The 144,179-nt window shown below is 37.2% G+C and overlaps 7 protein-coding genes and 2 long non-coding RNA genes across 15 annotated transcripts in view; 2 read left to right on the top strand and 7 right to left on the bottom strand.

The window, feature by feature from the left end:
- Positions 1 to 1,638, bottom strand: part of LOC308696478 (uncharacterized protein) — a 17,547-nt gene extending 15,909 nt beyond the window's left edge. The window contains exon 1 of the mRNA XM_081375227.1: positions 1,279 to 1,638. The gene's annotated coding sequence lies outside the window, so the exon portion shown is untranslated. The remainder of the gene's footprint in view (positions 1 to 1,278) is intronic.
- Positions 1,639 to 8,023: 6,385 nt separating this feature from the next.
- On the bottom strand, positions 8,024 to 10,968 carry LOC308696475. The gene is made up of 3 exons (XR_014030824.1): positions 10,895 to 10,968; positions 9,161 to 10,159; positions 8,024 to 9,076 (listed from the first exon to the last, which is right to left on the bottom strand). It is a non-coding gene; the product is annotated as an uncharacterized lncRNA (long non-coding RNA).
- A 4,907-nt stretch (positions 10,969 to 15,875) lies between these two features.
- Positions 15,876 to 24,855, bottom strand: LOC308696474 (uncharacterized protein). The gene is made up of 4 exons (XM_081375224.1): positions 24,786 to 24,855; positions 24,598 to 24,652; positions 20,216 to 20,313; positions 15,876 to 19,950 (listed from the first exon to the last, which is right to left on the bottom strand). Exons 3-4 carry the CDS (start codon positions 20,307 to 20,309, stop codon positions 16,277 to 16,279), a joined length of 3,768 nt encoding a protein of 1,255 aa, XP_081231350.1. The 5' UTR covers positions 20,310 to 20,313; positions 24,598 to 24,652; positions 24,786 to 24,855; the 3' UTR covers positions 15,876 to 16,276.
- A 6,720-nt stretch (positions 24,856 to 31,575) lies between these two features.
- LOC308695370 lies at positions 31,576 to 33,627 on the bottom strand. The gene is made up of 3 exons (XR_014030699.1): positions 33,463 to 33,627; positions 33,075 to 33,131; positions 31,576 to 32,731 (listed from the first exon to the last, which is right to left on the bottom strand). It is a non-coding gene; the product is annotated as an uncharacterized lncRNA (long non-coding RNA).
- Positions 33,628 to 41,503: 7,876 nt separating this feature from the next.
- Positions 41,504 to 76,259, top strand: pitrm1 (pitrilysin metallopeptidase 1). 2 transcript variants are annotated; one of them, XM_081373508.1, is made up of 27 exons: positions 41,504 to 41,808; positions 61,039 to 61,135; positions 62,422 to 62,528; positions 62,629 to 62,780; positions 62,860 to 62,974; positions 63,055 to 63,151; positions 64,085 to 64,245; positions 64,333 to 64,459; positions 64,554 to 64,642; positions 65,036 to 65,164; positions 65,248 to 65,361; positions 65,542 to 65,638; positions 67,170 to 67,304; positions 67,932 to 68,070; positions 68,149 to 68,265; positions 68,383 to 68,512; positions 69,213 to 69,333; positions 69,549 to 69,625; positions 69,718 to 69,883; positions 69,980 to 70,080; positions 70,542 to 70,662; positions 71,215 to 71,265; positions 71,350 to 71,462; positions 72,074 to 72,199; positions 73,561 to 73,706; positions 73,941 to 74,043; positions 75,766 to 76,259. In XM_081373508.1, the coding sequence occupies exons 1-27, from the start codon at positions 41,666 to 41,668 to the stop codon at positions 75,857 to 75,859; spliced, it is 3,168 nt and encodes a 1,055-aa protein (XP_081229634.1). In that variant the 5' UTR covers positions 41,504 to 41,665; the 3' UTR covers positions 75,860 to 76,259. The 2 variants fall into 2 exon arrangements, with proteins under 2 accessions (XP_081229634.1, XP_081229635.1); XM_081373509.1 differs by lacking the exon at positions 41,504 to 41,808 and adding an exon at positions 60,593 to 60,801.
- Positions 49,010 to 54,520, top strand: klf6b (Kruppel like factor 6b). The gene is made up of 4 exons (XM_081373513.1): positions 49,010 to 49,324; positions 50,395 to 50,851; positions 53,912 to 54,035; positions 54,123 to 54,520. Exons 1-4 carry the CDS (start codon positions 49,223 to 49,225, stop codon positions 54,172 to 54,174), a joined length of 735 nt encoding a protein of 244 aa, XP_081229639.1. The 5' UTR covers positions 49,010 to 49,222; the 3' UTR covers positions 54,175 to 54,520.
- Positions 76,260 to 76,711: 452 nt separating the features above from the next.
- pfkpb (phosphofructokinase, platelet b) lies at positions 76,712 to 103,112 on the bottom strand. 3 transcript variants are annotated; one of them, XM_081373512.1, is made up of 23 exons: positions 102,856 to 103,112; positions 101,425 to 101,498; positions 98,159 to 98,236; positions 97,451 to 97,640; positions 97,176 to 97,341; positions 96,171 to 96,215; positions 95,983 to 96,091; positions 94,559 to 94,654; positions 93,415 to 93,507; positions 93,185 to 93,310; positions 92,765 to 92,829; positions 92,555 to 92,624; positions 90,943 to 91,089; positions 89,946 to 90,016; positions 89,755 to 89,842; positions 88,602 to 88,754; positions 83,897 to 84,049; positions 81,381 to 81,545; positions 81,044 to 81,105; positions 80,809 to 80,920; positions 80,596 to 80,695; positions 78,894 to 78,999; positions 76,712 to 77,442 (listed from the first exon to the last, which is right to left on the bottom strand). In XM_081373512.1, exons 1-23 carry the CDS (start codon positions 102,938 to 102,940, stop codon positions 77,295 to 77,297), a joined length of 2,502 nt encoding a protein of 833 aa, XP_081229638.1. In that variant the 5' UTR covers positions 102,941 to 103,112; the 3' UTR covers positions 76,712 to 77,294. The 3 variants fall into 3 exon arrangements, with proteins under 3 accessions (XP_081229638.1, XP_081229636.1, XP_081229637.1); XM_081373510.1 differs by lacking the exon at positions 83,897 to 84,049; XM_081373511.1 differs by lacking the exon at positions 88,602 to 88,754.
- A 3,785-nt stretch (positions 103,113 to 106,897) lies between these two features.
- On the bottom strand, positions 106,898 to 113,490 carry snorc (secondary ossification center associated regulator of chondrocyte maturation). Its single transcript, XM_081373527.1, has 3 exons — positions 113,361 to 113,490; positions 108,121 to 108,282; positions 106,898 to 107,939 (listed from the first exon to the last, which is right to left on the bottom strand). The coding sequence occupies exons 1-3, from the start codon at positions 113,446 to 113,448 to the stop codon at positions 107,830 to 107,832; spliced, it is 360 nt and encodes a 119-aa protein (XP_081229653.1). The 5' UTR covers positions 113,449 to 113,490; the 3' UTR covers positions 106,898 to 107,829.
- A 2,542-nt stretch (positions 113,491 to 116,032) lies between these two features.
- On the bottom strand, positions 116,033 to 143,830 carry gigyf2 (GRB10 interacting GYF protein 2). Of its 4 annotated transcripts, none has more exons than XM_081373523.1 (29): positions 143,683 to 143,830; positions 139,528 to 139,578; positions 137,361 to 137,499; positions 137,147 to 137,242; positions 136,741 to 136,849; positions 136,382 to 136,490; positions 136,094 to 136,134; positions 135,407 to 135,439; positions 134,617 to 134,793; positions 134,311 to 134,540; positions 134,053 to 134,203; positions 133,307 to 133,546; positions 132,993 to 133,189; positions 132,447 to 132,597; positions 130,422 to 130,588; positions 130,220 to 130,314; positions 129,589 to 129,687; positions 129,280 to 129,419; positions 128,429 to 128,526; positions 128,156 to 128,296; positions 126,934 to 127,092; positions 124,842 to 125,075; positions 123,742 to 123,870; positions 123,329 to 123,598; positions 119,607 to 119,794; positions 119,327 to 119,475; positions 118,502 to 118,683; positions 117,551 to 117,701; positions 116,033 to 116,844 (listed from the first exon to the last, which is right to left on the bottom strand). In XM_081373523.1, the coding sequence occupies exons 2-29, from the start codon at positions 139,563 to 139,565 to the stop codon at positions 116,777 to 116,779; spliced, it is 3,981 nt and encodes a 1,326-aa protein (XP_081229649.1). In that variant the 5' UTR covers positions 139,566 to 139,578; positions 143,683 to 143,830; the 3' UTR covers positions 116,033 to 116,776. The 4 variants fall into 4 exon arrangements, with proteins under 4 accessions (XP_081229649.1, XP_081229650.1, XP_081229651.1 ...); XM_081373524.1 differs by having other exon boundaries at positions 124,842 to 125,072; XM_081373525.1 differs by having other exon boundaries at positions 134,326 to 134,540.
- Between the last annotated feature and the right edge of the window lie 349 nt (positions 143,831 to 144,179).

The following is a 144,179-nucleotide window of genomic DNA, read 5'->3' as shown; positions in this document are numbered from 1 at the left end:
TAGAAAATTCATCCCATCCCCACCAAACTCGGTGTGCATGAAGTCAAGACATTGAGGATGCTAAATTGCGGACGGATTTTTGATATCTCGAACGGTTTGGCCGTGGCGAGGAAACAAATTTATGGCGAGAAAAGAGAGACACGAAGTTTTATAACTTCTGCACACATTAACTGATCTTGATGAAACTTCAGCAGAGTGTTTGTGGTAAGAGGCCGGTCAGATGGATGCAACTATTGTGAGTCAAAGTTATAGCGCCACCAACTGGCAACAAGAACTGTGTCACTTTCAAAATGCTTTTGGCAAAATGGGGGGGGGGTTACTTTTACCCACAGTTACAAAAATCAGTATATATATTGGTCTCATCGAGCCGGACAAGTTTCTAATTTACAGTCATTAGCTCTGACCAACAGGAAGTCAGATATTTTGGTTTGAATGTGGATTTATTTGCAAAATCGGCCTCTGAATTTTATATATATATATATATATATTTTAAAGTGACAAGACAGAGAATATTACTTGTCCGATATATATATATATATATATATATATATATATATATATATATATATATATATATATATATATTACATTTATATATATAAATATAAATATATATATATATATATATATAAATATAGCTGCGAGCAGCGATGGAGGGCCCAAGCTGGTGACACCGCCACGACGGTGCCCTGACGATGCACCAGGGTGGCGGTGCCACCGGCTTGGGCCCGCAATCGCTGCTCGCAGCTATATTTAAAATTATATCTTTATCGTTATCTTTATAGTTATCGTCCTTGGTGTGAACGGGCCTTTTATACTCCAACACCTGCGTGACATCATTAACAAACGTGGTTGAACGACCACTTTGCGACAATATGGTTTCGGGAAACAGTCGTGACTTGTGACTAGCTAGATTATTTCTTCAACGATATATCGTACTATGGTAGTGAAGCAGCGAGTTACGTCATTACAGGAAACGCACCCCAGTTGAATTGAAGCAATAGTGAAGATTAAAAAGCATTTGGTTAACAGAAAATACATTGTTATTTTCCAAAATCCTACATATTTTTTATGTTCTTTGTAGCCTACTGTATTGACCTGTCCACCTAAAACACATTTTGGGAGAAAAGGGTGAGGATGAAAGAGATGGCTGGATAACAGGTTTTTGATTGAATAATAAATCCAAATTGTATATATTGTTGTATTTCTATACCGCTGTAACCTCCAAATCATTCTAACACATTACCATAATCTGCTGCAATCAAATATTGCCCTTACCTGTAGATTAAAGATGTCGGATGTTGATTCAGGGTCCTCGGCGGTGCCTCTAACCAGCTCAGTCTTGGATTCTAATGTACTGGGTGTTTGCCAATATTAATATTTCATTATGAAAATTATGAAATATTAATAGGGAAAAAATGCTCTGAGACTTGTTTAAAAAGGTTTACGAATCACTCAGAATCACTCAGAATAATTCAAAGACAAAAATTCCAAAGGCAAAAATAGCAAACTTGTTATAAGTCTTCACCCGATTTGTGGCCCCGAGAAAAAACACACACAAAGCTTTTTATACTATCCTCGTTATAGGCCGCCTTTAAAGGGTCATGAAACCCCCCTCTTTCAGGTCAAGTCTAGCTCACAATCTTTTTGAAAAATGCAACTTAAATGGACGTGGATGGCTGTGATAAGAAGGGAGGGGATTGGGTGTGGTATGGCACAGCAGAGGAGAGGAGGGAGAGGAGGGGGAGGAGGGGGAGGAGGGGGAGGGGAGGGGGTAAATGTCATCGCCACTGGCTCATGCATATCGACTGTCACTAAAAATCAGTGGTAAAACATGAGGAAATGCTATTTTTTTATAGCTGGCAAAGCTAAAGTCTAATGAAATACACTGACACCTTATTTTTGTCCTTTCAGAAGTAACTGAATGCACTGCTACATATATATTAGCCTACAGTAATCATAATTGAATTTAAAACATATAACTGTACATGTATGTATAATTATGTCATTATAAAATATATATTTGTTTATATACAAACTATAAATGCATATATTTGAAAATAATACATTTTCCGCTTAAAACAAAAAAAAACTTTCCGTACACAGCCTAGATCTATTACGCGACCCCTAAACCCACATAATAAACATGCACAGTGACAAATTTGCACACATTAAGCATACGATACAATTGAGGTATTATCGAAATATCTAAAAGATGTTCACAGTTTCTTTCAAAAATGCATATGGCCTCAACAACATTCAAAGCATTCAAGCATTGTGAAACCACACACACTCACACTCATAACACTTGTAACAATGACCCTAAATGTTTTCGTAACATTCTTTACATTGTTCTATAGGTTTTCTCATCTTATCCCATTTATGCATAAGAACCAAAATTCCTAATAGAATTACATTTTCACTAGATACAATAATACCCCAAATAAAAACACTTAGGGCCATTGTTACAAGTGTTATGTGTGTGGGTGTGTGTGTGTGATTTCACAGTGCTTAGGTTGTTGAGGTCATATGCATTTTTGAAAGAAACTGTGAACATCTTTTGCTTCAGACAGAGAAAGCACGGGTTTGAGGTCTCAACAACTCTGAGGGGAAAAATGTACCAAATAAGCTATTATGTATCTGCTGCATAAAATAGGTGTGAAAAAGAAAATAGATATTTGAATATGTGCTTTTTGCAAGCGCATGGTAAGTAAGGACTAGGTAAAGTCCAAAGTTTTACCTTATAAGGGAAAGGCTGTACTATAATGACAGCCTATAGCTTAAAGGCGGCCTATAAGGAGGATATCTGCTACCCGACCCGAGCCCATACGGGTCCCGAAAAACTCATGGGTTTTGGGTCGGGTTTAATGTTTACTGAATAGCCTCAGGTCAGGTTGGTGTTTTTTAACTAAGAAAAACTTACTCGGTTACTAACGTAACCTCGGTTCTCTTTAGAAGAAGGAACGAGTATTGCGTAAGTTGCTTACGCTACAGGTAAAGTCATCTTTTCTCGAGATATTGAAGCCAAAAATTATCCTTAATTTTGTATTTATTGTCAACGCGTTGCAGCAGCTAGCAGACCTAGAGCGGGCTTACTAGCGCAGACAAACGCATGTGAACGTGACGTGAAAATTGGCCCGAAGCCCGGCCCTAGGGGCGTAAAAAAGTCGGGGCCCATCGGGCTCGGGCTGAAATGCAGGGCTTTACAATGGGGGCGCTTCACACCCCCACGCGTCATAGCCCGCCAGAATGGGTGTGGCTTAGCGTATATAAGGACGGGCTCAGGGGCTGCTTACCTGGTTTTCATCGACTGAAGCAATACCAGCTCGAGGCGGGCACGGCAGGTTACGCAATACTCGTTCCCTCTTCTAGAGAGAACCGAGGTTATGTTAGTAACCCAGTACGTTCTCTTACGAGAGGTTCTCTCGTATTGCGTAAGTTGCTTACGCTACGGGATAACCCTTGTAAACGCCGTGCGCGCCAGCATCAACCACATATAGTCCCAAGGGCACACCCGGGGGACACAGATTAGTGGGAATAAGACGGCCAACCTGGGTGGGCCAGTACATGTACATAAGCAAACAGTATCATGTGGCAAGGAATACAGAGTGGCACAGCCGGTCCATACTGACACGTGGATATCTATCCTCACAGTGTAGTTTTGCCAGGGGAGCTATGATTAGCGTGAGAGTAGCCTGCGCGTGAACGAACCTGAGCAGAACATACTTGGCATGGAATCAGTCTCATAGACTGCAGTACAACCGGGACTTCCTCATCCAATACAATGGTTCAGCCCTGCGGACTATTTGCGATGAAATTCCACCAGAGATTCGCAGATGTGGGTCTGCTTGCCTCGATCGACAAACGGAGCTGGGGGTGAGGATCCGCGGACGAGGCAGTGGAGCATGCGGAAGACACCGTGGGTCTGTCGCCGGATTGCGGGGGAAGGCAGCGGGTCGGGTGAGAAAGCGTGGCCGGAGGGGAGGAGTGCGATGGAGGCTACGCAGAGCTGGATTGCACCGCCTGCCACTTCCCTCGGTCGTCCTTGGAAACGTGCAATCATTAAGGAACAAAGTGGACGAACTGCAGGCAAATGTTAAATTCATACCGGAGTTTAAGAATGCTTGTGTTATAGCTTTGACTGAGACTTGGTTAAAAGAACATGATTTGGACCAGGATCTTGAAATTGATGGCTTTGGCCAGCCTATTCGGTTGGATAGAGACGCACAGCTGACTGGTAAAACACAAGGAGGGGGCATGTGTCTATACGTTAACCCCCGCTGGTGCAAAACTGTCATAGTAAGGGAATCTATCTGTAGCCCACATATCGAACTTTTATCTATCTCATTGCGTCCGTTTTATCTGCCACGAGAAATTCCTCAAATTTTCATTACACTGGTTTATATCCACCCAAGAGCTAATTTGACAGATGCAGCAGCTGAAATTACCAAACTTGTTCACCGTTTACAAAATATTTCCCCCGATGCCCCGCATTTTATACTTGGTAATTTTAATACGTGTAGTCTTAAGAAACATCTCGGGCACTTTTATCAATATGTAAGCTGTCCTACTAGACATGGAAAAATTTTAGATATGTGCTATGGTACAGTTAAAGATGCCTATAAATCTTACGCAATGTCACCCCTGGGTTCTTCTGACCATAGCTGTGTCTTTCTGGCCCCGATCTATCAATCAGCCCTTAAGAGAGGCAAAGTTGAGCGTAAAGAGGTCTCTGTATGGACAGATGGCGCAATTAAAGAATTGAATGGATGCTTTTATAGTACTAATTGGGATGTTTTTAAGGACTCAAAAGTTGGTTAAGAATTAAATAAAATTGGCCAGAAGTCAGTTTAAGAATAAGGTGGAAGATCAACTGAAGAATGGCAATGCTTACTGTGCTTGGAAATGGATTAAGGCCATGGTGGGAATGAGTGATAAGAGAAAAGGGATAGTTACATCTGACAAACCTGACTCTGATTTGGTGGAGGAGCTGAATCAGTTTTATTTAAGATTTGACTCCCATGAACTTAATGACGATCTGGCTGAATTTAGAATTGAGTCTGAGGGAAGTAAGATTTTGATTGATGAGATAGATGTCTGGAAGACTCTTGAGCAGACGAGCATAAGGAAGAGCCAGGGGCCTGACCACATCAGCGGCCGATTGCTTAAAAATTGTGCTCTGTTTCTGAACAGTATTTTTGCATTTATTTTTCAACTTTCACTATCACAAAGAAAAGTCCCTGGGATATGGAAAGAGTCAGTAGTGGTTCCAGTGGCAAAAGTTCCCTCTCCAAAGGTGTTGAATGACTATCGTCCTGTGGCCCTGACATCTCTAGTGATGAAGGGTTTTGAGCACATTGTAAGGAGGAGTTTACTTTGCATGACTCAGAGCATGATTGACCCATTACAATTTGCATATTTACCAAGTAAGGGGGTTGAGGATGCCACAGCAACACTGTTGGACTTTGTTACTGGACATTTAGAGGGCAAGAAGACACATGCACGCTTGTGTTTTGTTGATTTTACATCAGCGTTCAACTGTATGTAGCCCCATATTCTTGCTCATAGACTTGCAATTTCCTGATATTGACTTTGGTACAATTTGCTGGCTGGTGGATTTTTTAATCTTGAGGCCACAGAGGACCAGGGTAAATAACACTTTATCTAAGGTCCTCATGTGTTCAACAGGGTCACCTCAAGGGTGTGTTTTGTCACCACTTTTATTTGTGCTTTACACCAATGACTGTCAGAGTATGTTTGAATCAAGGCATATCATTAAGTATGCTGATGATACTGTAATAATTAGTCTTCTGCAGGATCACGAGGAGGGTCATGGACCAGTTTTGGACAATTTTATCTCATGGTGCAAGGACTCATACCTCCACCTCAATGTCTCTAAAACTAAAGATATGTGTATTGACTTTCGCCGTAATCCTTCAACCACAGCTTCAACTTTGATTGATGGCATAGCGGTATATGTGGTGAGCCAATACAAGTATTTGGGTGTCATTTTAGATGACAAATTGAACTTTGACACCAATACAGACTATATATGTAAAAAAGCTAATCAGAGACTTTTTTTCTTAAGAAAGTTGAATGGGTTTAATGTTGATAGATCACTTCTGAAAGCTTTTTATTCGTCCTTTGTTGAATCAATTTTAACCTTTGCTATGATCTGCTGGTTTGGCAATTTGAGCGTACAGTAACTAACAAAAATAGATTGGGGAGAAATGTAAGCATATGTCGGAAAATAATTGGCATTGATCTTAACAGCATTGAGCATATATATGAGGCCAGAGCTACACAGAGGGCAATGGCCATTTTGGTCAACATCACTCACCCACTACACTCTGAATTTTGCCTCCTACCATCAGGAAGGAGGTATACCTACCGAAAACGTGCCAGGTCCAACAGATATATGAAATCATTTGTACCATTAGCTGTTGGGTTTCTCAACAAACTATAGGTACATGTGTATTTATGTTTTTATCTACCTATTATCTTATGGTTTTATGTGTTTTGTGCGAATGTGTATGTGTTGGCTACTTGTTGTGAACCAAGTTGCCCCTTGGGGACATTAAAGATATTTCAACTTCAACTTCATCTATCTATCTATCTATCTATCTATCTATCTATCTATCTATCTATATATATATATATATATATATATATATATCATGTATACACAAGTGAAATTTTGAACACTGAGTGCTTTTCCAGTCCTATTATGGTATGTGGTAATATTATTTATGTGGGTAAAGGAAACTGCTGTAAAGCGCCACAGCAAGTTTATTACCGTGTTAATTAACTTAACTAAATGCATCTTATATGTGATAAATCAGGTATATAGTATACTATACAAGTCAAGTCACCTTTATTTATATAGCACTTTTTACAATACAGATTGTTTCAAAGCAACTTTACAGTGATAACAGGAAAATAATGCAACAGTTTGTCTCGGTAGATCTAGAAGAGAATAGTGTCATAGTCCAGCTGTCACAGATCAGCCTTGTCACCTCCTCTGCACTACATCTCCCATCAGACTCCTTGGCTCTCACCTGGTCATCATTTATGATCACACACACCTGCACCTCATCATCATCACCATCATCACCTCCACTACTTGTACACTCACTTCACCCCAGCTCATTGTCCAGTCTCGTTTATAAAGTGGACTTATCTCCCTGTCTCCAGCAATATGTCTGTCTCCAGTGTCTCGTCCTTCCACGGTGTCTCCATTCCCACCTTTGTTCATCTGCCTCGTCATCCACCGTATCCTACCATCATCCTCTCCCTTTGTTGTTATCAATAAACTTCCTGTTAACCTTCCATCTTTCTCTGCTGTGTCTGCGTTCCCTAACACCAGCTTAAGTAAGTTCAGTGATAGTTCATTTCTGTAGTAAAAACATTTTTAGTTAATTTATCTAAACAGCCGCTCTGGAGAAAACTGTGATGTCATCGTTCAGCTCAGTTCAGCTCTCATGTAATGGTGTCAATGCAGGCAGATCAATAATATTGCTGAATATTTAATAATAATATTGTACAAAATATTTTAACCATAATTGTGTGAGGTAAAAGAAGTTAAAAGTTGAAGGATAATGAAGGATAAACTGAAAAGCATTTCAACACAACTTATGTTGTGTTGAAACATATTTAAAGGCTGCTATTGGATCATTGAGGGTGAACGTCATATTACATCATATTATGCAACTACGCATTACTTTATAGAGAGCTTACAACCTACTACGGTGCAACCAAATAAAGTACAGAATTAGTTACAAACTAGCTAGTAGTTTCTAAGCTTCTAATGGGGACTTATTTTCTTCACAACAACAATCATTTTCAATGCTAAAGACTCATTTTAGTATTTAATACCAAGTGCAGAAGTGCATACTATACTTCCAGTGTTCTCCGGTGTAATGACGTAAGAGGTTGTGGAAAAGACAATCTGAAAGGGATTGTATTGTCATTGAATAGCAACAAATAAATTCACCACCTATATAATAAAACGTGACTGTCTTTTATGATTTATGTAAAACTTTATTTATATAGCATCTTTTAAAACATTTTGTTTACAAAGTGCTTTACAGTAGATGTATAGAAAAAGAAAAAGAAAATCTTCACAAAATGTTTTAGGTGATGTGCATCTAGATGATCTTTCTGTATGATGAATAGAGATTACAAAAAAATTGCTTTTGTCCAATCTATAGTCGCATTTGCAAAACTCTAAACACAATTAGTGACATCCGTCTGTTGTAACCATAGTAACACAATTCATGTTGTTTTCACACAATACAGTCAATTAACATGTTTCTAAAATACTTACATTTTCTTTTTATGCCAGATACCAAAATCATGGAGCTTTCTGGTCTTATTTACAAATGCTTAAATACAACATGACAGAAATGAAGACCTAATGTTCCAAACTTTAAATATATTTTAAAACCTCTACTTCTGCAACAGCATCAGCTCAAAAGTACTGAAAAAAAAAATATATATAAAAAAATTAAACAACTGATAAGAATTTTTAGGTAAGAGATTATTGAAATATTGAGAAATAGCTGATTCCTATCTCAGCTGGCATAGTCAGGTGTTGGACATACACAGTGAAATAGGACTCTTTGAGTTGGTTTTGTTCAGTGTGGATGCGGAACAACACAGAGGAGCAGAGAGAGAGACAAATAATGTTTGGGTGAGGGAGAGAAATAATTGATGGAGGGAGAGGAGTAGTTGGATCAGGACAAGGGAGAAGAAGAGATAGAGGAGAGGAGGAAGAGGGTGTGCTGGAAGGTGCATCTTTGTTTTCCCCATGTGGAACCCATAAAAGCTTATTTCTGTCATGAATAGAAAATACAAAAGGTAATTGTGATTTTTTTTTTTATCTCACAATTCTGACCTCTCTCTCTCTCTCTCAATTAAGATAACATTTACATTAATGCATTTGGCAGATGCTTTTATCCAAAGCGACTTAAATTGCATTTCATGGTACACATTAACATTCTTATCAGTTCTTGCTTTCCCTGGGAGTCAAACTCATGACCTTGATGGTGCAAGCGCCATCGCTCTACCGTTTGAGCTACAGGAAAGCACATTAGTTAGAAAGTAGAAATACTAACATGTTAGAAATTTAGTATTTTGACAGATAAAAATTCACAATTACCTTTTACACTTTTTTTTTTATTCTGTTGGGGGAAAAAAATTCCATAGTAACCAAATGGCAGCAGTTTCATGTTTTAATTTCAGTAAAACACACCTCCCCCAGAAAGAGATTTCAACTGAACTTCTGGGTAGGGGACGCATTTAACCAGTGGCTGCCCTAAGCAGATCTGTTATTTTCTTCTTTCTTTCTTTCTTTCTTTTTTTACTGTACACTCTATAAAGTAATGCTCATTTACTTTTAGATTTCACACATTCAACACTCAACCAACAATATAGAATGGCTTACAGTAAAAGGAAACAATGGATAACAATGGTTAAAAAAAAAAAACAATGGATTACATATTGTCTGCAGGTAGAACTTAAACATGACAAGTAATGCAGTTTTCACAATGCCATCAATTGTTAGTATTTTGACAGTTGTTCTGCAATGATTGACGATATGTTCATGTTGGATAGAAAACCTGTGCTAGAGTTTTGACAGAATGATTCAATTTTGAGTCGGGTTTGCTGTGATTTGATAGAGTTTGAAAGAGAAAAAGGTTTTTAGCATTTTGAAATGTAGAGTTTGTATTTATTTAACAAAATGTGGTTTTGGCCAGAAAACTATTTGGCCAATTGTGATGTAGCTGTGTTAAGAGTTTAGAAATCGCTTGTTAGCAATTGGAAAAAGAAAAAGAAAATAAAAATTAATAAACCCTAGCCATCAGATCTTTTTATTGTCGTCTTTTTGTGCATTTTTTATTCTTTTCCTTTCTTCTTCCTCTTTACATCTGTTCTCATTGTCGATTTTCTTCTTCTCTTCTTTTTTCAATATCTCCAAGTTTCTATCATATTCAATTTTTTGATATAGTTTCTGCAGTGCTTGTTCACTTTCTTGTCTTACTCTTTGAAGTTCTGCCGCCATTCTCCATTTTTCCTCTTCAGCTCTGATGCGTTGATGCTCTGCTGCTTCAGCTCTACTACGTTCCCTAACTTCACCAGAGTTATCATTTCCCATTTTCTAAGTTTTGAAGAGAGAGAGAGAGAGAGAGAGAGAGAGAGAGAGAGAGAGAGAGAGAGAGAGAGAGAGAGAGAGAGAGAGAGAGAGAGAGAGAGAGAGAGAGAGAGAGAGAGAGAGAGAGAGAGAGAGAGAGAGAGAGAGAGAGAAATCTACTAAATAAATTCATCATAAATGTTCTCTTAATATGCTGAATGTAAGGGGTGTAAACTATTACAATGATTCAGTAACGATTATGAAATTTGGTCATGCAAACTAACTGCATAGATTTTCTTAATTTAAAAATTCCACTTAAATGAAAATTGTATTTGTTTTTTGTAGAAATATTGAATGCATTTAAAACTTTCAGTTTTTATCTTGCTCTCACAGGCGTACATTTTATTGTGGTCAATAGAATTGTTATACGTCAAGACAAGAAACAAAACTGCATTTAAGACATTTAATTTGTGCACATTTTACTGTTCCACGTCTCGTGAAAGTGAGCATATAATCTTATATCATACATATAATCCCTATTTTTTTTTTTTTTTTGCATTGCAAAATCTATTCATTGTCAGATTGATGCATATGAACCTTTTTGTGCACCCCTAAGGTTTTCATATTTTCAGAACAGAGAAAGTGTATAAAATAGCATGTTGGGCTTCTTTGTATTATAAGATGCAAATCGTATAATAAAATCTTTTATGAAAAAAAAAACTATTAGATCATAAGTTCTAAATGTGAAAAAAAAACACATACCTATATTTGTTCTAGATTCTTCAGTAGTTTTTGTGTCTTAGCCCATCCAGTTCTCAGGTACAGCTGCTGTGTGTAAACTATACTAGAGTACTACAGTTTTATAGAGGGCTGAGGTGGGTGTGGCAATGCTGTGATTGGACAGATCTGTCACAGATCAGCCAATGAGTCTGCAGTGTTATGAAGAACATGACAGGTGTGTTATTTTAGCATTTTCATTAAGATCAACAATATAATCTTATGTAGTCTTTATTTTGGGTCTGTTGACCCCCAGTTTTAGTATTCCCTAAAGATTGCCTAAAACTTTCACTTTAACTTGTGTTATGTCAAGCACTCATATTTTGTTGTTTCAGATTCACAATAATAAGTTAACTCAAGTCAAGTACCGTTTTTTTTATGTCAGATACCCTTTTTAATATAGTGCTTTATACAATGCAGTTTGTTTCGAAGCATCTTTATAGGGATAAACAGGAAAATGATGATCAGTGATGCAAACAGAGTCTTTAAAGGGTCATGAAACCCCCCTCTTTCAGCTCAAGTCTAGCTCACAATCTTTTTGAAAAATGCAACTTAAATGGGCATGGATGGCTGCGATAAGAAGGGAGGGGATTGGGTGTGGTATGTCACGGGAGAGGAGAGGGAGAGGGAGAGGAGGGGGGGGGGGGGGTATGTCGAGTAGATAATGCCTTTTCTAAGACTACCCTGAAGAAGGATAAGGAGCAGTCTACCCTTCCGTCGCCATCAGTCCGTGTCTATTTTTGAATGGGATTAATAGAGACGGCAGACGACAGACCAGAGGCGACGTTACGGCGACGTCTCAGTAGGAATGTAACTGACGGCAACGGCGTATGTGAGAAATGTTTTAAAAAATCATGACGTCTTAACTTGGTACGTCGCCTAATAAGACGCCTGATACACACGTCGTCCCTCTGTACGTCGCCTAATAAGACGCCTGATACACACGTCGTCCCTCTGTACGTCGCCTAATAAGACGCCTGATACACACGTCGTCCCTCTGTATTTCGCCTTTAAAACATTTCAAAGTTTGCATTAGTAGATGTACTTGTTATAGGCTATTGCTTTTACAGTAATTAGTACTCATTTCTCAAAAAGGGCCACTGGTGCTTAATAACTAAGTTTATTCAATGTTTGATACACCATACAGTCAAAAAAAATTTAACGGTAAGATATTTTAAACAGTAATATTGTGAAATAGGCTATTTATACAACTTAAAATAACTGTTTTCTATTTGAATATATTTTAAAATGTCATTTATTCCTGCGATCAAAGCTGAATTTTCAGCATCATTACTCCAGTCTTTAATGTCACATGATCTTCAGGAATCATTGTAATATGATCATTTTATGCTCAAGAAACATTTATGATTATTATCAATGTTAAAACAATTGTGTACAATTTTGTTTTTACGATTATTTGATTAATAGAAAGTTCAAAACAACAGCAACTATCTGAAATTTGCCAGCACAGAAATAAATTGCATTTTAAAATATATTAAAATAGAAAAGTTTAAATTGTATAAATTATAAATTGTGAAACAGTTTAAATTGAATAAATATTTCACAATATTAGTGTTTTTGCTGTATTTTGAATCAAATAAATGAAGCCTTGGTGAGCAGAAGAGACTTAAAAGAAAAATCTTACCGTTCAAAAACCGATGTAGCCTAACTATATTGGCTGTTACGTTAGTGTGTAAAAGTTTTTTAACATGTTTTCATTAAGTCCTTATTTCAACATAATATCTCGTTATTTCGACATAAGTCGTTATTTTCGACATAATATCTCGTTATTTCGACATAATATGTTGTTATTTCGATATAATATCTGTTATTTAGACATAAGTCGTTATTCCGATATAATATCTGTTATTTAGATATAATAAGTCATTATTTCGACATAATATGGGGACATTCTAATCTGCATTAAGCCACATTAAGCGTTAATGGTTTTCTATGGGAGGAAAATTCTTAACGTGTAATTAAACATCTGATTTTTTGTACATATAGTAGGCTAGCCTACTTTATTATGATTTTAGTATCATAATGATTTATAAATGCAGGCACAATTATCCGTGAACTTGATAAATGTCATATATTGTCATATAAATGTCAAAAAAGAAACATTCTCGGTCTGCTACTTAAATGACTGAGAAGAAACTATATTAGTCAAAATTACAATTCACAAACAACAGTATATGACATTATTATTAGTAGCAGTAATAGGAATATGGAAGTTAATTAATGATAAATGTTTTTGAAACAAAAAAGCTTGACTCGTACTACTTAAAAAAAAATATGCATTGTATTAATCCAAATATTCCAATTCAAAACATTCCACACACACATTTTCATTGTTAAAGATTCAATAATTCACTTCTCAAATTTTACTTCCAAAATATTTATTGTTTATAGCAGCACTAGGTAAGAATTCCGTTTTGGTCAAACAACGACCCCTAGAGTCGCTGTGGACTACTTGTATTTAACGTTACTGTCGTAAATACCACTCACGCAGAGCAGTCTCTTCACTCACGGCCTTTATACCGGTCCCTGTTCAGTCGGATGGAAGCTGTACGAGTGGAAATAAGGTGTGGCCCCTTTAAGAGCTGCGCACGCCCTGTTGAACTGTCGCAGTCTGTATTGTATGTGCGCCTCGAACACCCCGTAAGCGGGTTGTTTCTGTTTGATGCTCATTCTTGTGTTTGATGCTCATTCGATTGGGGAATGAACACAACGCGTTACAAATCGTCGGACATCGAACAAGCACAGCTAGCCTCCCAAGATGTCTACTAATCCATCAACAAGAACGGCAGGTGCTTTTTAGCTCACACTAACGAGTGAAAGCTTGTCCGAGTGATATACAATATAAGCAATATAACGTTACTTACAAGTCCAACAGCATGTGAGGACATGTTGAGGGAAGTGAGGTAGCCTATGCCGTAAAGCAGTCGAATTTTGTAGTTTTTTTTGTTCTCGGGTTACTACCCGAAACCCGAAGTTTAAAAGTACGATTAAAAACGATACAGACCCCGTCAGGCTATGGCAGACGTGTCATTCAACCTATTGTAAGTCGATGTACCATCACAAGAGTCTTGGAAATATATTATGAAGGTTGAAAAGTTACCTAGTGCTGCTTTAAAAATACAACCTATAATATTCAACCAGCAATTTTCAGTCCATTTTATTTTGCTTTACAAATTTCCTTCCACAAATTCAGTGGTTCAAATTCGACAGAAAATTCGACATTTCACATCTGGAAACTGCAGGAATAGCAGTAGATTACTGATCCATAATCTCCATCTATCCTGTCCTTTCTACCCCTGGACCATAAAAGTGGACATTGTTTGACCAAGGAACAGTGCAGTGACTTTCATCGCACGGAGAGCGAATACCTGCATCACGCCTTGGTCAAAACTATCCTTGTGCAGCCCTTTAAGCGCCCTGACCTGGTAGACCTGCATGAGCGCCATGACATGCAGGGCAGGATCGGCCTGTCCAGCAGTGTTGTAAGCCTTGGCCACGAGAGCAGCCCAGAACTTGGAGAAAGTGCTGTGGTCAGATGAGACCAAAATTGAGCTCTTTTGGCATCAACTCAACTCACTGTGTTGGGAGGGAGAGAAATGCTGACTATGACCCCAAGAACACTCTCCCTACAGTCAAGCACTTAAGGTGGAAACATCATGCTTTTGGGCTGTTTTTCTGCTAAGGGTACAGGACGACTTACTGTATTGAGGGGCTGATGGACGGTGCCATCTACTGTCAATTCTTGGACAAGAACTTCCTTCCTTCGGCCAGAACACTGAAGATGGGTCTTCCAGCATGACAATGACCCAAAATACAACACCCAGGCAACAAAGGAGAAGCATATTAAAGTAGAGTGGCTTAGCCAGCCTCCAGACCTTAATCCTATAGAAAATCTGTGGAGGGAGCTGAAACTTTGAGTTGCCAAGCGACACCCAAAGAAACCTTAAGGATTTAGAGAGTATCTGTAAAAAGGAGTGGACCAAAATTAAATGCCCAAACCAGGTGACCAACTACAAGAAACGTCTTACCTGTGCTTGCCAACAAAGGTTTCGCCACCAAGTACTAAGTCATGTTTTGCTTGGGGATCAAATACTTATTTCACTTATCACTTTATAACCTTTATATAATGTGTTTTTGCTGGGTTTTTTGGTTGATATTCTGTCTATATCCGTTAAAATAAACCTACCATAAAATTATAGTCCCTTAATTTCTTTGTAAATGGGCAAACTTACAAAATCAGCATTGTATCAAATAATTATTTTCCCCACTGTAATCATTCTAATAAAAATAATTAGTTTCTTATTTTTATATTGCATCATTTTTAACATACAAATTGAAATTATGCTTGCTTAATTAATTTACACATTTGGTTCAAATTAATGTTTAGAATCAAATGTTCTGAAACAGTCTCAGAATATAGTGTTACGTCCCACACGAGTTGAGGGGTTTAAGTGCATGCAACAGTATTAAAGTAATTAAAGAGTGCTACAGCTAGAGCCCTGCCACAGCATCACAAACAACCAAATCACGTTCAAAGTCTTTATTTACAGCCCATAAAACAGAAGCAAGGTATTCCAAAATTACAACTTGAAAAGGAAGCATTAGCTTCAGAAGGGTGCAAGGACAAAATAACAAACAAAAGAATTCTGTCTTGGGAGTAAAAACCTTTAAACTGCTGAAATAAAAATAAATCAACGACAGAAATATACACTAACTCCCTGCCTGGCCACAAAACAGGAGAAGAACAGAATACAACAAAAATGGCACACACCTCCATCAATGAGTCAATGACCCACCTATAACAATAATAAGAGAATACGTCTTTGGGCGTAACAATAGACACTTCACTCTTGCTTGATCTGATCAGAGAAGAATGATGAATCTGTTTTATTTACTATTCATACTTTAAGAATAAAACTTTTTTTTTTCTTTTTTTTATATTTTTGAATGAATTTTAATAACAACATGCTTGAATATTTTACATTTTAAAAACACCTGAAGGTTTAGATATTTCATTTAATCTTGTTGTACTATTTTTTCCTGCATTTCAGAAAGTGTAAACAAGTAATACTAAGCAGCGAACTCAAAGGAAGTGCGTGAACTCATACACTGTTTGAGAGTACTTTACAGTATAGAATTTTTTGCATGATTTTGACAAGAAAACAGTTTAGATTAGATGCTGAAGAATTATCAAAAGTATGCAATTAGATTTTAAATCATTTCATTAATTATTTTTTAGTAATCAGACTTCATTGTATCAGGGAATCCTCTCCTTGTATTCCAGGCAAGATTTTGTGACTTAAAAGCTTTCTTTTCATTTTTTTTTTTCTGCAAAACAGCCTCCATTCACTTTTCTCTCTGCTCCATGATGTGGCTCGTTGTTTTAAGCAGATCTTTTCCTTTTTCAATGTTTTCCAGAACAAGAGCGTCACTTTTCATTTTCTTAAGTCCAGCAATGCGGTCCTCAAAGCCATGACTTTTATCCTCCTCCTCTGTTTTGATCAGGATTTCGAGATATTCGGCTGTGGAGAGAGATTTTGGCTTCAGTGCAATGTCATCTAGTCTTCTCAAGCAATCAGACGACATTTTGATCAGCATTTTTAGTTTGTCCTCAATTCCACGGAGTTCCTTTTCAAGCTCATCAACCATTTGCTTTGTGTCCATAAACTTTCCTTTAGCCTTCATGAAGTTGTCTTTCAGCTCTTTAATGGTTTTAGTCTCTATTATTGATTCATATGTCCACATGAAATTTTCCTTTGAATGAGCTGTATAATGACAGTTTTGAGGGCAGACAATACAGTATCCAGCCTTCATCACAGCACAAGTTTGCACAGAATCTTCTGCAGGGAGGAAACAATTGGAATGACATGTGAAGAAGCAGGTGTTGCAATTCATGGTAAAACAGTTTACAGGGGATCTGTTTGCTTTCATCACCTCTACCTCTTTATCAAAATTCTCATTTTGCTCCATGTTTTCATTGACGCTTTTCAACATTTGCTTGAATTTTTCAATCTCATTCATTTTTGACAGACCAGCTGTTATTTGAGGGGTCAGATTTGTCATGGCTTTCTCAAGGCGCTCTCGTTCCTCCAAGACTTTTCTAGTCTGTGTCAGATCTGTACTTTCAATGGCCCCCAGTGTCTTGAAGAAAGCCTTCATCTGTTTGAAGGTTGTTGTCCAGACTATCTTGTTCATGTCCTGATCATTTTCTTCATCATCATCTTCATCTGAATCATTGTCAGTTGTTCTCGGTTCTTGTACATTTTTGTCTGCATACACAGCTGAGTTGTTGAACTTGAAATGGGTGGGTTGTCCTTTTTTATTCTTTTGACAGGGCAGGTCTGCTGCTTTGATGGCTTCTAGAACTGGAGTGTTTTTACCATCTGCAAATGTCACCAAAATGATGATGTTCTCTGCAATGTCTTTGCCAAAAATGGACAGGATTGAGTCAAAGATGTATCTCTGATTGGCACTCAGGCGGGCAAGAGAGGCCTGGACAACAAAGCAGACGGCATCAATGTGATCGATTCCCAAAGGGCTACAAAGAAAGCTTTTGACCTGCTGTGTAATCAGTTTATCATGTGCGATCCCTCTTGTATCCCCAAATCCGGGTGTATCAACGATTGTGAGGGAATAAGGAATTTGAAAGCCAGGCTGATTGTACAGCTCATAAGATGAGACATTATATGTCTGACTCTCAGCCTGTGAGCGATTGGTCACTTCATTGATCAGTTTGAAGCGATATGAATCCTGCCACTTTATGCCCAGTATGTAATTGACCATCACATTAACCAGCGTGGTTTTTCCTGCACCAGTTGATCCCAAAAGAAGAATTACTTTGTTTTTCACATCCTCAACCTTTCTTCCAAATACATACTGGTTAAAATCTGCGTTCTCTGTAGTTTTTGGATATAGTGTCAGTTTATGTAGTGCAGGATTCCCCTTCTGTATACGTGAAGATTGATTCAAGAAATGCCCACTTCCACCTTCATCTGACTGTTTACTCTTCAAATGTGCAGAAAACACAGTTTCAGGGCTGGAGAGACTCACTTCATAATTTCCACAGTTTGCAAAAACTCTGATTGTGTAATCTGTGTCTTCTTTCAGTCCCTGAAGAGTGCACTCCTTGTTTGTAGATTTCACTGACTTCCATGGCTTTTCATTTTCCTGATCCTTCGTGGATTCCCTGGATTCCAACACATATCCAGTGACCAGAACATCTTCTCCCACAGAAGTAGGAACATCCCAGGCTACAGTTACAGACTCTGATTCTACTCGTTTCACTATCGGTGCTCCAGGAGGAGCACATGGACGAGTCCTGAAGAATGATGTTGTGTCACTAGTCAGACTTACTCCTGGACGACACACTGCCTTACAGTTGAAACGATATTCTTTATGTGGTTGTAACTGCTTTACTGTGACTTGATCAGAAACCCCATCAGTAAACACATCTGTCCATTCAGTGCTCTGCGCAGACTGATATGAAATGCAGTACGAGTTCACACAACTAACACCGTGGTCAGGAGGTTTGATTTGCAGATGTATGCAGTCATGCTCCGCACTCAAGAAGACTGGTTTTGGGGGTTTTGAGGGGAGGTCGTACTTTGAGCTTATGAGTCTCCCCCTTTCATAAACATGAATTGAAGAGGCAGTTATGAGTTCATCCGGGATTGATGCAATGCAGAATTCAATGTTCTTCCTTTCTTTATTGGCTTCTTTAAAATCTAGGAAGGCCTGTATGTTTTCCCTGGTCAATGTAGTTACATTTCCTGAGGAAAACCATTTCTCTGTCTTCTTTGAAGACAAAGTTACATTGTTACATGGTTGTTTTTTTAGGTAATTCTCTAAGTCTAAAAGGTATGGGTCGTTTTCATTTAAGGAGGTGAGTGCAAAAGCTATAACATAGTCATTGGATGCTTTCAAGACAACCTTGTCCAAGTCATTGCTGGATGAAAGAACAGGGACTTCTTTCATGATTTCGAGGTAAGATCTAATGACATTCATCTCTCGCTCTCGCTCATTGAGATACTTGTGTACCAGAGCACCCTGAAACGGGGATCTTTCTTTGTCATTAAGAGCATCAGCAAGTTCTTCTTCTTCTTTTCCTCCACCCCTTATGGATGGAAGAAGCCTGCAGAGATGTTTTTGAAAAACTATTTTGTACTCTGAACAGAGGTCTTTACATTTTATGATCTTAGCTTTGATTTCAGGGAACTGAATGGCAACATTGTCCCTCATCAGGTCTTGACATTGAATGTCACAATTATCCAGTTCATCCATGATCCGTTGGGCACGTCGTACTAGGCTTACACTGATCTCCCTGACTAACTGAGCAGCTGTTGAATCTAGGTTTTTCAGAGGGTAAAGCCATACGGTCATTGGCACAGCATTCTCTCCATGTTCTCCCAACAGTTTTGGCAGCTCTGAATACACCTTGATGGCATCTACATAGGAAACTGGATTGTTTTCCAGAGCAAAATCTCCATGAAAAGTGCAACTGAACTTGTTTATTTTCCCTTGTTCTGAATCATTCATTTTCAAAGATGCCTGACCCTCAACTGATATTACAGGAATCTTTTTGATTGTTGCATGCAGGTCTCCTTGTATCTCTTGATGATTTTCATTGGATGAAACTTCACGGTCAAAAATAAAGAACGCTTGAGCTCCATACAATAGAGCCGTAACAACATGTGTGGCCGAGCCCTCCTGAAATACATTGGAATGCTTTACATTCCCTGTTCCAAGATGCTCCATAGTTAACTGCTCAAAACGTGAAGTTGTCCGATACTGTAAGGTGACTCGAGATTGATGTTTGGACTTCTTCTTGTCATTTATATAGTCAGCTGACCCTTTCACACTAACTAAACCACCCAGAAAACTGGCTTCAAGAGATGCAGAAATATTCAAAGCTTCTACTTTGTCTTCACTTGAATCTGAGGCAATGATTTTGAAGTCAGTGTTTGGCTGTGGCCGTACATTAATATTCTTCTGCAGCATCTGAGCGTCCCAGAGAGTTATTCCTTAAAAATAATACATAAATAAGCCACCTGAGACCAATTAATTCATTTTTGTTTGCTTTCATGGACATATGTTCTGGTGTACCTTTAGGAAAATATGTTTCTGTTTTCTCTTTACTATAATATGGTAATTAATATTTAAAGTAATAATAATAATAATAATGTTACAATATTAATATAAATGCTGAATCACACAAAAAAAATGTATCTTCTGATTATGTATGCTAACTGAAATGATCTCTGAAATCTTTATTTTTTAGTTTTTTACCTGGAATAAGGAGATCCCTTCGGCAGTCATAAAGCATTCCTAATTGAAAAGGCCGGCCAAGACAAGCCAGTTCGATGGTCTCAGAGTCAGACATCTTTCTAAAAGTTGAAAAAAAAATAAGCTTTTAGTGAGTGATTTAAAAAAAAAAGAAAGAATGGAAATGACAATCAAGCCTGTATGTGTCACATGCCTGTCCTGTCTTGTGCTGCACATGGGTGTTTTGTTATTTTGGGCCATGTGCTCGTGTCTATTGTCTAGCCCCTCCCATCTTGTTATCTGATTATTGGTTAATTTGTCCCACCTGTCTGTCTCGTTACCCTCCTTGTTTGTTCCCCTATTTAGCCTCCCTGTGTTTGTAGTCCTGTGCTGGTTCGTTGTCCGAGTTTCTCGTTCCTGGAGTTTCCTGAGTTTTTGTTTTGTACCTTGTCTGAATGTCACTAATAAATTTCCTCTGCATTTGTATCCTTGTCTCATGATCATCTATTCCGTGACAGAACGAACCAGCCAGAATGTGGATACAGCGGAGTGAGATTTTTCCTCAGGGAGAGGATAAAGGATCTTCAATTTCCTTGTTGGAATATTTCGCTAGGTGCGTTCAAAGGACTATGGAGGAGGAGGCGGCCACGGCAGATGGCGGTCAGCTGAAAGGAGAGCCTTCACCGCTGGTCCCGAAACGGAGGAGGAGAAGGAAGAATCCCTCCGTGACTGTTCCAGTGGACCCAGTTCCGGTGGTCCCGAGTCCGGTGGTCCCGAGTCCGGTGGTCCCGAGTCCGGTGGTCCTAGTTCCGGTGGTCCTAGTTCCGGTGATCCCGAGTCCGGTGGTCCCAGTTCCGGTGGTCTCGAGTCCGGTGGTCCGGAGGCGGAGGAGGAGGAAGACTTCCTGCCTCCCCAATGGCCCGAAGGCCGTCCCCTCCGAGCAGCCCGCTGTCGTCCCGGAGGCCGTCCCCTCCGAGCAGCCCGCTGTCATCCCTGAGATCGTCTCGGAGCCGCCCACCATCAGTCCTGCCACGGCCAAGAGAGTGGTCTTCCTTTTTTATGCAGTGGCGGTACTGCAGGCATTGAGGAAGCACAGGACGTCTGCCGATCCAGAGACTGTTCCTGAGCCTGTGTCTACGGACAAGATGGCCGCCGCCGAGCCTGTTCACGTCACGCCTGCCTGCCGAGTCTGTGTCTTTGGACAAGATGGCCGCCGCCGAGCCTGTTCACGTCACGCCTGCCGAGCCTGTGTCTTTGGACAAGATGGCCGCCGCCGAGCCTGGGCCTACGGACAAGATGGCCGCCGCCGAGCCTGGGCCTTCGGACAAGATGGCCGCCGCCGAGAGTGTTCACGTCACGTCTGCCGAGCCTGTGTCTTCCGACAAGACGGTCGCTGCCGAGCCTGTTCACGTCACGCCTGCCGAGCCAGTGTCTTCGGACAAGATGGCCGCCGCCGAGCCTATTCACGTCACGCCTGCCGAGCCTGGATCTTCGGACAAGATGGCCGCCGCCGAGAGTGTTCACGTCACGTCTGCCGGGCCTGTGTCTTCGGACAAGATGGCCGCCACAGAGACTGTTCACGTCAAGTCTGCCGAGCCTGTGTCTTCGGACAAGATGGCCGCCGCCGAGCCGGTGGTGTCTGTTCCTGAGCCGGTGGTGTCTGTTCCTGAGCCTGAGCCGGTGGTGTCTGTTCCTGTCCCTGAGCCGGTGGTGCCTGTTCCAGTTCCTGAGCCGATGGTGCCTGTTCCAGTTCCTGAGCCGGTGGTGCCTGTTCCAGTTCCTGAGCCGGTGGTGCCTGTTCCAGTTCCTGAGCCGGTGGTGCCTGTTCCAGTTCCTGAGCCGGTGGTGCCTGTTCCAGTTCCTGAGCCGGTGGTGCCTGTTCCAGTTCCTGAGCCGGTGGTGCCTGTTCCAGTTCCTGAGCCGGTGGTGCCTGTTCCAGTTCCTGAGCCGGTGGTGCCTGTTCCAGTTCCTGAGCCGGTGGTGCCTGTTCCAGTTCCTGAGCCGGTGGTGTCTGTTCCAGTTCCTGAGCCGGTGGTGTCTGTTCCAGCACCGTGGCCGCCCGAGGGGTCGTGGCCGCCCGAGGGGTCGTCTCCGCCGTGGCCGCCCGAGGGGTCGTCTCCGCCGTGGCCGCCCGAGGGGTCGTCTCCGCCGTGGCCGCCCGAGGGGTCGTCTCCGCCGTGGCCGCCCGAGGGGTCGTCTCCGCCGTGGCCGCCCGAGGGGTCGTCTCCGCCGTGGTCGCCCGGAGGGTCGTCTCCGCCGTGGCCGCCCGAAGGGCCTTTCCACCCTGGTCGCCAGATGGACGGTCTGTCCCTCCCGTCCCGCCCTGGTCTGTCCGTCCCGCCCTGGTCTTATGGAGCGTCTGGTAGCCGCTCCGTAGGGAGGGGGTAATGTCACATGCCTGTCCTGTCTTGTGCTGCACATGGGTGTTTTGTTATTTTGGGCCATGTGCTCGTGTCTATTGTCTAGCCCCTCCCATCTTGTTATCTGATTATTGGTTAATTTGTCCCACCTGTCTGTCTCGTTACCCTCCTTGTTTGTTCCCCTATTTAGCCTCCCTGTGTTTGTAGTCCTGTGCTGGTTCGTTGTCCGAGTTTTTTCGTTCCTGGAGTTTCCTAAGTTTTTGTTTTGTACCTTGTCTGAATGTCACTAATAAATTTCCTCTGCATTTGTATCCTTGTCTCATGATCATCTTTTCCGTGACAGTATGTAACATGAACAGCCACTTGATCATTTATTTTGCAATATGGCATGAAGAATAAAATCTTTTATTTAACCCTAACCCTAATAAAATCTTTTGTCATCTTTTACTCACCCTCATGTTGTTGCAAATATGACTTTCTTCTATTGAACATAAAAAGGTATTCTGAGAAATTTCTCAGTGCCCAAACAAATAGAATAAGATAGTATTTTTGTGAATAAATAGTCTTTATTGACACCATAATAACCAAATATATATAAATATACAGTATATCTATTAATTATATTTGAATTGGCAAATATTGTTTTCAATGGATTTGTTGTTACTGTTTTGCTTTTATATTTGATTTGTTGTTTGAGGTTTGAATATCAAAATATTTCCTATTTTTTGTAATTTCATTTGACTTTTGTTTTCTGCAGATGGAAGTCATGTAGGCTTGGAACTACATAAAGGGTGAGTGAATTATGACAGTTCTTTTATTTTTAATTTATTACTGTATTAGGGCCAGACTCTTCAGTGTGGTGGAAATGATGCCACAACTGTGGGAAAGGCGTGATTTTTAAATAAAGAAAAGCAAAAACAGCCAAAAAGCCATAAAACGCCTGCGCCAAATAGTGGAAGAGTTAGAAGATAAAAATTGCTTTGGTGCGTAATCTCAAAAACATTTAACAAGTAAAGGAGCTCTATGCTCTATTTTTTTGGTATTTTTATGTTTAAAAAAACTAATTAACGCACATTTTGACGCACAATGTAATAAATTCACATTGTATATCCAAATTAATGTAGAACCAATGTAAAGACTGTATATTTTAAATATGAGTTTAATGGCATCTTTTTCCGAAGTACTATGAATGAAGGACTGTATCACTGATAATAATAATATACTGATGTATCAAGTATTCAATTTTAGCCATTAATTATTGCCATTAAACATAAAAGTAATTAAAAAGCCATACTTTTTAGCATTTAACAGGCTTTTAAAAATATAACAACTTTTAAATTAAGTGAACTTAAAAATTTTTTAACATAAACTATAAATTGTATATGCATAAACTATAAACTGAATGAGATCAATTCTTATTAAAGCTACAAATGTTATTCAGTGAAGAGCAATGAGGGATTTTCTCTTTTTCTTTTGTTTTTTGATTGACATTAATCTCAGACTGCAGGCAGCAGGTTTATTTGGCTGTTGTCACTTCGAGAAATTCAAGTGCGTTCAAGAAATTTGAGTATCCATTCAAGAGCGAAAGAGAACTGAAACTGAACAAATTAATTTAACATGTTAATTTTGACAGCCCTAATATAAATAGAATCAGGTGCGTTATTGTCTGTAACGATACTGATGATTGTCAATCAAAAACATTTTGTCTTTGCGTTTGGCTTCTAAATAAAGTTTTTTTTTTTTGTAAGAAATAATTATTATGTGTGTGAGCTCCTCTCCTTGTTGAACTTTGTAATTTTTTAAAAAATAATTTATTTCCCTTTCCCTTTGTTTGGATAGTTTTAAACACATCTTCATATTTTAATATTGAAGGTCTGGTGAAGTGTAAGACAATAAATTATATACATAAAGAGAATTTAAAATGAGTAAATTCAATTGAGTGCATGGTTAAAAGTTTCTAGATTCAACTTCATGTAACAAAAATTTTAAGTTGCAAGTTTTCTGTTCTAAGAAATGGTGTCTGAACTTCAACAAACACCCACATACCGTAATGGATTTTTTTGTCACCTGTTCCTGTTGAACTCTGAATTTTTGTTACCACCTGCAAAAATAACAAAATGAATCAATAAAATAATGAAGTCAATGGAGAACATATATTACAGTGTGAAGCAGCAGAGAATTCCAGAGATGGCATAATTTAATAATAAATATTATATACCAATTGAGTTTCATACCTTTTCTTTTCCAGTATATTATTTCAGAATGATGTGTCTATTACTGACTGAGTTTCAGACCCTGATCATTGTGAACTGAGCACTGTGGTCTTTATAGAGTTAAGTAAGGCCACACCTTGCAACAGTGTGATTGGGCAAGTGGCAAGTACAAGCCTAGAAAATAGAACTGTGTCGATGTGGTCTTGCAAGTAATGTGTGTACTCTGACGTGTTGCTTGTTGGTGCTAATAAACAAACTTATGAACTTATATAAATGAGTGAACTAAATTAAGGTTTTTAAATCTTTTACATGCATGTATATGATATGATATGATATGATATGATATATATGTGACATGATATGTACAACGTTTTCATGAAAAAAAAGACATTAAGCCAGTTCAAATGGAGAAATATCTGTTCTGGTCAAACTTTTAATTAGCTTTAATTAAATCCATTGAACTTTTAACAGTTATTTCAGACTGGTACAACCACTTTTACAGTAAAATCCTTTAGCATTTACATCATGAAAGAATATCTGTTATTGGGGCTGACAAAGTATTTTTTTTTTGTATATTTGGTTGAAACAACAGTGTTAGATGTTCTTGCTTGCTCATAAGCGTATTTTTCAGTTGATGTTGTGATGGTCTCACTGATGTTCATGTGTTTTTAAACAGCAACCCCTTCCCATAGAACACTTTAAGAAAGAATGTAATGATCTCACAGGTATGTACAGTTGACCAAGAAACAGATCATGTGTAAATCTTGTTCGTAAATGCATGTGTGTTTGCTGAGTGCTGGTTTCTTGTCTCGTTGGTTCTGGATTTTTGTATAAGAAATTCATAAAGTTGCATTCAGACATTCTCGAGCCCATGGCCCACTACAGTTTGCTTCCTTGTTTCTTGAATTTCACGTTAGTAATTTTTTTGCATTCCTAAACTGCATTCAGATCCTCTTCCTCTTTCCTCTGGGCCAAATTTTACACATTTTAGACATTCATTTTATATCCTCTTGGCCTCAGTAAAGGACACAAAATTGCTCAACTGCAACAGTGTGTGAATTTTGCTTCCTTGTTTCTTGATTTCCGTATCACTGATTCTTTGCATTCCCAAACTTCATGAGTACAGTCATTCATAGGCATGTCCAATAAAGATCTGGTTCATGCTGATGTACGATAGAAAACAGTTTTGTTTCCTACAAGGGACTTTACTATCAGATGAAAACAAAATTTGAACATTGACACTGCTATTGAACTGAATTGAATCAACATTGAACTGACTCGAGCAGAATAATGACACAATTGTCTTTTACAGGTGCTTATAGGTGAATTGCACTCATTTGATAAATGTTGAACTTTAAACAGTTTTTAAACTGATCCAACACTGAACTGACCTGAGCTGAATAATGACACTGTTGTTTTTTTAAAGCGGTGGTTGATTATGATTTCACTTTTATAGCTTTAGTTAAGCCCCTTTCACACAGAGATTCCGGAAAATACACGGATAAAGTGACCTGGGATTTGACCCGGGTTCGTTTAATTTTGGTTCATTTACACTGCCAGTGATTTTCCGGAATCAGAGAGTGCGTTCACACACAAGCCGTAAAAATCCTGTAAAGACACGTGACATCGACGTGACTTGTAATGTCTCAGCAGCGTCTTAAGTTTGCTTATGAACTGCGATTTCTCTCGCGCGAAATCATGATTGATTGAAAAATGCTTGTGCATTTTTTTCTCTGATTCGATCAAAAACTAGAGCATTACGTACCATTTCACTAGCTGGCGAACGATCCCGGCTTCAGCGTCATCATTTCGACACGGCATTTTTACGGCTTTTGTTCACACAGCGCGCGTTCCGGGACTGAACACGGCAATGTTACTAGGTCCCCAACCCGGCATCGATCCCGGCATCAATTCCGGGTCGTGTTTGCATTCACACAGAAGGCGTTCTGGCAAATTGCCGGCAATTTGCCGGGTTCAAAGCGCTGTGTGAAGGGGGCTTTTAAGGACTACAACAAACGGCTGGTAGGGACTATACGACATTCCTCCCGGGTTAGTGACATCACTAACCCTAAAATTTACATAAACCCTGGAACACGCAGTCCATGTTGAGAAGAGGAAGAGTTGTAGTACAGCACATTTCTGAGTCTGTTCAAGCTGTCACATACGACTTTTCATATGCAATCCGTACGTAACATAAATGCAATAGCATGTCACTCTGTAGGCATCTTACAACAGTTCCCACACAAGCGATTTTACAGATTATCATGACAGAATATGCTAACTGAAGATAGTTAACTCCACATCAGCTACATACACTCACCTAAAGGATTATTAGGAACACCTGTTCAATTTCTCATTAATGCAATTATCTAATCAACCAATCACATGGCAGTTGCTTCAATGCATTTAGGGGTGTGGTCCTGGTCAAGACAATCTCCTGAACTCCAACCTGAATGTCAGAATGGGAAAGAAAGGTGATTTAAGCAATTTTGAGCGTGGCATGGTTGTTGGTGCCAGACGGGCCGGTCTTCACAATACGGGAGTATTTCACAATCTGCTCAGTTACAGGGATTTTCACGCACAACCATTTCTAGGGTTTACAAAGAATGATGTGAAAAGGGAAAAACATCCAGTATGCGGCAGTCCTGTGGGCGAAAATGCCTTGTTGATGCTAGAGGTCAGAGGAGAATGGGCCGACTGATTCAAGCTGATAGAAGAGCAACTTTGACTGAAATAACCACTCGTTACAACCGAGGTATGCAGCAAAGCATTTGTGAAGCCACAACACACACAACCTTGAGGCGGATGGGCTACAACAGCAGAAGACCCCACCGGGTACCACTCATCTCCACTACAAATAGGAAAAAGAGGCTACAATTTGCATGAGCTCACCAAAATTGGACAGCTGAAGACTGGAAAAATGTTGCCTGGTCTGATGAGTCTCGATTTCTGTTGAGACATTCAGATGGTAGAGTCAGAATTTGACAGAATGAGAACATGGATCCATCATGCCTTGTTACCACTGTGCAGGCTGGTGGTGGTGGTGTAATGGTGTGGGGGATGTTTTCTTGGCACACTTTAGGCCCCTTAGTGCCAATTGGGCATCGTTTAAATGCCACGGCCTACCTGAGCATTGTTTCTGACGATGTCCATCCCTTCATGACCACCATGTACCCATCCTCTGATGGCTACTTCCAGCAGGATAATGCACCATGTCACAAAGCTCGAATCATTTCAAATTGGTTTCTTGAACATGACAATGAGTTCACTGTACTAAAACTGTACTGTCTGGTCTGATAGGTCTGATTCTATTGAAAAGTTATCTGGTGTGTGGGGCTCATTTCTTGGACATTTTGACAAGTTAACCGCTCAGTTGTCCCCCAGTTTCCTCTCTAAGGTTTAAGCTGCACATCCCTTCTGGGCACCTCGACTGTTATGCAGCTTTTGGCTGTTTCTTGAAGCTCCGCCCTCTGTGCCAGGAGCAGCAGCTCGTTTGCATTTAAAGGGACACACACAAAACAACACTTAAACTGTCCTCTGTAAAAAAATATCTTTGGGGTATTTTGAGCTAAAACTTAACATACACAATCTGGGGACAACAGAGACTTATTTTACATATTGTAAAAAGGGGCATTATACCACCCCTTTAAAGCTGCTGTACTGCAGAATTTGATTTTTTTTCTCATTTTCCTGTTAATTACAGTGTTTTTTTATAAAGCACTTTATAAATAAAGGTAACTTGACTGTAGTTAACGTCCACCTGTTACTCTATACGCCTGGTTTCACAGACAAGGTTTAAGACTAGTCCCAGACTAAAATGCATGTTTGAGCTATTTATCTGAAAGCAACTTGCTCTGATATATCTCAAAATATGTCAGTGCCATTGCTTTGTCTGAAGATGCACACCAGTAATGTATTTTGTTTTTGTTTTTTTCAAAGGTATGTTTATAAAAGCTACTTAAATGTCCTAGTTGAACTAAGGCCTAATCCTGGCTTAATCTAAGCCTTGTCTGTGAAACCAGGCCTTTTTGTTTTTTGTCTTATAAAGTATCCGTTACTATTTTGGTGTGAGAATGAGAAATCACTGCAACTGATTCAGAATGTGAGTGAACTGTCTAAAATTGATCAAACCGAATCGCAAACAATTTCAAGGTGCTTTCCATTCAACCGTAAGTGCCCTGCGAAGTGGATTTCACAGTGTATTCCACCATTTTAAGTGCAAAGTTTAAATCCAGACAGCAGCATAGTGTCTGCCCAGATCATCTAATACATGTGGATGTGGGCCGGATCTGGGCCGACACTATGTTGCTGTCTGGGGAATTATGTTATGTCATCATACGTATATACTAAACTTTTCTAATATGCCCTATTGTATTTCATCTGTGCTGTTCTGAATGAACCAACTTGTCATGTGAAGTGAACTTCAACAGATATCTTGTGCTCAGTGAATGGGAATCAGTAAACACTGCATAGGGACCATGACGATCAGAAAGCAGCTTCAAATTTTTTGCAAGCCAATTGATCAATAGTGATTAATTTTAATATGGTATTACTAGTTCTGATTCTAAGACAGAGGATAGAAAACACACATGGCATGATTGCTGAAATATTATTAGGGTAAATCAATCTCATGTTAGTATAGGGTAATTTACATTATCATATTAGGATTTATCAGTAATATTTTAGTAATATTTTAGTAAAAAGAGTACAGCGATGTCCTGGATTTAGATCCGCTTGGATTTTTTCTGTAAGCCATAATTGAAGTTCCGGAATACATGCAATTAGAGCTCTCATTGCATGTTTATCATTAGAAAAATGAATTGCTGTTATGTTCCAGTACGTCAGGGGTGTCTAATCCTGCTCCTGGCAGACCACTTTCCTACAGAGTTCAGCTCCAACCCCAATTAAACACACCTGAACCAGCTAATCAAGCTCTTACAAAGCACACTAGAAACTTCTAGGCAGGTGTGTTGAGGCAAGTTGGAGCTAAACTCTGCAGGACAGTGGACCCCCAGGACCGGGTTTCAACACCCCTGCAGTATGTCATTTGTGGGGTTTTTTGCTTCCTTGCTTCTTGAATTTCATTTCACTGATTCTTTGCATTCCCAAACTGCATTCAGATCATCTTGTTCTGTCCCTGTGGGCCAAATTTTAGACATTCCTTTTATATCCGTTTGTCTTAGCAAAAAAAGAAAATGTATTGCTCTTATGCTCCAGTACTTTATTTGTGACTTTTGCTTCCTTGCTTCTTGTATTTATTTTCACTAATTCTTTGTATTCACAGGCTCTTGCTCTGTGCCTGTGAGCTACATTTTAGATGTTTTAGATATTTCCGACATTCAGTTAGGACATTATTATACCAATACTCTAATTTTTGGTGTTTATACGGATACAATTTTTTTTATTGTATTTATAATTTGTATAAAAAATATTGGGTAGAGAAACTAAAAGTATGAACTAAAAGAATCATAATAATTGACTTTGTTTTGTAATTAGATGTTTCTTTTAGTCATTTTCATGCTTAATTTTGTCTTTTTAAAAATGTTATGTGAGCTTCTGTTAATTTGACTATTTTATTGTTTTATCACATTTTATATTTCATTTAATGGCAGAGAGCACATTAAGAGCTACTCCAGTGCAGCAGAACAGTAATTACATGTTTTCCTGTAATGTAGGAAACCACTCTTATACATTACCACAGTGTGAATAAATTACTTTGTTGGAGGCTCATTACACATTACAACACTAATCCTAAACAGCGTGCCTCTGTCTGCATCTGTCCATGTTTGTGCATGTCAAATAATTGTCATATTCACGTTAGAACTCGTTATGTTTTGTCATCACCTGCCTTCTTCACTCATTTGTTGTCACGAACGATGTTGTTCAGCTGTGCAGTCATCAGTCACCAATCTATCATTAACATATTTATTCAGTTCTGTTTGAGTTCAGTGTCTGGTGTCTTCAATGTTAAAGCTACAATATGTCCAAAAAAATTGCCGCTAGAGGTCGCGACGCTAACATACAATAACAAAGGCATAGATTGATGACGCAGTGAATAAGCGGAATGATGGAACTTGTCGTCAGGCGATGGATCTAATGTTTATGGGAAATAATGTTTATGGATGAGTGAATAGGCTACATTCATGTTTATTAACATGACTGTGGTATGAAGCAGGTCGTGATTGCTAATGAGAGACAGATATCAGCGCCACACGCGAGTCCTGCAGATATAATGGAATGAGGACATTTCATTCTACCGAACTAAAGTTACTCGCAAGTGCTGAATTAATATTCAAACTGTTCAGTTTATGTAACAAATTAAAACTGTGAGGTAACCCAGTGCTGTTTCTCTTGGTCTACACAATCATACTAAATTGCATTTGCATGTGTTGAAAGTTATAGGTTTATTCTATGTGTTCGTTTGTTGGCTGTATGAGACAGTAAGCTAGATCAACATTAGAATAACATTCTGATCATATTATAACATTGAGCTATATAATATTAATTCGTTTTATGTATGTTTGCTCACCTGTCAAATAAAGTAGCCTACATGCAAGAGCGGCGCCAAGTCGTGACTCGTGAAAGTCAAGTCCAAGTTTGTCGCGGATGTAGAGCTCTCGGCATCTTGAAAACGCCACACTGATATTAATCCTCGTTTTATTTCTACCTTTGTCCCAAAGTTTGCTCTGTTTGCCTTTCTGTTGGATCTCTAGTAAATAAACCTTTGTATTGGATTGTATACGTCTTCCTCATCTGTCTGCCAGCAACCACCCGTGCCAATAATATCATTTCTTATGTTTTTGGTTTTTTTATCAGTATTCATTTATTGACCATTATTATTTTCAAATACAGTTTCTGGATGTTAATTACTTATAAAAGTCATATTATTTTATTCATTATTAGTATTATCTTTTTACAGAAACTTGTTTTTACTATAGTTGCATGAGGTAAAACAAGTTACAATGAAGGATAAACTGAAATGCACAACATTCAACAGAACTTCTGCTCACATATTTAAAGGCTGCTATTGGATCATTGAGGGTAAACATCCTTTTATGCCAATATGCATTACTTTACAGAGAGCTTACAACCTATGGTGCAAACAAATAAAGTACAGAATTAGTTACAGGCTAGTTACTAAGCTTCTAATGCGGACATTACTTGCTATACAACAATAATCATGTTCAATGCTAAAGAGTAAAGACTAGTAAATGAAGAAATGCATATATGCTTAGTGTTCTCCAGTGAAATAAAGTAAGAGGTTGGGGAAAAGAAAATCGTAAATGTATTGGATTGTCATTCGGCCATTAAATAGCAGCAAATAAATTGCATTCACCAAATGTAGAATAAAACGTGACTACTGTTTTTTATGATTTATGAATGTGTATGTATTAGGATCAATCCCTAAAGTCTATGGAAAAACAAATAGTTTTATGCTGGTTGCACAATTCAAAAGCTAAGAAGGATAAGCATTGTTTTTAAAAGTTATGCATACTCATGTTTGAAGGCAGTAAATAAGATGTAAAACTTTATTTATATAGCATCTTTTAAAACAAAATGTTTACAAAGTGCTTTACAGTAGACATATGGAAGAAGAAAAATAAAATCTGATGTGCATCTAGATGATCTTTCTGTATGATGAATAGAGATTTACAGTTTCCATTAATAAAACCGTTTAACAGTCACATCTTTTAAGTATTGCCTTTTTGTGCATTTTGCTTCTCTATGTGAATTCTTTTCCTTTCTTCTTCCTCTTTACATCTGTTGGCCTTGTCGATTTTGTTCTTCTCTTCTTCTCTCAATCTCTCTAATTCACTTTCTTGTCTTAGTCTTTGAAGTTCTGCAGCCATTCTCGATTTTTCCATTTCAGCTCTGTTGTGTTGCTGCTCAGCTTCTTCAGCTCTTTTACGTTCCCTATCTTCACCAGAGTTATCATTTCCCATTTTCAAAGTTTTGAAGATGGAAACCTGTTATGCAAGGGGAGAGAGAGAGAGAGAGAGAGAGAGAGAGAGAGAGAGAGAGAGAGAGAGAGAGAGAGAGAGAGAGAGAGAGAGAGAGAGAGAGAGAGAGAGAGAGAGAGAGAGAGAGAGAGAGAGAGAGAGAGAGAGAGAGAGAGAGAGAGAGAGAGAGAACGAGAACAAATGCCCTGTTATGCTGTATGTAAGTGGAGTAAAATATTTACTATGATGACAATTTGGTCATGGAAACCTAGAATTGTTTAAAAGATCTGGTCATTTATATCTGTGATCACACCATAATCAAACCACTTATTGCTAAGCATTTATCATAATGGAGAAAATTAAAGTGTACCGTTTACTGATGAGCGTTTCTTTGCTGAGGTTTTTCTCAGTTTCTGTCTTCTGTATCCTTTATGAGACATTGATGCATGCGTTATGCAAAATAAACTGGTTATATGCTTAATATTCTTTAGTATCTGACAATGAAAACGTGTGTATAATTCACACTCACACAATTAATTTATATTTAAATGGAAATGTCAACTTTAATGTATTTTCATAACCTGTCATATATTTTCATATTTGGATTACTGTCCTGTAAGATAAGATTGTTGTTGATGACTTACTGATTATATTACACTGTTACCACATTCTGTGGAAGTTGCAATAGAAATTTGGAAAAAGTGTGTGAGAAAAAAAAAAATAAATTTTGCAGAACTCTGTAAATGTAAAAAACATACCTATTTCTTCTAGAGTCTTCAGTAGTGTTTGTGTCTTAGCTCGTCCAGTTCTAGGTACAGCTGCTGTGTGTAAACTATACTAGAGTACTACAGTTTTATAGAGGGCTGAGGTGGGTGTGGCAATGCTGTGATTGGACAGATCTGTCACGGATCAGCCAATGAGACCTCAGTGTTGTGAAGAACATGACAGGTGTGTTATTTTAGCATTTCCATCCAATAATGTCAGTACAGTCAAATACTGCTGAATATCAAGTTTCCCAATTAAGCAAGACAAATGCTACCTTGGTAAAAAAAAAAAAAAAAAAAAAAAAAAAAAACTCCATCAGGGGGCAGAAATGCCTTGCCTTGGAAAAAAACAGCACAAAACATTGGAAAAACGTTCTTGTAGCAACATTTTAGCAAAACGCAAAATACGTACCAATACGTACATATCACTACAGTTTCTAAAAGAAATGAACACTAGAGGCAGTAAAACAGCCATCATTTTAAATCATTTTCAAACACAATTATGATTGCTGCAGGGGCAGTTTATGGAAAGGCTTGTTTTAACGCGGCTCCTTGAACAATTATGTTCTGACCTCAAAACACTTTTTTTACCATAGTGTATGATTTGTAAACAAATATATTTGAATACCTTAAATATTCACCCATAAAATCAGCTCCATATTGTCGTGTTGGGTTCTCAAGATGTCGAATAAAGATGCAGCAGGGTAGATTTACATGACTTCACTCCGAACCACCACACCACCTCGTGAACCCCCTCTACTGCCCCCTGGTGCCCAGACAATATAACAATATTATAGATAACACCACATCTCCTTTCCGAAAAGCAATAGACTGTGACCTACATCATTTATCCCCAGGTTGCATCAAACTCAAAATCTCACTGTTGTATCACTGTGAACATTTGGTCTGCTATAACACATTTCTTAACAGTGCTTATTTTTAACATTCTTCCTTCCTGAGAACTCCTATTGAAACCAGATTACACTAAAGAATATGAACTCAATGAGGCATCTTTCAGCTACGAAAGAACACATAATAACCACCATAGACCGTTAACACACAACAAGATTTAACCTCCCATTAACCCCTTATAGGACTACATTAACAAACCACCTTATATATAATACATTTTATATTTCTCTTTTTTTCACATTTCCATTTCTTTCTTTTTTTTTCATTTCAGTTCTCACAGGTCCAGTCTATCCGGCTTTGTGATACACCTGCCAGACCTGGTTCTCACCGTTTTGGGAGTGCACTGATGCCCCTCCGGAGACACCTGACCAGTGTCTGTCGCAGTATCCTACAGGTCAACCCCTGCAGCGTGCTCCTGTGTTTTATTGCTGTTGCCTTCCGACATGGGCACAAGATGACGATGATTCCTCCTTAAAGTGCCCTGTGGTCCACTGACCAAGTAAGATCTAGGTGTTTCATGTGTAGATGTCACAGTACCTGTAGATCTTGTATCTGTGATCCACACTTGATCTCCAGGTCAGAGAGATTTCTCACTCTGTGTCTGCGGTCATAGTTGCTTGCGTCCATCCATCTCTTCTCCCTTTCTTTACGCTGCACCGACCGGAGGTCTGGGATGGCTGGCTTCAACACCGCCGGGAACGCTGGCACAGTGGTGCGCAGGCGGCGCCAATGAGCAGTTTGGCTGGACTGAAGCCATTGCTCAAAGGAGTGCTCCTGTAAGCCAGCAGCACAGGGGTCTGTTGCTTTCTTCAGCAGGTTTTTGATGGTTTGGACAGCATGCTCGGCCTCCCCGTTGCTTTGAGGGTACCTTGGGCTGCTCGTTGCATGCTCAAATTAATACTCAGTGGCGAAAGCTGTCATGTGAGCCCCCGCAAACTGAGGCCCGTTGTCTGTGACCAGAATCTCCGGTATGCCGTGCCTGGCGAAAAAATTAACTTGAGGTGTTTTACCACATCCACACTTCTTGTCAGGCTCAGATGGGCCACCTCCACATACCTGGAAAAATAGTCTACAACGAGCAAATAGTCTTTGTTTTTCAATGTGAACAAATCAGCCCCTAGCTTCTGCCATGGCCTATTGGGTAGTTTGGAAGGCATAAGAGGCTCAGTCACATTGACAAGTTCTTGAACGCATCCATGCATTTCAACACCAGCTCATCTATAGGCCACCAGACTGATTGCTTGACTCGTTCACGGCACTTGACTATTCCCTGGTGTCCTTTATGAATTTTCTCTAGCACTCTATTCCTCGTTACTGAAGGGATAACTAGCCTAGTACCCCACAATAATAATCCATTGTGAGTGCTGAGAACAGCCCTTTGAGTCCAGTAGGGTCTTACTAGCGCATCCAGTCTGCTGCGATCTGGCCAGCCCTCGATGCAGTACTTCATTACTTCAGCGCACACACTGCACTCAGCTGTATCCGTAGCTCAGACAGGTAAGCCTTGTTTGCCGATAAGTTTGCAATTACAGAGTCCACGTAGATGTTTGTTTCTTCCATCAAGCCATCTCCATCTGTCTCGCCATTCTTCGGCGGCGCCCGTGACAGCGTGTCTGCTGTAGTGAGGCTTTTCCCTGGGATGTGCATGATTGTGTATCTGTACCTCATGAGTCTAGTTCTAAATCTTTGTATTCTAGGTGGGAGGGAATCCAGCGCTTGTCCACCCAGCAGACTCACGAGGGGTTTGTGGTCTGTTTCTAGCTCAAAATGGAGACCAATGATGAAGTCACTGAATCTTTCAGATGCCCAGGTCAGGGCCAGTGCTTCTTTCTCCACTTGAGCATAGCGCTGCTCATATGACGCATATGCCACCGGCGCCCAGGTTTCCTGGCGTTTCTGCAGAAGTACGCTACCAAGCCCATACGACAAGGAATCGGCTGAGATTTTAAGTTCTTTGTTTGGGTCATACAACTGCAGAACTGGAGTAGACTGAAGTTGTTGTTTTTTCCCTTTCTGCTATCCTTTCACTCACTGTATCACCACTTCTGACATCATGTTGTGTTGGGTTCTTAAGATGTCGAATTAAGATGCAACAGGGTAGATTTACTTGACCTTTCTTTTTTATTCACTTAATTCCAAACCACCACACCACCTTTTTAACCCCCTCTACTGCCCCCTGGTGCCCAGACAATGTAACAATATTATAGATCACACCACACATATGTTCAGTTTTACTAACTTATTAAGCTTGCTCAGTAGCTCAGCTGGTTCAGAATTGTAGGCCTACTTGTGATGCGGAGATCTCAGGTAGCCTATAAACCCTGTAAAAGACGAGTCAATGTAAAAGAGGTCAAAGACAAGCTAAAATGCTGTGGTTACGATTACTTTTTTTGTCGCATTGGCTTATATTAACACTATCGGGTAGGTTTAGGGTATAGTGTAGGTGTACGTTATTTTAAAACGTGATGGAGCATAATCTTTTAGCGCCACTCACGGGTAATAAAACGTTGCCATATTCACGTTCATCTGTTCTGGAAAAGAACTTAACACGCTTTTAGCGCCACTTTGAAACCGTATTTTGCGTTTTGAGAAAATGTTACCACAGATACGTTTTACAAATGAGCCTAGCCTGAAAAAAAAAACACCTTGAGAGAAAGCATGCTCATGTAGTGCATTTTTCGAAGATACATTGAATAAAGGTGGTCGTTTTTTGTGAGAAGATAAGGTCCTCTGATATTAATGTTAAAAGTTAGTATTAGTAAATAATGTACATTTGCAGTATTTTGCACGTAGTTCATTTGGGCTAATTAGTAGTGCTCATTCTCCATCCACTACTATAGGGTCATGCTTAAAAAAAAAAGGTTGAAGCGTTGATAGACTTTGGCCCACTAGAGGGCGCCAGTTCCACTAAAATAGACCTGAAAACTACATATGAAATGCATGCAATTAATCCATTGTAAAACACTGATACTCAAACATTGATAATGAAACATTCTCGATCTGTAAATATAAATGACTGAGAGAGAGAAAAACAATCAAAATTACAATTGATAAACAACAAGGTATAGAATCATAAGTTTATGACAAATTATTATTAGTGGAGCAACAGTAATAACAATTATAAATTAATACATTGTATATTAAATAATAAATATATGAACAATAAAAAACAAGCCCCAAACGCTAGAGTCCTGAAAAGCCACCAATCAGACTCGGAAATGCTGGGGGGGGGGGAAACATTAATCAAAATAATAAAAAAAAATAAGCTAATTTATATTTTTATATAATTCAATTACATTATTAATTAAATACATTTATTAACATATTTAAAGTGAGAAATATTAATATTAAGTAAAGACATTAATTTACTATAGTTATGTTAGAGCTTTAGTTTCTCATTTTGTTGATGATTCATGCACTGAAAAAAACTCAATTTTCACTCAGAAATTTCAGAAAGAAACAGCAAGTGACATATAATTAAGTATAAGGAAATAGGAGTGAAAAATGAAATAGTATTTTGTGTTTTGAAATTGTGTGTGTGTGTGTGTGTGTGTGTGTGTGTGTGTGTGTGTGTGTGTGTGTGTGTGTGTGTGTGTGTGTGTGTGTGTGTGTGTGTGTGTGTGTGTGTGTGTGTGTGTGCGCGCACACATACAGTATGTTTACAGGGTGTGTCTCCATGCTGTCAGTAGCAGATTTACAAATATAAATATTACACATCTCTGTCAGACAGAAAGCCCAGACTGTGTGTGTCTTATGAATTATAGTGAGGATACACCCTTGTGATTCGTTCTCCCTCTCCCTCTCAAACACACACTCACAGGCTGCATTATAGCCCATATTGCTTCCATTAGGGTAATGTGTGATGTGTCTGAGCTAGAACATGCTGTCCTCTCTTTCTGCTTACTCAACAAACACTGATGAAATATGAAATGGATGTGAGGGCAGACATATCAACATGATAGTGTTCTCTGGCCTAATGTTTCTGAGTGGCACAGTGACTGCAGGGCCAATTCTATAAATCATTTTAGAGAACTAGTTTGTTTACAATATAACACAAACTAGATGGTCTACAGATATATAGATAGATAGACAGACAGACAGACATATCTGAGAAACACGTGTGTGTGGGATTGGGAGTCCTGTTAAATCTGTTGTGCACCCATTTTATGTGTATCCCATGCCTGTGAACGAGTCAGCGCAGGTTAATTGTACAAAGTGATGCAGATATGGCCTATTCTTGGAATTTCAGGACGTTAACGGAAAACATTGTCATTGTCACAACAGCATGTGTTTCGAAGTGATTCTTGGTAATGGTTTAGCTTTCCTGCGAAAATAAAACAAGTCTCGTTCATAAAGGCAGAACGTTTGAATTGAATGACAGAACATCAAAGCACCAAGCATATCATAAAGGATCTCATAAAAAAACAACATGGTGTTTTGTATGATGGCGAGCCCAGACTGGAACCACATTTATTATCACAGTGGATGGTCTAGAATAATAACAGAACAAGAGAATGTCTCAAGCTTTAGGTATGTACAGTATGCTTGCTTAAATCTACTTCTAGGAACAGCCAAATTACCAACAAAACAAAGCAGTTTCTAAAAAAAAGGAATGTTTCTAAGAACAAAAACGCCCCTTTAAACAAGTCTGATCAAGTGTGTGTGGCTGTATGTGTGTGTATAACCGACTGGTTGGATTCAAGGATGTATCCAAACACTCAAGAAGGTTATTGCTTAAACACAATTATCTTAAGATTGTGCAGAATTGTGCTCAGTGTCCATAATGGATGTACAAACCTGGAGGGATTCTCACACTTCTGTTAGACTCATTTAAAGACTGTTGGCTTTCTGTCTGTCTATCTATCGTTCTGTCTATCTTTCAATCTCTATCATTCTATTGGTCAATCTATTGTTCCGTCTGTCGATCACTCTATTTATATGTCTGTTCGCCTATTCAGTGCTTGAGTTCATGTGAAGAGCCCCTGGTGATACTTCGAGCAAAGTTTCATGTTGTGTCGAGCCTTCTTAGTGTTTTAAAACGAGTGATTTTTGATGCTATCATAGAAGTGGCCCAAGCACTCGCATTTAAAAGGCAATTTGACCGAAAATGAAAATACGGTCAAACTTAAAAATGGCGTTTCCATTCTAATTATGCTTTTAAACGAAAGTTCGCCTTGGGTAGATTTACAAAAAGACTCTAGTTTGCATTTTGGCGAGAGTTACCCTTTAAGTTTGAACAAAATGTATAGCAATTGTGTTGCTTAAGCTCATTTTAATGAAGCAATTTGAACAAGCAGACAAAATATATATCTTTTTCAGTGTACATTAGGGCATTGCATGTTTAATTTAGTGCGATTGTCATCCAAGTATGACATGCAGGCAAATATGGACAGAAGGAACCTGTGAATATCAGTGATGCAGTACTTTCCAGTTTGCTTTGACCCTCTCTCCCTTTGAATGATTAATGTTTACTTCTACTATTACTAATAAATGTGTCTTTGAATAGAAAATAAAACTAACAATATGATATGACACATTGGGCCCTATTTTAACGATCTGAAACGCAAGTGTCAAAGCGCAAAGTGCAAGTAACTTTGTGGGCGGGTCTTGGCGCTGTTGCTATTTTCCCGGCGGGATAAATGACTCTTGCGCCAGGCGCAAATCTAAAATGGGTTGGTCTGAAGTAGCTTCATTATTCATAGGTGTGGTTTGGGCGTAACGTGAAATAAACCAATCAGAGAGTCATCTCACATTCCCTTTAAGAGCAGACGCGCTTTTTCTAAAGCGGATTCCTATTATAACGGCGGCTTTGCCAGGCGCGCGCCAGGAGCGGTTCACAGCCGAGGAGAGCAACGCTCTCGTCAGGGACATTGGGGATGGAGAAACCCACCCAAATTAACTTCGGTTAAAAAGGCGTATGTTAATTTGGGTAAATGTGTAAGCTAGATGTATGCTTTTATAATAAATTGTCTATCTATCTATCTATCTGTCTGTCTGTCTGTCTATCTGTCTGTCTATCTATCTATCTATCTATCTATCTATCTATCTATCTATCTATCTATCTATCTATCTATCTATCTATCTATCTATCTATCTATCTATCTATCTATCTATCATAATAATGTATGATTTGCAAAAATGAAAACTGCTGCTTCTGTGTAGATGAGAGAATCAAAGTGTGTGTATGCGCGTTGTGCACACGCTACATTGATAATGTCCAAGCATGCGCCCTTAAAATAGCATATGAATAACATGCGCAACGCGCCACTGACTTTAAACAATTTTTTCCTGGTTAGTTGCGCAATTGTTTTCTAAACCTGCAAAATAGCATGAAGGAACGTTTGCGCTGGAACACGCCTCCTCTTTGCGCTGAACCGCCCAGGGAGCGCAAGTTCATTCCCTAGTTTAGCGACGTGCTTCTGTGGAGGGAAAAGCGCGCTTTGCGCGGGTGCAAAAGAGGAATGATACATGCGTCGGTGTACAAAGTCAATTGCGCTGGGTGCAAGATAGGGCCCATTGAGACTTAAAGGGTTAGTTTACCCAAAAATGAAAATTCTGTCAGTAATTATTAACCCTCATGTTGTTCCAACCATGTAAGTCTTTCGTTCATCTTCGGAACACAAATTAAGATATATTTGATGAAATCTGACGGCTGCATCACTCCTATAGGCTTTCAGAGGGACCGAAACTCGTCGGCCCAGAAAAGTTATTAAAAACATCGTTAAAATAGTCCAAGTGACTACAGTGGCTCTACATTACGTTTATCATGCGACGACAATACTTTTTGTGCGGAAAAACAACAAAAATAACGACTTTATCCAACTATTAGTGTTCTTCAATGTGGGCCTCTGACGAGAGTTCACGGGAGCGCCACGACGCATGCGCGAGAACTGAGATTACGGCGTTCTTCTTCTACTACTACTTGTTACTGGCTGCTCACTCCTTAGGAGTATTACCGCCATTTACTGTACAAGATCATAGATATCATATAATAATATGATATCTATGTACAAGATGACGTCCCGACATTGCCGGAAGCGCAACACGGTCTGTTTATAAGCAGAGGAAGACGCACGCTGTAGAACGAAAGAAGAAGAAGAAGAACGCCGTAATCTCAGTTCTCGCGCATGCGTCGTGGCGCTCCCGTGAACTCTCGTCAGAGGCCCACATTGAAGAACACTAATAGTTGGATAAAGTCGTTATTTTTGTTTGTTTTTCCGCACAAAAAGTATTGTCGTCGCATGATAAACGTAATGTAGAGCCCGTCACTTGGACTATTTGAACGATGTTTTTAATAACTTTTCTGGGCCGGCGAGTTTCGGTCCCTCTGAAAGCCTATGGAGGAGTGATGCAGCCGTCAGATTTCATATATCTTAATTTGTGTTCCGAAGATGAACGAAAGTCTTACGGGGTTGGAACAACAGGAGGGTGAGTAATTACTGACAGAATTTTCATTTTTGGGTGAACTAACCCTTTAATAAGATTCCAGGTATATGTGAACACTGTGCAGGTATATGTGTCCTGGTTTATGCATGTAAAAATAGTATTACATTAGCAAGCTAGAAACAGAGCTGACACACACACACACTCATACATGTACATAAACACATTCATGGTAATAATCCCTCTGACTATACAGAAACACAGCCCCAATCTGCTGAACCTCACCTTATAGGAACAGAACTACAAAAGTACAGAAGAAATATAATACCAGCTCAATACATCAAGATACAATAAAGTTGCAAAATCCATGTCATCAATTTTACAATGTCAGTCCTTTATAAAGAACATTTCCCAATCAGTCTCGTAACAGAACAATGTGCTCTCACGTTCAGGCACACACACACCTTGGCTGAGCATTCAAACTTGTGTAGTCTTGTATGTCTTTTTTTAAATTCCATTAAATTCCATCTTATTAGCCATGTGTTTTGTCAGGGATCATGGGAAATTAGCACACAAACACGACTACATTTTCCAAAGTTTCTGAGGAGACTTCTTGTTAAAGACACAATATGTACGATTTTTGCATTAAAATATCAAAAACTACTAGAACAGTTATATATTTTGTCGACTTATTTAGGCTATACATTATCCCAAATGTTTCCAACAATGTTTAAATCCAGAGAAATCAGTCATTTTAACCAGTGTAACGGCCCGTGTCATTGCGTCGCCTGTCAATGACATCATATGCGGGACCCTCGATTTCTGTAGAATCCATGAAAACACCACAGATGCTTTAATATATAATGTGTTTTATTAGACAGGTGAGCAACTGTGTGGATACCTTTGTCAACAGAAAATTAATCATTGTTATATATATATTATTGTTATATATTATATATTATGTAATGTTACAACATAACTTTCAACACTCAAATGTAATTTAGGATGATTGTTTTGACCAAGTAAAATTGCACTGCGTTTCCCCACTATTTTAAAGGGGTGGAATAATGCCCTTTTCAAAAGATGTAAAATAAATCACTGATGTCCCCAGAGTGTGTATGTGAAGTTTTAGCTCAAAATACCCCACAGATATTTTTATATAGCACGTTAAAGTTGTCACTTTTGAGGGTGAGCAAAAAAATGCACCGTTTTGTGTCTGTCCCTTTAAATGCAAATGAGCCGCTGCTCCCGGCACAGGGGGCGGAGCTATAACAGCTTGAGTCATTTTACCTCACACAGACATGCACTGAAAATTTCAAAAACTTTTAGTCTTTAAGTTCAAACCGGAGTCAGAAAGATGGAGAGACTCGAGAAGAAGTGACAACTTGTAGACAACATTTCTGAATGGTTAGTTGATGAATGTATGTAGCTGATGTGTAGTTATCTTCTAGTCATTTATTAGCATATTCTGTCTTGATAATCTATAATTCGTGTTCCGGGGGCGGGGTTTATGTAAATTCTAGGGTTAGTGATGTCACTAACCCGGGAGGAATGTTGTGTAGTCCCTACCAGCCGTTTGTTGTAGTCCTTAAAAAGCTATTTCTTTAAAAGCAAATATCTTCCTTTGCTTTGAACTTTGAGCATTGTAACTTTGCTGATGTTTTTTATGCTCAAACAGCAACATTACACACTAACTAAAGTTTAAAAAGTGAAATCATAATCAACCACCCCTTTAATTTGTCAAATAAAGTGACCTGTATAATTCAGCACTTTTAAAGTGAATTTAAAGCTGCAGTCTGTAACTTTTTTGGGTTAAAAATTATCCCCAAAAATTTTTTTGCGCAAGTACATAACCAGCCAGTGTTCAAAACTATCTGCTTGTCGTGGCTCGATTCAAAACGGTAAGCTTGTAATAATGTTTTTAATTCCAGTGTTACTGGTGGATTTCTGCAGGAAATTCGAGCATGTCTTTGCGTCATTACGTCACATCTGTACACATAAAGAAGGTGTTAAATGTAGTCATGCAATGCTGATGTTGTTAACATTAACAATTTGAGAAAGTATAATTTGCATGGTTTGACGTGATATGATAAGCATCGTTAGATTTAATCGGTGCGATTTACTGCAATGCTTTTTTGGTCAGAACAAAAGTGGATGTTACTTACTTGTTCAGTCGACATTTTCCGGTGAAAATTCTTATGTTGGTCATACTTCCAAAAACGTAGAATCTGTGATTCCGAATGACAGTATCCACACCGGCGCGGTGACTGACAGCCGCACATTCTCTTCAAAACATTGGATTCATCCGCGCTGTGCCATGCCGAGGCACAACCCATGTAAAGTTGATAATTTTCAGATTTTAGACTTTACTGTTAAAAGTTCAAGTTCAGGGAAGGAGGAGGTGCGAACCGTCAAACGTTAAACATAACTTTATTCATAAAATAAACATAAACAGCGAAACAAAAGTAGGCTTAGGCTGTGTCCGAAATCGCCCCCTATAACCTTAAATAAGGCACAATTTGAGGGGACAGCCATTTGTAGTGGTATCCGAAACCATAGTGGACATTATCCAGTGCACTCATTCAATCCCACAATGTAACGCAATAACGAGTGTACAACCGATGTACGCGCAACTCTAGAGAATACCCATAATGCACTGTGTGAGTCGCGTGCCAAATGTTTTCCCACGTCTGACCAGCTAAATCAACCATTTTCCATACTGCTGGTCCAATGTGGGTACAGTGTAATATCATACAGGTATATAAATTCCTTTTTAATTGATTAATAAGTTATGGTTTATACATAATTTCCATGACAGAGTTCAATGTAAATCATTTCATCTTACTACTGGAGCTGCCAGTTTGATACATTTCAAATAATGCAAACTATGCAAAAGCAGCAGCTCTTCCGTCGCACACTGTTGTTTTGTATAGTGCAATTTGTGTGAATAACTCATTGATTTGTTTTGAAATTTTATATCAAGCTTACAAGTTATATGGTTTAAATTTAAATATTTTTTTGTCAATGTTGTTGATTTTGCATTTTATTTTGCAATTATTTGTTTATATAGTGCATTTATTGTGTTGTGGGTATGTCTACTTATTGAGATATTGGATGTCTTCCTGTTACTAGTCATGATTTACCATAAAAACAATCTCTGTGAATTTTGAGTATGCTGTAAATGACTATAGCCTATCTCTGAAAGCGTGTGTGTGTGTGTGTGTGTGTGTGTGTGTGTGTGTGTGTGTGTCTGTACACAAACAGTGTGAGTGTAATCACAGAAAATATGAGTCACCACAACTGTAAACACTCCCTTCCCATGTGTTTCTGCATGTTGGTGCATGTGTGTGTAAATGGTGCATTATCCATTCAAAGAGCTTTGATAAGGTGGGAAAAAAGGATTGTAAACAGACTGACAAGCCTCAGTGGTTTTATGAGGTAAGAAATATATGGGTTCAGGTTTGCTTTCAGTTATTTACTTTCAGTAGTCCTCTAACTCAAGGCTTTTATGGATGTGCAAAGCACAATAGCAGTCATAAGTCATAAGTGATTGTCAAAACATTTTAGTAACGTTTACATGGTACAATTTCTGGTAAGCTACGTTTTTTTATTATTGCTTGACACATTTCACGTTTCAATTAAATTAATTTCTTGTGAAGCAATACAATCGTTTTTAAATCAATAAACTCCTTTTTAAATCAATAATTTGTGTCAAATTATGTATTTATTTTGTAGGTAGCCATGTAATAAGCGGGATAATGTATAGTTACATGTATAGTTACATAATTATTGTTTTTGGTGCGAACGGGTCTTTAGTTTGAGTTTGAAAGTGTCAGGTTTTTAAAGGTCCCGTTCTTCGTGATCCCATGTTTCAAACTTTAGTTAGTGTGTAATGTTGTTGTGAGTATAAATAATATCTGTACAATTGTAAAGCTCAAAGTTGAATGCCAAGCAAGATATTTTATTTAACAGAAGTCGCCTACATCGAACGGCCGGTTTGGACTACATCCCTCTACTTCCTTCTTGAATGACGTCACTAGAACAGTTTTTTGACTAACCTCCGCCCACAGGAATACATAAAAAAGGGGGCGTGGTCTTGTTGCGCTCCCAGAGGAAGAGTTGCGTTTGTAGAGTGTGGAAGGAGGGACTTCATAGAACAAGGAAGTCATCAGCCCGTTCTTAGGACAGTGAAAACAGCAGTATACAGATAAGTAAATTGTGTGAAAAATACTGTTTTTTTACACGCGAAACATGAACACATGTTATATTGCACACTGTAAACACAATCAAAGCTTCAAAAACACACACGAAAAACGGGACCTTTAAAGAGTCAGGTAGGAAATGTCAAAATTGCAAGTTTTTCATTACATGGTTTTATGTAGCCTACATATAAGGCGTTTTTCCACTGCATGGTACGCTCACTTTTGGGTGGTTTTCCACTGTGTACAGTGCCTAGAACTTGGTACTTTTTTTAGTACCACATCGGTTGAGGTTTCAAGCAAGCCGCACCGATAATAAAATATGACGTGTAAATGCAGGTCACTGATTGGTCAGATAGAATTGTCACAACCAGCGTCATTAGATTTGCAACACGAGACACCAAACCCGCTAGATTTAAATAGTCAGCAATAGCCACCGCTGTATCATTTGTTTGCACAACTTTTTTAAACGACTTGCTTTAAACAACCGTGACACGCAACTTCAAAAAAAGAAATGGCTGTATCGCGGTCAGTAGACGAGATGGTGGCATAACTATAACAATCAGTCTATAATCCAACCCACTTTGAAGCGGTACTAAACTACAGTGGAAAAGCAAACCGAGCCAAAGTAAAGCGAGCCGAGCCGAGTTGTACCATGCAGTGGAAAAGCACCTATAGAGTATGCAATGCATGGAATAATGCAGTGTGTGTGTGGCTCTGTATACATTTAAAATTGAAGTTGTAGTTTATAAAAAAATAAAAAATAATTCAAAGGTCCCCTGAAGTGCCTTGAAACGTGCAGCATTATTCAATGTATTGACGTAATTTCCAATGAAACAGGAAGACAGGAGGGACATATCGAACAGCCCCTCGCCTTTTTAAAAATAGCCAATATCGTTTAGTATCACAGCTCGACCACAGCCGTTGAGCTAAGTAAAGACACAGTTTCCTCCTCTAACCGTTTCCCCTTCTAATATAATCCCACACTAGCTTATAGATAACAGTAAGGCTAACATATTCATACTAAAAGGCAAAAAACTTCATATTGTGGTTTCATGGGGACTTGGGCATTTAAAGCAGATCCAATCATTTGACCCAGCGATTTGTTTATGAATCAGTCTGATCCAGTTCACAAGACAGAGAATCATTGAAATCAGTGACTCAATGATCCTGCTCATTTGAAGGGAAAGGTGAATAACGACTTTAATGTCAATCCCTTCTTCTCACAAATAAGACTTCAAAAGACTTAAATTTAACCCATTCACTGCAGGACACTTGCCACTTTTTCCCCCTATCACATACGTTAGTAATCATCAGGTATCATTAGGTTGCCTTCTACACTCAAAATCCATCCTGTGAAAACGGTTTTGAAATTGGACATTGTGTTACCATGGAAACGGTACATGTAAGGCATCAAACAATATGCAATGGTGGGTATCACCCGGTGGCTATATTTGGTATTATGCCTCAAAATCTCATAGCAACTTCAATTTTTGTGATATCATCTTCAAATTTGGGACTCAACTTGGTTAGACATATGGCTTTGATATCATAGCAATTTTTGAGAGAAAAAATATTTTGTAAAATATATTTTTTGTATAAAATAAAATAAAAATGTACAGTACATTTGCTTTACAGGAATAACTTTAATTTCTTTAAGTGCTTTCACGTCAGCAAATACTTTGGAATACAGTATTCTGTAATACAGTAATACAGTAGCCTGGATCATTCTTGAATTACAACCATTTAAGTTTGGATAGTGCATTTTCTATGCTCAAAACAGTTAAGAGGATAAAGCTTGATTTCAGATCATAAGATCATTCAGACCATGTCCTATGAACAACTTAAGCCCTATTCGGACGGGACTAGTTTTCCAAACGACGTTTGAGTTACAATTCTTATCAACCTACGTCTGTGATTTCATGTACGGATTCGGACCGGACTAACATCTCCGTGTTTATTACCGAGGTAGGAGTGTCTGTGTTTTACATGTGGGCATTGCAGAAGATCACGTGTTCAGAATGCGTGGATTGCGTATGAAATTTGATCAAATGTATTTTGAAATTAAGTACTTTGAAATATAAAGTAAACCGTCCAAACGTATTTAGTGTCTTGTAAACATTTTATAAAAATTGTAGTATAAAAAAACTAAACATACATTTATCATCATGATTTTATATTAAGAATATGATTTGTAATTAAGTGCAGAAATGAAAGTAATCTTACCTGAAACTGATATTACAGTTGCCAGTCTTAACAGTTTACGTGATTTGGCTCTTCTTGTTGATTTCATTTTTTTATTTATTCGCAGTGTAACGTTACCGAACACATCTACATGTCTACATCCATTATCGGTGCGCAAAAAGCAGAAACTTGAATACCCGGCGCGATAGCGAGAGATTGTACGGTAGTTCACGTTGACCAAAAACACAAGAAAAAGCGTTTTGGAAAAAAACATTTTCGGCAATCACAGACATTCGCATTCGGACGGGATTAGATTTCTCTGAGGACCGCCGAGTTTGACGAAAAACAGTAGGTAATTTGCTCTGGAATTTTTACAGAGGTCGTGTGAGAAAAAGACAGACATGGCAGATTCGGACAGGATTAAAATCTCAAAGTACGTCTGTGAAACAGAAATTTCTCTAACGACCCCCTGTGAAACTAGTCCCCTCCGAATAGGGCTTTACACAATATTTTAATATAAAAAAAATTTTAAGTCTCAGCCCTCCAAAACCTCTTCCTTCAACCTTAGTATACGTATCAGGAAAATGCTTTAGCAGAAAGATAGCTCTAATTAAATTTGGTTAACAATAAAAAAAAAAAAAAAATTGCACCAGTTTAAATATGAAAACAAGTGTAGAAATGCCTACCACAAGTATTACTTCCTCAAATGAAAAGGGTATGTTTATATACCTCCCCAGAAATAGCGCCAACTACAACGCACCAATCATCACCCAGAGAGACTCACCGATAACCAATGACACACCCAGTGGGTGGAGTCGAAACGGTGGGCGAGGCACTAGCAGAAGCCTCTGATTGGTCCGCTCACCGCTGGTGACGACGCTCAACGTGTTTCGCTTGTTTTGAAATGGGAATGTTTGCAACTTTGCAAAGTTTGCACTTTGCAGCGCTTCTGTGCATCCGAGCGTCCGCTGAAGAGAAACAAGCTGTTGCCTTCCCTCCGCGCATGAAGACACGGCGGGAAAGCGCCTTTTCCAGGATTCCCAGCTGGGTTTGACAGATCTGCGCGTGGGAGGGATATGGATGTTATTCCCATGTGCAGTATTTTCCAGGAGCTGCAGAGTGTCCTTGACACGGGATACCTGTCCGCACTGCCATCTTTGGAGGAGTACTGGCAACAGGTAAAGTTTAAACATCTATTTTATTTATCGAATACTTTGATCAAACATGGGAGTAATAAAAGCAAAGAAGCGATATAATATCGGATTTATTTGTATATAACATTTCCTACGCTTATATTTTACGTTAAGCTTTAAAGTGGATACAAAGCACATTTCAACACTGAAATGGATGACATGACACGTGCAACTAAATTAAAATAATAACTAATAAATACTTAGGATATCTATCCGACTTTTTGATAAGTGATTTTAATTTAGCAGTCAAACCGAATGACTTTTCTTTTTACCAGTATAAAAGAAAATTTTTTCGTTCTACAGTATGAGTATATTTTGAAAGATGAGAGTGATTGTTTGTGCTCTAGATATAAGCACATACCGTTCAAAATCAAAAGTTTGGGGTTTAATGTTTTTGGGAATTAGTCTCTTATGCTCTTATTATGGCTGCATTTATTTATATACTGCCACATTTTTAAAATGAAATCTTACTGACCCCAAACTGTTGATCTGTAAATAACTTTGATATAAAATTACACACATAAGAGGCTAGTTGTAATATTTTTTACTCTAGTGAAGATTCCTTAAAGTAGGTTTATTTTTTTTTATGTAGTTTACATACAGACATATAACTTAGAGTATTGGCTACCAAGAATGTGGCATGCAAAAAAAAAAAAAAAATCCTGTCATCATTTACCCATCCTCATGTAATTACAGACCAGATATTCAGTTTTGCTGAATCTCAGAGGCGATCTTCTCCAAAACACTCAGAAAATTGCCAAAAAGTATCACGTGAGGAATAAACAGAAATTGAATACATTATTGACTGATACTTGAGTATGGGCTGCTTATGGTAACTTCTTAGTATAAACCTGCTAAACCTCACATTTAGTGTTCCACAGAAGTCATACAGGTTTTAATGACATGAAGGTGAAAAAATTATTACAGGGTTTCATTTTAGAATTTTCCGTTTCGTTTTAGAATTTTTCACTCAGAATGTTCACCGTTTGTTATGCTATTAGTGCATGTTTTCTGGTTGGTGTTTGCGTCACTGATTGCCCGTTTCTCTCTTACAGACTTGTCTTGAGCTTGAGCGCTATCTGCAGAACGAGCCCTACGTCTCTGCAGCTGATCTGAGATCAGTGTGTGAGTGTGACGACCTGTGGAACCAGTTTCTGCGGTGCTGTGGGACTGAAGCGAGCTCGTCCCCTCCAGAAGATTCCGGCCCCAGTCAGGACGGGATGTCTACGGCTTCCCATTCGTCAGTCGGCAGCTGTGAGAAGATCATTGCCTCTCCTGATGTTCTCACACACCCACTGGGTCAGCAGCATGTCACCACACACACACCCCCGACGCCGCCCTCCCTCGCTCTTATGGAGGTTAAAGAAGAGCCAGAGGAGGCGAGAGGGGAAGAGGTCAAAGGTGAGGGGTTATCCGAAGGACGAAGGAGAGCTCATCGATGTTACTTCAACGGTTGCAGGAAGGTGTACACCAAGAGCTCTCACCTGAAAGCACATCAACGGACACACACCGGTAAGCAGTTTCTATGTGAGGGTCTATAATCCTACCTGTATTTTGACTTGCTGTTGCCACAACAGTTTTCTCAGCTTTGGGAAACAAAACTTCTCTCATTCGGATCGTGCTGCTGAATGTCACTCCGATAAATCTGCCGTACAAAGCATTTTTTAAGTGCTTTTTGAAATTAAAATTTTTACTCCAAATAAAGCGTACCGTATCATATTTGATACACAAATGATACACGCATAGATGATCACAACTTTGCTGAAAATCCTGTTGCACACAAACTGCTACGTGCCTTCTGTCATCTGATTGATAGTTTATACTTTCTTTTGGCAAATAAAAAGGCCTTTTAGTATAATTTGAAAAATGTCCACCATCAGGTCACACCCTCTGTGAAATCAAATCTTTAATGATTTTTTATAAAGCAAATGTAAGAATAATATTTAGATTGTTATTAATATTTTTTAATATTAACACTTATTAACTGGACTGAAGCAACCTAGGTATACTAGATTATCCATACATAATTTCCTAGAAAAAAATATGATACATCAGGTTTTTGAGGAACATTTATTTGTACATCTCATAATCATCATTGTATTGCATTACATCATGTTTTGCCCCACAATAAAACAGACTACAACTACAGAGCTTTGATCATAAAATATATAGAGATATTTATATGCAGTTTATGTTAGTAGTCTGCTATACTGTTATAGAGATCTCATTGTTTTACATTACAAGCTAATTTAATCTTACTTTTTGGCCATATAAATATCAGCAGCTGCACCAAATTGCATATTTATTAGGGCTGTCAAAAGATTAATCGCGATTAATCGCATCCAAAATAAAAGTTTGTGTTTACATAATATATGTGTGTGTACTCTGTATAATTATTTTGTATATATAAATACACACACATGCATGTATATATTTAAGAAATATTTGCATACATATACTGTGTATATTTATATATAATTTATATTATATATTTTTATATATAAATTACACATTTTTCTTAAATATATACAAGCATGTGTGTGTATTTATATATACAAATTTAATTATACACAGTACACACACATATATTATTTAAACACAAACTTTTATTTTGGATGCGATTAATCGTGATTAATCTTTTGACAGCCCTAATATTTATGTTCAATTTGTACCTTAAATGTAGGTTTTTTTTTTCTTTCTCAAGTATGAGCTTCATATTCTCACTATATTATGCTATTTGAGCCTTAGAAGCCTGATGTTTCAAGTATGATACACAACAAAAAACACACATGCGAAAGTTACACATGTGTAATATTTTGTCTGATGGTTCGAACAGTTTACTGAAATGACGAACAGTCATTTCAAAACATTCAATTTTTTTGGAGTGTTATTTCATATGTCAGGTTTTACAGGGTTAAAGCTTTACAAAATGATAACAGGTGCTGCCATTGCATAATGTTCATTTTTTTAATATTCAGTACGCAGAGCTCTGTGACCTCCTCCTCTGGAGCCGAATGCTTGAAGAGTGTGGGTGTGAATGTGGTTTGGTGACTCCCTACATTCTTGGAATGCTCATTCTTAATGATGCTGTCATACATTCTAGGAACACAGATTACAACACTGTTTCCACACTGTTCATCTTGAATGCAATCTCAAAGAATGTTTGCAAAATTGACTGACTTCCCTAAAAACAAATAAAGATCATAAAAAACCCCAGATCAAAGAACACCATGTAGACGTGGGCTTGTGGTTAAGTATATGCTTTTCTTTATATCCTTTGTTGGTTTTCAAATGTCCTATAAATACACAAATTGACAAAAGCCTAAAAATAAAACCTTCAAAGAATCGGTGACATCACAACAATGTTTAATACATCTTCAGAAATAACAGTTCCAAAAGGCGTTTTTTCGCAACAATGCCATAGAAGAACAATTTTTCGTTCCCCAAAGAACCTTTCACTGAACAGTTCTTAAAAGACCCATTTTTTATTAGTGTGAAGAACAAAAAGAACGACTATATGTCTATAAAGAACACATACTTTTTCAAGACTAGATTCAAGACAAAAAAAAACTTTTTTTTTAATTTTCAAGACTTCAGTGATGCTTTTCCAGACACCTTTTTTATAGTTTTTCTTATGAAACTTGATGGATTTGTCATAATAACTTCAACTAATCTCTCCTCATCTCTATTTGATAGTTAACTCTTTCTTTCTTTTTAGTTAAGTTGGCAGCCACCGCCAGCGTTTTTGATTGTTTTCTTAAAATTTTCATGGCCCCCAGAATATTTTGTTGTCTGAATATCTGAACATCCATTTTATTCTAGCTTCATACATTCTGTTTTGTCAAAGACTACATTCAGATCAGATTCAGAACGATGATCAAATCATAGGAGTAAATCGAGTCTATCAACACTCCTAATGCCTGTATAGTCCTATAGCTCTTCCTGGGTCAACATTTCATTTGGTAACATTGGGTAGTTTTGATATATATGCTGTTGAATGTTGATGATTGCGTTATTTTACATATGCAATGATTACATATGAGATCGCTTGTTTCTGCATCATCTTCGCATGTGTTTTGATCAGGAGATTCAGTACTCTTTCAGATGATGTGTTATAGCGCCCCCTAGCGTATAACAGTGAAAACACAGAAAATTATTTCGATAGCGGGAAGCGTTTTCTCACAAATGACGGAAATTTCCATCAATGGCGGGGAAAGAGTTAATATACATGAAGATCGGTACTACGGTCCAATGAGATTTCAGTGTGGGCTGAGCTACCTAGAACAACACCATAATTAGAAACAAAGATAATGACAAAATGTATAGGACTGCTTACAGTAAATATACGGTTTGTATATTTATTCCATCACGTCACATGACATGGAGGTTAAAAATGTGTTTTACTTTGTATTATTTTACAAATTATATTTTTACATTTTTATGAACCAAGTAATTATTAGCGTTTCATCAACTCATGGACACCATTTTGTGAGTCCCTGAATTAGCTTATGTGTAATGTTATGTTGAAATAGAAATAGTGAGTATTGTCGTGTGTTTGCTCGCCCCCTGCAGGTGAGAAGCCGTACAGGTGTTCGTGGGACGGCTGCGAGTGGTGCTTCGCTCGAAGTGATGAACTGACAAGGCACTTCAGAAAACACACTGGAGCGAAACCCTTCAAATGCAGCCACTGCGACAGGTGACCGCGAGTGTGTGTGTGTGTGTGATCGGACACAGTGTTTCAAACACAGAACTTGAGCTATATGTAATCATTATCTTCTTTCAGGTGTTTTTCTCGTTCTGATCATCTGGCTCTTCACATGAAGCGACACATCTGAACGAGAGGAGTAAGGGACAGACACACTGGTACAGCACAATAGTGAACTGAATTTGTGTGTAAGAATCTCAAAGACCAGACCAGCACAACTGGTTTTCTATGTTTTCATTGAGTGTCAGTGTTGCACCTTCTTGCCAATTATATGCTTTCAGAAAAAGGGAACTAGATTTTGTTCCCATGCTGGTGACATTTGACTTGTTGATTCAAGTTATAGCTTAGCTATGAATGCACCGACAATGCTGAAAGTCTGGTGCTGAATACAAGTATCCATTTATTTGCAGGCTTTGCAAATTGCAGTACATTCATGTCACTCTGCTTTATAAAAAATAAAATCCTGGTCCACACAGAACATACGCCATTTTACCATAGTAAATTCTGCCTGCTTTTCCATTCTGCACTAAAAATGATCCACACCACAAAAACTACAGTTTATATTTTGTAGAAACTATATATTTTTTAAAAAATAAAGAAACTGCACCAAAGGCGTTACAGTATGTATATATACATACTATTATATATATATATATATATAGATAGATAGATAGATATATAAGCTTTATTTTGTATAACTTTTAAAAGTTAAGTAACACTTTGCAATAACACACTGAAAACTCGTCAGCTCCACAATAAAGCAGAATTTTTTTATCCAGAGCAGGTATTTGTCCATGTAGTTGATAAGAACACATATTTGAGATGAATAAAAGTGTTTATTGCTGTTTATTACGTCTATAGTTTGCAAATGACAGCAGTTACAGGTTCATTAATTGTGCTGATATTATTGGTAATAAAACCTTTTTAACCACCAAAGCAACAGAATTGCTAAGGACGTAGAATTTATATTTTGTGTCATAAAGACGAGAATGTCTGAATTGTGTTGCTGAATGATTGTTACCTAGAGAGAAGAACTGGATTTGCCACTGTGTAGTGTGCTGTAATGTTGTGGTTTTAAAAGAAGCATCAGGAACTTTCACTGGCAGTTTTCTGGTTACTGAGCACAGATTGACATGAAGTTGGCAGAGCTCTAACATTTGTTGTCCAGATGTTTAAAGCCCTGCAGTTGTTACAGAGACAAGGGTGTTCACTCACAGGGAATGATAATATGAAAGCTGTTCATGTCTAACTGGAATTCACAATATCTTCAGGGGAATTTAATATACACTCCAATATTATTCCTTAAAGTACTTCACTTTAAAATGAAAATGTGCCCATGATTTACTCACCCTCAAGCCATCCTAGGTGTATATGACTTTCTTCTTTCAGACGAATACAATCGGAGTTATATTTATTAAACACCCTGACGCTTCGGAGCTTTATAATGGCAGTTGATTGCAACCATCCGATTGAAGCTCAAAAAAGTGCATCCATCCATCATAAAATAACTCCACACAGAAAACGGTGAGTTTGTGTAAGAAAACTCTTTATATTTAAAACTTTTTAAAGTAAATATAACTAGCTTCCGGCCAAACACACAGATTTAAGTGTAAAGCGCAACTTGCGCAGCTTGTGACATCGGAAGTAGCGTAGTGCGTCATGGCGTAGCGTAAATATCAGCAGTACATCGCATTACTTGCATAAGTTGCGCTTTAAGTCGGATCCGTTTGTAAGTTTGGCCGGAAGCTAGTTATTTTACATTATAAAGTTTTAAATACGAATATTTTTCTTACACGCATCGTTTTGCTTGAGAAGGGCTTTATTAACCCCCCGGAGCCGTGTGGAGTTCTTTTATGATGGATGGATGCACTTTTTTTAAGCTTCAATCTGATGGTTGCAATCCACCGCCATCATAAAGTTCAGAAGCATCAGGGTGTTTGTTAATATAACTCTGATTGTATTCGTCTAAAATAGTGGTTCTCAACGGGGGCGTTCAGAGAACAACGGGGGGCGTTGGAAGCAAGATTTTTGAAAGGGGGGCGTTCACGTGTTAATGGGGGGCGTTCACAAATTTTTTAATTTTTTCATTTTAAGCATTTAGTAGTTGTAATAAACACTGTAAGTGGGCTATTTAAAAAGCATTAGGACTATGTTTTTGTTAAATTATGTTGTAAAACATGCGCATTGCGCAGAGTGTGATATCATATTGTGCGCATCTATGGTGCGCGTGAAAGAATACCTCAGCAGCAGGGTCCGAAATTAACTTTTTGGCTCACCTGCCACGGGGACTGGTAGATGAAAAAATCCACCAGCCAAGCATATTTTTTACCGGCCAAAATAATAAACAGCCTTTTTTTTTTTGTCACATATACATTCATTCAAGTACTTTTAATTGAGATTATAAGGTAGGCAAATTATGTTGAATACAAACGTAAAAAATTGTCCAGAGCAAAATTTGAAATGTATAATAAAAAAATTAAAAAACTATATATATTGATCAAAATATATGAAATATTACTATCATTGGGGTAAAATATTTTTTTTTTTTTTTTTTTTTGTCAGTTTTGTTTCCTGACTCATGTGGAAGGGAAGGCAGAACGTCCTCGGTTAAGTTACTTACGTAACCTCGGTTCCATGAGAGATAAGGGAACGAGTATTGCGTTGCAAACGCTATGAGAAAACTAATTTTATCGAGAAAAGAACGGCCAAAATGTAACTTAAAGCAGAAGCAGCCTGGCCAGCGGCGGAGTATGCACGATCCGCGAGTGCTGAAGACGCTCTGCACGGCTTTTTTGGGGCGACCGCTTCTTCCAGTGGCGGCAGCTTCACATATCCTTTTTCCTCAGCGCCGTCAACAGATAGAGCGTTAACTGTACGTACACACCACCGCCGACTTGAGCTGCAAAGAAGCTCTGTCAAAAAGTACAGGAAAGCTTGACGCTTGTCCGCTCTGAATAGTGAGTGCGCGCACGCGGCCGGGGCTCATTCACTCGCGCGCGCTCTCTCTCTCTCTCTCTCTCTGCTCGGAGGCAGAAGAGCGCGTGCGCGCTGACAATTTTATTATTTTGGTATGAACATTCACCCGCCACTGTGGCGGATAGCCTTTTGAGATATACTCGCCAAACGGAAAATCTACCCGCATTTGGCGCTTGGCGGGTGTTAATTTCGGACCCTGCTCAGCAGCGCTAAAAAACAAAACAAAAAAACATTCGTCCGCACCCGCTCTGACCGCAAGTCCACCGTCAGTGTAGTAGGTAGGCACTAGGCATGTTTTTTGTGTTCATTTCTATTGCATTACGATTGAAAGCAGTATCAATAATGTAAAAAACATGATGTGCAGTCAAGTTGTGTATATGCTGTGAGTGTTCTCACTGCGCGCGCTTGTTGTGATTCGAGGAGTTATGACGAGTTGTATTTTGACGACTTGATATTATTTCTTATTCAAAAGTTTAGAATGCCTAACATTCTAAAATCTTCCAGTTTTATGCGACATGTAGCCTATCGTTACTTTTGCAACGACTCTATTATTTTTCCAGTCATAGACCAGCGCTCAAGCACTGACTAGAATCCAGCGCTGATAAGAATCAGCATTCACGAGCTCAAAAATGTGTTTGGCGCTGCAACAATCCGGTGGTGCTGAGAATCCAGCACTTACAGTACTAGAATCAAAGGTATGGAAATTATTATTATTAAAAGACAATTTTGCACTTATTTCATCTATTGACTCTCACTCATTCCTGCTCGCTCAGTATAGTTTGGGGGTGGGGGGCGTTCAGGGACCTGGATATTGGATAGGGGGCGCTGGCCCAAAAAAGGTTGAGAACCACTGGTCTAAAAGAAGAAAGTCATGTACACATAGGAGTAAATCATGGGCTAATTTTCATTTTAAAGTGAACTACTTTGTGCATATTACGATTTTTAAGGGTTATGAGCTAAACAATTTAACCAACATTTTACATTTGGTTCATGCTATTTTAACAATTTGAGTTCAAAATTTCTACAATTTCCTGTACCATGATCATTAACATGACATTTGTAACCTTTCAAATATCTCTGCCCAGTGGGCCTGATGTGATGCTTTTGTTTTTATTATGAAAATGGTACTTTTTGTTTGGCTTTTATTGATGTTTTCTTTGTTAAAAGCAGATATATATATGTAGCAACAATATAGTGTAACATTTTTATTCTGTCTTTGTAAATACATTTTATACTACAACAAGAATAAATGATTTTTATAAAGCTCTGTTTTGTAGTTTCTTTATTATACAATCTGCAAAACATTACACATTAGATTCTCCTTCTTACAGACTGCTGCTCTTCACGCATTAGAGATAAAAGAGGGATCCTGTATCAGAGACACCAATAAAGATCCACAGGACTGTGGAAACGGTAAACAAAGACTCTTCTGGAACATTGTGTACTACAAAATATGATGCACTTTGTTCAATGTTACAATAAATGTTCAGTACTGCAAGTTCATGGGAGTGTTTTACAGACTTGTTGCTCTATGAACTTAAAACAGATGCTCTACAAACCCACTCTCGCACAAAAACACTGGAAAAGAAACTTTCAAATTCTGACTTAATTAGGACTTTAGTTCTGTAGTTTAATAACAATTTAGGTCTGAAAAGTAAACAAAATAAATGTTTTATAACATAAACATTCAATTTTATTAATATGTAGAAAACATTCATTCAAAACAAATCTGCAATACTTAAATTATACATGCTCTTTGTCTTCCATATATAATAGGCTATGTTCGTTGTTATAAGATGACAAGCGCAGATTCTAATTTATTTATTTGCAGAAAACGCTAAATTCAGTACAAATCTGCAGTAATTAAATAATATATGCATTACAGGTTAAATGTGCTAATCTTCCAATAGGCTCGGTAATAAAGATGTGTGTAGGATACACTCACACACGAATATAAGTAAATCTCCTTCAAATAAAGATTGTATCAATTACATCATGGCGACATTAAAAATGTGTCTTTCATTTAAACCGATTTAAAATAATAATAATAATTAAAATGAATTAAATATTTTTAAAATAGACTGCAGCAATTAACATTGTCAGAGTAAATTACTATTTAAAAAAATAAAAAAAATTAAAATCGTGATTCTCAATTTATCCAGAATCGTGTAGCTCTAGCTACAGTGGGAACAATGAATGTAGTGACTATAGAAATTTGGGAAGAAACTAAATTCTTTGTATGGAAAATTACCTCAACAACAACCATATCAGTTTAAAACTTTCAAATATTTAACCCTAATGGTTAACTCCCTATATGCCCAAAAAGATTATTTTGAAGCTCCCTCCTTTTCTAAGTAGCCTACTTGACCCCTGTGTTTTAACAGCGTGACCCCTGTTTCCGTGCTTCTACTGACATCTGCTGGTCATTTTAGGAAGTGTTAAATGGTCAACTGGTAAAAAACATTTAAAAACACGCATCATGCATTCCATCTCCTTTACCTTAAAAGTTATATAAACTGCATTTTATATCAAAATGATATGTATATTTATATATACAGTACCAGTCAAAAGTTTGGAAACGTTACTATTTTTAATGTTCTTGAAAGAAGTCTCTTATGCTCATCAAACCTGCAGTAAAAAAAAAAAAAAAAAAAAAAACAGTAATATTATGAAATATTATTACAATTTAAAATAATGGTTCTCTTTTTTAATATACTTTAAAATGTAATTTATTTTTGTGATGCAAAGCTGAATTTTCATCAGCAAGTACTCCAGTCTTTGGTGTGTTATGATCCTTCAGAAATCATTCTAATATGCTGATTTATGATCAATGTTGGAAACAGTTGTGCTGCTTAATTTTTTATTTTTTATAACCTGAGATACTTTTTTCAGGATTATTTGATGAATAAAAAGTTAAAAAGAACTGTATTTATTTAGAATAGAAATCTTTTGTAACAATATACACTACCGTTCAAAAGTTTGGGAACAATAACTATTTTTTTTAAAGAAATTAGTACTTTAATTCAACAAGGATGCGTTACATTGATAAAAGGTGATGGTAACGATTTATATTGTTAGAAATGTTTTTATTTTGAATAAATGCTGTTTTTATGAATAAATCCTGTTAACGTTTTACTCACCAATGAATCCTGAAAAAAGTATTCCAAAAAAATATATTAAACAGCACAACTGTTTCCATCATTGATAATAACTGAGTATCAAATCATCATATTAAAATGATTTCTGAAGGATCATAAGACACCAAAGACTGGAGCACTTGCTGATGAAAATTCAGCTTTGCATCACAAAAAATAAATTACATTTTAAAATATATTAAAAAAGAGAACCATCATTTAAAATTGTAATAATATTTCATAATATTACCTTTTTCTTTTTTTTTTAACTGCAGGCTTGATGAGCATAAGAGACTTCTTTCAAAAACATTAAAAATAGTAACGTTTCCAAACTTTTGACTGGTACTGTATTTATATATATATATTTATTATTATTGCCCATACTTTTATTTTGTAGCAGCAGTGGCTCTTCGTGTTGCAGCCGGTAAAGGTCGCGTCTAGTGCGCATGCGCTGTGTACAGCATGCCATGGGACATGGAAGGACAGAGCTTTAATCGTAACGGAAACATTAATCTAGGAACTCACATATAATGCGTTTTGACTTTTAACTTAACTCATAATCACAGTAGTTATTAGAGACAGTGGATTTAAGCTTCTAAAATGTTTCGTAAAAGTAAGACAATCATTACGAGACTTAAAAATTTGAGGTGAGTAAATGCTACACGTCTCGGTTGAATTAACGTTGAACTTCTGTCCTTCGGTTTCAGACATCCGCGTGATCTGGTTTAGGCCGTTATTCATATTTTAATTGTCATTAATTTATCATGTCAGGTCATTGTTATTAACTGTCATCATGTTTATAGGTATAACTTTGACGTGTATGATGTAAGCCGCTGAGAAAAGCTCAGTCATGCTGATTAGTCTGATGCATGAGTGGTTTGTAGTTTGCAGGGTTCATGGAGGACCAGAGGCAGCTCTGCTGTGGACAGAGCACTGCAGTACACAGTGGGACAGAAGATCCACGGATTCACTGTTCAAGAGGTAAAAAAGAGAGTCAACAAATCATGAAAATACATGTGCTTGTATTGTTTCTGTTTCATCACATACAGTGAAGCAGGGGCTCTTAAACCTTCTCATTCTGACAGCTTCTAAAAACTAAGATAGGATTCAACCAAGATCCATTGCATTGTGGACATTAAAACTACAATCGCTGTAATGCACAACTCTGGTGCTTTGCTGTAGTTTAGTAAAGCCTCACATATGATATAATAGTCAGAAAAATCTTCTTCTTTTTACAGAACCATTTAGACATAATATGAAAGAGACATTTTAAAATGTGTTGTTTATATGGCCAGAAAAGTTAGATGAAATTCTGATAGCTTGTAATGTAAATCAGTGAAATTCTTAATACAGTGTAGCTGCTGACTACTTACATATAATGCATATAAATATTAGTTGTCATTTCAGTTCAAATAATTCAAATAATCAGTAATATATAGAAGTGATATCTATAGAGATGCATGGATGATAGATCCGTGACCTCATACACTACCTTCAAAAGTTTGGGGTCAGTACTTTTTTTTTACGGTATTCATTAAAGATGCATTAAATGAATCAAAAGTGACAGTAAAGTAATTTTATATTGTTACAAAGGATTTCTATTTCAAATAAATACTGTAATGTAAATCAATGAGATTCTTAATACAGTGTAGCTGCTGAATACTTACATATAATGCATATAAGTATTAGTTGTCATATCAGTTCAAATGATCAGTTTCAATATTGCCTTAGTAAGATGATATTTAAATGCTGTGTAGTATTAAAACGTAATGCAATTCAATACATTGATGATTGAAAGATGTACACAAAAAAAGCTTGATGGATTGTACTTGATGCATATTAACATTATTTTTCTAAAAAATTATGTTTGGATAATCAAGCAAATCTAAGTTGCTTCAGTCCAGTAAGTGTTCACCTTGGCAATATTACTAACAATATAAAAGTTAATATTATGTTTATTTTATAAAACTCATTATAAATGTCACTGTGTCCCACAACCTGAAGGTGGATGTTTTATGAACTATCAATAATATGCCAGAAGAAGGCATGTAGTAGATTATGGACAAGAGGTTAGTCAGTGAAGTTTTAATCATGCTGATAATTTAGAGGCCTTAGATTTTATAGGATTATCTTTTTTATTAGCTATTATGCTACAACTGTCAAACTGAGAGGAATTTGTGATCGTCCTCCTGACTGTCACAGCATTGATGGACTTTTTGTATGGGTGTCAGGGTGACCTTGTGCTAACATCGATTGTGTTTTTTTAGGTTACTGCTGTGCCGGATTTGTTTCTGACGGCCGTTAAACTCTCCCATGATGCAACAGATGCTCAGTATCTTCACGCAGCCCGAGACGATTCCAACAACCTCTTCAGGTACAGTCTGTCTGCGTCTGATGGAGACTGAAATGCTTTGAAATCATTTGAACCCCATTAAATGCCCAGATGATGTTCCTCTGCTTGTGTGTTATTGTAGTGTGCAGTTTCGCACCACACCGATGGACAGCACCGGTGTTCCTCACATCCTGGAGCACACGGTTCTGTGTGGCTCTCAGCGCTTCCCCTGTAGAGACCCCTTCTTTAAGATGCTCAATCGCTCTCTCTCCACCTTTATGAACGCCTTCACAGGTACTTCCCGATGCGTGTTTGTGTTTAAGAGAATGTATGTGTGTGATTTGTCTCTGATTCTCTCAGTCTCTCTCCCCAGCGAGTGATTACACAATGTATCCGTTCTCAACTCAGAATGCCAAAGACTTCCAGAATCTTCTGTCGGTCTATCTGGATGCTGTTTTTTTCCCTTGTCTCAGAGAACTGGACTTCTGGTAAAGGCCTTAACCCAGATAATGTAATTAATGGCACATCAATTGGTTTTGAAAGGGATTTTATGTTTGTTTGTTTTCAGGCAGGAGGGCTGGAGGCTGGAGCACGAGACCCCCACAGACCCCACGAGTCGTGTGGTGTTCAAGGGTGTGGTGTTCAACGAGATGAAGGGAGTGTTTGTAAGAAATCTCCTCCGTGCTCTTCTGATTTAAAAATATATATATATATCAGTAATATCTATAGAGATGCATGGATGATAGATCCGTGGCCTCATACACTACCTTTCAAAAGTTTGGGGTCAGTATTTTTATTTTTTTGTTTTTTTTATGGTATTCATTACAGATGCATTAAATGAATCAAAAGTGACAATAAAGTAATTTTATATTGTTACAAAGGATTTCTATTTTCAATAAATACTGTTCTTTTGAACTTTCTTTTCATCAGAAAAAAAAAAAAAAAAACATGGTTTTCACAAAAATTTGAAGCAGCACAACTTTTTCCAACAATGATAATAATAAGAAATGTTTCTTGAGCAGCAAATCAGCTTATTAGAATGATTTCTGAAGGAAATGTGACACTGAAGACTGTAGTAATGATGCTGAAAATTCAGCTTTGCATAAGGAATAAATTATTTGTTTTTTAAATATATTAAATTGAAAATAGTTTTTTTAATTGTAATAATGTTTCACAATATTGCTGTTTTTACTGTATTTTTGATTGAATAAATGTAGCTTGAGCATAAAATGAACATAAGAGACTTCAAAAACAGAAATAAATGTACCAACCCCAAACTTTTGAATGGTAGTGTAGGTAGCGGCCAAAGTTATATTTTCCTTAAAGGGATGGCTCACCTAAAAACGAAAATTGATTAGATTTGTAAATGATAAATATCTGCTTAAGCCAGTAGATGTCATCATTGCATCCTATGCATAATAAGCTTCATAATGCACACGTCCATATACTGAATATATCTGCCCATAATTACAAATAGCATAAGAGATAAAATGTTACTGCTGGATGTCACATTTACATTCATTTGAGTTTTGTATGATGTTATGATTATTATAGACTAACAAATGTTTCTGTTACTCTTGTATATGTTGGATGTGTAGTCAGATAATGAGCGTCTGTACGCTCAGCACCTGCAGAATAAACTCCTGCCGGATCACACATACTCTGTTGTGTCCGGAGGGGAACCGCTGGCCATCCCTGACCTGACCTGGGAACAGCTCAGACACTTCCACGCCACACACTACCACCCCAGCAATGCACGGTACACACATTAAACACTAGGACTCACTAAATGAATGTGTGCAAAAAGCAGACAATACTCATTGTCTGTTCTGTGTGTTTATTGCAGGTTCTTCACATACGGGGACCTACCGTTGGAGCAGCACCTACAGCAGATAGAGGAAGAGGCTCTGTCTAAATTTGAGAAAACAGAACCCAACACTGCAGTTCCTCCCCAAATGCTCTGGGACAAACCTGTGCGTTACATAATACACATGAGAATGACCTGTAAAATGAACTCATTCAATTCAAGTTTGTGAGGTTTGTTGATTGTTCAATGTTTTTGCTCAGAGAGCGGATCATGTGACTTGCAGGCCTGACGCCCTGGTTCCTGACCCCATGAAACAAAACACACTCTGCATGAGCTATCTGCTGGGAGAGTGAGTGCACAAATATTCAGTTTCTTTTTCTTTTCATTTCTAGTGTTGTCACAATGAAAAATGAGTAATAAAATGAAAAACAAAGAATCACAATAAAGGTAAAATAACAAGTGTCAGGTCTATTGAAATTAGACAGCAAGACTTAATGTCCTGTCCATTGCCATGGTTATCACAACGTCAAACATCGTAATTTCAGATTCAATCCTGCATTTTAAAATGGTCAACACTCCCAAAACTTTGCAGTTTGTACTTAGCAGTATGAAAAATAAACTTTTATTCAAATTATGAATGGGTATTGAAAGCGAGCAGTTCTGGGACTTCTGACAACACTAGTCATTTAATTTTTTAAACTTGTAGTTTACCTCTCTATCCTCATGTCTACGTGTGTTCCAGCATCACAGACACGTTTGAGGCGTTCACTCTGAGCCTCCTCTCTTCTCTGATGATCTCTGGTCCAAACTCCCCCTTCTACAAAGCCCTGATCGAGCCCAATATCGGTTCAGACTTCTCCTCTTCAGTGGGGTACGTTGTTTGACAAGACTTCAAAATCACTTCCTCTCTCTGATGAGTGATAGTGGAGCTTTATAAACGTGTGATTCGTGCAGGTTTGACGGCAGCACTAGACAAGCGTCTTTCACCATCGGTCTTCAAGGCATAGCGGAGGCCGACGCTGAGGCGGTCAAACACATCATTGCCAAAACCATCGATGACATCATTGCGTGAGTATAGATTGGATGACTTTTGATTGCCTTACTACAATAAAGAGTTTTAAATGAAATCAAGCTTTTGCTGAGCCTTCACTCAGTTTTGACTTTGAGAGAATCTGAATTTGCTTGTGATGTTCACTTTGGAGAAAAGCACCTGCTAAATGAATAAATGTAATTATATTGCTGTTTCAGAACTGGTTTTGAAGAGGAGCAGATTGAAGCTCTGCTGCATAAAATTGAGATTCAGATGAAACATCAGTCCACCAGCTTCGGCCTAGCTCTCACTTCAGTGAGTAAACTCACTCTCTCACTCACACACACACACACACACACACACACACACACACACACACACACACACACACACACACACACACACACACACACACACGTGTACATATATATTTTTTGTGCTCCTTTTATTGAATGTTATTGAAAAGGACAATAATATTTTCTGCTTAAGCGACATTTGTTAACATGTCAAAACACAAAATGACTCTGACAACTGCTGTTGTTCTTAAAGGGACAGTTCACCAAAAAAAAAAAATTCTGTCATCAGTTACTCTTGTTCATGTCGTTCAAAACCCATAAGACTTTGGTTAATCTTTGAAACACAAATTAAGATAGGAAGAGTAAATTATGACAATTTTCATTTTTGGGAGAACTATCTTGTTGCCTAAGCAGCTAACTGAAATAAGTTTAAACATTCACTAGACTTAAGAGATATAACCAGTTTAGATGGAAAGTATCTCAAGCTGACTAGCTGAAGACGTTACGGTTGCTCTACCCATTAATAGACACGGTACTTCCTTGCACAAAGACAATGCTACAACAACTATAATGAAATGACACTTCACAATAGACAATGCTTTAGAACTCTGTTAGAGAACTACATATGACAATTTATAAAAACACATGTTGGATGAAGGATGGATGGTGGATTGACTCATTATTTAAATTTGGTTAATTTTATACAAAAAAGTTGCATAGTGTACATTTACCTTTAGTAGTGATGTAGTACTCGAGTCCGGTCTCGAGACCGATTTCTGCTTTCTCTGACTCGACTCGGACTTGTTCCTTCAAAGACTCGGTCTTGACTCGGACTCGACCCTTCAAAGACTCGGTCTTGACTCGGACTCGGCATAGGCGGTCACGTCCCCGTCACTAGTCCACTAGAATACATACCGCTAGAAAATTTTCATTTGCTCTGCATGTCCTAACTATGATTAAAAAAGTCAGGGTGGGCTTAACATGTTGATGACAGAGCAGCACTGTTGAAGCAGTTTAGAAAAATAGGCAGAAGATGATGCATGTGGTAGGGATTTTTTTTAATGATAGTAAAAACATAGTCCATATTAAGACATTAAGACTGCTCCTCTAAACAATTCTCAATCTAGCTTAGTCTGTAGGCCTAACTGTTGATTATTAACTGGGGTGATATTAAATCATGAATATGAAAACTGACATGTTTTTATGGTCTTGGTCTCGACTCCTAAAGACTCGGTCTCGACTCGGACTCGCTTCCTCAAAGACTCGGCCTTGACTCGGACTCGACTGAATTTGAAAACCAACGGACTCGGTCTCGACTCGGACTCGACCCTTCAAAGACTCGGTCTTGACTCGGACTCGGCATAGGCGGTCTCGTCCCCATCACTAACCTTTAGATTGATTTTTTTTTTTTTTTTTAGAAAATTGTGATAAATTAATGAATGTTTACTAGTATGAATCTTTTTTTTTTTTAGGAGATTTTACTATATTTTTCTATTTGAGGGCAACTTTCAAAAACTTGCATGGCAAAACCCCCTGTCTCTGTCTGTCAGTATATTGCATCCTGCTGGAATCATGATGGCGATCCGGTGCAGCTGTTGAAGATCAGTGAGAGTGTGTCCAGATTCCGGCAGTGTTTGAAGGAGAACCCTCGCTACCTTCAGGACAAAGTCCAGCACTACTTTAAGGTAATATTCTTTCTTTCAGTCAGTCAGTCAGACTGGTTATTCTGCTCCATTGATGATGCAGTGAATGTTGCTTTGTGCATCACGTGCCATGCCTAATGCTAATAGTGTGCTTAAGCAACAGTGATGTTTTTGTTAATCAAAACTAAAATGAAATTAAAACAGCTGTATCAAGATTAAATGCTAACATAATTGGTATAACTGAAACCAAACTAAAATTCATTTTCATTACTCTAAAACTAACTTAAAATGAAAAAAAAATATTTTAGCTTTTGAATGCAGAATTTTACTACTTTAAAACTGCATTTATTAAGCATGACAGAATGTGCTAGATAGCAATAACAAGAGGTATTCTAGAGAAATTTAAGCTTGTTTAAATGATATCAATTAACAAATGAACTTCGGCAGCCCTACAATGTTAAAAATCTAAAATAACTTAATATATTGAAACCATAAAACTATAATACTATAGGACAAATAGAAAATACAAATACAACTAAAACTAAATGTAAAATTATTATGGTCATAATAGAAAAACATGATTGATTGTTTCCATGATTGCAGTTTTTTTCATGCATGTTTGTTGCATTAATTTGCTTAAAATGTGTCCGGTTTTTTTGTGTGTTTCAGAATAACACTCATCAATTGACCCTTTCCATGAGTCCTGATGAGAGATTCTTGGAGAAACAGGCTGAAGCTGAGGAACAGAAGCTACAGCAGAAGATACAGATCCTCAGCGACGCAGACCGTAAAGACATCTATGAGAAAGGTACGCTCGCGAGACCAGGAAGGACGATAATTATTAGTCTCCTTCTGTTGCAGAGATTAATCCATGTTGTTGTTTCAGGTTTGCAGCTGTTAGCTGCTCAGAGCACAACTCAAGACGCTTCCTGTCTACCTGCATTAAAGGTGTCCGACATTGAGCCCATCATTCCCTACACATCTGTACAGCTGGAGAGCGCTGGTAAAATGCACATGCATACATGTAACAAGCACATTCAAAGTTGAAATTATAGATGCAAAAGCCACTTACTGTATTCACTACATTTATCTCTAACACTATCTCTTTCTGTGTCTGTAGGTGGTGTACCTGTTCAGTACTGTGAGCAGCCCACCAATGGTATGGTTTATTTCAGAGCCATGTGCAACTTCAACTCCCTCCCTGAAGACCTCAAGATCTACGTTCCTCTGTTCTGCAGCGTCATTACCAAGTATGAAACCCTTTGTGCTGCTTCATCACTGATACATACTGTAATATGGAGTGTACAGTATCCAACATTCAATCAGACCAGTCTGTGTGAAAATATGCTATATATAAATATAAAAAGTTTGGGGTCAGTTATATATATATATATATATATATATATATATATATATATATATATATATATATATATTATATATTTATATATTTATTTATTTATTTATTTATTTATTTATTTATTTAGAAAGAAGTCTCTTATGCACACCAAGGCTGTATTTATTTAATGTAATGCAATAACAACAGTAATATTGTGAAATATTATTACAATTTAAAGTAACTGTTTTCTGTTTGAAATATACTTTAATAGTCTTCAGTGTCACGTGATCCTTCAGAAATCATTATAATATGCTGATTTGCTGCTAAAAAAAAACATTTCTTATTATTATCAGTTGAAAATTGTGTGATACATTTTTTTTTCAGGATTTTTTTATGAATAGAATGTTCAAAAGAACAGCATTTATTTGGAATAGAAATCTTTTGTAACATTAGACATGTCTTAATTGACACTTTTGATCAGTTCCTGTGCATCCTTGCACAATAAAATGATTAATTTCTTTAAAAAAAGAACAACAACAAATCTTGCTGACCCCCAACTACTTGGTCGGTAGTGTAAGTAAATAACTAATGTATTGATGATGTAATCTCAGGTTAGGCAGTGTGGAGATGAATTATCGTCAGCAGGCCCAGCGTATTGAGCTGAAGACCGGAGGCATGTCTGTATCTCCACAGATCATTCCAGACACTGATGATCTTGATCTGTACGAGCAGGTATCACTCTTTCTTCCTCATCTATCATGTGTGAATTTTATATAAATATGATGCTCTTTTGTTTGCAAGTACACTGAGGTAGAGCTAAAAGCTCAGAACTGGTAACCAGAAGGTTTGAAACCACATTTTTCTGGATATTTTTTTTTTGCTGATATTTGAACTTGCGTTGGAGTGAGTGTGCAATCAGTGCTCATGTCTTTATTTGTGTTTTTTAGGGTATTATCCTGTCGTCTTCCTGTCTGGAACGGAATCTACCGGACATGTTTCAGCTGTGGAGTGACATATTTAACTGGTTAGTCATGTTTATAGAGACAGAAAAATCAATCTTTAAATCTCTGTGCAAGTATACTTATTTTAAACTGAATTTGCCCTGCACATGTCCAGCCCTCGTTTTGAAGATGAGGAGCGTCTGCGTGTGCTGGTCATGATGTCGGCTCAAGAGCTGTCCAATGGCATCTCGTACTCTGGTCACATGTACGCGATGACACGGGCGGCTCGATCCCTCACGCCCACAGCAGACCTGCAGGAGACCTTCAGTGGGATGGACCAGGTGAGTGATGATGAGACACCCTAATGTTGTTCTCCAGCCTTTGAGGGATTCAAGAAGAATTAATTGTTTCATAAATATATGATGTTTTCATTTTAGGTTAAGTTTATGAAAAGAATCGCTGAGATGACTGATCTGACTTCAGTTTTGAGGAAACTTCCCCGGATAAAGAGACACCTTTTTAACCCTGAGAACATGAGGTAAACATCAACCACAGTACTTGACAATATATGTAGTATTAAGCTAATGCAATAAGCCATTTTGTATAACAGTGATTTTACCAATTTAGGGGGTATATTAGGGTATTTACTGTGGTAAAATCATGCATGGCCTCAAAAGGCTGATTACTTTATTAAAGCAGTGCCAGAAGCAATATGACTAAAGATGCGTTATGAAATATTGAACACTTATTATTAATAATAACCACATTCATAATTTCTTCTGTGAAATGGTGTAGTTATTTACAGGGTGCAATTTATAAATAAAAACAGGGGGTTTAAACAAGAAAGTCGTCATTAAAATGAATTTAGAAATACAGTGTACTGTATTCATATAAAATGAACAGTAAAAATACAATTAAATTGTTTACTATACATTTATTTATACAATTGACTGATTTACAAATGTGAATTTATATGTGATTATAATGTCATCATTTCAGGTGTGCCGTGAACGCCACGCCCCAGAAAATATCTGATGCAGGTGTGGAAGTGGAGAGGTTTATAGGGAATATAGCAGCCAACAGGAAGGAGCGCAAACCTGTCAGACCAACCATTGTGGAGGTGAGAAGCACAGGTTTTCACAATTAAATAAGCTTTATATTCCTGTAGCTCAAATGGTGGAGTATGGCACTAGCAATGGTCATGGGTTCAAATCCCAGGAAGTTCATGAACTCATAAAAAATGTGCTTTAAATGTAAGTCACTTAAGGTAAAAGCGTCTGCCATATGCATAGATGTAAATGTAATATAGTAGAGTGTAGCGCTAGCAACATCAAGGTTGTGGGTTCAATTCCCAGGGAATATGTGAACTTATAAATGTTCAAAAATGTAAAAATTATATATTTTTCTATATCAGCTTTATAGAGAATAGTGCTTTAAACACCCAGTGAACGAGTTAAAGGTGAAGGGTTTTAGCGATCCTTGAAATCTTGTACATTGCAAAGACAGAGGGATGAGCATTTTAATAAATAAGAGGAGTTTTTTCCCCACAAAACTGGATCAAAAAAGGATTTGACTCAAAAGAACAATTCATTCACGAATCTGATATAATGAATTTGTTGTGTTTAGATGAAGAGTAAATCTGTTTTGATTGGTTTTATTTATCCTCTCATAGAGAGCATTGGACCCTACTGCTGGATCAGCTGTGAGTCGTAAACTCATCTCAGTAAGTGCATTTGTACAACATTACAGCAACATTCATACGTCATTCATTGGTTGCATTCTCACTGATCTCCCTTCATCCTATCAGGAGCCTCATTTTAAACCCTGTCAGATGAAGACGTACTTCCAGCTCCCGTTTACTGTGAACTTTGTCAGTGAGTGTGTGCGCACGGTCCCGTTCACACACGCCGATTACGCCAGGTACAACAAACACACTCGTGCACTTCTGTAAAAAGATGGTCATTGTGTTCACTCAGGACTGCACAATTTTGGGGGAAAATCTCATCTCAAATTTTTTTTTTGCCTGATAAAATTTTCAATTTTTAAAATTCACTTTTTAAAAAAAAAAATGCTCCAGGTTTGGTAGGGCCAAAAATGTTGTGCTTTTAAATAGCAATATGAATTTAATAATAATAATTGCTATATTATATTTTTAATAATAGTGATTATTCTTATGATTTTTATTATTAATACAAATATTAAACAATATAAATAATACTAATATTATTTATCACTGTAAAATGAAATATTATTATTATTTTTATTATTATTTAAAAAAATTTAAATGACAGTATTAGTATTTATTACTGTCTACATTTGTTCATTTTCAAATGATAATCCATCAAGCTTTTATTTTGGAAAAAAAACAGCCATTCATAAGTGCTTCTCATTACAAGTGTACGCAGTGTATATATAGATTTAATTAAATTGCAGCATTTGTGATTTTATAATTAGACTGTCAAATCGCTATTACAGTTTTATTTTGATTGATCATGCACTCATTTACAGTTTGCTATTTGTCTGTCTCCCAGTCTGTGTATTTTAGGAAGGATGATGACTGCTAAGTTCCTCCATGGAGAGATCAGAGAAAAGGGCGGGGCTTATGGAGGCGGGGCCAGAATGGGAGGAGGCGGCCTGTTCTCATTTTATTCCTATAGGTGTGTATGATGCATTTCATTAGATCTGACACAATGCTCTGTTTAGTGTGTATGCTTTAAATTAGTGCTGTAGCGGTGCGTCGATGACGTCGACGCTTCGATGTCAAAATGACGTCGACGTCATGTTTTTTGCATCGAGGCTTCTTTATTTTTTTTTTATTTTTTTTGCACCATTCCCAGAGGTACAGCTCGCCACACACACACCACCCGCTGTGTTATTGTCATGTTTTCTCCCTTTCTTTCCAAACCGCGACAAACACCAGTCTCCTTTCTATGCAGAATGCGATAAATCCGTTCAACCAATCACAGCGCACCATTCCACGCATTGTAAACAGTAACGGCGGCGCTTTGAACACACCCGGCATCCTAGTTTTCCTTATCTACTTTGTACTTTTTGATCAACAAACAAGCAAAAAAATTAATACATTTGACGGCATTGATGAATCTCTGGTGGATTCTGCCGTAGGGAAGAAACGTACGCCATCGAAATCTAATCATTTACATGAGGAGATTAAGAAGATGAGGCACGCGGGAGGAAGAGAAATGCCGACTGTTGCTTGTTCTCACATGACAGCGTAAAACTTCTGTCGAATGCTGACACGTTAACCCCAGGGTATCTTTTAAAAAAACTTTCAATTCTTGTAGCCTACTCAGTCAACGAAAACAGAGCAGGACCAAGCCATTTTACAGCTGATCGCCGTCAAAAAAGTTCAGAAGGTATTTCTTAGTGGATTAATTGCATTTTGAAAAAAAAAAGTGTCATGAAAAAATAATCCGTTTTTATAATAAATCTTTGAAAATCTAAATCTGGATTCGAATTATTTATGTTATTATAACCTAAAGATGCTATGTGAAAGTTTGAAACAAAAAATAGTGGTTTTCATCTTGCCACTTTGGTAAAGAAAACTAATTTTTTACTCAAATTAATCAAAATGGATTTATCACGTTTAAACATTGTAGCTGACAAAGTGTTTATGTCAGAATGTTTATTTTTAAACCACAACCTTGAACCTTCTAAGTGCTTCTTTTACCGATATATTTAACGATATCTTTTGCATTTCTCATCCAAACGTCAAACTTGGCACTGCACTTACTCGTGCCCAGACAGCTGTCGAGTTTGAAATCCATCGGACTAACGTTATGACAGAGATATGCGAATAACAGACAGGATAATTAATTCCAATTAGTCGTTAGATTAGCCGACTAATCGATAAAATAATCGCCCGACTAATCATTTAATTAATAATCGTTTACCCCAGCCCTACTTTAAATATACTGGTGTGTGTGTATCTATATATATGTGTGTGTGTGTGCCAAGTTGATTCATGGTTTATTATCTGGTTGTCATGGCAATCTCTCAGAGATCCAAACTCCACCCAGACGTTGTCGGCTTTCCGTGGCGGAGTAGAGTGGGCACGAGAGGGAAGGTTTACCCAGCAGGATATCGACGAGGCTAAGCTCTCAGTTTTCTCTGCCGTTGATGCACCTGTTGCCCCCTCGGATAAGGGTCAGTCGTTTAGAGCACATCCTGAATGATCTGACGAGTGTATTTTGATACTGAATGATGTTTAGTCTCTTTCTGTGTAATTTTGCTGTAGTTGGATTTAATTTGCATTCTTGAATCTGCAGATATTTTGTGTGAATGTTCAGATGTGTAGGAATGTTTTTGTGTTTGCTGTTTGAGTTTGTGTTTTTGGATATTTGTTTTCTGGTTCACAAGGACCTTGTATTTGTGCTGCAGGTTTGGGACGTTTTTTAAACGGCATTACTGATGAAATGAAGCAAAGATACAGAGAGAGACTGTTCGCTGTGACCGACAAAAATCTAATTGACGTTGCTGGCAGGTAATGAGACATTAAAGTGATGTCAGGGGGGATGTTTGTTTTTATGACCCATCAAAATACGTGGAATATATATATGTATGTATGTATGTATATATATATATATATATATATATATATATATATATATATATATATATATATATATATATATATATATATATATATATATATATATAGTGCTGGGCGGTTTGACCAAAAATCAACATCACGGTTTTTTTCTAAATTATACCGGTTTCACGGTTTTTACCGGGGTTTTTTTTGTGTGTTTTTTTTTTCTCAAGCATGATGGGTGTTTACCACATTTTCTACTGAGTGAGAGAGGAAATAGTGCAGTAGATTTACTTATAATGCCCTATTTTATTGTCATGAGTGAATATTATAGAAAAAATCCACACTAATATTAATAATACAGGTTTGCAAGGCTGTTTACAAAGAGGTGCCAGCAGGACGCGCTTTAGGAGCGGCAGAAACAGTGGTTTCCCCGGTAACGGCTGTACACAAAGCAGCAACGCTCATAAACACTGCTTTATCAGGAAAGATAAAGAAAGATTCAATCGTAATAACAAAGAAACTTTTCTTAAGACCGTCAGTTCACTTCAGATACGTTAATACAGTATAAAAACACGCGCGCCGCAAGAAAAAAAGACTCTCACCCCCACACGTCTCGTGCCCATTCTAGTCAATGCTTGTGTTTCAGATCGAAGCTTCCCAGAAGCGGCTCTCCGCGCCGCTTCGCTAAATATAGGCGCCTGGTCTATTTTGACGCACCGCGTGGAGGACGGAATAAAACCTTGTCGCAGCTGTAATGCGCCGCAGACGTGTGTTGTAAATGAGGGGTGAGACTGTGTCGCGCAGCGCCGCGTTCCGATTAAAGCGACATACACCGGTTTTGCGGTATATTAAAAATTCATATCGTAACAAAAATAAACACCGGTATTCGGTATGAACCGGTAAACCGCCCAGCACTATATATATATATATATATATATATATATATATATATATATATATATATATATATAATAATTATTATTATTATTATTATTATTATTTTTATTTTTTTTTACATTTAAAATACAAGGGAAAAACACTAAACTTTGCTAATTTGAAATAATAAATTAAATTAATAAAAATAATATTTATGCTTGAGTGCTGGTGTGATATTTCTATTTGTATAATATCATATAGGGCTGTTTTCGACTAAGGATTTTCATAGTCGAATCTGATTCGTTAGATTTTGCCATAGTCGAACCTTTTTTTTTTTTTGATAGCAGCTAGATTTTTTCCATTTCAAACAAAAGAGCTAAAAAACACATATATATCACACATATATCATAACATTTCATAAACATGAGGAGCAATATGAGAGCGAAATTTGGTGATGGTTGTTTAGGTACATTAAACCACGTAAAGCTTTTTCACGCCCATGAGAACCGCGTGGAGTCAACTCACAGCCGCTCCGCTGCCCTGCTGAAAATGTGAAGCAGAAACGCTTAATATCAGATACCGTCCATAATAATTGGACTCTGGGTTCGATTTTTTGACCATTTTCAGTGGTTGAGGAGCAATATGAGAGGGAAATTTGGTAATCGTTGTTTAGGTACATTAAACAACGTAAAGCTTTTTAACGCACATGAGAACCGTGTGGAGTCAACTCACAGCCGCTCCGCAGCCCTGCTGAAAATTTACCTATTTTTAACACATTTTTATTTATTTTTACAGGTATCTAGGTATCGGCCAGCAGACATGTGGAGTGGCTATTTTAGGCCCGGAAAATGAAAGCATCAGAAAAGACCCATCCTGGCTGGTCAAATAGACATTTTTTCCTCTGTTCTTATTATTAGGATTGTGAAAGACACGCACACACTCCTGGATCACGCACAAATCGACAGTGTTTTCCTCATTACAGGAGTTATTTTGATGAACTGAAGTGCTCCTAAACAGTCAAGTGCTGAAGGTACCTGAATTAATGTACCACTTATTATTCCAGCAAAACTAGTTTTGTTTACACTGCACATTGCTTGTTTATGGTGGACGTCATGTTTTATGACTCATATGATAAAAGTGTAGTTTGAGTCTGAGACATAAAATAGAAAAAGAATATTTATGAGATGTATAGAATTATAATAAATGTGACCATGTTTAACTAGAATGGAAAACTTTTTCTATTAAAAAAAAGTTTAAAAAATTTGAATCCTTTTTTTTTTTTATACTAAATCCTTATCCATTTTTTCATCGTAATAGTACAAAACTTGGTAAAGGTTTTGGCACATGCTATGTGAACGCACAAAAAAATCATGGACATGATTTTTAAAGGTTAAATGGTTAAAAGGAGAAAATTGGAATAAAACATATTTTTGAAAATATAGATATTTCGTATCAAATTTAAAAATAAGTATTTTTATGCATTTTCCATAATAGACTTAAACTTAAACAACTTTTTTGTTTCACTTTTTTCACTTCAGCAATAATCTGCCAAGTGTCTTCTTTAAAAAGAGAACAAATTTAAGTCTGTGCTCCAAAGCATTCAAGAATTATGAGAGTTTAAATTGGAAATTTAATTTTTAGGTCTACGCTGAAAAAGTGGCAAACAGGTAATAAATGGATCATAACTATTGCAGAAATATAATTTAGTACTTCAGAAATAAAATAAAAATCAGTCATTTTTGAGCACCACGCAACACCAGAGGGTTAAATGTTTTAATATGCACTGTGAACAACTGCTCAAATAAATTAAATGGCCACAAGCCACATCTTTTACATTCTAAAAGGAGTTTATGCAGCATTAGATGTATATACACATATACGTCGTGACAAACACACTAACACAATATCTGCTTTGGTACAAAGTGCCATAGCATATGCAGCTTCATTAGGAAGACTTCATTCAGACTCCATTTCAACAAAAACAAGGTGCAGTTGTGGGATTACGTCACTACAAGCCAGTGGCGCTGGATCGTTCATTCAATCAATGAAAATAAGCTCTATTAGAATAAATATAAATATGGAAATCTTGCATATAAACAAAATATACCACTTGGCCCCATTAAAGGGATAAGCATATGGATTGTCAAACACTCATCTAGAACATTTAAGGATTTTGTGGCTGTATGTCTACGGTCACGCTTTAATGTGAACTGCTTTACATGGACTGTATATAAGTATGTGTTCAGGTCAAGACAGATCGCTACAGATCTGCTATGGAATCACATTTATACTTGCAAGACAACTAGGTTTTACTTGTGCTGATTTTAATTAGCAGAGCTGTCTTTAGCTCTCGGACGGACGATGTGTTCGAGCTGGCCCGCGTCGGACACGTCGTAGCTGGTTTTGTACTTGGCCAGAATCTTCATGAGTGGACGCAGTCTGAGCCACCACTGTTCCTTCGGGATCCTGTGACTGGGAATAAAAAGTATCAGGTCAAAAGCCAAGTCTGTATCATTTTAAAATGTTTTTGAAATGTTAAAGGGAGCATATCATGTAAAACAGGATTGTTTTCTCCTTGCTCTTTTGAGTTAAATGAGTCATGACGAGAGAAATCAAAGTTGCCTTGATCTTTTGACATATAAAAGGTCTTTGTACCATTAAAACATCCTGCAAGTTTCAGACTATAAATATCATTCCTATAAACAAAGCATGTTTTAAATCAAGTCCAAAAGGTTTTATATGTATAATGTTTTCAAAACACTTACTCTCATGCAACAGCGAGTGTGCATATTCTAGCTTCATGTATTTTTTTTTATCAACACTTGAATGTGGGTAAGTTCATAAAAAAAAGCAACATTTTGAGCAAAAAGCTGAGAAAATCACATTTTTGTCAAAGGTTTCATCTGGATCGGATTCAGAACGATGACCAAAACACATATGGAGTAGACTGAGTCCATCAACACACATTTCATTCAGTAACATTAGGCAGTTTTGATTTATAAGCTGTTTAATAATGTTGATGATCGCATTATTTTACATCTGCATCTGCTTACATATGATATCGCTCGTTTCTGCTGCTTTTTTCAGATGTTTTGATCAGGAGATTCAGTACTCTTTCAGTTGCATAAAAGGAAAGCTGGAAAATTCCATCAATGGCGTGGAAAGTGTTAAAACATCTTTTGAGACGGTCAGAATGAGGGTTGAAAATATTCCACACACACACATACATCTATACTTTATTTGTTTTATTATTTATTTAAGTCCCTTGACGTTCGCTTATAATGTTAATAGATAATAAAAATCCATGTCATGACCCCTTTAAAAAGAATGAACTCTTTCCACGCCATTGACGGAATTTTCCAGCAATCAATGTTTTAACTATTATATGATAGGGGCGCTATTACGCCTCTTCTGAAAGAGTACAGAATCTCCATATCCAAAAACAAGGAGCAGAAACGTGATGAAGATTGCTAACGCACATGTGAAATAACGCTATCATCAAACATTAAACAGCACATGCTAGTCTTAGTTAATGAAACAGTGAATCATTTTGTGAAGAAACTGGTTTAAAACTGGCTTAGTTTCTCCCATCATTACTCTAAAGTCCCCCCAGATCATTTATTAAAATTAAGCAGAAATATTAACATATCATCACCCTATTTACATGTGCATGGCTGTTCAGTATTTAGAAGTCTTAAAGGCACAGTATCAAACAGCCTTTTTAATTCTAAAGGTCAGTGAGATAATGTCAAGTCAGACTAAATTATGATTTTTTTTGGAGCAAGAACCTTAACATTACACATGGACTTCAGAGGAAAAGGTAAAATGCTACATAATAAAATCCTTTAAGAGTTGCCTTGGAAACAAATATTATGCCATCATTACTAGGATATTAGCTTTGTTAAGTGTGTTTGTTGTCTTACACGAAATCAGTCTCATCCTTCAGTTGTACGACGGGCTGGAAAACCAGAGCCCTGCGCCGCATCCCCAACAGACACGCAGAATCCTCTGTGTTCGCAAACACACGTCCTGCCGAATACACAAAAATATGGTATTGCACACAGTCCACAAGCAGTTCAAAATCACCAGCGAAAGTTACAAGCATAATAACATTGCACTTTGAAGTGAATTAAGACAATACATTTTTGAGATGCAAATCGTTTACCTTCATCTGAGCCAACCGAGGAAAGCAAAAAAGAGCAAAAGAAAATAACTCAACACTATGACATATGAAAAGCTATACAGTCAAGACCGGACAAGTTTATATTTGTATATAATATATTTTGTAACACTTTACAATAGTTTTAATTTGTTAACATTAGTTAAAGGGTATATGTGTATACCCAAATATGAAAATTCTGTCATTAATTACTCACCCTCATGTCATTTCAAACCCATAAGACACAAATGAACATATTTTTGATGAAATCTGAGATTTCTGTCCCTCCATTGACAGTCTATCCAACTACCACTTTGACGCTCCAAAAAGATCATAAAGAGATCGTAAAACTAATCCATATGAATTTTGTCCAAATTTTCAGAAGAGAAAATTGCTTTATATGATAAACATTGAATTTGGGCTTTTATTTACATATAGACGTTGATCAGTGAACATAAACAGAAGCTCAAACGTGCTGCGTAACACGAGAATGAACCTCATTGGTTCTCGCACGTCAAGCGAACATGCTTGAGCTTCTGTTTACTACAACTGATGTGTGAGTTGATGAATGTTTATATGTGAATAAAAGCCGAAATTCAATCTGTTCATCATATAAAGCAATCGCGTTTTACAATCTCTTTATGAACTTTTTGAAGCGTCAATGTGGTAGATGTGTAGCTGTCAACTGAGGGACAATAGGCTCTCAGATTTCATTCAAAATATCATTTGTGTTCCGAAGATGAACGAAAGTCTTACGAGTTTGGAACGACATGAGGGTGAGTAAATGATGATTTTAGATGAACTACCCCTTTAACTACATTTGTAAATTGAAAAATTAACAACATTTCGACCACTTTTATGAATCTTATGAATTTTAAATCTTAAAATTTACTAATAAGCTTTTAAGATCAAAATGTGTCTGTATACAGTATATATATATGATACATTTGATTAATAATAAAGTATGTGTAATTTATATGTATAACATTTTATTATAATATTTTATAGTTTCAAATTAAAAAAGCTACATTCATTATTTTATTAATAGTAATGCATTATTATACATACAACATACAATTCATTATTAATAACAGTTTTTTAATAATATCTTTATTATAATACTTATAATAATTTTATTTTATTGTTTTATATTGAATATTATATTACATTTTATATCCAAATCTGTGCAACCCATAAGTATGACAAACACATGGCACTGATGTTAATTTACTAAACTTATGTAATTGTGCTCATTAAAATGACATTATCCTCTTAGTTAATCAAGATAATTCTGTATAATTACATAAATGTATTTGGTGCAGAAATGAGATCTGAGACTATCAGCATGTCATTTCCTGCAGCTGTGTGAATATGTAAGTTTTCTGTTGCTGCTTTAGCAAGGACAGAGTCTGAGTCCACACAATCCCAGACTGCATCTTTACAGGAGTGATTTGATTTCTCGTTACCTTCTCTGTAAAACTCTTTGAGCTTCTTGGAGATCCACTGCATGGCTTTAGCAGCGATCTTGGTGCCAAAGTTCCTGTCGAACGGCGAAGGAGCACCACCCTACAGGACATCATAACATGGCGAATGAACAATATTCTGATCATGTTCAATTCTCCTGTGTGTGTGTGTGTGTGTGTGCGTGTGTGTGTGTGTGTGTGTGTGTGTGTGTGTACCTGCTGCATGTGTCCCAGGACGTTCTTCCTGCAGTCAAAGACTCCTTTGCCCTCTTCAGTGTACAGCTGGTAGATGAAGTCAGTTGTGTAGTTCTCACTGCAGTTCTCATTCCTGTAAAACACACACACACATTCAATCACGCCTCACTCCTTCTACACATACAGATCTACATGATACAGCTGAATGAAATCACTGTGGTGTATAAATGCTGTGTGTACCATATATAGATCATACCTGAGCACTAAACCCCTCTGGATGCTAGTCTTCATCTTCTCAGTTAAATGTTCGACGTTAGACTGAAAAATAGAGCACTCATAAAAACTCAGCATGTCTCTCTCTCTCTCTCTCTCTCTCTCTCTCTCTCTCTCTCTGTTTCTTTAAATAGTACACACTGCTATATATTCTTGCCTGCGCATGGGACAGAGCAGACAGAGGACGGGGAAGGAGAGAACACTGTAATCACCTTATCCATTCTATAGTTACACTGCAGGTGTAACATAGGTGTATATTTGAAATATCATATTCAGATAATACATTGCAGTGAATATGGACAGAAGTGCATGTCCCTCACCTGTAGGTCTCGGATGTCAAACGGCTCTTCATAGATGTAGGCTGCATCGGCTCCGGCCGCCAGCCCCCCCACCGTCGCCAGATAACCACAGTATCCGCCCATCGTCTCAATGATGAACACGCGGCGCTTGGTCCCGCTGGCGGACTGCTTTATCCGATCACACGTCTAACACACACATTGTAATGGTTTAAGAATGAAATCTATCCGTTACTCATGCACACACACTTCATTAACGGACAGAGTTCAGACTGCCGTTCTGACACACAACCATAAACTCAGACATACGGGATATTAAAGATGCTTTCAAGTATAACACAAGTACTGAAGCATGGTCCAAAATGAACCGGCCAATAGTGGGTCAAAATATTTATTAAAAAATATATATATATTATTTCATATATTATATATTAATAACATTTATTTTTAAATAACATTTCATATAATTGTTCTGTGCATTATTTATCATTAAAAAAATATTTTGTGCATATTACAATAAAATTATATAGTACTTTCTTAGAGTTAAGTTTTTGAATTATACATGTTCTCCATATACACTTTGTCCATTTATAAAGTTGCACTTCCAACCAATTTTATGCTCACAGTTGGCACTTGTTGAGTGTTAATTTTGGACCTGTATGCAAGATATCGCATGCAAGCACGAGACACAATATAGTTCACAACAATAGAGAACATGCATGTGGTTCCAACTCAGAAAATAAGTGATTTTTGTGAGGATCCATGTTTACCATGCAACTTGGGAAAATATACAAGCTTTCAGATCAGCATATAAATCTGTTCCTGTAGTGGACAGACACAGTTTGGTATGTTATATAACCACAGTCTGATAATGTATCTCACATCTAAAGCCTAATATCTCACGGGCAGATATCTAAACAATTAAATTAAACCTGGAAAAACATTCTGTATGCGTTTCTCGTGATCGTTTCCCGTGACCTCCAGACATGATCGTAAAATTGTAAAAGGGCACTAAATAGTTTTTTCCACTTGAAAAATTATATTTTTATAAATAATTGTAAAAATATACAAAATATATATTTCTTATAACTTGCATACAATTATATTCTTATAAAAATATATAAAAAAAAAATATATATATATATATATTTCTTATATCTCCCAGGCATAATCATAAATTCAAGGTGCACTAAATTTTTTTTCCACTTGAAAAAAAAATTATATATATATATATATATATAAAGTACATTTGACAAATCAATTTAAAGCGTTTTTTGTCAAATACATTTAGTGTGTTTTTTATTTTACCTAAAAGCAATATTGAGATCACATGACCAGCCGAATACTAGAGTATACTCACTAGGTTGTGTTCGACTTCATGTGGCGGCGAGAGTTGTCGCTTGCAGTCTGTTGCTTCATGAAGCAACAGAAACACTTTTCATGTACTGCTTAATACAGCGCCATCTGTACAAGAATAAAGTTCAACATAAGCCTATACTATTTAAATACCAATAAAGTGGGTCTATATATTTTTATCTATGTTATTTTGATAAACATGACACAATATAACATTAAGGTTATTCTGCTCACCAGCCACTGTGGCTATAGTGGTTTTCCAAAGTTACAAGCCACAATTTTGATATCGATCCCATGAGGAAATACCGCCATCTAGATATTTTTAATATTATCTAATAATTTGATAATAATAATTTGCTGTGACTTTAAGACCCGACACACGGATCCCTTATTCTGTTACAGATGTGTTTTCTTTCTAAACTGTTTACGTTATCTTAAAACATAACCAACTGTGTTTACATGAGTACTCGCCAAGACCGGCATTTTGACATTATTTTGTGTGTATTTGACTGTTTAAGCGCAATAAGCAGCGAAAAATAACTCAATTTCATATGAGGTGGCTTATGTGCGCGCACTTTGGGTGTAAGCACAAAATCTGCGGGAATGAGTGAAATTATGCGCAAATACGCACAATCACGCTGAAATTCAAGCGCTGTAATATTCATCCAGAGAAAATGAAACAAGTGAGTGAGGGGAGGCGGGTTTGTGTGTTAACTTGCTGTGTCGTCATGCAGCCGGTCTGGACACGCTGCTTTCGAATCACTCTCGAATCACTCATGTGTCACAATGACGCTGTCTCAAGTCGGACAAAATTTCGAATCCGCAATTCCGAATGCAGTGCTTCAAGTCAGATGCCGATCGGTCTGCGCAGCGCCACATGAAGTCGAACACACCTGTTACCTTGGTAAACCCACACTTCCTCTTGGAATGAATTAATCATTCATGCGAAAGGGAAGTTCTACAATGGTACTGATAACCAAAAACATTTTCTTGCGTGTGATGCTGAATCCACACAGTAGGTGTCAGTATAAAATCCAAGAATGCTGTGATTTGTTGTTTTGTCTCAGTCTTACATTACCTAGAATGACTTATTGCACCTTTAAAGATACAGTCTGACCAATTCTTTTTATTTCCGCTGTACTAATCAGCATCTGGCTTTCCGGGGCGAGGATGGTGTGTCTTACCTCCACTATGGCATTGAGGGAAGTGTCAGCGCCAATGCTGAAGTCAGTGCCGGCTACATTATTACTGATGGTGGCGGGCAGCATGCACATGGGCACACAGAACTCCTCATAACGGCTGCGGGCATCCACCAGCTGCAGCAAACTCTCAAAGGCCTGCAGCAGTGCACATGCATTAGGACGATTGCTCTTACTAGTGTACACAAAACAGGACGTCCTTTCTGACTGTTTTGAGAGGGAAAAAGTGTTTCCTGTCTGCTCAAGACGATTAAGTCGAAAGTTGACCACCAGATCCTCGTGACGTGGGCATGGCATTGGCTAAATGGTGACTGTGGCAAGTTATTTAGAAAGCAGGAAACCTCACAATAACCAAAGTGTGACCGACTGCACAACCACACCAAACAGCAGCACAACCAGACCTTAAACAGCACAACATAACACACACGTGCAGACAGAAACACACAAGACATCAGGCCAGGCCCAAAACAGCATGCAGTTGGTCGCACTTACATTTGATTTGATTTGTACAACTTAATGTCTATGGACAGCATATGAATTTAAACTGAAAAATGAATGCATGAATTTGGCAGTGTGCCACTAAACCCAGCTAACAAAGACTGAGAACTTTAGCTAATGTTCTGACAATGTTCTTCCAGTAACGTTAATATAATATTTGTTCAAAGTTATGTGGTCTTTAATAATGTTCTTAAAACGTTAGGACAAAAGCATATACATCGTTCATTTAATAATTTTTTTCAAACGTTTTAGTTGGATGTTGGTCTAACATTTTTTAAATGTTACTACTTGTTTCAGAATGTTCAGAAAACATTCAGAAATAAAGTTTTGGTAACATTACCAAAATGTTCTTAGAACATATTTTGGTTAGCAGGGAATGGTGTCCATAATCATTCAATTTTAACTTATAATAAGAAATATTTCATTAATCCATTAGCATCAGTGATTAAGAGTATTTTAGGAGCATGTAATTATTTGTTATTGCTGAAACACAAAATAAAAGCTTATTCCACAACATAAATAGGATATAAATTAAAGTTTACCCATTAAAATTAATGAAAAATTCTGTATTGATTTTTGTCCACCAAATGTTGTTGTTTTTTTTGTTAGTGATGTTATTCACGGTCAAATGCTTTTGAACTCAATTTCTAATACTTAGTCTCAGGACATTAAAGCTAGGGTAGGCAATCCTGTAGAGCTAGCCAGATTTGAAAGTGGCACCTCTTCTAAGCTCCGCCCCCTCCTGTCAGTGCTCTGTCCAAAGCCACGCCCCCCCCCCACAAACATGAACGCGCATCCACATTTGGAGTCAGCTGCACTTCACAGGAAAGCCGAGTACTTCAGCACATTATGGGCATCAACCAAACTACGTCATGTCTCATTCACCTGTAAGTAAACTATATTATTATTAAAATGAAAAAAAAAAACATGGCTATTGTTAGTAATGTTACTCGCAGTTTTCAGGCTAACGTTACACGTTTGGTGTTGTATGAACTCGGAAATGTAGCTACGTCTCTTTGGATAAAAGCGTCTGCTAAAGTAAATGTAAAAATGTAACGTTTTGTTTTGTTACTATCACTGGCAAACGTGAATTTTATGTTTTTATAAATCTTCGTTATTTTGGTTGTTAGAGCTTCCACGACGAGAGCATTGGATCTGATTGGGCTAATACAAGCTACAACAGTAACTACGTTGCCTAACATAACATATATCATGGAAATAACAAATCCCCCCGAAGCAAAACAAATAATTACCTGTCCAGCAGAAAGACCGCAACCTCGGCATCGCTTTTTAGGCCCTTCAGCTTCCTTAGTTGTCTCCAGCGTTCAAAGGATGAACCGATGTTGACCCGAGTTTGTCCTCTGGCTTTATCAAGCGCCAGTTTCGTTGCAGCCTTTTCTGCCTCAGACTTTCTTTTTTTAGCCTTTTTGTCAGGGCGAGTAGTTACAAGCAAAGCTGGTATTGGTAATTTTGGCTGCATTTTATCTGCCATTGTGCCGCAAACTCCTGCTTAGTCGGTGTAGTGAGCTATATGTTTCCGGAAACGGTGACATGTGATGAGCGCACGTAGGGCAGCGCACGCAGTGGAGCGCGGGCACGAGACATGAAGGCATCTGATTGGTTCTTTACATTCGCACCGAATGGCAGTGATTGGTCAGAGTTTTTACTGTCCTGCAGCTGCTACAGAGGTCAGATTTTTTTAATTCCTTTTTCTGAACACATAATGTATTGACTACTATCAGAATGGAAGGACCATTTCACCCAGTATAAAAAAAAATGCTTCTGAACAGGATCGCCTACCCTAGCTTTAATTCATGTGTTCATTTGTTCAGAAGCATTTATCTTATTATTATTTTTTATTTTTTTTTCTTATACAGCAGAACTGAGCTCAAAGGTACAAGATTAATAAGTATATTAATCTTCATCTCACAGTGTATATAAATAAAGGTATATTGATAAATGAAACAGAATGGAAAACTTTTAGATCATTTTTTGGCAGCACATGCATTATAATCAAATATAAAATGCAAAAAATTGTGCAATTTGGATCTCATTATGATTGTGCTACTTTGTTGGGCCAGGCCTGCAACATAAACACACACCACAGGTACAAACACACAGTTATACAGTCAGATGCAGGACTGGGTGACAGATTGTGCAGTGTGACCACATGCGTTCGTCTCCAGACACGCTGATTCAGTCAGGCCGCAGTGACCGCCAACCTCAGCCCATCATCACACACAGCGGTATCCCACCCCAACAAATGCAGCTCGACTTCATGCAACAAATCAAAGCTCTGCCCAGAGAGCACTGGAAGTATGTTTACATGCACTTTAAAAGTTCGAATTCAGTCAGACAAAGGTCATTTTAAATGTCACGTTTAGAGTGAGATTAAACTACACTGTAAAAAAATATTTTTCAAAGTTGTAAATACAAACATGATTATCGAAGTACGTTTTACAGTAAAATACTATTTCAGTCTTTGAAATTTCACGTTTATTTAAATGTGTTACTTGCAGATTCTCTGTCATTATTTGTGAAATTTACAAGCAATTTGCTGGTGGAACGCACTCCCCACCCTCATCTGGAATGCAGAATCCCTGACAACATTCAAAAGACAGCTGAAAACCGATCTATTCCGTGAGCACTTAACCTCTTAAAAAAAAAAAAAAAAAATTCCTTTCCCTTTGAAACATCACTTATCAGGTTTATGCTACTCTGTCTGAATAAAGCCTGAACTTCGTATTTTGAGCACTCCTTGCGTTGTTGTTTTTGCCTCTTCATGATGACTCGCTTAATTTAGTCCTAATTTGTAAGTCGCTTTGGATAAAAGCGTCTGCTAAATGACTAAATGTAAATGTAAATTTCTGAGGAAAAATTGTTTCTACACCAATTTTGTTTAGGCCATAACCATGTCTCAAACACTGGGGGGACCAAACCAAAGTAATAATAATCTTTTTATTTAAATGAATTAAATAATTAAAGGATTGTTAATTAATTTTTACTATTTGCAAATAGTATTTTTATTTTAATACATACATTAACTCTTATGGCAAATAAATTATGTTGAAACGGCCTGTTTCTTGTCTCATCACATTCAGTTATGAAATAATTAGAAAAGTTGAGTGGTTCCCATCACTGAATATTACCGTTGATCATTTAACATTTCTATCATAAAACAGTTTTGCTTAACTATTTACACTCGTTCACAGTTAAAAATGAAGCGTTGTGAACAGTAAGGCCTGCATTCTTTGATTTGATTGGCCATCTCAATCTTTTAAGCATTGATAAGCACTGTTAGACCACAGAGACAGAGCAGCCTAAAATGCAACTTTTAAAACTTTTAAAACATAATGAAGTGCAGCAGATTAGCATCAAGAATATCTGGGGGACAATTTGGCTACATCTCATCCCCTTAAATGTCTATGGTTGTTACGGCCCTGTATAAGATTACATATTGTGTCATGCACTCTTAATTAAGGTTCCAAAAGTTTTCACAGTGATGCCATATAGAAGATACATTTTTGGTTTCCCAAAGAACATTTCAGTAAACAGTTCTTAAAAAAAAAACTATTTTGTTTTCTTAGTGTGAAGAACATTTAATAATGTAACAAATCTTTTTCCAGTATAAAGAACCTTTTGTGCAATGAAAAGGTTCCGTGGATGTTAAAGGTTCTTCATGGAACCATAGATGCCAATAAAGAACCTTTATTTTTAAGTGTGTGTACTAAGTCAGATTAAACTGTAGCTTGACTACCCAAAACCCACAAAAGCTTGATTGTAACTGTACATGTAAACATACTTAATCCTACATCATCCTATATCAATAATTCTACCAATCACCCTGTTAAATAGCTCTACCTAAACTGAACATAACTTTCCCTCACCTTAATGCATATAAATCTACCTTATTCCACCAAATATAGCTCTATCACACTTTCTATGTTCTGCATAAGGTCTACATTTGCATCTAAAATCCAAAATTATCTAGGCTTACTGCCGATATTCACAAAATGTAATTTATCCTTCAAGTATTTCGTGTATGACCTGTGTGTTTCCTGACAGGGAGGTTGGTCATCATCAGCCATGACCTTTCAGCGTATCTTACTGACAGTGCTCTTGACAAACAGATATACATGCCCACCCCCCCAAACACACACACACTCTTTGACACGAGCGTGTGACGTCTTACATCCGTGATGGCGTTGAGGGCTGTGTCTGCCCCGATGCTCAGATCTGAGCCGGGGATATTGTTGGACACAGTGGCCGGGACCATCACCATGGGAACACAAAGCTCTGCGTGTTCGGAACGAGCTGCTTGCAGCTCCATCAACCCCAAATATGCCTGCGGTCAGAGCAAGACTTACGGGTCACTGGCTAGAGTTATGGGTAATATTAAGAAGCGGAAGGGAGCCATGCCCACTTTTATCATGAAGGTAGGAAGAGACTGGAAGTATTTCTGTAGAAGTTTTACAGTACGATTATGAAATGACAGATGAAACACAAAACAATTGAAACTCTTACTGTCTTTTCGATATGATATTATAAAGATCAGGAAAAAAGACAAAATGTGTCATCATATTGATGAAGAGCCTTTTTGCAACAACACTGCATGTTATCAGATTTTCGTCAGTAAATAGTTCAGTATCTTCAGTAATTTATTGCATTGACTACTGCATATCTTTTGTTCAAAAGTTTGGGATTGGTAAGATTTTTTTATGTTTTTAAGAGAAGTCTCTCATGCTCAGCATAAATTTGACTTACAAACAGTAAAAACAGTGATATTAAGAAATATTATTAAAAAAATAGATATATTATATATTATAATAATTACAAATAAAAATACTAAAAATTACTAATTAATATCTGGTAGCAATAGAAAAAAAACACTGTAAATTACTGTTTCTCGTCTGTAAATACCAATTTGTAATAAATACTATAAAACATATCATTAAGACATTATTTAAATGTGCAGTAAGCGAATTCTGAGAAACGAAAGGTTGTTTCGGATCGAGCACCAAAACGCACGTGTAGCCAATCAGCAGTAAGGGGCGTGTCCACTCATTAGGGGGGAAATGCCATAGGGTGTTGGTGAATTTGGGGGTGGGGCTATCAAGATAGGGGTGTGATCCTTTTGGGTAGGAGTGTGTTTGTTTTTTTTTAATTCAAATATTAACAGCGTTTCTCAGAAATCCTGTATTGCACCTTTATGACAAAAAAAGAGACACAATTGCACATGATCATAATGAATAGCAAGAAGGTAATAGAATCAAAATGTTATTTTACTTATTAATACACATATGTACATAAATGTAGACAAATACTGTAAATATTACATTACATACCTCAAATCCTCCGATAACCAGTAAAGCGTTGATGTTGTGAATGCTCATTTGTTCTGCAATTTTATCAATGTATTTTGCTGGGAGAGTTCTGAAAAATATATTTCAGGATATTAGAAAGCATCTTATTCAGTGCATAAAGGCATATCAGTGTATTTTTCACTGACAACGGGCCCTTAGAAATATAATCTTACCTTTTTGTGCCTAGCAGGGACCCGCCCTGGCCTGTCCAGCCCCCAACATCACCCCACTTTATTTCTTTTATCTGCAGAACAAATCAAAGTAAATATGGGATCATGGACCTTTGCTTGAGTTTTTAATTGTTATCTCTTTATAAACTGCTATGCTGAAAAGTATGATCACTGATACTCAATACTGTCAAACTGAGTTTAATGTTGTTTTTATTTCTCATAATATACATCTCAGATATTAAGCATTCATGTCTTACACAGAGCAACCTTGTGAAACCACTGGAAACATATCCAATCACATTTAAGGGATATTTGGGCACAAAACAAATAAGAAAACTCCTCAAACTTGCATTTAATTAGAATACACAGAGCATTAGCACCATTTCCTCTGAATGAGGCAAGTAGTATAAAGTGGATCTGTAATGCTACACTAGGTTAAATATGGCACTGAGCACAATGCAGCAGGGGATTGTGGGAGGGAATAATGGGCTTACTGTAATCATGACTGTTTATCTCATTTGGCAAGGGACTGATTCATATACACACGTCTATATGCTACGTCTATATATCTCACAGTGTTTCAGACTAATAATAATATATTATCTTTATCAATACTTTGGTAACATTGTACGTTTCAAAAATCTTTCTTAAAGGTAAAATTGTTGGTTGTGATGAAAATGATGCCACAACAATGTAATATTTGTAAAAACAAAAACAAAAAAACAATTATAAATAATTTACCTTTTGAATTTTTTTACATTTACTTCACTGTTTGTTTAGATGATCAAACTTTCTTGTATCAAAAATTCTTTGAATGTTTTTAAAATGTATTTTCCTATTTTAAAATCTTTTGAAGTCTGGCTCTGAGAGAAGCGTAAAACAATGAAATATCTACATAAAAAGCTTTTGAAAAGTTCCTAAAATCATCAAGATAAAAAAGTGTCCATATTTAAAGAAACACCAATTATACATAAAGGTCTGTTAGTTTGTGTTGTGTTACCTGTCCCTTATAGAAGCCCTCGAATCCGTCACTAACAGCAAACATAGTGTGGCCTTCTGTGATCCCGACCCTGATGGCCGAACGCACGGCTGCGTTCATGCCAGCTGCAGGAGCGCCGACATTCAATACGGCCACATTAAATGAACTCTAGTGAAGAGAAGAGAGCATATCACATACTGTACACATAATGAAACACAAAACCATTTAAAAGGAAGGTTTATATAACCAATAAGAAGTCAGGCCTCAAAGTGAGCTCAAAATATCTGCTCCCTGCTATTACATAGACTGCATAAGACATGCAGAAATGTTAATACTGTAGAACAATACACTATTAAGTCTTATTTGATACACAATGAAAACAACAGAACAAAATCCTGGATTAAGCTGCATTTGTGAGTAAATCACTCAAAATCAAGCACTGTAATCATGCACATGTGGTCTGTGGTCATGTGCCTCTGATTTGAACTTTCTTCACGTTCAGGATAAAATGTTCTATTTTTATTGTCTATGCAACTACCTTTGAATCTACTGTATTCTATAGAGTGCATGTTTTGTTAAGTGATCTGTGGAAGCCTCATGCCAATGTGATTTCAACTGACCGAGATGACACTGTCTGCCTGTACTCTCGAACAACTAATACACTACCGTTCACGTTTGTTTTTTATTTTTTAAGAGAAATTAATCCTTTTATTCAGCATGGATGCATTAAATGGATCAAAAGTGACAGTAAAGACATTTATAATGTTACAAAAGAATAGCATTTCAAATAAATTATGTTCTTTTGAACTTTATATTCAACAAAGAATCTTGAAATTGTATGTTTCAACACTGATAATAATAATAAATGTTTCTTGAGCATCAAATCAGCCTATTAGAATGGTTTCTGAAGGATCAGGTGACTCTGAAGACTGGAGTTATGATGCTGAAAATTCAGCTTTGCCATCACAAGAATACATTTTAAATTATATTCAGATAGAGAATTGTAAAAAAATAAAAATAAAAACACTCTTAAATTTAGCAGTTAATCTGTGAATCACATGTGTGCCGAATCGTGGGGCCTGGTCTGTACGGATCACGGATCAACTCATGGATCATCATGATTGCTAATCTTACCAGAGATGGAGAAAAATCCTACTCCCTGTCCCTGTCCCCAAAAATGTTGGTACTCAAAAGCACTTCCCTCCAAGTTTTCTGCTGTGCATCATTTATTGTTACCACGCATGCACACCAGTTGTGTGCACTCCTGAATATAGTGTATTTTTGATTTAAAAAAAGGTAGAAAAGTTCAGAAACCTAATCAAGAGACAAAGCATTGACTATTTTATATTCTATATTCTGTATTCTATTCTATTCTATTCTATTCTATTCTATTCTATTCTATTCTATTCTATTCTATTCTATTCTATTCTATTCTATTCTATTCTATTCTATTTCTATTCTATTTCTATTCTATTCTGTACATACATGACAATGGCCTTCCAGCATTCCATCCTCATCCACACAAGAAAATAAATAAACATTGAGCTTTCAATATCACAGAAAGTGGCTCAATCAGACCAAACATGTTGTGCAAAATATACATTATGTCTTGTTCGCATTATGACTGACTTACATTTGGAAATTCAGTATCAAACTTGCGGTGAGACAAGAGTTTGTAGGTATTCAGGTTGTTTTCAAAACTTCTAAAATACAAAAAAAGAGTAAAATGATTTAAAAGCCATTCAGACATTTCCTGTTGTGATAAAAAGCGCATAAACGGATATGAATATTTTTTCCATTGACATCTGCTCTGTAAAGTAAAATTATAATTTCTGTGTGTTACCTGCCACGCAGCTTTACAGCTTCTTCAAATCTCTTCTCATCCATGGCCTTCTGGACCTCCTGCGTCTGTAGTATGACAAACTATCAAACTGACAACTCCAAAACTCCCAAACAGAGCATCAAACTACAAGCAAATACTATTTTGATTGAACGAAACTGAGATTCAGGATTGGCTGTTAATAGAGTTTATATGGACCACGTTGTCTATAATATGCAGCAAAATAAAGTATAACTCTGTAATAAAAAAACACTCAGAAATAAAAATGCAATTAAACCTAACCTATTTTACTGATACAGATGTGGAAAGACGACAGGAAACAGGAACTTGCACTAACTGCTTGACCAAAGCTCCCAGATTTAATAAACGTTACCATAAACTTTAAAACCCAAATGTCAGTCATTAGTTAAGTTCCGTTCTCACCATCTGAACGCACTCCATCAGAGGCACCCTGACAGCCTGGTTCCCACACAGAGACACCACACACGCCGGAGTGCCAGGAGATGCTTCTAACAGGGCCAACACGGCTTCCACTCCCATACGACTCGCCTACAGAGGAACAGAGGAGAGATAGAGAACTGTGTGATGGAGAGTCAATACAACATGCTAAAGTGTGTTTTGTCTAATTCAATAAAATACAGTTAGGACCATACCAAAATGCGGTCAAAGGCAGAGGGTGTTCCTCCTCTCTGGACGTGACCCAGAATGGTGACCCGCGTGTCAAACCCCAAACAGCGCACAACCAGCTGCAGTAGAGAGTCACACAATATTCACTTCAACTCAAATACAGATGTTCCCCAAACAGATCCAGCAGGATCATGAAGACTACTGTTCAAAAGATTCTTTTCTTTTTTTTTTAAACAAGTCTCTTACTGTAAGTCTCTTATGATCACCATTTAGTGGATCAAAAACACATAAAAAAACTGTAATATTGTGAAATACTAATACAATTTAAAATAACTGTTTTCTGACTTTATATATTTTAAAATGTAATTTATTCCTGTGATGCAAAGCTCTATTTAACAAAAGCTGAATTTTCAGCATCACTACTCCAGTCGTCAGAGTCACATGATCCTTCAGAAATCATTCTAATACGCAAATTTGCTGCTCAAGGAACATTATTATTATTAATACTGAAAATATATTTAAAATATGTTTGTGCTGCTTAATATTTTTGTTGTGGAACCTGATTTTTTTTTAGGATTCTTTGAGGATTAGAAAGTTCAAAAGAACAGCAAAATAGTGAAATTATTTTCAAATTATTTTTTATATTATTATTATTATATATTATTTTTATTTAAGCAATTGAATGCATCCTTGTTGATTAAAAGCATTAATTTATTTGAAAAAAAAAATCTTTTGAACGGTAGTGTAGATGGATTTATTATTAATGTTAGACTGACTCAAAACTCCAACGTGAATTAAAACATGCATGCATGAACAAAGCAATATTTCTAAAGGGGTTTATTCTGAAGGCAAGCGCAGCAAACATAACCACAGACATGCATGATGAAAGAGACATGTGTGTGACTTAAAGGCATAAAAGTAAGTAACACACAGATCAAAACTTCAGTTACAATCAGTGTACTAAATGAAGAGAAGTATCACATGGAAACACGCACAGTTGATACTTACACAAAAAGACAAAACTCAAATCCAAAACATGCATTTGTTATTACTTCAGCAACAAAATTAGGACATAGAAAGTAAAAAATGTATAAAATCTGAAGTATTTTGTTGAGAAAGAAAGCTGTCATTTATAGGCTCATAAATGTGCTGTAGCTGTGCATTACTCACGTCCTTTATAAGGTCTGTGGTTATGGGCTTGTTGTTATGGTCTATTGCACCTTCAGCTACTATGATGATATTAAGCCGTTTCTTATCAGCACGATTCTACAAGGGAAAAAAAGCACGCACACACACATTCGTACATACATACACACTGGTGAGAAGAGGGAGAAGATACTCACGTCCTTCACTTCATTAGAGCTGATGGGGTTTCCATTTCTGTCTCTGGCTCCCTCAGCCACTATGATTATATTAAGACGAGAACCTCGCAAACGGCTCTGCAGGACAAACACTGGAGGACTGAAACATGCTGTGTGTGTGTGTGTGTGGGCATGTATGCATGAGTGTGTTGTGTGAATGTGTTCAGCTGCTCGGGAAACTGTAGCAAGCTAAACCACAAGCTAGTACTGTCAAGTTATTCTATAGAAAAAGTGGCTTGCTACACTACAAGCTACTAAAACAAATCACATTAAAGCTATAAGAAGATATTAAATAATCTAAATATCAGTTGAGATTATATGATTCAGTTAAAAAAGAGAAGCATTTTTCTGGCACAAAAACAATAGATTAATTAGTGACAGCATCAAACTTAATCTATTGATACAAATATGTTTTATACTAAACTAATAAGAAAACACTCATTTGTTTATTACAGTATTTAATTACATGTTTCTTTTTTTTATTAAAATGAAAGAGTTCCAGGAACACAACTGAGTGATGATTCAGTGTTACTCAATTAATATTAGATAATGAAAGCTGCATGTATGATATACATTTTTCTAACATTTATTCTAATGGTAATATATATATATATATATATATATATATATATATATATATATATATATATATATATATATATATATATATATATAAGAATTATTTATTACATTTAAAGAATAGATTCAACTTTTTTTTTTTAAACATTTATATTTTTAAAAGGATACATAAAAAATAATATATAATATATACTCATTCTCATATTACTATCTCTAATATAATTCTCTTAATTCAAAATAATGTATAGTTCTCTCTTTCTCTACATTTCTGCATTTGACTTTAGCTCTAGCTTGTGTGCTAATCTAGCTCACACTTGAAATGTCCACAAATATTGTTGGCTCTGATGACAAATTGCGTGTGATGTTCCTCATTTGTAAGTCGCTTTGAATAAAAGCACATGCTGAATGAATAAATGTAAATTACTTCAGCTTGCTCGATTGCAAAGCTCCATGCACAATATAATGCAACATTAAAAAACAGTGATGCAATGTTTGGTCAGGCTACTCTGCAACTGCTGTAAAAGGTAGCTTGTTAGCTACTTACGCTACTGAACAACGTAGTGAGGTTAGTAGTCTCTCTGCTTTAGTTGGTTTGAGCGTGGCTGTATGTTTCTGTGTGCATGTTTCATGTTTATAACACACTCCATGTGTTACCTCTGATAGTTTGTGACACATCTGTTCCTCCCAGCCATCTTTGGGAGGCATTTCTGGAATCAGCACCCAGTCAGCTCCACACGCCAGAGCACTGACTAATGCTAGATACCTAACACACATACACACATGGTTTAATGCTGATTATAAGCGCATGTTTCTTTTTGAGTGTTTCAAGTCTATGGTCTTACCCGCAGTGTCTACCCATGACCTCCAGCACAAAGGTCCTCTGATGGCTAAAAGACACACAATATAAAAAAAGAGATTACAATAAGGAGAAATAATGATTTATTATAATTATTTCACTCTAAAACACTTTAACAGATATCGTTCAGAAAACTCGTATCTCCATATTTTATCATTTAAAAAAAAATTCCATTCATTACTATTGGTCACCCTTTACGTCTATCTGTGGGTTTTGCAAATATTTAACCAATGAAACGTATTAAAAAGAGCTTGTAACTAAACCTCGCAACTCCATTGGATCCTCAAACTGTCATTCAAACCTGCCTCTGAATGAAGTGCCAAATGCAGTTTGGACCGTCTTTGCTTGTTTGCAAAAAGGGTAAATAAAGAACCGTTTGTTTGACTACGTACAGCATATTATATTGTAGTGTTTTCTATTCAAGAAACACTACATATATAAAGGCTATTGTTCTATGTATTTGAGGAGTAAACTTTATAACTTGTAAGTTGATGAAAATGTAACGCAAAGCACTTGCTGCCTCAGATGCAGCCGTTCTAATGATGGACAAAACATGTGTGTCCGACATCCACTGGTCAAAAACTCCATTTGAGCTTGATTGTGGTAGAAGGTTAATAATATAATGAAACATGCAAGTTTCTGATAAGCCACAATATGACCTTTGACAACAATGTTTAATTATTTAAAAAATACAATGGTTTTTTTTTCATTTCTTGATAGTATCGATTTTGGACATGAGGTTTCCGCCCAACGGCGACGATATACAGTTTAGTATGTGTGTAAGCTACTGGGGTCAGGGTGGGGGTGAGGGGTATTGGGAGGCCAAAAAATGTATTTTGTCAAAATACAAAATATCATATAATGTCAAAATATGAGGTAAATCCAGCCCTGGTTAGCGCCATGCCATGCCCTACTGTTGGGCAACAAAAATGTTTGCAAATTTAAATTGATTGGAATAACTGGGATTTTTTTTGTAATTGTTAGCATATACCTTTGTGCGGTGGTCATTATGGCGTCCACCACTTCTATGATCCTGTGCAGTGCTGAGTCAGTGCCAATGGTCATATCTGTCCCACAGAAATCATTGTCTATGGAGCCAACCATCCCAACAATATGCAACGTAGAATGAGTTTGGGAAGCCTCTTCAGTGATTTGACCTGGGAGAGAGAAACAAATCATAGATACATAGAAAAATATACAGGTTATTCAATACATATAGAAATGACAAATCTTCATCCCGTGTATAAGCCCCTCCTACTCTGCTACCTGACTGGACAAGCTCATCCAACAGTCCGCTCCACTCCTCCCTGAAGAGATTAGCTCCGGTCAAACTGCCATCTCCACCAATCACACACAAGTTAGTGATGCCACGCTGCACCAGGTTTAGAGCAGCACGCAAACGTCCCTCGTGGGTACGAAAATCCTTACAACGGGCGCTGCCAATCACAGTGCCACCCTGCACACATACAGTGACATTAAGAAAATAGGCTACACTGTAGTGTTGTCACACAAAAATCACAGATAATATTACTTATGGATCATCCATCACATTAGAAGTGGAAGGTAATGAAGGTGTTGCTTGAAAGCAGTATTTGATGCATACAGAAAATCTGGACAGAAAATGTTTTACATAACATAACATATATACATATAACATTATATAACATATATACATTTTATATATATATATATATATATATATATATATATATATATACAGTATATAATATTATATATATTGTTATATAAACATTATATATATATATATATTATAACATGTATTACATTTGTATGTTTTACATAGAATATAATAATATTAATTATTATATAATTATATTAATTATTTTTAATTATAATAAAAAAAAAAATTCTGCAGCTCCAGCAACACCCCTGCACTGTATCTTCTCTATTTTTGTGTGCTTGCTCAATTTTGTGTGTTTTTTAGCTTTTAATATAATATAGAAGTTTGCTTACCACTTGTAACATACTGGAAACACTTTCCCATGATGCCTCTTTGATGTTGTCACCTCCATCCACCATGCCCTGGTAGCCCTGAGGGAAAAAAACTATTTATGGACACCACCTTTTATTTGTGACAAGCTTTCATGTATGTCCTTTGTGCTGCACATAAACAATGCTGCTTGCTGTAATCCTAGAACCTTTATTTATCACTGCACAGTAAAGGTCATAGATACCAACATGAAATGACTACAGGAGGTTACATAGGGTTGCTAGTGTCGTGATCGGAGCACAACCTCCTGGCTACCCGTCCTCACCCTTAACCACTACATCGCAGCATAGTTAAAGGTGCTGTAAGTGATGCAACGCGTTTTTTAGGCCAAAACATTTTTTGTCACATACAGCAAACATCTCCTCACTATCCGCTAGCTGCCTGTCCCCTGAACACACTGTAAAAAAACGCGGTCTCTCTAGACACCACAGGCTCCACAAACAGCAACAAAAACAAACTGATGAACAATTTGCAAAGAAGAGGGACAAGGATAAGGAACGCGTGAAGTCCCGAATTTACATCGGAAAAACCTTTAAAAGGTGGCGAGAACTCCATCGGCAGAAGGGCTTCCAATCCGACATAGTTGCTCTGTTTTTGCAGAACAGGGAAATCCATTTTTCTTTCTAAACTGACGTTCATGTTCGCCACACCAACACAAGGATGTAATTAGCTAGATTTATGCAGTCAGCGTTAACTTTGGTGAATACAACATATATGTTTCTAGCAGCGATCAATCTCTATTGTAAATGATCAAGCAAATTCACAGTAGGGCGACAATTTGTGTGAATGATTGTTTTCATCCACTGTTTGTTATGAATTTGAATGTTCATTTATAGGCTATCAACAACTTTGACTAAATTTGTTTACGCCGCCACCGTTGTTTATGCTCACTGGGAAACGCGAACGTTATCTTGCTATTATTGCGTACTTGTATGGGAGCTATTTATAACCTCAGGTGGCGAGACGATTTTAAGATAATGTTTCTCTTTTTCTGCATTCTGTTCTGCAATATATAAAAAGCATTTGTCTAACTTGGTGACATTACACATTGAATGAAGTATCAGTAAAACTTAACTTTACTAGTGACTATTTTGACTTTCCTTTATGTCGGAAGGGAGGGGAGGAGGGAGGAGACGGGATGAGGAGGAGGGAGGAGACGGGATGAGGAGGAGGGAGGGTCTAGCTAGCCTCCGTTTTGTTTGACAACAATTCGAACGTCAACAAGAAGTAACGTCTCCCGGGATCGCTTACAGCACCTTTAAAGTCAACATAAAATCGATTTGGACAGCTTTATTAATGGAACATTGTAGAATTTCTTATAAATTATTTATTCATGCACATCATTTTTTTATATTCATGTGGTCTTGTAATCCTTAATCAAAATAACTTCCCTCCCTCTTGTAGCAACATCTCTTCTCTTCTCTAATGTGTTTACTGGCACGAGGGTGGGACAACCAGTCACTCCCATGAGATCGACCAATAGAAACCACAACCATGCAACGATCCAATCAATTCCCTATGGACAAAATCAAGTCCCGGCCTACATTTTTTCTTGTTCGAAAAACCATTGCAGTGACAAATCAGGTCCTCCCTCGAAATCGGGTCTCTGTTAGGACCTCAGGCTATCCCATTGGCTCATATTGATTTGAATATATACTCTCTATAGACCTTATGCGCCAGAGAAACCAACATCTTTAGAATATTGTCTTTTAACTTCCGTTTTTGAGGTCGCTCTGTATATTTCTATGGCATTGCTGTCCAGGAGTAATTAGCTTTTGAAGTGGATTTACTTAATGTAAAGTTAATGAAAGTTATCATGAGGGCTGTATAATGTTAAAAAGCAGATGACTTAACAAATGTCAGTCGACCGGGAAGATTTTAAAATGAGCCGTTCATTAATAAACACGCAGAATTGCTGTGAAAATACAGACCGGAAGTCAAAAGACAAACAAGCGCAGCGCTGAAAAGGGGCGGGGCTACATAAGGTCTATAGCGCCTGATTACAATTTCTACAAAATCATGTTAATAATGACCATTTATGTCTGTATTAGTTAACTATAGCAGTTACCTGATTAGCCTGATAGCTTAGTTTATACATGCATTTGAACTTACCCTTCATGTATTCACAATCATCTTTCATGTAATTACGTGTTAAATATCCAAATATTTCCATTATAAAAAAGAATCTAAAGATGTTCAATTATTCACTTAATATGCTATTATTATTATTAATTAATTAATTAACCCCACATGGAAAGAACCTATATGAGGATATATGCGCATATATGAAACCTATATGCAGTTTATATGCACATATATGATAATATATATGCTGCATATATACGTATATATGCCACATATAGGCAAAATTGAGGTGCATATATGTGCATACAGGCCATATAGGTCTCCTGTATTGCTTCTTTATATCCACATATAAGCCCTATATGTACATACAAGATATGTCTCCTATATACAGTAGCTCATGGCAGGATGGTCATTTTGTAGCTCATATCTCACTTTTGCAACTGTCATACATGATGCCTAGCTCAGATAGGCACATCTATCAATTCGAAGCTCACGGAGCTAAGAAGATCAAAAAGATTTTTTTTTTTTCTGTTCAGTTTTTTGTCTTATTTTTGTTCTTGTACTATTTGATTGTTGTTAGGTAAATAAATAATGTAAATTTCTACATTTTGGCTTGTATTTATGTTGCCTATAGCTATGGATTTGAATAATTTTACTAATATATAGGTAAACAAATAGGTGCATATATAGGTGCATATATGCACGTATATATGTACACATATATGTACACATATATGTGCATATATGTACATATAATATAGGAAAACGGCCAATTTTATATATGTCACATATATTAAAAACCTATATCAAAACCTATATTAAAACATATATGTTTATATAGGTTCTTTCCATGTGGGACAGTTTATCAAGTGAAAGAAATTGCGTTCAATTTGTTTTATTATGCACTATATAGTAAGATACATATTTTATGTATTTAGTATAACCATAGAGAGCCGATTTCAAGGGAGCACCTGATTTGTCATGACACCATTTCACTCATATACGTCACAGTAGTAAAGACTATCTCAACTTCCGTTTCATGTTGTCTTTAAACAGTTAATGTCCTATATAAATTTCACAGAGAATACATATGAATATATAGGTTCATAGTAGTTTAGATCTTAGGAATCAAAAGAAAAATCACCTCATGGACGAAATAAACCTTTGCTCCTACGTAGATTCCCATTCTGACCACTGCCCTCACAGCGGCATTCATACCTACATGAAGAAATAGAGAAAAGACTGGTCATTGACAGATTCTGATGCATCAAAACGCTCATTTCAAACCATCAACAAAGATCTCCAGACCATTTGTGGCACAAATAGAGGGATGAAAGGTGGAGGCTCTGCTCAGTATGTTCCCCAAAGTGCTGTGATCTGACAAGTTAAATTAAGCATCTATTCCCCTGAGGCAATGTCCAGCCTAACCCATAGTGATGGGAGGGCTGCTGTCAGGAAACCGTTGCTAGGAAACGTGCCATCACTATATGAACCAAGGTCAAAAGGGTCAAAAGTGGAAACTCTAGGAGTAGCAGTGCAATACAACAATACACCCTTTTCCTATGAACCCCCATTATATAATTCATTCTTGTATATACTGTAACTATTGTTTTAGGCTGGTGCAGGAAATGTGCACATGCATTCAATAGTAAACAAACAGACATGTTTCTGTGGAGAATACAATCGTCTCTTCTAACTGAGATGCAGCTGATAAAGGGAGTCAGACATTGCATCACTGAGCAAAACAACGCTTCGTGGCCTCATTAGTTCTCTCTTAAACATGCCATAAAACAATGAACGTGTCATGCATGCATTGAGCGGAAATGATTATCCGAGGCTTGTTTTAACCCGCGCACACTTGGGATGCGTTTTTTTCCCACGTGATCACGGAATCATGGGAGTCTGTCTCGCTCTAATACTTGCCTGCCATCACGTAGACGCGCACTCATTCTTACCATTATGTTTTTATTACGATGACACATAACAACACGCGATTCGCACATAATGCACAGGAAACACATAGACGGACAAAAAGCAAAAGATAGGCATATTAACGAATTGTAATTAATTTTCATTCATTCACGATTTAGGCTGACTGTATAGCAAAGCCAATGTCAGTATAAAACGTATGACATAACGTAAATGCTGCGTCATAAATATTTTATTCCAGTTGCGTTGAAAGTCGCACGAGCAGTTTACGCGTTGTCATGACGCTCGAGCTGTCATCATGATCGCTGGCGATGCAAGTTCATTATTTTAATTAAATTATCTATAAACTAGGTATTTAACCCTAAACTATCTATTTATAAACATATTCCAATCATATTTTAACAATGCGTTTTTTTAGTAGGCTCATTGATGACTGAAAACATGCTTCGTAATCGCTATAAAAGTAATTTTAGCATTTTAAAGCCCGGAACTGCCGCGCCTTTCAGTTATCATCTGTTGCACTGGTTCTGTTTTGCCTAGATGTGTAATGATCAGATCATGGATGCAAACAAATCAATCTGCCGCTGTGACGTCGACCAAACAAGCACCTTGACATCCTATTCGGTTTGTTAAAGAAAAGAAATACCTTGAGCATCTCCACCGCTCGTCAAGACGCCGATGGACTTCCCTGCTCCAGAGAGGTTCTCGATGAACTTTCTACTGTCCGCCATTATTTCACGGATGTCTTTGCGACCAGAGTAATTCCTTTAATTCCTGGTTGAAGAGAGAGCAATGCAAAGCAACCTGGAGAGGATAAAAGGCTCCGCTGCTCAACTTCTCCTGCGGTGTCGGACGTGCGCTTCGGCAACTCGCGCGCTCCGGTAGGCTGAACATCACCGCCCCGTACGGGATTGACAGCAGCGTCAGGCAATAGACCTAAGGATCACGTCTCATCTGGACGGGCTTACACCAATTGCCTCCCGATGTTATGTTAGGATTAAAGAAGTGACAAGGAAGTCCTAATTTGCTTCCAAGTCTAGAGTTATTGTAAAACAGTTTACATAGGCTAGCCCTGTGAAGATCCAGCCTATACTCTAAATGGAATGCGATACTCTTCCATTGTTCTTGCTGCACATAGAAACAGATCAAGTTACAGTCATTAAGGAAGTACGCACTCGTTTAATGAAGACAAAAACATATTAAGATTTAGGCCTATACATTTGTGTTCTAGTAATAGAATACGATCTATGGAGCACCTGTTCCATTTGGTGAACCTGTCAACTGTGAGCATGTGTAAATGACAGTGACATTCTTCCACAAGCCACTTCCACATGTGTGACCTTGACATATTCACTCAGGGAGAGAATTTCTGAGTGTGTGTGTGAGAGAGAGAGAGACAAATGGGTGTGTGAAGACTGAAAAGGTGACCTGTTTTGACAGTGACACACTTAGCACAAAGTTAAACAAACTAATATATAGAAGTCAATAGCTAAATAGATTTTAAAATTAGAGATTTTTTACATAAATTAACGTCTTTATATGTTCAAATTGTTGTTGTTTTTTAAATGGGTCAAGTAATGGCATCAACCATTCTTTAAAAAGAGCGCACAAGCATTGCACAACTGAGTTCAACAGGAAACAATGATATTCCGGTTAAGCCACTTGTTTAATTACTCAACTTTTACAACCATTCATTCTGAAATAGAAAGCACGTGTCTTAAAGGTACAGTAAGCGATTTCTGAGAACGCTGTTGAAAAAGGATCAGCACACCACACTTGTAGCCAATCAGCAGTAGGGGGCGTGTCCACTCATGATGGGGGGGAGAGTGAGCCAATCAGAAAGACTGTAGAAAGAGAGATGGCTGAGAGACATTACAAAAGAGAAAAGCTCAGAGGAATATAACTAGAAAAAGAAGGGATATGATCAGGCAACAACTTTAGGACCCGCTTTAATATTAGAAAAGCTTTCCAGTGCTGGAGAGACCGAAGCAGGAAGGCCTGAAACCGGACACAGAGGTTGTTTAATTAAAATTAAAATAAATAGAAAAGGCATGTTTTGGTAGATTAAGATTACATGACTATAAATAGAAACTGGGGGCCCCAGTTCACATGCACTATATGTGACAAGGGTCCCGTTGTTCAGCTTCTTTTAACAGTCCCTGACCTCACGACCTGATGCTCTTTTGGAGGCCCTGACAGTCTGATGCCTCTTTCCCATTCCATAATTTAGTAAGCATTTTAAATATTTGAAAAAAGAGATAGGGCTTGTTCATGAAAAAAAGAGTGAGTGTGTGTGTGCATTCTGTTTTTATCCTTATCTCTCTCTGCTTCTCAGTCTGCCTAAGGGTGGGACGTCTATCTGAAACACAGGACTGACCAGCACACAAAGCACTAAGATAAAGAGAAAAGAGCAAGAGCAAGTGCAGCATGACATGCCTGACAGTTGCTGCAGGTCAGGCAGTGCGAGTGATCAGAGTAATCCTGGTAAACAGGGCCAGTTCTGCAGTCTGCTACAGAACACTTTCTTAGCACAGGTTGAAAGATCTTCAGATTTATTTACTATACAAATTCCAAAATACAAAAAGTGAACCGACAAGCAGCAATAATTAGCTCTACGCCATTTAATTTATATTACGCGAGACATTTTTAATAAATGTATCAGTTTCAAATAAAAACAGTTGTACATTTAGATATTGCACATGCAGTACACAAGAAGTTAAAAATAAATTTTTTTTTAAATAAACATTCACTCATTTTACATTTGACATGCATATAGGCTCATTTTGGCGTATTTTTCGCTCTTTAGTAATGACCTGTAAAAACCATTTTGATTATTTACTATAATATAAGTGAGCAAACATGGAAAAAGTAAGAAAACATACTTGGCCAGTACGGGGATCGAACCCGCGACCTTGGCGTTATTAGCACCACGCTCTAACCAACTGAGCTAACCGGCCATGTTCGCGTTGCACGTCTATACTTTTATTATTCATAGTGACATTGTCCAAGCAAGTATGATAGTGGGTAATTTGTAAATTACGGTGACCGGGAGGGGACATTTAGCTTGTCGTGGCCACGACATATAAACTAATGGGAACGTGATAATAAGTCGTGTCCACAAGAAAAAAATGTCGAGGTAACGACATCCTTATTTCGTGGCCACGAGATCCTATGTTGATAGAACGACTTTTTTTTTTCTCGTGGCCACGACTTCATATGTTGAGGGAGCGAAATCTATTTCTCATGGCCATGAATTGAATGCGTAAACAATCTGCGAAACCAATAGCAACCTGGAATGATTCCCACGTATTGTATGTCTTTATTATTTATATCTTAAAACATAAATACATATATATAAATACATAGTCTGGTTAGGATCTCTATGTTGTTACCGACCTCGTGGCGCAACGGTAGCGCGTCTGACTCCAGATCAGAAGGTTGCGTGTTCAAATCACGTCGGGGTCAATGCTTTTTTTAATCTACGAAACGGAAAAGAATGGAACAAAACAAGTGGCTCATACCAATGAAACATAAGGTCTACAATAAAAGTTATTTAAAAAGTCCAAGATGGACGTTGCATGTTTTTTTCACCACAAAGAGGTGCTGTAGGTTCATATTAGCGAGGGTGTTGACGACTCTGAAATGAACGCTGAAGGAGCGTCAGCTTGTTATTAAATCTCGTTGCCATATTTTTGTTTTAGAAAAGTCAGAGAAAGAGTCCACATTTCAATACTGGAACTGACTGGAACGTGTCGTCAAAGTAAAGAGGAAAATGTAGGGCTCGTCCGGGATTTGAACCCGGGACCTCTCGCACCCTAAGCGAGAATCATACCCCTAGACCAACGAGCCGATATGCATTACGAATCAAATAACCGAGTAAGTCCTTCACACTTTTGCAAAGCTACTATAGATTATTCGAAAGATGTTCTTTGGTGGTCCGCCAAGGCTAAAGTAAACAAAAGTATGATTTATTTTATTTTTTTTACATCCAATGTCCCCCCCCCCCCCCATTTCACAGACTCAAGATAAACGTCAGTCATGGTGATTGGTGACCAACATGGTACACAAACTAAATTTAAATTTTGTGGTATGTGTTAGCTTTGGAACCATCTGTGTCAATGTAGGCTAAACAGTTTGATATCGGCAACACTTTACAATAAGGTCCCATTAGTTAAGTTAGACTACTAGATAATGCATTAGGCTAACATGAACTATGAGCAATCGGCTGCATTTGTTACCGTATATATTAATCCTTGTTATTGTTAGCTAATACAAAAAAAAAGTTAGTTCAGGTCAATTCAATTATATTAACAGAATCAACTTTTGATTTTGATAATGCAAATGTTTAAATAACATGAACTAAGATTAATATGCTTTAGAAGCATTTGTCATTGTTAGTAAATGGAATCTTTTTGTTAAGTGTTACCATAATATCTAATAGATGCAATATACAAAAAATCCAATTATAATAATTAATATTTTAAAGTCTAAACTATAAAAATGTTATTTGTTGAAAGCCTCTGCTGTGTTAAGGTACATTTGAACATGTTCTTTTAATTTTTAGGGCTGTTTCTCTTCCCCCTCAACTGACAATAAAGAGAATAGGCAACAACGTGCTAAATAACCAATTATTTTGCATAACTCATTTCATAATATTAAAATCTTAAGTAAAAAAAACACTCTTGGAGGAGGATTAAACATGGCCTTTTAATCTGTTCAGTGACTAATCACAAGGTGACACACAACTTCATCAGTTTATATATAAAAGTTCAGTTAAAACACTCACTCTCAAAGACTGCTTTGATTTCTCTCAACACACACACACACACACACACACACACACACACACACACACACACACACACACACACACACACACACACACACACACACACACACACACACACACACACTCTCTCTTTATCTTAAACATTATCATTATACAGAAATCAGTGTAATGTAATGGCAAAAAATTGGAAATTGGTATACATTAGATTAGAAAACAGTATGAACAAAAAATAAATGGTTGCACATGAATGGTAAACTATATCGTAAAATGTCACTAAAATCAATATTTTTTACTTCTTTTGAAAAAAAAACAACAACCCTATAATCTTTCAGTCTAAACCTAATTGCAAGAGGATATCTACATTGATAATATGGTCACAAAATAAATGCACCCATAATCTCTCTTGATTGTAAGTGCCCTTTTGTTCAGACTCCGGTTTGCTTTGTCTTGAAGTTTTCATCTTAAAAATAAAGGTTCCACAAGGAAGGTTTTCACAGTGATGGCATAGAGTAACCATTTTTTCTTAGTGTGAAGAACATTTTAATAATCTAAATAACATTTGTCCAGTATAAAGAACCTTTTGTGCTATGAAAAGGTTCCATGGATGGTTCTTCATGGGCCCATCGATACCAATAATGAACCCTTATTTTTAAGATTAGGGAAAGAAATCTCCAAACAAGTCTCAGAGTAACAGTAAAGAACAGCTGCAAACAACCATTTCACGAGGGACCTGCCACCAATGAGTACAGATGGAGGAGAGGGAAAACAAGGAGAGCAAAGAGAAGAGATGAGACTGAGGAAGGGAGAAAATGAAAACATTAATGTCCCTTCCTAAGAGGCAGTGAACTTTCTGAGCGTGATCACAATGAGAGCGAGAAGAACAGAGGCTCCGAGGAACACTGCGATGACGATAGCTGTGATGGCACCTGGCCCCAGCACAACTGAGAACAGAAATAATACAACTGTCAATCACACACCATAACATAATGACACCAAGTTCTCTTTAACAAAGACTTATATCATATTCAGTAGCCATTTCTGAGCTAGTAAATATAAAACATTCTCTATTTCAGTAGGTGTGATTAAGTATACAGTATGTGAACACGGGTGGAATAACTTTACCTTCCTCATCCAGGGTTACTGAAGGTGTACTATCCTCATAGTCATGGGTGTTTCCCGTCTGGTCCTGGTAAGGGACTTTTGTTGTCACATCGATGGCTCCAGCACCGGATAGTGTGTCCTGGTTATCATTCTGCAGTGTAGGGGAGGAATCCGCCACTGTTTCTGATAGAAGGAAAAAAACGAAGGTGAATCAACAATATATGCAGTTTGAGAATGTTTTTTAAGCTATTTTCACAAAATTGTTTCAAAACGGAAAGGCAAAGAACATGAAAAGAACATAGCCTACTATGAGATATTTCAATAATTAATATACATGTAAGAATACTAAATAAATAAAAGGCAACTAGGATGATATAAATAACAATATCTACCTACAAGTAAGAATACCCCCCCCCAAAAAAAAAAAAAATATATATATATATATATATATATATATACATATACATATATATATGTATATGTGTATATATATATATATATATATATATATATATATATAACCTAAGATGATATATTTAAATTGGAATCTTAATATTAGAAATTAGAATATTAAATATTATCTTACAAGCATGAATAGATACTAGATAGATATTATATATGAAGATGGATGGATGGATGGATATTAAGTATGATAGATAGGTATGATGGATGGATGGATGGATGGATGGATGGATGGATGGATGGATGGATGGATGGATGGATGGATGGATGGATGGATGGATGGATGGATAGATGGATAGATAGATATTAAGTATGATAGATAGATAGATGGATAGATAGATAGATAGACAGACAGACAGACAGACGGATAGATATGACGGATAGATATGATGGACGGACGGACGGACGGACGGACGGACAGACAGACAGACAGATAGATATGATGGATGGATGGATGGATGGATGGATGGATGGATGGATGGATGGATGGATGGATGGATGGATGGATGGATGGATAGATTTTAAGTATGATAGATAGATAGATGGACAGACAGAGACAGACAGACAGACAGACAGACAGACAGACAGACAGACAGACAGACAGACAGACAGACAGACAGACAGACAGACAGACAGACAGATAGATAGATAGATAGATAGATAGATAGATAGATAGATAGATAGATAGATAGATAGATAGATAGATAGATAGATAGATAGATAGATAGATAGATGTGAGTCACATTATGTATGACTCAATGGGCATCTTTACGGAGGATTAGCACTCGCTTCTCACTATGGTATCTTGTCCTGCGCGTTCCTCCACTCTTCTTCTCCTCACATCTCTCACTCACATTCCACATCTCCCACAGGCATGGAACAGCCATGCGACTTTTCTCACTTACATCATACTCACGGAGCACAAAGCCCATTTCCTATGTTACCGCTTGCCCACAGCTCCCAAAGGGCACCTTATGGACAAAGTTTCTGACCCCAAAATGAAGGGACAAAGACAGACAGAGAGAACATGGATAAATAGTGGGATATCTAGCCCGACCCTGCTTGAACAACCCAATGGCATGGGTTGAACCTAACCCAACAAGCAAACACACATATTGTGCTCATTTGTGCATTGAAAGCATAATTCGAAAACAGAGATATATTTACATGCAGTGTCAACTTATACCATCTTTCCATGCACTTAAACCTGCTAAAATGCTCTTATTCCACCCTAAGTCTTAAAATAAAAGGTTAATATTTGGAGTCAGTAAATTGGGGGTGGCCAACGTACAACTATTTTTGATCATTAAAATAAATAGCTACAAGACTACTAAATAAATAAAAGAACCTGATGATATATTTAATTAACAACAAATAAGAATAATAAACAAATAAAAAATAACTAAATAAAAAGAACCTCGGCTGATATATTTAAATAAATAAATATCTACAAGTAAGAATACTAAACAAATCTAAATAAATAACTAAATAAATAGAACCTCGGATGATATGTTTAAATAAATAGCTACAAGTAAGAATACAAAATAAGAGAACCTTTAAATAACTAATAACTACTACAAGTAAGAATACTTAATTAAGTAATAATACCAATATATTTAAATAACTAAACAATGGCACAGGCCAAAACTAACTCAACAAGACGCACATTGATTGCTAATTTTTGCATCGAAAACCCTATTAGGTTTCCAAAATAGACGTATTTACATGTAGCGGCCACTTATACCACCTTTCCATGCCATTAAACATGCTAAAAAGCTCATATTCCACCCTGAATCTTAAAATAAAAGGTTAATATTTGGAGTCAGCGAGCTGGGGATGGCCAGTATTTTTAATAATAGTGTGTTTGCTCAGCAAGACACACACTTTCTGGACTTGAAGCCGGCTGTAGGTACGGCACACCGGGGCTCTAGGCCAGCGATACATCAATGAGCCCTTCACTCGAGGGTACAAACAGGCACTTGTGTGGTCAGAGGGGCAGAGGAACCAACGGCCTAAACACAGCCAGTACTGCAAGTTAAACAAGCTTGTTTATGAAGCCAGTCTGTGGAAAAGCACGCACCACGGCGTCAGCATGCACAACCTGTTGATTTGAAAAAGTACACTTTTTTGTGTGTTTGTCACTTCATGGCCTGCTTAAATATTTATTAAGTACTGCTTAAACATTTGGCTATAGGACAAGGCCAAGGAAGTTGTTTCATTTCTTATATTTTAACACACAACAGTGAGATGACAACACACAGACAGATGCGTGCGAATGACACAATGGTCCGCTACAGTGTCTGTGCCACCAGGGTGTTGCCTGTGCCCATGTCCTCATCTCACCTCCGCTACAGTAAAAAACACGGAGACGCAGCAGTAATGTTCATTCTATAGGTTTTAAACCCAGCTAACAAAAATGTGTTCTAAGGATGTTTTGCTAACGTTCCCATTCAGTTCTCGGAACATTCAAAACTTAAATTTTTTAAGTCACCATTTTCTTTTAAAAACTTGCCGACCGCAGCCAGCATTTTTTTTATTTTTTTTACAAAAATGTCATGGTCCCTAAAATAGTTTTTTATCAGAACAATATATAAAAAGAAAGAACAGACCCTTTTCTTTTAAACAAAAAACCCTGTTTTATTCTATAGCTTCATTCACTCTTTCCTTCTTATCAACACTTTCTTATAAAAAAAAGCTACTTTTTGTACAAAAAGCTGAGAAAATCGTGTTTTTTTTTCAAAGACAGTGTTTTGATCAGGAGATTCAGAACTCTTTCAGAAGATGCGCTCTAGCGCCCCCTACCGTATAACAGTGAAAACATGGAAAGCCGGAAAATTCCGCCAATGGCCGGCAAAGAGTTAAATTGTTTAAAAAAAATTGTTTTCTTGTTTATATGATTGTCGTGGAAAATTTCCATTTTATCATTCCACAAACATTATAGGAATGTTATGTTTAAATGTTCTCTGAACGTTATGAAACTGGTAACATTTAAAAAACGTTAGATGAACGTTCAACTAAAACGTTTCAGAAAAAACAACGATATATAAATGTTTTTGTGCTAACGTTTTGAGAACATTAGATAACTTTGAACAAACCTTCAATTATTGGAAGATATTTGATCATAACTTGCCAGAACGTTAGCTAAAGTTCTGAGAATGTTCAAGCTGGGTACTATTTAGTAATATCATTGATTTTGACCTCAGAGGTGAACAAAACTTGAACTGAATTGAATTGAGCTGGATGATGACACTATTGTTTTCTGTAGAGCTGCTTTACAGCTCAATCAAATTAGTTTCATAATGGATAAATTTAGCATCATTGGCACTGTTATTGAATCAACATCAACTGAATTGAATCAGTGTTGGATGACTTGATCTGAATAATGACAGTATTGTCTTCTCAGCGTATAGCTAAATTGAACGTTTCTTAATTGACTTTACACAGTTATTGAACTGAATCAACACTGAACTGACTTGAACTGAATAATGATCTTTGTAGAACTGCTTTACAGATCTCAAATTTGAAGTTTGCATTGTTGATTCTGTTATTTTCCTGTTTATTACTGTGAAGCTGCTTTGAAACAATCTGTACTTTATAAAGCGTTATATGAAGGTTACATGACTTGATGAGGACTAGTCAACAAGGTTCAGTATTACAGAATTTGTCAAAAAAAAAAGGCAAATAACTTGAAAGTAATACAAATGAACAGCCATAGTTATGGTTGAGATGAAGCATCATGCATTCAAAATCGTTCCCTTGTACACCTAAATTCAGAGTCCAATATTGACAGCACAGCAGAGCTATTAATATATTCAATTCATTCAAAAATAATGATATATATGTATAAAAGTTATTCCACCACAAATTATGTTATGTACTGGAAATATATCCAAACAAACAGTGACATCATGATCATCCAGACTTTTAATAATTTTTGCTCCCATGACATCAATGCAAACAAGTTCACATTAGAAAATAAAAAAACAGCATTACATCATGTATTCTGGCTGGAAATTCTGAGTTTCTTAAACATATTTTCTCACAGGTTTGTGATTTTAATATAACATTTAGAAGGTCCTATTTTAGAGATGATGGTCGAAAAACACAACCTTTTTAGAATGCAATTCTAATTTATTTTTTATACAAATGAACTTTGTGCTCAGATGTATAAATGCCTTGTCTTCCTCAAGAGTCCAACAAACGAACTCTTTGTCTATGTACGCACTGAACCCAAGACTAAAATCAGGTTCGACACCTGGATGTGAAAAAGAGAAGGTCTGAGTCATTGAAGACAGTGTGACGTTTCAGTCTGCAAGAGTCTCGCACACTTACGCCACTGTAAAGACTCAATTTTCAAATTCAGTTATTTTGGTTCGCTTTACAATAACACTCATTTTTTACAATAATGAACTAACCCTTTTTGTTTTCAACTTATTGCCCGTGGAAATAATCCTAGCAAGTTAAGCAAATGTTCATTAAGATAAAGTTTCTGCTATTCAGTTTTGAAGGTCTCACTTTCATGCTACTGGAAAGGGGCCTTGCAAAACCAAGAGGGTCAACATGGCGAAAATGACACGTATGCACAATTAAGAGATTTCAGAGATGAAGTAATTCTGAACCTTCATCAAGATGAGCTCAGAAAGACACTGATCTACACTTCAAGTGTTCAAAATTCAACACTCATATCACCCAACCAATCAGAATTACCCGCTTATTAAAAACCCTATTAACCTTTCCCAATAAGTCAACACATTTATGAGAATAGCATCATTGATTAGATGGGAAGATGGTGATGTTACCTGTCTGCACAAAAGCCATGCAGAATGCCAGAGCGGTGATGAAGGCGAGCCGAGATAAACCGCTGGAACTTCTGCTGCCGAGGCCCATGGTTCCTGTTCGGACACTTCTGTTCTCCGCTCCTAGACTGGTGCGTTAATGAAAGAACACAGAGAGCAAGTGAGAGACCGAGTGAGAGATGTAGGGGTAAGCTGGGTTTAGGTGGGAGGACTCTGTATGGACAGTGCAGACTTTTGTCAACTCTTCTGGTAACTGCCCACCTTCTTCAAAGCCAGCCTTTCCACTCCTGCAGCACGACGATGACGGCCCTCATGTCCCACGCTACTTTTCTGTGGGATTTAGGATCATAGAGATGGATCTCGCAGAAGTGATGACAATTCGATTGCATTACATCAAACTGTGGGAGGCATCCATGATTCAGTTTGATTATGCTGGCATGATTCATAATTAGGGACAATTTACGTAATTGGGAAATACTGACAAAAAAGGTAACTCTTTAGTTTAGGGTCCAATTCTCACTGAACTAGTTTACTAGCATGCATATTACTATGATATTGGCTGTTTATTAGTACTTTTAAAGCACATATTAATGCCTCATTATGCATGACCATATTCTACATCCCTTAACCCAATACCTAAACTTAACCACAAACTATTAATAATCAATAATTAGGAGTTTATTGAGGCAAAAGTCATTGTTAATAATGAGAATTGGACCTTAAAGTGTGAACAAAATAAAATATAAGTTTTACAGGCTCAAGAACTGTATTTTGAATATGCAACATGTACTATAGTTATTATAATCAGTTATTACAAAGTGCTGGTGCTGAAAAAACAAAGTATTAACAGCGGGACCAACAATCTCATGGAAATTCATAACTATTTTACGTTTTGGTGAATTGGTGGCTAATTCGTATGGAATCTCATTCATACATTTGCATGCGATCTGGTTACTTCCCAGTGACGGTTATAGGAGTACACTTACATACTTATGTTTGGATGCACTTTATTTTACAGTACATGTAGGCCTTACTAGCAGTGTACTTGCCTAAGAAAATCCTGGGTAATAGTTAATTCAACTTAAATCCCATTAAAATTAAAACAGGTTAAATCTTGTTTAACAGAATTGAAAATTGCTTCTTTTAAAGCAATGTAAAAAAACAACAACTTACTGACCATATATATTTTTTCCCATGTTAGTACCTAGTTATTACCCAGTTATTGTAATTACTGTGATAAGTACACAGTATGAGGACTAGGACTGAAAAATAAAGTGCTACATTTTTCTAAAAGTCTTTCATTTTTGTATGATTAACATCATACAAATTCATATCAAATCACCACCTCATATAAGAGTTAAATTTTCTTGTGAGATCAGGTTGGCTATGACATGAAATACCTCTTCACTTTGCTTCATCTTGTGAATTTGCTTAATAAAATGTTTTCATTACAAAAGGTGTCTTTAATATTATTTTGTAGCAGCTGTTGCTATATTACACATTTAGATTTAGCAATTCATAAATACAGTCAAGGCTGAAGGGCTTGCATAGGCCTCATAACTTTTTGCTTTTTAAAAATCTAAGACGTTTTTCCTGCAAGGCTTTTTTTTCAAACTCTTCTACTGATGTTATGTTATGAAGACATGAACTGACTGAGTATATAGTACATATCAATATTATTCATAGATGCCGAGTTCCCTTCAATAAACACCAGACAGGAACAAACCGCTACAACACTGAACAGGCCTCGACGTGACCATTTTCTGCACACGACACTGTGGAATAACCACTCATTGATTGTGCCTGCTTTATGCATCTCAGGGAACTAATTAAAGGAATATTTCACATTAAATATAAGTTATCTTTTGTAACCAGAACCTACAGTATGATAATTAATAATAAAGTAATCATTTATAACAATTAAGCTCAACTCTTAGGCTGTTCTCAGGGTTTGTAAAAACAAACAACATCAAATTCACAGTACAAAACTGTCCTTTCAATGGTGGGACTACTGTACTGTTTATAAGCTACAAATATGAACTCTTGTTAGGAGGGCATGGTTACAGATTCAACTTTCATATGACACTAATATTAACAATACATTTTTTTTTTAATTTGCATTTCAACATTTATTCTGGTTTTTAAATAATGATGCTCTAAAATAAACATTTCCTGTGGTTATTTAGGAAGCAATTCCAGGATTAGGCTTAATCTCGGCTGGAGACTCAAACAATATGCATTGAAAAAGAAACTAAAGAAAAAGTGTCAATTTTAGGAAGTCGCTTTTTTTTTTTTTTTTTACAATTACAAATTAAACTTGATAAAAATCCAACCGGGGAACTATGAATTTATGTTTTTTTTTTGTCATTCATAACTACTGTATACATTTTTTAAAAATTAATAATTTGACTTCACGTAAAGAGGTACTGATACTAGCCAATTAAATAATTGAGAGCCGAGCAGAGATGTATAGCATACTCTACGCATACTTCAAATACACTAAGCCTGGAAATCACAACTTTAAAATTCCCTGAAATGTCCAGGTTTTCCATAAATGTGGGATCTGTATCATGCAAATTTGTAAATAGCAACTTGTGTAAACATTTGCAAGTCGACTTTGCACAACCCTGCTTTGTGCATTAGGAGCAAAAGTGTGCAGATCAGCCCACACAAGAGACTGTTTTGATTTATTTGTCGAACTGTAATAAAAAAAAAGAAAAGAAAAAAAAAGTATGACTCCACTGGTTCATCATTTCCATATATTATAATACAGATGCAGAATTGAAAGTTTATTCTTTAAACAGCCTAATATTTTACAAAGAAATGGATAAGTGTCTGGAACTTTCAAACATGTCCTTAAAACAGGACACTGTTGATGACATTTCCTCGAGTCCTACATTGTTTTCGACGTCCATCAACATGGGGGCGGGCAAAGCGGAAGAGGAGAAAAGGGAAGAAAATGGAAAAAAACTAAAAGAATGAGGGAAGGAACAAATAAATTAAAAAGGAAATTGTAATGGGGATAATACATATTTTTTTTTCCTCTGCAATCCTTCTATTCACTCTTAAAGAAACATCATTCGGGAGATGAGCATGATTGTGAGCAGACGCTCCATCTCAGTGGAAGGACACTGAAATCATTGACTCCTTTCCTGCAGAAGCAAGCCTCTCTCTTCCTTTACTCAGGGCTTTGTGTTTTTGGTTATTTTCGTGGCTGTGGGGCAGCGCTGTTATTGCAACTGTGGTTTCCTCTGGATTAGGGAGGAAGAAAAACTTGCTGCCCCGAATCTACTCCAAATCAGAGAACTGACGATACAAAAAGAAGGGGAAAAAAACAGAAAAGAGAGTTTGAGGGGAAAATAAGGGCAGCTGTTCAGAGGGGAAACGGTCGGTAGGGGGAGCCTGTTGATCAGCAAGCCTCAAAAGTCTTCCACGGTCTCAATCTCACCCATGTTGAGTCTCTCAGATGAGGCATTAACAGAAAAACCTGCAGAGACATTATATTAATTACAAAAAGAATTTTTTGCATAAAGAAAATATTTAGAATTTATTTTCATTTTACAATTAATATTACAGAGGATTCATTTTATGATAAATCTTCCTCTGAATTTACTATGCTTTGACTTCTTTTTATGAAAGGCATTAAATAAACTGGTTTTTAGCTCTCTCTCTATTCTCACACACACACACTTATACCATGGTCTGTCTGAATACTCGATTCAGATTGGCTGGAAGGTGTGCATTAAAACCATTTGATATACAGGTAATTCCAGTCAGATTAAGAACCATTCTATGTTAATGCAATTCAAATAAATGCTACAATTTCTCATTTGAATAAATGTAAATTTACACACTACTTTATCTTTGTGTCTGATGTAAAGTGGGCAGAATTCTAGGGTCTAATGAGCCGTAACTGACGAAAATAACCATCATCATTTTAACTTTCGGTTAAATACTGCGATGCAAACATCAATAACAGCTTTAACTGGTCAATGCAGGCCATGGTATAAGCGGGATAATCCAGGGTTAGCTGTGCATTAAACGAGTTCTTCTGCGGCTCAATCAAATTCTGTTCTTTAGTTCACAGGAACTTTAGTTCACAGGAATTCAAATCAGAGTAATTTCCCAGCAGATAATTTCAAGTTTCAAATTGACAGCACAGTTTTTTTATGAATGACTTCACCGACACTCACCTAGAAGGCTTGGGTCAGCCCGTACCATCTTCTGTTTCTTCTTCTTCTTGCCGGAAGTGACGGTCTCAAAGCGCTGCTGCAGCTGCTGTTGCTGTTGTTGTTGTTGTTGCAGGACTGACTGTGACACTTGGCTCATTCCCCACACAGAGTCCTGAGACACAAACACAGAGAGTTTAGCAGCAAACTGACACATGCACACCAGTGTTTATTTAGTCAATTTAGATCATCCAGAAAGTTCACGAGTACTAAATTGAGCTCTTTTGCGTCGTTTCTCGCTTGAACGGACAAATACACAAATTTATGTCAAAGTGTGTTTTGGCGAGTATTCACGTAAACACAGTTGGTTATGTCTTAAGTACAGAGAATTTCAGATGTGTGTCAGTGTATTGGATCGTCCGCATTGCTGTCCGTCATTAATGTTAATCAAACAACAAAGAGAAATTCACTCAATGCTCTTGACTGGATAATTTTAATAAGAATTAATCTATATTTTATGTCTGCTTGAAAGAATGAAGAATGTTCTATGCAAAATGCTATAAAGAATGAATATCCTTTCTTCAAGTGTTTTTTTTTATTTAAAGAAAAATAAAGACATGTTATATGTCACAGCACTTAAATCTGTGTCTGTATTGCATGTTCAAACCTTAATATCATTCATATTAACAGGTTAATATATTTTTTTCTTTCTCCAGGGAGCATATAATGAACTTTTTGAGAACTATAACTATTTTAGAGAAATAATGCATTACAATTGAGCTAAACCCATTAGATTTTAGTCAACTAAATCTACTGTAGATTTAATAGACTAAAATCTTATGCAACTAAAATTAAAACAGTCAGACGACTAAACTATGGCTAAAACTAAACAGCATTTTAGTCAAAAGACTATGACTAAAACTAAATCTAAATTTGCTGTAAAAATGAACACTGACACACACTTGTGCAACGAACCTGCTGTTTTTGCTGCTGGACCTGTTGAGGTTTTTGCTGATTGGCATTCTGTTTGGCACGCCGCTCCAGGAACTGCTTGGCGAAGTCCTTGGCCTGTGGAGTGTCACCCAGGTAGGCTCGCACGTAGTCGTGCACCTCGTACGGCGAGTCCACTTCCTTCAGGAACGACGCAAAGGTGGGAACTGTGGCAAGAGTGGAAGACTTTCAGAAAGCTAAATTGTCTTTAAATCACACGTTTTTAAGAGGTTATGTATGATACATATTTTTTTTGTTTGCAATTTACTTTCTGAACACACACTGGTGGTTCTCAGAGTACAATGCTTTTTTACATTTTCAACGTTCGTTAGTGTGAAATGTTGCAGTTTGAGCATGAAAAAGAACACGGCACAATATCCCTCAGTTAAACAGTCCTTCCAAGAGCATACGCAAAAAAGGGGCGAGGTGTGGTTGAGTTGTGTGTTATGACCAATCACAACACACTGATCCATTCGACCAATCAGAGTACATTGCACTTTTCGGAAGGATACTAAGAGCATACAATGCAAAATATGTTAAAAGTAATGGTTTTTTTGGACATTCAAGATTGAAAACCTATTCTAGCAGACCCCAAAAATAAAATGAAGACTTTGTACAAGGGCATAATAAAGACATGACCCTTTTAACGTCAGAAGCTGCATTCCGTGCATACAATGCCAAGAAAAAGCGATGAAACGGCAGGGAAGTGGTTTGTGTGAAGAATTATCTGTGCATCATGTGCGCATTAAACAAACGCTGATATAGTCAAGATAGTTGAGGGTGATAGACGGGTATGTGTCAGTGACTCACCATCGAGGTTATTGGCTGTGTTGAGAGTGTGTAGAGTCTGTTCACACCACTGCATAAAGCTGTCCTGGTTCTTATTGGCTCCCTGGAACAATTTCAGTAGCTTCTCTTCCTCCTCCACCTTTTTACTTGCTTTAGCACTGCTGCTATTACTGTTACAAACAGATTATTTTACAAAATACAATAAGGAAATTACACAAAAAGCAGTTTTGCACACTGGACCTAGTTAGCATACTAAAGTCTGAGGTTTTATTGCGTATTTTAATATGTGGTGGTGGTTTACCTGAGGTTAGCATTGCCCTTGTTTTTCTGATTGTGGCTCTTGCGTGTGGCCTGAGGCGGGGCGGCCTCCTTTACTGCTTCATCCCAGAAGCCGATGTTAGAGTTCTGAGCATCACCCCAGACACTGCTGTCCATCAACCAGTTCGAGCCGACATTATTGACAGAACCCCACACTGATGTATTGAGGGCCTAGAAGGAGAAACAGAGGCAATGCAATCTATTTTAGACCAGGGATGGAAATTAGCACCCACCACCAGCCAAATGCGGGTGATTTTGTGTTGTGGCGGGTAAACTCGCTTCACCTACCAGCCACCATGGTGGGTAAATAAAAATAGCATACTGTTTCACACGGACGGAGGACACTTTTAGAGGAGGCACACCTTCAAAAAAAATGTGGCGTTACATCGCAGGCGTTAAGAGGTTTGCAGAGAAAACATCTCAGGAGGAGCCAGTGGACAAAGAGGTGAAGGTCAAAAAACGTTTTTTTTTAAAGAACGATGGAGAAAAGCAGACAATGGGCAGTCCCGCAATTGGTTAGTTTACGACGAGACAAGTTCTGCTCGGTATGTCGTCAACACGCTTTGTGTGTGTCAGGCACGGCACCAGGATTTCAGTTTTGGATGGGCCAGACCAATTGTGGGTGGGTCTTTAATTAAAAACGTTATACAATCACTGTTTATCCTAATAAAAATTACTGACTAATATACTGTTATATTATCTGTGTGTATAATATAGATTTTAATAGCTTGATGCTCTTTAAATATTTTGTTGCATTGTAAAAAGTGTCGGTGCATAGGACGGACGGACCTATCCGCGATCGCTCTCCATGGTTCTGACCAAAGAAGAGCGCTTTGGAATCTCCATTACGCATCACACCTGGCGTTGTCTCTTAGTGCGCTACGAAGACTCTTGAGGTATAACTTAACTAAAGGTATACTACCACTAAAGGTATACCATTGCTAGGCGTCTTCAGGGCTATCATCCACTCGCGAGGCAGAGGCACTGGCGCCCTCCTAGCAATGGCGCTGGTCGCCGAGAAGGATTTGATACATCATGAGATGCGCAAATATGTCTGGAGACATGACATGTAAGACATGATTTTGACCACTTCATTGAGTTTCGTTTTGTAGAAAGACTTTTTAAAAGATTTTCGTTTTGTATAAATTGTATCTTAATTTTGATCAATGTTTTATCAACCAATTGCCTGTATTTAATAAATAATATAGCAGACAATGTAATAAGGCGCCGACATGATCACTTGCATTGCACGTGAACTGAAGGGCGCCGAAACTCAGCTTGTGCCTCACAGATTTTAGAAATATAGGCTATCTATTATAGAAAGCTTGAAATGTCTACTTTTAAACGAAAATATTCAAAACCAAAAGAAATAGGCTCTCTGATTGTGAAATCCATATGAAATGTGCATTTCTCTCTGGCGTTCATAGCGAGTCCGCATTGTCAACTTCATCTTTGCAGCGACAAAGAAAACACCAGTTTATTAATAAATAATTAAATGTCTCCTTGCTATTTTAGACACATTTACAATCATTACTTTTACCGGTTCTTTGTGGCTAGCTTTAAGTGTGCGGTCGTCCGCTTGAGTGCGGCTATATTACGTAAACGCTCATTATCCTGTGTAGGCTATAGCCTATTTAAGTAGCATGATTAAAATAATATACAGGGGCGATTTGTCCACAAATGGCTTAAATGAACAATTACTAGTCGACTAGAAAAAAAAAAAATTTAAGTCGGAGGCAGCCCTTATTACACATTTTCGAGCCAGGCTCAGGCCATTCTAAATTCTAAACATTTAGACTATTTTAGCACAAATTATGAGCTTATTGACGATTTTTTTATAGTTCTTGACAAAATTAGAATATATTAAACGTTTTTTTTTTTGAAGAAGAAAAGTTTTGTGTGGGCCTGTTGAAAAGTGGGTGGGCGGCCTACTAACGCACCCATAACGCCGTGCCTGGTGTGTGTATAAGAAAGAAAGAGAAAATGTCAGTATTTCATTGAGACTTGAGATTAAATAAACTGTTTAAGTATTCTAGATCTTGTAGTATTAATTATCACATGCAGTTACACATTGTCGGTTAAAAACAAGAAAGTGGCTGGTAAAAACATTGAGTGGCTGGTAGATTTTGAAATCCACCAGCCACAGTGGCCGGTGGACAAAAAAGTTTATTTCCATCCCTGTTTTAGACTAATGTAGAATCAAACGCAAGACTTTAAGATCTGCACAAAAAGGCAACACTATGTCCATAGAGAACAAACTCCTAAAATCTCAAAATAAATCATGCATCTCAGATTCTTTTACTTAATTAAACAGGATTTTAAACTTGCAATATCCCTGTTCTGTACTTGAATGTGTACCTGTTTTAGTCAATATATGCCTATGTATAAAAACTGGTGTATGTATCAATACATATGAATTAGAGCTTGATTGATATAAAATAAAAGGATTATTGTGCTAATACTAGTAAAATGTATATACTGAATTTAATGTTCTTAGTGTTTCCTTCCTGTGACAGGGCAGCCTAGAGAGAAGCCACAAGAGTTTACATTTAATTAAATTTCAGATAGTTTATCATGGAACACAAAAATATAAATTTCCATTACAAACAGATTTAAGCATAATGCAGAACTTTTTGAATTATAAAACAAGCCGGGACTCTTATTCTGAACTATATGTCTATGGTTTCCTACTGTCAGCTGAGGAAGATAAAATACGCACTCTTACAACATATTAAAACATAAAAACTATGGTTGTCATTGTTTGCGAACTGCCTGAAACTTTTTTACTTTGAAATGTGCAAATCATAGCCTTTTGAAGTTTAATCATCATGTTAGGCTTCTAAGCAATTCCTGTTTTTACATCCCCAAATTTAAGACATCTTAAAATGATAATTATGCATTTAGTTATATGAAGACTTGTGACCTTAAATTTAAAGGAGAACTCGGCAACTCTAGCGAACTCTAGTCACTTCTTCGCTGATTTTCCCTTATGTTGTCGCATGTTTTCCCCACGTGCTCCCCCTACAGCTGTGGGGGGGCGTATATGTCACAACACGGTCGTAAAAAACTCACTTGCGGCGGCCTCTTCCCCCTCTCTACCGCTGCTCATGTGCGTTTGTTTTGATCGGAGCAAGCCAACTGAATCGTCTGGAGCTTTGTCTACCGAGGTGGGTACGGTAATCTGGTAATACATCATACATGCATGTGTGTTTATGTTGAATTGCCGTAAAGCGATTCGTGTTTCGCGCTCGTTCTCGTTTCTCACGAGACTTCCAATTTCTATTTTGCCGGGACGGTAGTCCCCAAGTTGCAAGGTTGGTTTTCCGCCTGGGAACGCTGGGGGGAGCGGGGAAAGTCACCAATATCACCAGAACAGGTAGTTTAACCATCCAAATGATTTCTAGACAGTTTTATTAAGTTAAAAAAATTACCAAGTTCTCCTTTAAATCAAACTGAATGATCAATCGCTATAGGTAATTAACTGGAAAAATAACGAAAGTGCAGTAAATGGTAAAACTGGTGTGTTTACAATAAAAAATAAAATAACAATTAGCAGATTGGAACATCATAACAGGACTTCTGTTGTACAGCTAAAATAAAAGGAAGTGGGTGAAACCAGAGGCCTACATTCAAGTTACAAACAGACGTACCCACTCTTACGTCAAAAACAAGGTGGGTATCTGCATCAGGATGTGTGTAACTAACCACTCGGTTCTGCTGGGTGACGGTTGAGTGTTGCAGCTGCTGCTGCTGCTGTTGTTCCTGTTGTTGTTGTTGCTGTTGCTGTTGTTGTTGCTGCTGTTGCTGCTGCTGCTGTTCCTTGCGCTGTTTCATTTGCTGCGCTTCCTCTCTCTGGATCTCCAGCAGGGACTTGGTGGCCTCTGGCTGCTTGGCCACGCTGCCCCAACCCGAGAGCTTCGCCTGAGGTTGCTGCTGCTGCTGGGTCCTCTGGAGCTCCTGTTGTTGTCGTCTTTGCTGCAGGAAAAAACAAAACAGATCAATGAGAAAAAAAGATGATCTCTATGTAATGGTTTTTGCCTCTTGCTTGGTCACATGGGAATCTGTTGAAAGCTTGGTCACATGAGAAAGCTTGAGTTGGGGAAGAATCCCTGGCATACCTCCTCTCGTGCTTGTTGTTCTCTTTCCTCCTCCAGTTTCTGGATCTCAGCAAGCGACAGGGCATTCTGGGACTGTGAGAGAGTGTTTGCTGTGGTCGACTGCTGGCCCCACTTGGAGGATGAAGGGAGCTGGGAACATAGACATGAAAAAAAAAAAAAAAAAAAAAAATACAATAACTGGGTCAGTCAAACAAACAAACAAACAAAAAAACTGTTTTCAGGTAATGTACCAACCAAGTTAACATCATAAATTCCATTGTGTAAAATAATCAGGCATGTGATCAAAGCTTAAAAAAGGAAAACCTGTTTTTCCTCATTCGTAACTATAATGCCATATAATAACAATACATTTCTCTAATTATTATGTTAATAATATTTTTTATAATTTAATAGATTGTTATATTGTATAATTTATAATTGTATGATTGTATAATTCAATTAATTCCTCACAGATGGAGTTGATAATTTCAATGATTAAAAAAATCAATTATATTGCAATTGCAATAATCCTATTGCACTGTAGAAATGTAATATTAATAGTTATTTTTAATTACTATTATATTTGTAAGATTAATAATAATAATAATAAATTTACAATTTTGCTTATAAATATTAAAAATCATGTTATTTAAAGTATAAAAATTAAACAAAACAAATGTAGAAATATTGCAATAACTATTGAGCTGTAAATACATTGATTAATAAATATATTTTCTATTATTATATTTGTATTTAAAAAAAATGTAAACTTACAATAATATTATGTATGGCTATCTTCAATTCTTTATTTTAGCAGAACACCACAGGGAGAGATTTATAAACAAATTTGGGAAGGTGGTTGATGAGTGGTATACATGCATGAAATGCATGTATTTCAAATGTATTTGCTTAAATCTGAGGGGGGAAAATGCTATGTTCTCAATTCACATAGGCCCAAAAAATCCAAATAAATACAGAAGAATCACTTCCCTGATTAATGGATTATCTACCATATATCTATATCTATATCTATATCTACCAAACTATATAAAAATGAAATCTTCTCAGGAAGTGAGACTAGTACAAAGACTAATAAATATCTGCTCCACAGGATTTCTCACCTTCATCTGTGCGAGCTGCTGTTGTTGCTGCTGCTGCTGCAGTCGACGGAGAGCCTCCTGCTGCTGCTGCCTCTGTCTCTGTAGCTCCTGCTGTCTCAGCGCCTCCTGCTCTCTCCTCTTCTGCTCCTCCAGCTGTTGTCTTGCCAATGCCGCCGCCTCCTCTTCTAGCCTCTTCTCTTCCTCACGCCGCTTCTGAGCTTCCAGTTCTTCCTGTTTCCTCCGCTCCTCTTCCTGCTGGAACAAAAATAATTAACAAAAAGATCAATAACAGCACTAAACCACACAAAATGTCATCTCAGCTAATACTGCCAATCTAACCAAACTCAGAAGAACCAAGTCATTTGTGGCAGACAGCCATGCATTAATGATTGTACCATGGTTAGTGGTTGATCTTAGTTCAGACAAAAAGCTTTTCTAAAATATCATCAAAACCGAAGTCATTGATTTGCTTGCAAAAAAACACTTTAAAGATGTGCTCGAAGCCAAATACTATGTTAAAAAAATTATGCATTCTACGGAGCCCCTTAAGAGACATGGTGATGGAAAAAAACATGATATGGGAGGAAAAAATATATTTCAATGCTTTTGCATTCTCTCGCAATTATATAGTTGGATAGTTATATTGTATATAATTTGCCGGCATCAGGGCACTGCTATCAATATGCGGGGTATTGAAATAATTTTTGAACGCGCTCGCTTTGCAAAACTTGCACTTTATGATTCGCAATCACGCGTACTATGTATAAGGAGCGGCGGTACTGACCACACATTTTACAAGATAAGATATTTGTCAATGAGGATCTGTTGCGCACCAAATCCTCCAACATCGCCCAGTCAGTCATCTCTCCTTACTCTCTTCCCGTGATAAGTGAAGTCTGATGTACTGTAATGTAACCAACTTCCGCAGCAAGCCTAACCATGTCCCCTTAGGGGCTCCGTAGAATGCGTCATTTAATTTCCATGCCTTTCCGAATTTGGAATTAGGCTTTGGGCACATCCTTAATCCTAAAACAGATATAGTAAAAATAGTAGGCATAGTAGGGCTGGGAGTACACATCTATCTCCTGATTTGATACTATCACGACACTTGGGTGCCGATACGATATGTATTGCGATTTTTTTAAGAATTGCGATTCTACAAGTATTGTGATTCGATATTGCAAATTTTTTAACACAAGACCATCGGGAAAAGTTAAATCATACACTTATACAGACTGTTATACATGATGTATAAGATTAATAATATTTTACAAAGGAGCATCATACAGTACAACATTCTCTTGAATAAATGATTCAATAACACTTAGTGGCGAAACAATTTAATAGATAAATGCGTTATTTTAAGCACCAAGTTTCTATCAAAAGCATCATCATCAGTGTTCATATTTGAACTTTAAACTTATCCAAGTACTTCTATGATAACTTTAACTATTACATCACAGAAATAATGATACTATGAGGTTGAAGCTGTTTCATGACAACTCTATCTGGGTCAGCGGCAACACAGATTTGAATGTTGCGATATGATTTTGTCAAAGTTAAATAGAAAGACAAATTAAAAGATAGTGTGGGTGTTTGAATCAAGATCACAGTCTTTTAAAGATGAATTGTACAGCTCTATTGTCTTATCTCTCTCAGTGTATGAGTAGCGTGAGGGCTTTCCAGTGCTTTCAGTCTCTTCCACGCGTCCACTTGAAAGGGATATTACGTCACTCAACACTCATAGATAACACATTTCATCCTCTGTGGCTAACTTCCGTCAACCTCATATATAAGCAAGGACAAAAATAAAGCAATTTAATTTGAATTAATATCTATTCTGGAATAAAAAAATAAAATAAAAATTGCAATAGCTAGGTGAATCGATTTTTTCTCCCAGCCCTAAGGCATAGATGAAGTTAAACATTAAGACTTTTTTTGTAAATGTTGTACATTTCATCTGTTCATTCAATATATCAATTTTAAAAACTATTGGTTAGACTTAGATATTGGTAATGACCCAACAACTGCTATTTTACAAAAGATTTGAACATGGCTAAACCAATTAGATTTTGGATCCATTTTATAATAAATATTCATACGCAAGTCTTACCTGTTTGCGGAGGAATTCTTCCCTTTGTCTCCTCTCTTCCTCTTCCCTCCTCCTTTCCTCCAGCCGTCGGAGAGCCTCCTCCTGAGCTAACCTTTCCTCCTCCTCTTTCTGCCGTCGCTGTGCTGCCTCCTGCTCCCGCTGCCTCTGGAGAGCCTCCTCCTACAGAAGACAGAGTGCGTATTATATATATTTGACTTTTTTTTTATATATATATATATATATATATATATATATATATATATATATATATATATATATATATATATAACTCCAAACGATTGGCCACTTAACGGAACTGGCTGATAAGCACTTTATTAAATAACTCCCGACTGGTGGTCGATCGATATAATGCTAAGGCCGATATTTAGCATTTTTAAAATATAGGCATCAGCCAACAAGTTATGTTTGGCCGATGTGTCGGAAGCGAGACTTAATTTGATGGTGCTGAGAACCCCAGCGCCTGAGAACAGAGCGCTCCCATTTCTCTGTCTTCATTAGTTACGGTCTGTTCAACAATCCAAACAAAAAGCAAAACAAGCCCCTTAAAAACGAATAAGCAGACATGGCAAATCTGTAAGAGAGGAACAAATATAAACAGTATAACTAGGATTACCAATATCCTACAAAATTAAAAGGCAGGAAATGTGATTTATTATGAATAAAATTGTTCAATATAAAATATTTAAATATTTTTTAGATGAAGTAAAACAATAACATGAGATTGAAAAATAATAATTCAACAAAACTTGAAAGTTTAATTACATTTATAAGTTGTATTTAATATCAATCAATTGGGGACACAACCTCTGCATGTTTCCTTCATTTTTGGTTGAACAACTCCTTTAAATTAAACAAATTATTTCATTACTTTTTCATTAAATAAAATAAAATTCAAAGTTTAGAATCAAATCTATTGAGAATCAATTTAGAATCGGATTGTGACATTCCAAAAGATTCCCAACTCTAATATATAAACCAAAAAACACTCACAAGTTTAGTTGTGTGAATGTCAATGTGCTATTTACTTTTTAATGAAAGCACATAAAGAACACTGTTTAGGCTTGAACAACAATCAACAGCGTCATGTTAACATGTACGAGAAACTCATACTTATGGCAAAAATGCTCTCATTCACCTCCATCGTTTCATATTTGTTTTAAATGCAGAGCTTTGTATTTGAATCTCAGCACTAATCATTGCATAATTTCACTTCTCTCCTGACCTGTTTGCGCCGTGCCAGCTCTTCTTCCTCCAAACGTTTCCGCTCCTCCTCTTGTCTAGCACGCCGCGCTTCTTCCAGTCGCTTCCTCTCCTCCTCTTCCCTTTTGGCCCGAAGCTCTGCCTCCCGTCTCTCCATCTCAAGCTTTAGAGCAGAAAAGACCATTTAAAAAAATAATAATAAAAAAACTATTAAATTTACAAAATGAGACCCTTGTATCAGTCCCACGGTATCAGTAATTTTAGATCACAAAATATCTACTCGTATCTTTCTAACCTTCAAAGCTTTGGCTTTCTCCAGCTGAATCTGTTCAAGGGAAGACGCTTGAGGCATGGAGTCTAGTGGCAGATCCCATACGCTACTCCCTTCCCATGCTAAAAAACACAAAGACTTAGAATAAGCATATCATATGATTTCTCAATGTGACTGTTAGAGATCAGCATATATACAAACTTAATTATGAGTTATCTGTGTAGCCAATTTTGATACTCTAAATTTATAGACGTCATAGAATAAAAATGAATGATATATCAAATATGAATGAATGAATGGAGTTTAATGCTACTGTGGTAGTAAAGGGCATGAACATTGTGAATGTAAAGACAAAATAATAGGAGAAGCCACTGTTCCACTTCAAAGCAAAAACAATTGTCAAAGGCCACGTTTCTGTTCTGCTTAAGTGGCATCTCATTCAGCTGAGTCAAATCACTAGCAACCGAGTTATACCACGAGATGAGCATGAGTCATATCAAAAACTAAGTGAGTGGTGTGTTACTGTAAGTGAGAGTAGAAAACAAGCACACCAGAAACAATACAAGAGCTGCAGGAAGGATGCAACACTTTTTTTCCATTTAAAGCTACTGTGGCACTCTGACTCAACTGCTGATCTAATGACTTGAGGAGTTCAAGACAACAAACAAGGTGAGGTCAATAACTAACATCTAAAAGTTTGAAGAGAGACAAACAAAGGCATAAACTGACTCTGTTCAAGTATGTGGGGGGGAAATGGATCAAGATTTTCAAAAAATTTGCCTCAACATATTCTACACTAGGAAAAAGTTCCAGTTCTAAACATGTCCTTGTTCTGAACTTATTGCTTAGCAGAGCAAATCTCAGTGTTGACGTACTGCTGGGAGCGGTGGGCTGCATGTTTGGAGAACAGGATGCCTGAGTGGAAGAGTTCTGCATTTCCCAAACAGATCCCGAGTCTGGAACGGACATGGAACGTGTGACGGGAGGTAAGAGGCTCTGTTGAGGCTCTGGCGTTCTGGAGGGGCACACAAATCAAACTGTGAGATAGTGTCACAGATGCTCAACCACAATACCAATGCAGTGTATCACACCACCCACGCTTTACATGAATATGCCCTCTGATTGCCCTGATGAAATCTGTAATTCTGAGAAGTTATCTGAAAACAGAAGTAAATTAATCTCACCTGATCTTGAGCGCCTGATGGAGAAGGAGATTGAGCTGCTGCTGTTGTAGAGGAGGAGCAGAGTTTAAAACTTTCTGTTGAGCCAGAGCATACTGTTGCCTAGAGGACAAAAGGGAGTCTTCATTTAATGGCATTAAAAAAAAAAAAAATCATGTGTTTGCATGTTAGACTTTTTTTTGAAAGAAATTAATTTTATTCAGCAAGGATACATTCGATTGATCTAAAGTGTCAGTTAAGACATTTATAATGTTATAACAGATTTTGATTTGATCTAAATGCTGTTCTTTGAATTTCCTATTCCAATTGTTTTCTATATTGATAAGAAGAAATGTTTCTCAGCAGCAAATCAGCATATTAGAAATTATTTCTGAAGAATCATTTGACACTGAAGACTGGAGTAATGATGCTGAAAATTCAGCTTAGGAATTAATTACATTTTAAAATAAAACTGGGCTGAAAATAACATGGGTTCAACAAATCGTGCGAGTTTAGGGCAGAACTACCCGTTTTTTTTTCCCAAACAACAGACAAAAGAAGAGTGAAATTCAGTTAATAGTAATTTAGTAGTAATTAGTTTTTGATGTTCTCTCTAGCAATTCTGCTTGTGCTGCAAAAAATGACACCGTCATACCTGAGTAAGTACTGATATTGCAGCTGCTGTATCTGATACATATTTAGAGCATTCATCTCCTGTTGTCTCTTTATCCTCTCTTGATCTGCATCTCCCTATATACAGACAAACACACACATATCAACACTTTTTGTATGCTGAACAACAAGGGGAAGTCGTTTAGGGTCTGGCATTTCTCATAGATAAGCAAGTCTCTTATTACCAGTACGGGAGGTAGTGTGGGGCCGGGTGTAAATGGCACTCGCCCCCACAACTTCATCATCTCTCCCAGGGGCTGGAACATCTCGTCACATCCTCGCTTCACCTGCAAGGTCATGGTGAAATAGCCCGCCTGAAACCACTCAGACATCTCCTGGTTATTAAATGGTCCTGTGAGAAGACAGACAGACTGGGGTCACTGAATGTGGCTATTTAGAGCAACACGGTAACATTTTGAATTCTCTGAAGTAGAGAGGCTTCATCACAGGGAAGGGGAACAAGTTGTTAGTTCTTAAGGTACAGGTTTTAACATACATGGACAGACTCAGTCGTAAGGCATTGAGTAATTTTGTAGTTGACGTAATCGATTAGTTGAAAATAAAAATGTTTAAAACTAGAATGATGTACATGATATTAGGGATGGGTGGAATGACAATATTTGTCAAGACAAGGCAAGTCACATTTATTTTTTATAACACTTTATACAAAACAGATTGTTTCAAAGCAGCTTTACAGTGATAACAGGAAAATAATGCAACAAAGTTATTTGGATGTACAGCAGATCTAGGAGAAAATAGTGTCATTGTCCAGCTCAAGTAAGTTCGGTGTTGATTCATTTCCATTGTAAAAATCATTAGTTATTTAGTTAATTTATCTATACAGCAGCTAAGGACAAAACAGTGATGTCATCGTCCAGCTCAGTTCAGTTCTCATGATCCAATAGAGTCAATGCAGTCAGATCAATAATACTGTTTTCAAGGCCACGGAAGAGTTTATTACAGATTTTGCTATATAATTTATATCTCGGTAATATGTAATATATCCATGCAGCACAATACTAAAAGTTATTGACACTTTAGCATGATAAAGGCACTATGTGGCACTTAAAGGGATAGTTCACTTTGAAATTAATTTTTGATATGTTTTAGCTTACCTCAAGGGCATCCAAGATGTAGGTGTCTTTGTTTCCGCAGTAGTTTCAATTTTGATATTTTTAGGTCAAACCATTCTTGTCTGTCAGTCATATAATGCAGGTCGATGGTCACTGTATCAAAACACAAGAACAGAGTCCAAATTAAAACAATTCCCCATCGTCCAAATTAAACAATTCCCCATCGTAAGTACACATTGATGGCCTAAGACACGAAACGAGCGGTTTGTGTGAGAAAACGAACAGTATTTATATCGTTGTTATCTCTTGAAAACAGCACACGTCTAAATGATCTGACGGCGCGGGCGGGTATAGATATATACATAGATGTCGCCTTGGCTACTGCAGTTCATTGGAACGAAACCGTAGCCAAGCGACATCTAGTGTATATATCTATACCCGCCCGCGAGCGGGTATAAATGTATACACTAGATGTCGCCTTTGCTACTGCAGTTCATTGGAACGAAACCGTAGCCAAGGCGACATCTATGTATATATCTATACCCGCCCGCGCCGTCAGAACATTTGGACATGTGCTGTGTTACAAGAGGTAAAAACGATATAAATACTGTTCATTTTCTCACACAAACCGCTCGTTTCGTGTCTTAGGCCATCAATGTGTACTTACGATGGGGAATTGTTTAATTTGGACGATGGGGAATTGTTTTAATTTGGACTCTGTGCTTGTGTTTTGATACAGTGACCATCGACCTGCATTATATGACTGACAGACAAGAACGGTTTGACCTAAAAATATCCAAATTGAAACTACTGCGGAAAAAAAGACACCTACATCTTGGATGCCCTTGAGGTAAGCTAAAACATACCAAATTTTATTTTTAAAGTGAACTATCCCTTTAAGACTGGAGTAATGGCTGCTGAAAATTTTGCTTTTGCAGCTTAAGAATAAATTATATTAAAAAAAAAAAAAATTCTTACGTTGCATAATAAATAAAAATAAATGGAGCCTTGGTGAACATAAGATACTTCATAAAAAATTTATAAAATGTAAAAAAGAAAAGAAAAGGATTCTTAAAAATCTGAATAACTGCATTTATAATGCAGTGCGAAAGTTAGATTGGATACTGATTTGCCTACCTTGGATCTCTCCCTGCGGATCTTTGTAAAACCATTTGAATGCAGCCTCATGGGTAATGGGAAGAGCTGTGGGTTTGGGACCAATCTTGGTGGCCAAACGCTCATCGTCCAAACCGCCGTCCTGCAGGTATGCCACCATTTTCTCAGCTTCCTGTTTCAGATAGGAAAAAGTCTACTGTTCAAATTTTCGATCTTCATGGCAGCTTTGTAATGTGGCTGATAGACCTTAGAGTAGCTCTGATACCTTTAGCAGTATTTTATACCAATAATTTACACCATGTCAAAACCAGACGCACGCATCACAACGAAATGTGACAAAAGCAAATACAACCCATTATAATCAGTGATGCAATCTACAACAAATTCCCGACAGTAAACTGATGCCCCGTTCAATTTCCAACATACTTCAAGTGCTCACGTTACTTCTGACACAAAGAACAAATGAATTTGCAAGGGTTGCTTTGTCACATTTGGTGTAGACACAAAGTGTTAGGCACCAACTCAATATTTAGATGCAAGCACTGCTGTGCATACAGCCATTCACACCTGCTCAAAGTGCTTGAGTCCCTCATCCTCATCCATGTCAGAGGGCAGTGCAGAGGGCCGGCTGAAAGGACCCACAATGCCTTTGGAGTGGGGGAGAACAGGAGCCACCGCCACTGGCATCTCCAGAGGCTTGACCTGCTGGGTTTGCGTGGGCACTGACTGAACAGGGAGCACAGGAGGAGTAGAGAGCGGAAGATCTGGAAGCAGAGACAGGTTTAACTCAGCATTCCATAAATGAAGGCTAGAGGTTATATTTTCTAGAATATATATTTAAGGAACTACTTTTGCATATGTTTTATTCATTTGATTATTACCTGGGAGTGTGTTTGTTACATGTGGTATGGAAATAGCCTCCAAAATGCTATTTGGTAGGGTTGTGTGTAGTGGTGCTTTACTGAGTTCAGGTACTGTCGTTCTCTCCAATGGTCTCTCACTTTCTTCAGCCTGTTCCGGGTTAACAGACGGAAGGGGTGCCGGAGTCGCAGCCTTGGGAGGCGTAACCACTGCTGGAAATGGTACAGCAACCGGCGATGGCTCTTCCGATTTACTGCCTGCTGTAAACCAAAAATAAAGCTCGATTAAAAATGATGACAATGATTTACAATTGTTAAAGAGTTGTTTAGACGTGAACTGACAACGTACAAGATTGAAGAATTAAAAATGGTAACATTAAAATCCAGTTTAAAATTTTGGAGCCTGTCATTTTTAAAGATAAAATAAATGCTGTTTTTTTAAACTTTTCAAAAAATATTTTCAACATTGATAAGAAATGTTTCTTGAGCAGAAAATCAGTATATTAGAAGGATTTCTGGAAGATCATGTGACAATGAAGACTGTAGAAATTATGCTGAAAATTCAGTTTTTGCAATCTGATTTTCAAATGTTAAAATAGAAAAGTTATTTGAATTGTAATATTTCACAATATCAGTTTTACAGTATTTTTGAACAAATAAATGCTGCCTTTGTGAGAGACTTGCCACCTGTAATTAAACTGATTAACTTGATTTAGTCCATTAACTTGAAATGGAGTACCCGATGGGATTTCTTAATGCCGCCTTACCTTCATTTCGATTACTCTCACATCTAGTTTCTGTATCAGTATCTTTGGTTTGTTCTGATTCACTGTCATCCTTTTCTGTGTATTCTTCATTCTCCTCCAGTGGCCGGAAGTCCAGCTCCGCCTCTTCCAGGATAGGCTCCTTAGGAGCTTTCTAATTGAGCAATGAGGAAAACTTACTGATCGAAAATACATTTATCTAGACAGACATTCTTATTAACTAAATAAAATAGAATAAAAGATCAAAATTCAAGAACTCACTTCCCACGCCCTCACCTTAAGTGAGAGGAAGGCCCCTGAGGAGTCAAATGTCCCCGTCTCCTCCTCAGCATCTTCCAGACACCATTCTGGCAAACTGTCCCTCTCCTCCTCTACGCTCCCGCTGCCTGACCGAGGTCTGCGGTAACCAGCACGCTCCTCATCCCTTGAGTCAAAAGGAAAACGCCGACGTTGATCCGGGTGTTCCCGCCACCCTGCTGATCGTGGGCCATCTGCAAATGAGGAATCAGTTTGTATCCGAACATTTTTCAAACAAGTTCTTGATGAAAAAAAGGACATGCAACACACCTGGACTTGGAGGACACCATCGTTCGTTCTCCCGACGAGAACCTGCAAGCCTCCAGCCACTATCGTCATCCTCTCCATTCTGCTCATCTCGAATTGAGCGCCAGTTGTCACTTCCTGAGCGAACGAATTCGTGTTTTCGAGTGTTCCCTGCACTAGCATCCTCATAGTTTGCCCGTACTTTTGGGAAGAAAAAAAAAAGTCAATGAAAAAAAGATCCAAATAGTACATGTTGAGCAATTGAAACATTTGCAATGCATCTATTACACACTACCATTTAAAAGTTTGGGACAAGTAAGCTTTTTTTAAATGGTGTGAAGCTGCATTTGTTTGATAAAATATACATCAAAAAGTAATATTGTAAGACAATACAATTTTAAAAAACTTTTTTCTATTTTAATGTTAAACTGTCATTTATTCCTGTGATCAAAGCTGAATTTTCAGCATTATTACTCCAGTCTTCAGTCACATGATCCTTCAGAAATCATTATAATATGCTGATTTACTGCTCAAGAAACATTTCTTATTATTATCAATGTTAAAAAAAAGTTGTGCTGCTTAATATTTTTGTGTAAATCGAGAAACATTTTTTTTCAGGATTCTTTGATGAACAGAAAGTTAAAAAGTTCAAAGAACAGCACTTATTTGAAATCAAAAGCTCTTGAACTCACTTTTGATCAATTTAACACATCCATGCTCAAAAGCATTTTTTCTTTTTTTTTTAAAACCTACATACAAACCTAATGATAATGGTAGTGTACATTTTATAGGTCTGTTAGCAAAGAGGACTTACTGTGATTGAGTGGAAAATGGGCTGGTGCTCCATCTATGGACAGAGAGATTAAGTTGGTTAAGTACTGGCATATAATGTGATGTGTAACATAAGGTCACACTTTGTAGGAGAGAGTGGGGTCATCTGTGCCACTTTCTTTATCCCACAACTACCCATAACTTTGGAAAAAATGCACAGAAATTTTGCATGTCGAAAGTGTTAATCACTTTTCTCATATGCAATCTCTCAATCAAAGGCAGCTGCATATGACCATTTCTAAATACATGGTGACATGAAAAACTGTGGGTCGCAGAGTGTGGAAAAATGGGTTGCACAAATTGCCTGCAGCTAAATTTGCATTTCAGTAAACCACTTACAGGCTTACAGTTCATATCCGGACAGGAGTGAGCATGTTTTTATGTACATATTTCATATGCTCTTTAACCAGAGTAATTGAAGAAATTAAAACTTAAATATAAAGTGATGGAATTTTACATTTGTACTATAAAATACTCGATTCTGTCCTACGATTAGGTTTACAGTAATGTCAATTGTTTTCTAATCTCAAATATTTTGGTGGGTCTTGATATATATTAGAATTGTCTAGGTGGGTCCTGGAATGGAAAAGTTTGGGAACCGCTGTTCTAGATTATGGGGGGCACATCTGACCCCACTCTCACTTATGTCTTAAAAACCTAGCATACTAACCTGGATCTTTTCGCCCTGGCTTTTCGAACCTTTTGTCTCCCCTGGGCAGGACAAAAAAAAAATAAAAATTAAGTTTAATCAGGGTAACCTGAACTAAATGCGCAAAAACAAAGACACCTAACATACTTAATTTGTCTTTTCTCGCGGTTTATTTTAGATAACATATCTGGGCCATAAAACTGTTAATTTCAGCACTTAGTCTGCATACTCTGAGTTACAAACAAATGTTGTAGATATTTCAATTGCTTATAGACAGTTTGTGCTGCAGGTGCAATTTATTTTGAGTACCTCTCCTCCCAACTCTGGGAGCGATGCATCTCTCTCCCTCCACGGCCAAAACCTCCCTCCACATCATCAAAACTTCTTTGGTAAAATCCTCCTTCTCCTCTGCCCCTCCCTGTCAATCAAACAAAAAAGGGCTCATGAGCATATGCACAAGACTAACCTTTTCTCACCATAACTGTGCTAAAGAAATTCAGTGTACAGTGAAAAATACTTATGAAACATGTTACACAAGGTGACAAAAGTTTGAACTCTGCTCTAGTTTAACAGAAAGAAAAACATTTCCGCTGCTAAAAACGTATCAAGTAACTGCACTTCTTTTAGATGGAAAAAAAAGGAAAGTCTGTGGTTGCAACGTAGCTCACCTCGCCCCCGTGAAGAACTTCGGCCTCTAGGTGCCCCCACCACCGTCCCCCCTCCCCTTCCTGTCAGACGGAGTACAGCTGCACTGTTTACAGACATGGAGAAATTTCTCTGTGGAGACAGACATGCATGCAAAGCATTATAAAGGCCACTCCATTCACAGATGCAAGCCTGGCAATGGGTTGCGTGACAGCGAGATTGCGAGTAGGCTATCTGTTTCAACCACAGCGTGTGCCAAAATTACATCATATGCAAAAAAAAACCAAATGCCACTACTTGAATACGTAGGCACAGCTTTATCACAGCACTTTCATAGAGAATAGAGAGCTGCTGCAGGAAGCACCTCTTTGTCATTTCAAATTCATGTGCAATTCTTAGGCCGCAGTAAATAAATAGGTCGATTCTTACCTGCTCCTCCTCTGTAAATGGGACTAATGCCAATGGTGGCAGGGGCTCCTCTTGTAAAATAGGTAGAAATTCCTTGTCATGAAGATCTACCGGAATCTAAAAGAGAAAATAAAAAGGTTAGTAACATTTTAAACATGAATTAAAATCAGGAAGATAAATGAGTCTTCAGAGCATGACAAAAAAATCTAAGTCAGCAAAAGACAGACGTCCTTACCATGTTATCTTTTACATAAAGTGCTAGCATCTCTTCTCTCCCATAGCGATAGTCTGCAAGTTTATACTTTGGCAATGCGGGTGAGAGTGGAGGGGAGGCCACACTGCTGCTACCCACTCCACCTGACAGGGCGCGGAGCCTGGGACACAGCAGAGACAAAACATGCTACGTCATCATATCATTTGATATGTCAGTAGACACTAAAACAAATACTGTATACTCCTCATACAAAGAATAAAAAAAAATTCTATCTATCTATCTATCTATCTATCTATCTATATATATATATATATATTAAAGGGCTGTCAAAAGATTAATCGCAATTAATCACATCCAAAATAAAAGTTTGTGTTTACATAATATATGTGTGTGTACTGTGTATAATTATTTTGTATATATAAATACACACACATGCATGTATATATTTAAGAAATATTTGCAAACATATACTGTAAATATTTATATATGATTTATATATATATATATATATATATATATATATATATATATATTTTTTATATATAAAAATCACACATTTTTCTTAAATATATAAATACACACACATGCTTGTATATATATATATATATATACAAATTTAATTATACACAGTACACACACATATATTATTTAAACACAAACTTTTATTTTGGATGCGATTAATCTTTTGACAGCCCTAATATATATATATATCCTGAATTCTGTAAAAATTATTGAAAAACACTATGGTAATTAAGCAGTAGGAGAGTTTAAAAGCAGAAATGTGAAGCTTGTCTTTTTGTTCAAGCATTTTAATAAAAAAAATAAATTTGTATTTGTTTATATTTATATATATTTACATCACACATATTTTTGTCAAAGCATTTACATAAACTCTTAAATCAAGGTGTGTTAAAGCATTGTATTCAGATAAGTGAAATGCTAAATAAAATGCAACAGAAACATACTAGATTTAAATATTCTGATTTAAGTCAGCAACACTTCACAATAAGGATTCATTTAAAGTCCCCCTGTGGTGAAAATTAAGGTTTTATATTGTTCAAGTGTCTATGTGGTGATTAGTATTTTCTCCTTAAAACCGCAGTGAACCAAAGACAGTCTCAAAAATGTGGTTTGAAACCGCTGGTGTTTCTGACGTCACAAACTACATAGTAACCAATCGCGTCAACGTGTGGATCTCTGAGCTGGTGTGAGTGAGTGGAGGCGGGGCAAATTTGCATATTCATAGAACCGCATAGAGTAAATGAGGCAAGTGTGTAGACTTACATTAAAGCTATTTTAAGGCATTAAGTGATTTTTTTTTAAAGAAAAAACACCTAAATATGTAATTTTGGAGTTTTAAGGGATAAATTGATTGACTACAGGGGGACTTAAAACATTAGTCAATGCATTAGCTAACATGAATAATGAGCAATATCTGTTTTAAAGCATTTATTAATCTTTGTTAATGTTAGTTAGCAAAAATATAGTTCATAGTTTGTTTATGTTGGCTTAGTTACAGTACATTAATGTTAACAAATGCAACTTTTGTTTGTAATAATGTATAAGTACATGTTGAAATTAACATTTTCAGTATTGCTCATTTTAGTTCATTTTAATAATGTAGTTAATATTAACAAAAGAAACCTTATTATAGTGTTACCAATAAAAGTCTAATATGTCAAATAATTCTGATATTTTCAATCTTAAATAATACTTTTTCCAGATCTTTCACTTTTAGTGTGTGAAACCCCGGAACTTACAAAATGCTTAACTTTTGAATCAATCAAATAAAAAAAAATCAGTGGCAATACCCTGTATGCATGTTTTCTGAGAGAAAATTAATTTTCTGTGTAATTGACAGCACACCACAGATGACGTCCATCTGTGAAATTGACATAAAGCTTAAGTTTCATTTGGTATAATCACTAAACTTGGAAGCAATCCTGACTAAGGCTGTACATACATAATCAGCCTGGGGTGCGTTTCCCGAAAGCATCGTTGGCCAACTATGGTCGCAAGTTCATCGCAATGTCCATTGAACTCTATTGGTAACGACGGAACTTGCGACCATAGTTGGCCAACGATGCTTTCGGGAAACGCACCCCAGAACATTTACCGTGTTTCATTAAAAAAAAAAAACTATTCACAATGCTGCTTCAGACATTGATGCTTCAGCAACAACACTCACCATTCTGGTCCGAAGTTAAGCGTCTGGGTTTCTGCCATTTTCCTTGAAAGTCTAAAGAAAATTAAAATGATTTGATTAATAGCTCAGCACACAAATATGAATTGACAAATTAAAAATACTGAATATTCAGAAAATAAATGTTGTTTATGTTACACTACATCGCTTTCAACTAAAACGGGAAAACTTTTCATGTTCAACTTCATTTGCTTGACAACGGCATGTAAACTACAAAAACGTAAATTTGTGCAAACGGTGACGTCATGTGCATGCGTATTACTTGTTCGGTCTGTAGGATAGTAGTGGAATTGCATGATTAAGCTTTAAAAGATTGAAATTTTGATTCAAACACCCACGCAATCTTGTTCCTAAATGACAACAATTCACCTGTGTCTAGACTCTATTAAACCTTTGACAAAATCAAGTCGGCACTGCCGCTGCGCTGACCCAGAGGGAGCAGTTGTCATGTTTAGGTTTAAATTAATTTTATACACCTAAAGCATTATCGTATTGCATATCGAATATTGCATTTTTCTTCAATATCATGCAGCCGTAAATCACTACCACAGACATCAGTGTTTGTATCCAAACTTTTATCTCAGTACTTCTGTGAAAATGTGTATATTTGTAACAGAAATAATGATACTGTGTGGTCGAAAAGACTGTTTGTGAAGCCGTTTCATACCATTCTTTCTGTGAAAAGAAAGCATTACAACTTTTGAAAGTGAACAGCAGTGTTTCAGCATTAGCCTACATAAAGTAGTGTCACAAATCTGTCATTTTAACATCAATGTAAACAATAACAAAAAACTATTTAAAGAAAAACCTACAAACTGAATAATAAAATATAAAAATAAAACACTGCATTGTCTTCAAATGAATTAAATATATACTGATTTATATTAAAGCTACAAAAGTTACTCAGTCAAGAGCAGTGAGAGAGCAGTTTTCTTTTGTTGTTTGACAGACAAGCTGCAGGTTTACCAGGCTGCTGTCCCTTTAAGACCTAATGCATGGATCCTACTGACATGCATCCAATTTCTTTCCCAACTGTTAAGGTTCACTTAAGAAATAACTGTGTTTTTACATGAATACTCACCAAGACTGGCATTTTGACAACTGTGTGCATTTAAACTTAATTTGGGATTGCACGCTGTCTGGGAGAAGGCTTTTTGTGTGCACATTTCGGGTGTGTCAGACAGAACAGCAATGAGTTGCGAATTATTGCGCTTTACACTTTTTAACATCAAGCAGGTCACACGTAACATTTGTGTGCCCAGTGTATCTCTGCTATATGCGTCAACCTAAAACATTTGCGCAACTTTTTGAAGTAGCCTATTAAAATCATTCAGATATCACAAGACCTTGCGATATGCATATCGTGATATTTACATTTGCGATATATCGTGCAGCCCTAGTAGCAATCAAAATAAAACAATCACCTTTAGAAAGTAACTTGCGCTTGAAAAATATATATCGATTACATTGTTACGCCACTTGGTGGCAACAAGTGAGTGTTAATTTTTTTCATTGAATCATTCATTCAAGAGATTTGTTCAAAAACGATTCATTCAGTAATGAAACAAAAGTATTTATGAATCATTAATTCAAATAGATTTTCTAAAATTATTAATTCAAATGAATTAAACATTTTTAAATAGACTGCAGCAATTTATATTTGGTCAAAACCTCAAGTAAGTACACGTTAGTTTGTTTAGGCCTAGTTGTTTGTTCAGAATCATGATCTTTATTTGAAAAAAATAAAAAAATAAATTGTGATTCTCAATTTTCCAGAATTGTGCAGCTCTAGCGCGTAGTGTTCCTTTACGAAGTGACATAGTTAACTACTGGCCTGGCAGCCTAATACAGCGTTTTGAGTCGTTGTCGCGGTTCCGTGTGAATAGGGATTACTTTGACAACATTGTTGTCTGTACGCGAAAAACGCAAAGGAAAAACTTTTCAGTTTTTCGCACATCATTGTCGTGTAAACGTACCCCAAGGCAATACAGCAAAAACATGTCTGAAAAATGCCATCATTCATGGTTTACATGTGCAAGCAAGGACACATATCGACATTAGGATAATACATTTATCACTTGGTGCATGTTTAAAAATTGGAAATGTCAATTAGTACTTTACAGGTTTTGCAGCACGTCAAATGCATGCAATTTACAAAAAAATCTCCACATACTTCAGACGTATTTGCAATAAACAAAAACAATATTTGTGTGTTGAGTGCAAGCGGGTTCGTGAAATGAAAACTACACCTACACACTTAAAAAAAAAAAAAAAAAAAAAAAAAGAGGACGACACATCAAAAATTGCATGTACATATCTCCTATTTCCATTGTTTGGGTCTTCCCCTTTGGTTGCAAATGCAAACACACGCCAACGCAACGCTTATGAATACACAAAAGTGACAACCTTTGATCTAAAATAAATTAAGCTATTGACTTTTTATTTTCAAATGAACACTTTAAAGAATGTGCATGATTTTATTTAAAGTCCCAGATAGATATAAAGTACTGTATATAAACAGTGGTTACTTTGACAGTAAATCATTTTTTCCAGCATATTCTAGAGGTGACCCCCATTCATTCAGCACCTTATGTACCCCCCCCACCCCCTCCTCCCTCCCCCCCTTTACTGTGACGAACTATTTTAAGAACTCTCCCGATTAGGAAGGGCATTCTCAGACATCTGTGCAATCCATGGCTTCCCTTGCCCACTACGTAGTGCAACTAACTTTTTTCAACTTGATTTGAAATGATCACATTGCAGTGGCATCTTGGCAGACTTGTCAAACCAGACCCATTTAACCTCAGGGGAAAAGGAGACCTTTATTTATATTTTATAATGAATTACCTTTTATTTTCGGCTTAATATTATATATTCAGAACTGCTACGCAGCCACATTATGTAGATGACATAAGGTCTATGCAAAACAAACAGTAGTGACTTGCTGATGCAGGGATTTAAACCACGTGTACAACGCAATGAAGTAATACAATCCAGATCACACATATGCCATCAACAAAATCTAACCACACACATATATATATACACACACACACATACATATACATATATATATATATATATATATGGCATTTCGATAGGTTTATCTGATCAAATCATGCGATTACGCGGTTGCATCAGATCCCAAATAGACATGCATAGTTATTGTATTTGTAAAGTAAATAAAGCTATTTTAGGTTGAAAACAGATGGTCAACAGATTTTTGTTACAATCCATTACACTTGCATCGCCTGTTTAGAAATGTAATAAGCGTATAAAACAATAGGTTTTCATAAAACCACAGTAATATGCGTGGGAAGAGTCATAATTAGTCTTTTGGAGGCTGATAGGTCTGAAAATACACTTTGGTATATTGTCAATCCCATAAGTGGCTTGCCAGTCATTAAGGCTTGTATAAGTGATCGTGTGTAACTGATCTGTATCAAGACGTTTTTATTTCTACAAACCTCAAAAGTATTGCTAATAAATGTCATTTTAAAGTTTCATCGATCACGTCCATGTCGGTTCATGCCCTCATACTCCCTGTAGCCTAAGCACTGCAGTCCACAAGCTAGTTCAAGAAAACACAAATTAATCCATTTGGGAACATTCAGATGTAAGTTAACGTCAATGTGAAATATTGAATTGACAGCTTCAGATGTCATGTTACCGTTTAATGAGGCGTTTTAATAAAGCGAAATATCCTAGCCTGGCTATCGCTGGACATTTAACTTTCTGACTTCCAACTCCTACCAACTTTAAATCAGTCCCACGCACCGCTGAGAAGTGTACGACCTGTCAAATACTGCCGTAATAAATGCCGACAGGAGCACAGAAGCACATCGTACGGCCGACGGGAGTAAATATGTAAGTTAGTTGGCACGAGTTTTAATCCGTGCGGCCTATGCTTACAGTTTCCAGCCACATCGCATTCCACTACAACTGCCTACGGATAGCTGATAGCATCATCAGCGGTAGGCCGGTCAAATCAAGCCCGGTGCTTCCAGGCCTAACAACCATGCGGGCTAGAATAGCGTCGGTCCGCTAAGTTGGGGCGGGTCTATGTAACTGAGAATTAACGTAGGAATAGATACGTTTTATTTTAGAGTAAAACCGTGTACGCCGGGCCCGCTGTCTTACCTCTGCTTTTACTGACAGCGCTGAGTTTGTGTGCGAGTGGCGTCTCTCGTTTCGTATCCACAAGATGGCTGAATGTAGGTCACATGACAAACACGTATGCTGAAAATTGCCCGGATGAGAGTGAGCGTGCTGACAGCAGCACTTCCCTAGTGCGCACGCGTTGGATTTCCATGTTTTAATGGGGATTTTCCATAGACCTGAATCAGAAATCGCCCACTAAACCCTCATTCACTATTCCCTACCTTAGTCCACTAATACTGTTCACTTGAAGGAGTGAATGAAAACGAGTAAGCGAATTCGGCCGGCCGTTAAGCATACATCAGTTGTAGGCTACACTCGTTATTGCGGTGTGGGATAGAAGGAGTGCACTCAATAACGTTATGGTTTCGGACACCACTACAAATGTATGTCCCCTCAAATAGCGCCATATTTGAGGGTATGGGGGCGATTTCGGATTATAATTTTATAGGCTACTTTTTTATACAGTACAAACTTAT

The sequence above is a fragment of the Scardinius erythrophthalmus genome, assembly GCF_964197995.2.
Source record: "Scardinius erythrophthalmus genome assembly, chromosome: 9".
In the NCBI taxonomy this organism is placed as follows: domain Eukaryota; kingdom Metazoa; phylum Chordata; class Actinopteri; order Cypriniformes; family Leuciscidae; genus Scardinius; species Scardinius erythrophthalmus.
The sequence above is the reverse complement of the archived record's forward strand: the minus strand, read 5'-3'. Positions and strand labels throughout refer to the sequence as shown.

What these genes read in the sequence shown, in the direction of transcription:
- LOC308696474 (XM_081375224.1), bottom strand. Translation starts at nt 20,309, where the DNA reads ATGTCTGACTCTGAGACCATCGAACTGGCTTGTCTTGGCCGGCCTTTT. An exon ending in AAGGGATCTCCTTATTCCAG is followed by an intron (nt 19,951 to 20,215) that starts GTAAAAAACTAA and finishes ATTATTTTTAAG; the next exon opens with GAATAACTCTCTGGGACGCT.
- pitrm1 (XM_081373508.1), top strand. Translation starts at nt 41,666, where the DNA reads ATGTTTTTAATAACTTTTCTGGGCCGGCGAGTTTCGGTCCCTCTGAAA. An exon ending in CTCAGAGAACTGGACTTCTG is followed by an intron (nt 62,975 to 63,054) that starts GTAAAGGCCTTA and finishes GTTTGTTTTCAG; the next exon opens with GCAGGAGGGCTGGAGGCTGG. An exon ending in ACCATCGATGACATCATTGC is followed by an intron (nt 65,362 to 65,541) that starts GTGAGTATAGAT and finishes TTGCTGTTTCAG; the next exon opens with AACTGGTTTTGAAGAGGAGC.
- klf6b (XM_081373513.1), top strand. Translation starts at nt 49,223, where the DNA reads ATGGATGTTATTCCCATGTGCAGTATTTTCCAGGAGCTGCAGAGTGTC. An exon ending in ACATCAACGGACACACACCG is followed by an intron (nt 50,852 to 53,911) that starts GTAAGCAGTTTC and finishes CGCCCCCTGCAG; the next exon opens with GTGAGAAGCCGTACAGGTGT. An exon ending in AAATGCAGCCACTGCGACAG is followed by an intron (nt 54,036 to 54,122) that starts GTGACCGCGAGT and finishes ATCTTCTTTCAG; the next exon opens with GTGTTTTTCTCGTTCTGATC.
- pfkpb (XM_081373512.1), bottom strand. Translation starts at nt 102,940, where the DNA reads ATGGCGGACAGTAGAAAGTTCATCGAGAACCTCTCTGGAGCAGGGAAG. An exon ending in AGGTTTATTTCGTCCATGAG is followed by an intron (nt 98,237 to 101,424) that starts GTGATTTTTCTT and finishes TTTTTCCCTCAG; the next exon opens with GGCTACCAGGGCATGGTGGA. An exon ending in CAGAGGGGTTTAGTGCTCAG is followed by an intron (nt 80,921 to 81,043) that starts GTATGATCTATA and finishes TGTGTTTTACAG; the next exon opens with GAATGAGAACTGCAGTGAGA.
- snorc (XM_081373527.1), bottom strand. Translation starts at nt 113,448, where the DNA reads ATGGGCCTCGGCAGCAGAAGTTCCAGCGGTTTATCTCGGCTCGCCTTC. An exon ending in CATGGCTTTTGTGCAGACAG is followed by an intron (nt 108,283 to 113,360) that starts GTAACATCACCA and finishes TCCTTCTATCAG; the next exon opens with AAACAGTGGCGGATTCCTCC. An exon ending in AGTAACCCTGGATGAGGAAG is followed by an intron (nt 107,940 to 108,120) that starts GTAAAGTTATTC and finishes TTCTGTTCTCAG; the next exon opens with TTGTGCTGGGGCCAGGTGCC.
- gigyf2 (XM_081373523.1), bottom strand. Translation starts at nt 139,565, where the DNA reads ATGGCAGAAACCCAGACGCTTAACTTCGGACCAGAATG. An exon ending in AGCAGCTCGCACAGATGAAG is followed by an intron (nt 123,871 to 124,841) that starts GTGAGAAATCCT and finishes CTATGTTCCCAG; the next exon opens with CTCCCTTCATCCTCCAAGTG. An exon ending in TCACCCAGCAGAACCGAGTG is followed by an intron (nt 119,795 to 123,328) that starts GTTAGTTACACA and finishes TTCTCCTTCTAG; the next exon opens with GCCCTCAATACATCAGTGTG.